This window comes from Vulpes lagopus, chromosome 2, assembly GCF_018345385.1.
Source record: "Vulpes lagopus strain Blue_001 chromosome 2, ASM1834538v1, whole genome shotgun sequence".
Taxonomy (NCBI): domain Eukaryota; kingdom Metazoa; phylum Chordata; class Mammalia; order Carnivora; family Canidae; genus Vulpes; species Vulpes lagopus.
This window is the reverse complement of record NC_054825.1, coordinates 170,145,095-170,271,682: the sequence shown is the minus strand read 5'-3', so window position 1 is coordinate 170,271,682 and position 126,588 is coordinate 170,145,095. Positions and strand designations below refer to the sequence as shown.

The 126,588-nt window shown below is 49.3% G+C and overlaps 4 protein-coding genes across 8 annotated transcripts; 1 reads left to right on the top strand and 3 right to left on the bottom strand.

Annotated features, from left to right (window-relative positions):
* Positions 1–7,794: 7,794 nt before the first annotated feature.
* On the top strand, positions 7,795–11,790 carry LEUTX (leucine twenty homeobox). Its single transcript, XM_041734597.1, has 4 exons — positions 7,795–7,801; positions 10,212–10,309; positions 10,876–10,916; positions 11,610–11,790. The coding sequence occupies exons 1-4, from the start codon at positions 7,795–7,797 to the stop codon at positions 11,788–11,790; spliced, it is 327 nt and encodes a 108-aa protein (XP_041590531.1).
* A 34,067-nt stretch (positions 11,791–45,857) lies between these two features.
* DYRK1B (dual specificity tyrosine phosphorylation regulated kinase 1B) lies at positions 45,858–55,775 on the bottom strand. Of its 4 annotated transcripts, XM_041744927.1 has the most exons (12): positions 54,845–55,612; positions 53,424–53,587; positions 52,257–52,376; positions 51,980–52,168; positions 51,688–51,835; positions 50,533–50,819; positions 49,655–49,801; positions 49,433–49,573; positions 49,105–49,140; positions 48,825–49,020; positions 48,325–48,431; positions 45,858–48,230 (listed from the first exon to the last, which is right to left on the bottom strand). In XM_041744927.1, the coding sequence occupies exons 1-12, from the start codon at positions 54,921–54,923 to the stop codon at positions 47,859–47,861; spliced, it is 1,986 nt and encodes a 661-aa protein (XP_041600861.1). In that variant the 5' UTR covers positions 54,924–55,612; the 3' UTR covers positions 45,858–47,858. The 4 variants fall into 4 exon arrangements, with proteins under 4 accessions (XP_041600861.1, XP_041600863.1, XP_041600862.1 ...); XM_041744929.1 differs by lacking the exon at positions 54,845–55,612 and adding an exon at positions 55,620–55,775 and having other exon boundaries at positions 48,825–49,140; XM_041744928.1 differs by lacking the exon at positions 49,105–49,140 and having other exon boundaries at positions 54,845–55,611.
* A 388-nt stretch (positions 55,776–56,163) lies between these two features.
* Positions 56,164–67,087, bottom strand: FBL (fibrillarin). The gene is made up of 9 exons (XM_041734772.1): positions 66,944–67,087; positions 61,752–61,898; positions 61,536–61,637; positions 61,351–61,445; positions 59,930–60,100; positions 58,901–59,033; positions 57,730–57,842; positions 56,400–56,545; positions 56,164–56,290 (listed from the first exon to the last, which is right to left on the bottom strand). The coding sequence occupies exons 1-9, from the start codon at positions 66,951–66,953 to the stop codon at positions 56,266–56,268; spliced, it is 942 nt and encodes a 313-aa protein (XP_041590706.1). The 5' UTR covers positions 66,954–67,087; the 3' UTR covers positions 56,164–56,265.
* A 6,997-nt stretch (positions 67,088–74,084) lies between these two features.
* Positions 74,085–117,004, bottom strand: LOC121484786 (Fc fragment of IgG binding protein). 2 transcript variants are annotated; one of them, XM_041744477.1, is made up of 20 exons: positions 116,880–117,004; positions 114,171–115,394; positions 112,053–112,402; positions 107,991–108,561; positions 101,634–102,238; positions 99,448–100,015; positions 96,078–96,670; positions 93,030–93,621; positions 92,710–92,909; positions 90,748–90,889; positions 88,947–89,284; positions 87,414–87,987; positions 86,445–87,061; positions 85,443–85,986; positions 83,569–84,140; positions 82,797–83,370; positions 81,576–81,775; positions 78,087–78,473; positions 74,383–74,651; positions 74,085–74,258 (listed from the first exon to the last, which is right to left on the bottom strand). In XM_041744477.1, exons 1-19 carry the CDS (start codon positions 116,932–116,934, stop codon positions 74,421–74,423), a joined length of 8,937 nt encoding a protein of 2,978 aa, XP_041600411.1. In that variant the 5' UTR covers positions 116,935–117,004; the 3' UTR covers positions 74,085–74,258; positions 74,383–74,420. The 2 variants fall into 2 exon arrangements, with proteins under 2 accessions (XP_041600411.1, XP_041600412.1); XM_041744478.1 differs by lacking the exon at positions 114,171–115,394 and having other exon boundaries at positions 116,880–116,958.
* Positions 117,005–126,588: the final 9,584 nt, after the last annotated feature.

The following is a 126,588-nucleotide window of genomic DNA, read 5'->3' as shown; positions in this document are numbered from 1 at the left end:
CCTGTGTCTCTGCCCCCCTCTCTCTCTGTGTCTCTCATGAGTAAATAAAATCTTAAAAAATACTTAAAAAAAGTGGATTGATGATGTTGAAACCCGCCTTGTTCAAGGGTCCGCTGTAATAAAAAGTTCTATTTTCAAAATCCTGCAGTAGCAAGGTCAATTATAGCCGCCCTTTCCTCCAGGAGTTCAATATTTTTTCATGCCCCTTAAACTCTTGTTATGAGCAACTACCAGGGACTGGGTCCTCTGTAGGTTTTGAGGATCACCGGGGAGAGAAGGAGCACCCCCCCACCATGGAGAGAAGCATTATCAGAACCCATACAAATAAACCCAGAAAGTTAAAATGAGGTACGGGAATGCTGGCACATAAAACAGAGATCCTGACCTGGTTCAGAAGATCAGAGAAGAGTTTTTTAAAAAATTATTTATTTATTTATTTATTCACAAGAGACACACACACACACACACAGAGAGAGGCAGAGACACAGGCAGAGGGAGAAGCAGGCTCCATGCAGGGACCCTGACATGGGACTTGATCCCAGGACCCCAGGAACAGGCCCTGGGCCCAAGGCAGGCGCCAAACCGCTGAGCCACCAAGGGATTCCCCTCCTCCAATGTTTTCATTGGGTTCTTTGGCTCTTTCAAGACCTCTCCAAGCCAGGCTAATGAGTGTGTGGGGATGAAGGATGAGGGTGGAGTGGGGGGGCAGGTGAGATGGGCCAAGGCCAGAGTCCCAGCTCCACTTCTGAGAAGTTGGGTCCACATTGGGTGTGGGGCATCCAGGGAGGATGACCAAGCACTAGAGCCAACTCGTCCATCCAGTTAGACCCTTCTTATGAATAAAACCTGTCTTGGAGAAGAACACCATGGGAAGGAATAAAGAAGAGAGCAAACATGTCTTCCAGAGATGGAGAAAATACAGAACAGAGGCACAGGGAATGGGAAGCTCAGAGGCAAGAGGGAGGTATGATTGAAAAAAAAAAGGCAATTTGTATGTTGAGTTCCGTTACTCAGAACTCTCCTTGGGTTTTCAACTGTCCCAAACCCAAACTCCTTAACAGAATTTACGAAGATGTCTATGATTTAGGCTCTGCCAAGACCTTCACCCTTGCCTGCTCTTGCCTCATTTGGGAACGGCCAGGTAGCGGGGTGGTAGGGGCTCTCCCGTGCTCCCCATCCTCTCTCCCCTCTGGTACCTTATCCCTGGGCCCTGCTCAGCACTGGGCACAGAGGTTCTCTATGAGCGCATATTAATTGGATTTTTGGAGGGTGTGGCGTTAGGGAGGGGCAGAGCAGGGACCTGATTGCATCAAAACTGGTCTTAAATGAGAGGTCCCTAACCCAGCAGATACATAGATGAGTTCAGGAGCTTGGAGAACACACAGCTGAAGTCATTGCACTTCAAGAGGACAGTATGGCAGGTAAGCTGGGGCAAAGGTATGCTGCAGTCCTAGGGGTTGAGCGGTTGGGTTGCGGACAGGCCGAGGTAAGTGGGTGGGATTTCGGTAGCCTCTTGCCAACATCAAGTGGTAGGTTTGGGAAACCACTGGGTTGTGCCAACAGCAAGCACTGGAAAACTATTTGTAACTGGATTCCACCATTACCTTGATTTTGTTTTTCCAAGTCTTTTTTTTTTTTTTTGAAGATTTTATTTATTTATTCTTGAAAGACAGACAGAGAGAGAGAGAGAGAGAGAGAGAGGCAGAGACACAGGCAGAGGGAGAAGCAGGCTCCATGCAGGGATCCCGGCATGGGACTCGATCCCAGGACCCCAGAATCAGGACCTGAGCCCAAGGTGGATGCTCAATCGCTGAGCCACCCCCGTGTCCCTTTCCAAGTCCTTTTTAACACCTGGTACCGCCAGATGTTCAAGTGTCAACCATTTGGGGGTGTTAAATAGTGAAATTCAACTGGGTAAATTGTTAAGATCTTACTGGCAATATCTGATGTTTCATGAATCAGGCAGCATCCAATCTAGCAGATAGAAAGGGCCTCTGGGGAGCTGTAGTAAGAGAAAGACTTTTCTGGGCAAACAAGTGGATTGGTTATTGCAGGGTTGCGTTCCCCTGCGGGATGGCAGAGGTCTACCAGGTGGTTCCCTAACTAGTGGTGATCAAGCAATTCCTGATTGGTTTAAGGTTTCATTCTTGGGAGAGCAGAAACTCAAGTCTCAGTATGGTGATGTGGGGACAGCAGGAGCCACTCCTTTTTGAGCTCATTGTCTTTTTTGTTTGTTTTTAAAGATTTTATTTATTTATTTATTTATTTATTTATTTATTTATTTATGAGAGAGAGAGAGAGAGAGAGCAGAGAGAGAGAGAGGCAGAGACACAGGCAGAGGGAGAAGCAGGCTCCATGCAAGGAGCCCAACGGGGACTCAATCCAGGTCTCCAGGATCGCGCCCCCCGCCAAAGGCAGGCGCCAAACCGCTGAGCCACCCAGGGATCCCCCTTTTTAAAAAATATTTTATTTATTTATTCATGAGAGACAGAGAGATACAGAGAGAGAGGGGCCGAGAAATAGGCAGACAGAGAAGCAGGCTCCCCACGAGGAGCCCGATATGGAACTTGATCCCAGGACCCCGGGATCACATCCTGAGCCAAAGGCAGATGCTCAACCGCTTAGCCACCCAGGCGTCCCAAGTGTGTGACTCTTGATTTCAGGGTTGTGGGTTTGAGCCCTGCGTTAGGTGTAGAGATTACTTAAGAATAAAATCTTAAAAAAAATAAAATAAAAAAGGTAAGCTGGAGAAAACAAAACGTGGTTAAGAAAATCATAAAGATGGGGATCCCAGGGTGGCTCAGCGGTTTAGCGCTTGCCTTTGGCCCAGGGCGCCATCCTGGAGTCTCGGGATCGAGTCCCGGGTCGGGCTCCCTGCACTGCTTCTCCCTCTGCCTGTGTCTCTGCCCCCCTCTCTCTCTGTGTCTCTCATGAGTAAATAAAATCTTAAAAAATACTTAAAAAAAGTGGATTGATGATGTTGAAACCCGCCTTGTTCAAGGGTCCGCTGTAATAAAAAGTTCTATTTTCAAAATCCTGCAGTAGCAAGGTCAATTATAGCCGCCCTTTCCTCCAGGAGTTCAATATTTTTTCATGCCCCTTAAACTCTTGTTATGAGCAACTACCAGGGACTGGGTCCTCTGTAGGTTTTGAGGATCACCGGGGAGAGAAGGAGCACCCCCCACCGTGGAGAGAAGCATTATCAGAACCCATACAAATAAACCCAGAAAGTTAAAATGAGGTACGGGAATGCTGGCACATAAAACAGAGATCCTGACCTGGTTCAGAAGATCAGAGAAGAGTTTTTTAAAAAATTATTTATTTATTTATTTATTCACAAGAGACACACACACACACACAGAGAGAGGCAGAGACACAGGCAGAGGGAGAAGCAGGCTCCATGCAGGGACCCTGACATGGGACTTGATCCCAGGACCCCAGGAACAGGCCCTGGGCCCAAGGCAGGCGCCAAACCGCTGAGCCACCAAGGGATTCCCCTCCTCCAATGTTTTCATTGGGTTCTTTGGCTCTTTCAAGACCTCTCCAAGCCAGGCTAATGAGTGTGTGGGGATGAAGGATGAGGGTGGAGTGGGGGGGCAGGTGAGATGGGCCAAGGCCAGAGTCCCAGCTCCACTTCTGAGAAGTTGGGTCCACATTGGGTGTGGGGCATCCAGGGAGGATGACCAAGCACTAGAGCCAACTCGTCCATCCAGTTAGACCCTTCTTATGAATAAAACCTGTCTTGGAGAAGAACACCATGGGAAGGAATAAAGAAGAGAGCAAACATGTCTTCCAGAGATGGAGAAAATACAGAACAGAGGCACAGGGAATGGGAAGCTCAGAGGCAAGAGGGAGGTATGATTGAAAAAAAAAAGGCAATTTGTATGTTGAGTTCCGTTACTCAGAACTCTCCTTGGGTTTTCAACTGTCCCAAACCCAAACTCCTTAACAGAATTTACGAAGATGTCTATGATTTAGGCTCTGCCAAGACCTTCACCCTTGCCTGCTCTTGCCTCATTTGGGAACGGCCAGGTAGCGGGGTGGTAGGGGCTCTCCCGTGCTCCCCATCCTCTCTCCCCTCTGGTACCTTATCCCTGGGCCCTGCTCAGCACTGGGCACAGAGGTTCTCTATGAGCGCATATTAATTGGATTTTTGGAGGGTGTGGCGTTAGGGAGGGGCAGAGCAGGGACCTGATTGCATCAAAACTGGTCTTAAATGAGAGGTCCCTAACCCAGCAGATACATAGATGAGTTCAGGAGCTTGGAGAACACACAGCTGAAGTCATTGCACTTCAAGAGGACAGTATGGCAGGTAAGCTGGGGCAAAGGTATGCTGCAGTCCTAGGGGTTGAGCGGTTGGGTTGCGGACAGGCCGAGGTAAGTGGGTGGGATTTCGGTAGCCTCTTGCCAACATCAAGTGGTAGGTTTGGGAAACCACTGGGTTGTGCCAACAGCAAGCACTGGAAAACTATTTGTAACTGGATTCCACCATTACCTTGATTTTGTTTTTCCAAGTCTTTTTTTTTTTTTTTAAAGATTTTTTTTATTTATTCTTGAAAGACAGACAGAGAGAGAGAGAGAGAGAGAGAGGCAGAGACACAGGCAGAGGGAGAAGCAGGCTCCATGCAGGGAGCCCGGCATGGGACTCGATCCCAGGACCCCAGAATCAGGACCTGAGCCCAAGGTGGATGCTCAATCGCTGAGCCACCCCCGTGTCCCTTTCCAAGTCCTTTTTAACACCTGGTACCGCCAGATGTTCAAGTGTCAACCATTTGGGGGTGTTAAATAGTGAAATTCAACTGGGTAAATTGTTCAGATCTTACTGGCAATATCTGATGTTTCATGAATCAGGCAGCATCCAATCTAGCAGATAGAAAGGGCCTCTGGGGAGCTGTAGTAAGAGAAAGACTTTTCTGGGCAAACAAGTGGATTGGTTATTGCAGGGTTGCGTTCCCCTGCGGGATGGCAGAGGTCTACCAGGTGGTTCCCTAACTAGTGGTGATCAAGCAATTCCTGATTGGTTTAAGGTTTCATTCTTGGGAGAGCAGAAACTCAAGTCTCAGTATGGTGATGTGGGGACAGCAGGAGCCACTCCTTTTTGAGCTCATTGTCCTTTTTGTTTCTTTTTTAAAGATGTTATTTATTTATGAGAGAGAGAGAGAGAGAGGCAGAGACACAGGCAGAGGGAGAAGCAGGCTCCATGCAGGGAACCCAATGCGGGACTCAATCCAGGTCTCCAGGACCACGCCCTGGGCTGAGGGGGGCACTAAACTGCTGAGCCACCTGGGCTGCCCTGTTTTTTTTTTTTTTTTTTCTTCAAGATTTTTAACTTATTTATTGGAGAGAGACTTTAAGCAAGGGAGAAGCAGTCTCCCCGCTGAATAGGGAGCCTGATGCGGGGCTTGATCCCAGGACTCTGAGATCATAACCTGAGCCGAAAGCAGCCTTTTCACTGAATGAGCCACACAGGCACTACTCTTTTTTTTTTTTTTTTTTTTTTAGAGATTTTATTTATTGAGAGAGGGCCCACACAAGTGGGGAGGGGAAGGGGAGAGGGAGAAAAAATCTGAGGTAGACTCCAAATGGAGCACAGAGCCTGACCTGGGGCTCGGTCTGAATTTCTTTTTCTTTTTCTTTTTTTTAAGATTTATTTTTATTTTTTATTTTTAAAAAATATTTACTTAGGGACACCTGGGTGACTCAGCGGTTGGGCGTCTGCCTTCGACTCAGGGCATGATCCTGGGGTCCTGGGATCCGGTCCCACATTGGGCTCCCTGCATAGAGCCTGCTTCTCCCTCTGCCTGTGTCTCTGCCTCTCTCTCCCTATGTCTCATGAATAAATTAATAAAATCCTTTAAAAAATATTTACTTATTCGAGAGAGAGAGTGTGCAAGAGCAAGCACGAATGTGAGCAGGCAAGCAAAGGGTGGGGGGGGGGGGTGGAATGAAAGGGAGATTCTTCAGCAGACTCCTGGCTGAGCATGGAGCTGACACAGGATTTGATCTCATGACCCTGAGATCATGACCTGAGCCAAAACCAAGAGTTGGGTGCTCAACTGACTGGGCCACCCAGGCACCCCTTTAAGACTTTATTTTTTAAGCAATCTCTACACCCATGTGGAACTTGAACTCATGACTCCTGAGATCAAGAGTCACATGCTCTGACAGTCAGGCACTCGGAGAAGTGCTATTTCTTGTCTAAGGACATGAATATAATTTTATTCATATTTTCCTTAAATATTAAAAAAAATTCATTTTAAGAATAGAAAGGGCTGTATTGTGTCTCAACACACGCACTTATTGGAACTTGTAACTGGCTCTTCTGATAGATGTTCCATGTTGCTTAATACTGAACTAATGAAAATATTAATTCACCTTCTTTATATACTGATCTCTCAGATTGGTAGATTATTTCAGAATCACATCTGCATCCTTCCTCAATTTCATTCTCTATAATTTATAAATACAGGTATAATAATAATTTGATTAAGTCAATATCAATTCATTTTATTCAGACTTTGTAAATATAATTACTGCAGATTTAGTTCACATCTGAATGATTCATTTAATATAAACTTCATAATTTGAAGTGTTAATAATTTCGTTTTTTTCTCATATGCTTAAGATGCAGCTTTCTTAATTTTCAACCTTACAGTTTATCAATTTGTTTTCTGATATATTCAATCTTTTCCCCCAAATATCCAAACCCATTAATCGAGTAGTCAATTGAGTTCATTTTCTTGATTGTCTACTATACAGGAGTCTTGCTCTTATCCATGGGGGGATTACGATCCAAGACCTCCATTGGATGCCTGAAACTGCGGATAGCACCGAATCCTCTATGTATTTTTTCTTAAACATACATTCTTCTGATAAAGTTTATAAATTGGGCACAGTAAGGGATTAATAACAATAACTAGTAATAAAATAGAACAACACTGGGGTGCCTGGGTAGTTCAGTTGGTTAAGTGTCTGCCTTTGGCTCAGGTCATGATCCCAAGGTCCTGGGATCAATCCCCAAGTCGGGCTCCCTGCTCAATGGGAAATCTGCTTCTCCCTCTCGACTAGTTGTGCTCTCTCATGCTCTTTCTCTCTCTCTCTCAAAAAAAAAAATCTTAAAGAAAAAATAGAACAACTTTAACCATAAGTTGTTATAAAAGTTATGTTAATTTAAAAAAAGTTTTTTTTTTTTTTACCAAAAGTTTCATTTATTTATTCATGAGGCACAGAGAGTGAGAGAGAGAGAGAGAGACATAGGCAGTGGAAGAAGCAGGCTCCATGCAGAGAGTCCAATATAGGCCTTGATCCCGGGACTCCAGGATCATACCCTGGGCCAAAGGCAGGTGCTAAACCGCTGAGCCACCCAGGCATCCCTGAATGTAGTCTTAGTTTCTCAAAGTATTGCACTGTCCTCATCCTTTTTGTGATGATATGACATGATAAAATGCTTATGTGGTGAAGCGAGGTGAGGCAAATGATGTATGGATTGTGATGTCTATGTTAGGCTATTATAGAACTTCTGACAATAGGTCAGAAAGAGGATCACCTGCTTCAGGACCACGAGTGACCAGGAGTCACTGAAACCAGAGAAAATGAAATCGAGGATAAAGGGAAGCTTCTGCATAGAGCTTGTGTCATCCTCCTGAAATTGGCCACCTTGTTTTCTAGGCCTGGTGTATGAGCATCCATCTGGGACTTCTCTTTACACTCTCTTTTCTGCCATACACATTTCCCCCTTTCTTTTATTTTGTTTGTTGGAACTACATCCTCACATGGTTCCTTAAGAAAGGGTACATGGCAGGTAAGTTGGCTGCAACTGCCTTTATTCTTTTCTCACATGAAAGGATAAATTTGCATGGAGAATTCTACATTAAAAATAGGTTTCTTGGGCAACCCGAGTGGCCCAGTGGTTGAGCGTCCGCCTTCGGCCCAGGGTGTGATCCTGGAGATCTGGGATCGAGTCCCATGTTGGGCTCCCTGCATGGAGCCTGCTTCTCCCTCTGCCTGTGTCTCTGCCTCTCTCTCCTCTCTGTGTATTCTCATGAATGAATAAATAAAATCTTTAAAAAAAAGAAAATAAAATAGGTTTCTTAAGAATGTTACAGTCTTTGGGGCACCTGGCCGACTTACTTAGTAGGGCACGGGACTCTTGGTCTCGGGGCTGTAAGTTAGAGACTCACATTGGGTATGCATATTACTTAAAAACAGAGTCTTAGGGTACGTAGGTGGCGCAGTCAGTTAGGTGTTGGACTTCTGATTTTGACTCAGATTATGACCTCAGAGTTGTGAGATGGAGCCCTGGGTCAGGCTCCACACTGAGCGTGGAGTCTGCTTGAGATTCTCTCCCTCTCCCTCTTCTTTCCACTTCACTTGAGCACTCTCTCTCTCTTAAAAAATATATGTATATAATAAAAATAAATCTTAAAGAAAGTGAAAGTCCTGATTCACTGTCTTCTGATACACAGTGTCACTTTTCTGAAGACCAATGGAATTTTGATTATCATTTCTTTGTATGGAACTTTTATTTTCATTTAGAAACTTTTATATGCTTGGAATGTTTGGGTGGCTCAGCGGTTGAGCATCTGTCTGTCTTTAGCCCAGAGAGTGATCTTAGAGACCCGGGATCAAGTCCCACATCGGGCTTCCTGCGTGAAGCCTGCCTCTCCCTCTGCCTGTGTCTCTGTCTGTCTCTCTCTCTCTGTGTCTCTCATTAATAAGTAAATAAAAATTTAAAAAGAAGCTTTTAGGCTTTTCTATATTTCTTTTATTCTGATATTTTGCAACAATGGGTCCTTTTTATCATTTATTGTGCTCATCCTTGAGTAGCCTCAACCTGGAGACTCTTACACTTTATTCTCAAATCGTAAATTATTTATTTTATAATACTTTCAAGATATTCTCTGGAAAAAAATTTTAAGTTAAAGAGGTACTCTGTAGTCCAATATTGCTGATATTAGACATCCTTGATTAAATTTTTAACTTTCCATTCTTTTTGTCCATGCTTTCTCAAATTTTATTCTTTTTTAAAACTTTTTATTTATTGTTTTTTAAAGATTTTTATTTATTTATTTGACAGAGAGGGAGAGCAAAAGCGGGAGGAGCAGCAGGGAGAGGGAGAGGGAGAAGCAGGCTCCCCACTGAGCAAGGAGCCTGATGCAGACCTTGATCCCAGGACTCTGGGGTCATGACCTGAGCCAAAGGCAGATGCTTAACTGACTGAGCCACCCAGGCACTCCTCTCTATTTTATTCTAGTTTTTGGAATATTTCTTTGACTTTCTCTTCCAATTCTTCTATTGTTTAAGGGCTTATTTTAATTTTATTTTTAAAAGATCTTATTAATATATTTGAGAGAGAGAACACAAGCAGGGAGAAGGGGGAAGGGGAGAAGCAGACACCCCATTGAGCAGAGAGCCCAACACAGGGCTTGATCCCAGGATCCCAGAATCATGACCTGAGCAGAAGGCAGATGCTTAACCAACTGAGCCACCCAAGCCCCCCTATATTTTAAACAATAGTAAAAACTCCCACTCTGTACCTATTATGCACCAAGTCTGGAATTAATAGACTTGCTTTCTAGATACTCATATCTTCCCCAAAGTAAGCAAATTATATGGGACCATTTTCCTGGTAGATAAAAGAGGCAAAGAATATAAATGTAATGATATTCCCAGAGTGACAAAGCTAATAAATGAGATAATCAACATTCATTCTCAGGTCACTAAGCTTCATACCTGCTCCCCTAACTGGCCTCATTAATAAATGTTCAAATCAGTAGCTTCAGGTCATTGGTCACATGCTGACCAATGCAGATAGCGGTGCCCCTTAGCCTATGGCTGATTAGGGCAACAGGGTCTCAAATACTCTGTGAATCATATGAACTTAAATGAATCCAATGTTGGTATCACATCGCTATTTTATCCCAATGAGAACAGATATCTTTTCTCCCACTGGTTCATTTTTCTAGGCTATGAGTTTCCAGTATATTCCTCTAGAACAAGTGGTCAGTTACTTGCCCTTAAACCAGGCTTGAATCATTTACTAGTAGAAGAAACTGAATTTCAGGGGTGCAGAGCAACCCCAGCAAGATGAAGAGTAGGTTCCATGAGTCAACTTTTTGGATCAAGTTCCTAACTCCCAGGTCAGGCTCAGGTAAGAAATATACCTTTGAGTTGTATTATCTACAAAAGCTTTTTGTCCATTCCTTTTGCAGAAAATCAAAGGTGTGCTCGCCGGGGCCGTACCCATTTCAAAAAAGAACAAGTTCAGGCACTGAAACGTGTGTTTGAAGAGACCATGTACCCAGATTGGGTTACCATGGAGGAGCTTATTTCAATTACTCATCTTGATGAATCAGTAATAAAGGTATGTCCCTGATTCTCTAGAGAGCCCACCTAATCCAGAGCTTCACATACACTTTAATCATCACATAATTCATATATATATATATATATATATATATATATATATATATATATATATATATTTAGATTTTTTTATTCATGGGACACACACACACACACACAGAGGGAGAGAGAGAGAGGGGCAGAGACATAAGCAGAGGGAGAAACAGGCTCCATGCAGGGAGCCCGATGTGGGACTCGATCCCGGGACTCTGGGATCACACCCTGAGCCAAAGGCAGACGCTCAACCGCTGAGCCACCCAGGTGTCCCAGTGTTCTATATTTTTATTCTTTTTTTTTTCAAAGATTTTATTTATTCATGAGAGACATACACACAGAGGCAGAGACATAGGCAGAGGGAGAAGCAGGCTCCCTGCAGGGAGCCTGAGGCAGGAATAGATCCTAGAACCCCAGAATCACGACCTGAGCCAGATGTTCAGTCATCCAAGTGGAACCAGACCTTTTTAACCCCAGAATCACAATGCTACATGGGACCTTTTCGGGACGGAGCTCAGGTAATCCCCTTGGGGTCTGTTCCTGTTTATTTCTAAGTTCTCCTTAATTAGGACATTCACAGTCATTTAGATGCCTTGCTACTAAGTTCCCACAGAGCATTTGGGGTATGAGAACCCCTGGATAAATCTTGAAGGCCCCCCAAGCTAGACTCCTACTCCATATTCCCAGTGTTCAGAATTCTCTCTGAAAATGCTAAGCATCCACCAAGACAGAAGCACCTTGCCTGATCCCCTCCTGATCCGGTGTTTGAGTGCTCTGTCCTATTCCACCTATTGCAAGCATCATCTTATGCTCCCTTTGCCCCCTGGAACTCAGGACAGCAGAGGATAGAAGGAACTTCCCTTGTTCAGATAACCGAAGAGATGCGAGACTAGCCTTCTCATGCCAAAGGAACCTAATTCCCCTTTAGGAACATGAGGATTCCCCTTTGGACCCACCCTCCTTTATTAACTTTTTTCACCTCCTCTCTAGACTTGGTTCAAGAATCAACGTGTCAAAAGGAAGAAAGAGCAGCAAAAAACTGGATCAAATTCATCACTAGAATCATCAAATCCGACCATTTCAGGCAAGGAGGAGGAGCCCTCCTTAACTGTAACTTCAACAAACACTCATCCCAGGAGTTCCAACTTTTTGGATGCCTGTGACCATGAAATGCCTCAGTCTTCTGACAACGGCCAGCCTGGTCCCTCCAGATGGGGTTCATCTTGGTATTCTCTGCCTCCTGACCTCCAGCAGATATGTCTGGGGGACTCTGATCCTCCTTGGGCCTCCAGTCCCTATGACATAGATCAATTCATGGAACTATATGCCTTACCTGGGGATGATGACCCCCGCAGCCTAGATCAATACCTCTCCCCCACGTGCTTCGGTTGAAGTATACAGCTGACACATCCATTTATTTATTGAACAACTGGTATGTTCCAGGATAGGGTTCTATGATCCAATTTTTCATCAACTGAGAGACATTTCCAAATGCATTTAATAGCTAGCTCTGTGAAAGCACCCCAACTAAGTCAATACCATATAGATACAGCTCCGCTGCACTTGTACCCTATGGACCATTTTATCTCTATTTTTTCATTTTATCTCTTAAAAAAAAAAAAACCTAGAGTGACATTAGCAAGAGGGAAGACTAGGAGGTCCCAACTCTTGCATCTCCACAAACAATGATTTAACAACTACTTCCTGGTGAAAATAGCTCAGAGAGAGCTCTGGAGTACAAGAAGCTGCAGCAACCCAGGGGAGCACAGAACCCAAGGCCTTATAGAAAAGCACAGGAGGCATTTTCCTTGTGTCACCTCATCCTCCAGTTCTACAGAGTTTGCTGCCAAGAGGGATCCTCTTGGTTGTGATGCACTTCCGCCACCCCACCAGCACTTCAGGACAAAAAGAGAGTGGGAAGAAGACTCCAGAAGCTTTCACCATGAGGACCCAAGTGGCCCTTGTGGCTGTCAGGGACACCTACAATTTTTGCCACTGAAGACTCACCCAGTGTTTGCCCAGAATCCACGCTGCTGAGTTCCTGTTGGAGGAAGTTATAGAAAGGATGTGACTGCTGGTCAACCCCTGAACTGGATACCAGCAATCAGAGGCTCCTTAGGCCCTCTCTGCCCCTGGAAAGTGCATTGCCCTTCCCCATTTCTAATGTAAATTCTCTCATTTATTAAAACTTCCACTTACCAATCTGTAGTAGCCTGACTTTCTTTTGTCTCTCCTTGCCCTTTGTACAGTGGCCAGTTTCAAATTATACCTGGCAAGCTCCCAAGGAGCTTGTAAACCAACAGCCCCTGGAACAGGAGCTGAGACTTCCACCCTGTTCACACCGGCCCTGGTCCACCACATGAACACCCGCACCCTTGCTGGCTAGGTGATTAGGAAATGGGATGAATAAAAGGAACATTGATGGGGCTAAAAGAAAGTTTTTTTTTTTAATTAAGATTTTTTTATTTATTCATGAGAGACACAGAGAGAGAGGCAGAGGCACAGGCAGAGGGAGAAGCAGGCTCCCTACAAGGAGCCCAATGAGAGACCCAATCCTGGGCCCAGAATCATGCCCTGGGCCAAAGGTAGACACTCAACTACTGAGCCACCCAGGCATCCCAAAGGTTTTTAATATAGTACTACCAAAAGTACCCTCTATTGGCCTCTTGACATTAAAAAACTTAAACAAGTCTGTTCTATTTACCTTAGTTTGGAGAAATTTTAACAGGCAAGAGTCAGACCATCATGAGAAACCTGCCCTGCAACTGCCTCAGACAATGATTAGGCGGATTAATCAAGATGAAGATTGAGGGGCACCTGGGTGGTTCAGTGGCTGAGCATCTCTGTGTCTCTCATGAATAAATAAAATCTTAAAAAAAAAAGATGAAGATTGAGAAAAGGTCTCTTGGCACAACCCTCCCTGGAAACCCAAAGTCTTGTGCAAGAACAGGTAAAATGGTTAGAGAGTGGAGGAGTTTCCAGGACTCCTTGATATGGGTATCAAAATACACCTGATATGTGGCTGAGAGAACATGAAAATGCACGGGTTGGTGGGTTTACAGAAGGTGAATTTTTAAAAAGGATTTTGTTTATTCATGAGAGACACAGATAGAGAGGCAGAGACATAGGCAGAGGGAGAAGCAGGCTCCATGCAGGGAGCCCGATGGGACTCGATCCCAGAACTCTGGGATCACGACCTGAGCCAGAGGCAGACACTCAACCACTGAGCCACACAGGCGTCCCAGAAGTTGAAATGTTTCACCAGGTTTTTCTGTGAAGTGGTGGCATCTCACCTGATTGTGTCATGGGGTGGACATTGTGTTCCAGGGGGAATGTTTCTCCTACCTAGTATTGTAAAATAGAAAGCATGTGAATCTGCCCTTCAACAATATTAACTGGACATGCTAAATCCAGAACTAGTAAGATTGCCTGAGCCCATGTAGCACAGAATGGAAGCCGGCAGTGTTAATTCCTTGTGCAATTGCCCTGTGGGGAGTGTCGACTGGGGCTCCTGGCAAAAGCCTGTGAGGATCTCCCAGCAATGACTATTAGGGCTCTGGATTAAAGGATTTCCATTGGAAAAGGAAATTTGCTATCACTGAGCTTGCTATGGATGCAGTGGAAACTGTCCTGACTAAAGGACATGAAATAATCTTGAAACCAGAAATACCCATAATGTCTTGGGTGATGTTGGCGAAATGCTTTACTGAGGATAGCAGTGCCCAGAAGAGTTCCATAATACAATGGAAATCGTTTATACAGGATCTTGCTGCCTGGGGAATACAAGGAGACATGAGCAGAGAGCCTCTTTTCCTCCATGAGAGGAGCCCCTGGATTCTAGTGTCACTTGGACACTTAGAAACAGCTCTCAACTGGCTGATCAAGTGCTGTTAGGTCTGTAGGTGAAGTTCCAAGGTGAATGGCGAGCATCCTGTTTGGAAGACCACTGCTTTTTTTTTTTTAAATAAAGATTTTATTTATTTATTCGTGAGAAACACAGAGAGGAGAGAGAGACAGGCAGAGGGAGAAGCAGGCTCCATGCAGGGAGCCCGACATGGGACTCGATCCCAGGTCTCCAGGATCACACCCTGGGCTGAAGGTGGCACTAAACCACTGAGCCACCTAGGCTGCCCAAGACCACTGCTTTGATTGAAGAAAGTTTAAAAAAAAAATCAGCTCAGTGGACTGAATTGCATGCTGTTTTCCTAGTAGGAAAGAGGATTTGAACAGTAGAATGGGCTCCTACGTTTGGGTTGTTACTGACTCTTTGGGTCATTGGCCAATGACTTGGCCATATGGCCAGCAGAAGGGCAATGGAAACTCTCCCTATCAAGGTATTCCCATTTGGGGCATGGCCCTAGAGAAATCCTTAAGGGAATTTGTGGGGTGCATTAAAGTAGGACATGTCAATGCCTATCAGGAGAATCTCCTTCCAGATTTGGAAGGTGATTGGATTCAATAAGTGGGTATTTCTGTGTGCTTGCTTCTAGTGACCATGAAATGAGTGGATATTTCTGCAACAAGGCAGATGTGGGTTGGATCTAGACCCATTTCTCTTAGACCTCTTCTGGACATAAAATGTCGATTAGAGCTGTCCTGTCTGCCAAAATAGAGACAGAGTCTGCAGATGGTTACGTGGCAGATGCCCCGATCACATGCAGACTCAGTGATGTCAGCTACGGTGTTATCTCAGTGCTCGGAGGTTGTGCAAGAAGTTCTAGTTCCTTCGTACTTAGGGGTTGTGCAAGAGCACTCTGTTCTTTCTGCAAAGGAGGCCAAGGTCTACAGATGCACAAAGGGAGGTCAGTAAAATCACTTGTGTGACCTTGAAAAAAGGAAAACATTTTGCTAAAGGATGGCTGGGCTAATCAGAAAGCCAAGGGGGCTTCAAACAGACTTGCTGGCCTCTGGCCTGGGAAAGTTCTGCTCCTTTATTCCCCAAGGACAGTGGTCTGCAAATCTCAAAGAAAGCAAATTAGTTCTGTTACAAATTAAGGGCCTTAAGTCAGCAAGCAAGGAGTGTGTACCTTGAAGCAAGTTAACCCTTTTTTAAAAAAAGATTTTATTTATTTATTCATCTGATATATATATGTATATATATATATATATATATATATATATATATATATATATATAGAGAGAGAGAGAGAGAGAGGGAGATAGGCAGAGGGAGAAGCACACTCCCTCAGGGAGCCTGATGTGGGACTCGATCCCAGGACCCTGGGACCATGGCCTGAGCGGAAGGCAGATGCTCAACCGCTGAGCCATCCAGGTGTCGCCTGCAAGTTAACCCTTAAGACGGGCTGGAGTGCTGTTACACCATAAAGCACTAGAAGACCGCATCAGTTTGGACAGCTGATTCTCATCTCTTCAGACAAGGAACAATTCTATAGCCCACAGTGTCTGACAAAGGACAGAGAGAGCTCCTCCCCCGAGTACCAGCGTGACAGAGAAGTGAAATGGGCAGTTAAAACACTGATTGTCTAAAACGGGGAGGTGCAGGGGCACCTGGGTGGCTCAGTCAGTTAAGCATCTGACTTTCCACTCAGGTCATGATCTCAGGGTCTTGAAATGGAGCCCTGCGTTGGGCTCCGCACTGAGCATAGAGGCTGCCTGGGATTCTAGTAATCTCCTAGTATCCTTTGATTTTTTTAAAATAGTCATTTTGTTTTCAGGGATCTGTGTTTGAAGATCAGGGGGTGGACTGTGAGAGTGATATAATGACAGAAATACAGTTGACCCTTGGACAACCGTGCTGACCCCCCATGTAGTTGAAAGTCCGTGTATAACTTTTGACTCCCTAAATGATACCTTTTTAAAAAAGATTATTTCCTTATTTATCAGAGAGAGAAAGAGTGAGAGAGAGAGAGAGAGCACGAGCAGGGAAGAGGGGCAGAGACAAGCAGACTCTGCACTGAGCACGGAGCCCTACGTGGGGCTCAACCCCCCTGAGCTAAAGGGAGATGCTTAACTGACTGAGCCACCCAGGCGCCCCTTGACTCTCCTAAAGATGTAACTACTATTAGCCTCCTGCTGACAGGAAGCCTTACCAATAACATAAACAGTTGGTTAACATGTATTCTGTATATGTGGCATATACTGTATTCTTACAAAAAAGTAAGCTGGAAAAGAAAATGTTATTAAGAAAATTGAAGAGAAATCACATTGACAGTGCTGGACATGTATTTAATGAAAACAATCAGTTCAAACCCATGGTTTTTTTTTTTTTTAAAGATTTTATTTATTTATTAATGAGAGACACACAGAGAGAGGCAGAGACACAGGCAGAGGGAGAAGCAGGCCCCATGCAGGGAGCCTGATGTGAGACTCAATCCCAGGACCCCAGGATCATGCCCTGAGCCGAAGGCAGATGCCGCCCAGGCATCTAAACCCATGTTGTTTAAGGGTCAACTGTATATTTTAGTCTTCCTCCTTGGTTCCTGGCTCACAGCACTCAAAGTCCTGAAATTTCGTAAGTGACTAGAGCCATAGGGCTATCTTTTGTTCTAATATTTGGGTTTTGTGCTCAATTCCTGAACACAGCCCCAGGTCACTGAAAGAGAAAGGAGTATCTTGTTCCTATCAAGTGTCTTGTTCCTATCTTTTTCTTTTCAGCCAGTCCGGAGTTTATGTTAACTTGGTGACTCTTGGGGAGCTCCTACATAACTGCAGGACAGGGGTGGGGGAGGTGGGGGATGCTGGTTGCCAGGGAACTGACCATGGGATCAGAGGGTTGGAGCTCCCAGCCCCACAGCCTGACCCCTGGGGAACAGAGAGGAGCTGGACGTTGAGTTGATCACTAATGGTCAGGGAGTTCATCAATTACACCTACGTAATGAAGCCTCTATAAAAATCCTAAATGAAAAGAGTTCGGAGAGCTTCTGGGTTGGTGAACAAGAACAAGTCGCATGCTGGAAGGGTGAGCATCCCAAACTCCACAGGGGCAGCAGCTCCTGTGTCAGGACCCTTCTGGACTGGCCCTGTCTGCCTCTTCATCTGCTGTTCATTCATATCCTTCAATAGCCTTTTAATTCTTTTTTCCTTTTTTCCTTTTTTTAAATTTAATTTTATTTTTTTAAATTTTTATTTATTTATTATAGTCACAGAGAGAGAGAGAGGCAGAGACATAGGCAGAGGGAGAGAAGCAGGCTCCATGCACCGGGAGCCCGACGTGGGACTCGATCCCGGGTCTCCAGGATCCTGCCCTAGGCCAAAGGCAGGCGCCAAACCGCTGCGCCACCCAGAGATCCCCCCCCCCCTTTTTTAAAGTAAATTCTATGCACAACATGAGGCTGGAACTCACAATCCTGAGATCAAGAGTCACATGACCTACTCTCTCTCTCTCTCTCTCAAAAAAAAAAAAAAAAAAAAAAAGACCCATGCAAGCAAAGTCAAGTGATCTATGACAAAAAACCAGACAATTCAATAGAGAAAAGATAGTGGTCTTTTCCACAAATTGCTAGAACAACTGGACATCCGCTTGCAAAATTATATGTTGAGGGGATCCCTGGGTGGCTCAGCAGTTTAGCGCCTGCCTTCGGCCCAGGGCGTGATCCTGGAGTCCTGGTATGGAGCCCCACATTGGGTTCCCTGCTTGGAGCCTGCTCTCCCTCTGCCTGTGTCTCTGCCTCTTTCTCTCTCTCTCTGTGTCTCTCATGAATAAATAAAATCTTTTAAAAAATTATATGTTGAGACACTTATGCACATTTCACAAACTTAACACAGAATAGACCATAGACCTAAATTATTAAACAATAAAATGTCTAAAAGATAACACAGAATAAAATCTAGGTGCTTAGATTTGGTGAGAAGCTCTTAGCTATAATACCAGAAGCATGATCCATTAAGAAAAATGGGTATGTTGGACTTCGTTTTTTCTAAAGCTTTATTTATTTATGTAATCTCTGTATCCCATGTGGGACTCAAACTCACAATCTGGAGATCAAGAATTACGTGCTCGCCGACTGAGCCAGGCAGGTGATGGCTGGACTTCATTAACATTAAAGATTTTTGCTCTGCAAAAGACACTTTTTTTTTTTTAAAGATTTTATTTATTTATCCATGAGAGAGACACACACACATGCAAAAAACACTGTTAAGAGAACGAAGAGACAAGCACGGATTGGGAGAAAATATTTGGAAATCATCTGACAAAAACTTGCATCTAAAATATACCAAGAATTTGAAAAATATATATATATACCAAGAATTCGTAAAACTCAATAGTAAGAAAACAACCCAATTAAAAAATGACCAAAGGGGAGCCTGAGTGGCTCAGTTGGTTAAGCATCTGAATCTTGATTTTGGCTCAGGTTATGATCTCAGGGTCGTGAGATCAAGTCCCACATCGAGTTCCGTGCTGGGCATGGAACGTGCTTAAGATTCTCTCTCTCCCTCTCCCTCTACACCCCACCTCGTTCACACACGTGTGCTCTCCCTTTCTCTCTCTTTCTCAAAAAGAAAAAGGCCAAAATATCTGAACAGACGCCTCACCAAAGAAGATATACAGAAGGCAAATAAGCAAGCGAAAATGCTCGACACCATCTATCATCAGAGAATTGCAAATTAAAACACCAGTGAGATACCACTACAGGTCTGTGAGAGCAACTGAAACCCAAAGTGCTGATGGTGCCAAATGATTTCGAGGATGTGGAGCTCTCATTTGTTGCTGGTGGGGATGCAGGGTGGTACAGCCACTTTGGACGGCCGTTTGGCATTTTCTTACAAAGCTGAACGAGCCTTACCATATGATCCAGCAACGGAACTTCCAGTATTTATCCCAATGACTTGAGCATTTACACCCATACCAAGAAAAAAAAAAGCTGCACATGAATGTTTAGAGCAGCTTTCTTCATAACTGCCAAAAACTGAAAGCAACCAAGATGCACTTCAGTAGACAAACGGATAAACTGTACATCTATACAATGGAATATAATTCAACATAAAAAAAAAAAGAGCTATTGGAGTGCCCGGGTGGCTCAGTCGGTTAAGCGTCTGCCTTTGGCTCAGGTCATGATGATCCCAGGGTCCTGGGATGGAGCCCGGAGTCCCTCTGCCCCACCCACCCCCCCGCTTGTGCTCTATCAAATAAATAAATAAAATATAAACAAAAACCAAAAACCAAATGTTTTTCTAGAGAACAGATTGGTGGTGGCTGGAGGTGAGGGTGTGAGCAAAATGGGTCAAAAGGTACAAACGTGCAGTTAAAACAACAAGCCCTGGGGATGTAATGTCGAGCACGAGAGTCGAGTTAACAATACCATGGTGTATATTTGAAGGTTGCTAAGAGATTAGATCTTAACAGTTCTCATCACAAGGAAAAAAATTCTATTTGTGGGGATGGTAACTAGTTACTGTCACGATCATTGGGCAATATATGCAAATATCGAATCATTATGTTGTACACGGAAGCCTATAGTATAGTTACATGTCAATTATATCTGCACAATTTTAAAAAATTTTAAGTAAACAGTTGAAAGTATTTCTTAAACTGGGCGGTGGATACACGCCTGTCCACCTTATTATTCTGCTATATGAACAGTGCAGAAAAGTAAACCTTCCGAAGTGGGGGCAGGGGGCGGGGCGGGGAGAGACCTTGAGCCAGTTCCCTGCGTGTGGCAGAGGTGCCTGTCCTTGGACGAATTGGAAGCTGCGCCTTACACCGCGGCCAAGCAGGGGCTCTGATGGTGGGACCCGGACTGAGTTAGTGTGACCCTGGAGGGCGCCAAGACACGTCCTGAGAGTTTGGGACAATTGGTGTGACCAAGGCCTGGGCGCCGCCGGGGCGGTCACCACCCACATTTGGGCTCCAGGGGGCGCTACTCGTACACACGGTGCAGGGACGGTCCTCGATTCCCTCCCCGGCGGGTGGGCAGCCCTGGGCTCCCGGTGCGAGCGACCGCCGCTTCCCAGGCCCACGACCTGGCCGGTGGATGAACACGAGTGGACGTGAGTGTAGCCACGCCACCTGCCGTGCCCGGGGACGTTCTATCCAAATTTCTTTCTTCCTTTTTTTTTTCTTTCTTCTTTCTTTCTTTCTTTCTTTCTTTCTTTCTTTCTTTCTTTCTTTCTTTCTTTCTTTCTTTTTCTTTCTTTCTTTTTTCTTCTTTCTTTCTTTCTTTCTTTCTTTCTCTTTCTTTCTTTTTTTCTTTCTTCCTTCCTTCGTTTCTTTTTTCTTTCTCTCTCTTTCTCTTCTCTTTCTTTCTTTCTTTCTTTCTTTCTTTCTTTTTCTTCCTTCCTTCCTTCGTTTCTTTTTTCTTTCTCTCTCTCTCTCTCTTTTCTTTCTTTCTTTCTTTCTTTCTTTCTTTCTTTCTTTCTTTCTTTCTTTCTTTCTTTCTTTCTTTCTTTCTTTCGGAGTTCGATTTGCCAACATATAGCATAACACCCAGTGCTCATCCTGCCAAGTGCCCCCCACTCAGTGCCCATCACCCAGTCACTCCATCCCCTCCCCTCCCCTTCCACCACCCCTTGTTCGTTTCCCAGAGTTAGGAGTCTCTCATGCTCTGTCACCCTCTCTGATATTTCCCACTCATTTTCTCTCCTTTCCCCTTTAATCCCTTTCACTATTTTTTATATTCCCCGAATGAATGAGACCATATAATGTTTGTCCTTCTCCGACTGAGTTACTTCACTCAGCATAATACCCTCCAGTTCCATCCACATTGAAGCAAATGGTGGGTATCTGACGTTCTATCCAAGTTTCCTGTGGTGTTTCCAGCAGTGTCACCCACCCCCCTTACCCTTGATGTCCAATCAGGATCGAAGGCTGGATCCTTGTACCAACCCAGCAGAGGATATCTTACACCAAAAAAAAAAAAAAAAAAAAAAAGTAAGTTTAGTAAGTAAATAAATAAATGAAAATGGGGTTTCTCCATGAAAGTATTAATGGCAATAATTGGCATATGAAAAAGTAGATCTGATTACATCAATAACCAAAGAAGTAACAAAGGAAGTAAAAGATCTACACTCTAAGAATGGCATTAGGTAATTTATAGCCAACTCTGCCATATAGTCAAAGAATCCCTAGGTTGTGGAAAGCAGTCCAGAAAGTAGAAAAAGAAAGGACACTCCCAAAATCTTTTGATTTTTTTTATTTTAAAGATTTTATTTATTTATTCATGAGAGAAGAGAGAGAGAGAGAGAGAGAGAGAGAGAGACAGGCAAAGGGAGAAGCAGGCTCCAGGCAGGGAGCCCGATGTGGGACTCCAGGATCATGCCCCGGGCCAAAGGCAGCACTAAACCACTGAGCCCCCCAGGCTGCCCCCAAAATCTTTTGAATGTTTGGCACCATTCCCGTAGCAAACTTAGAAAAATAGGATTAAAAAAGCTAGGGAAATGGCACTCATAAAACAAATAAATTTTCCAAATACAATATTAACCAGTCGAGCTCAGTAATGTTTTAAGACCATGATTCACAAGAAATGATTGGGATGCTTTCAGGAATACAGAAATATCTCAACATTACAAGATCGCCAGCGCATCCCAGCTCACTCACAGGTTAAAGATGAAATAATATGTGATCGTCTGAGAAGGCAGAGAAATGTTGCAAATTAAGGGGAGAGGCCCACCGTTCAAGCACCTCCTCCCTCTGCCTTTCCTCCAGCTTCTTCCAGCTGCTGGGGTAGGAGCACAAATTGGCCATTCCTTACAGCTTGGAGGAGAAAGAGCGAGAACAGGAGGGGAGTCAGAACTCTGAACTACCTTGACGGCAGCCAGCAAAGCAGGGAAAGCTGCACAGGTGGGAGACGAGGGAGAGAGAGAAAAGAGTGAGCACTGAGTGTTATACTATATGTTGGCAAATTGAACTTTTTCAATTAAAAAAATATATATATATTAGGGAGGTGGAGAGAAGCGGGGGGTGGGGACCCTAGGAAGGTGACTGAGGCTCAGAGGGAAACATAGAGACAGAGGGGGAGACCGAGGAGCAGAGGTCTTGAGAGATGGTTCCTCATCTGAAAACCATCAGAGTGATGTTCACCAGCTACATGGTAAGGGCTCAATCAATGGTGTCCACATGATTTTTTAAAGTTTTTTTTTAAAAAATTATTTATTTATTCATGAGAGACACACAGAGAGGCAGAGACACAGGCAGAGGGAGAAGCAGGCTCCCTGCACGGAGCCTGATGTGGGACTTAATCCCAAGACCCCGGAATCACGACCTGAGCCAAAGGCAGATGCTCAACCACTTTGCCACCCAGGTGTCCTGGCGTCTACATGTTTTTATGAATTCTGAGCTACTCTGATTTTTCACCTTTCAAGATCTCTAGAAATCTGATTTAATGCTGTCACTGAGGGCATCTTACAGTTAGTTGCTCTCCGCTGGACAGCAGTCCTGATGCAGTCATCCTTGCTTGGTTAGTGTTCCTGGGGATGTGCAATCCTCTAATGTTTCAGCACAAATCACTTAAAAACCATTTGGAGAAAGGAATATAAATTCTGGTTGTTGTCCTGAAATCTTGGCATTGACACACAGTGAAGGGAAGGAAGCGGAGCTGGGAAGCAAATCCAGAGACAATATTTGAGCACTTTCCTAAGAAGTGCTCCACACTCCACGGACAAGGCTCTTGATAGCACAAGGACAATGGTTTTTTTTTTTTTAATTTTTATTTATTTATGATAGTCACACACACAGAGAGAGAGAGAGAGAGAGAGAGAGAGAGAGAGAGAGAGGCAGAGACATAGACGGAGGGAGGAGCAGGCTCCATGCACCGGGAGCCCGACGTGGGATTCGATCCCGGGTCTCCAGGATCGCGCCCTGGGCCAAAGGCAGGCGCCAAACCGCTGCGCCACCCAGGGATCCCAAGGACAATGTTTTTGAGACCAAATATCAAGGACTCTAAGTCAGAAGATGAGAAAATGAGTCAAAATGTCTGCATTGATGAATGGATAGATGGATGTGTATAAAGCAGGTGTAAAAAAAATATATGTAGATTAGTGGTAAATCTAGGTTGAATAGATTTATGTTCCCTCCAAAAATCTTTCAAATTCACTGCATGTTCAATAATTTTCACAATCAAATTGTGGGGAGAAATGATGCAGAAATCAGATTCTGAGTATGAGGAGGTCATAGAAATACCTTAATTAGTTAATCATGATTGTATTTTCCGTTGTAGATATCAAAGAGTGATCTGTTAAAAAAAAATCTTGTTCCCAGGGTGCCTGTCTGGCTCAGTTGGTGGAGCATGGGGCTCTTGATTTTTGGGTTGTGAGTTTGAGCCCCATGTTGGGTGTAGAGAGTACTTAAAAAATAAAAAAAAAATCTTTTTCTAAATAAATCTAAATGTGCTCTTTTAGTAAACATATGCCATATATATATTTAAAGATTTTATTTATTATTTATTTGACACAGAGAGAGCACAAGCAGGGGGAGTGGCAAGTAGAGGGAGAGGGAGAAGCAAGCTCCTCGCTGAGTAAGGAACCCGATTAGGGGCTCCATCTCAGGACCCCAGGATCATGACCTGGGCAGAAGGCAGCTGCTTAACCGACTGAGCCACCCAGGCGCCTCTATCTAAATATTCTAAGTTATAACAAAGCATCGTGTCAGTATAACTGGGAGCAGTTTTTCTTTTCTAGCGGTAGAGCCATGCTGTGTTTTATATAATACAAGGCTTCTTAAGTTTGATCAAATATAGCACATTATTTTATAATCAAAACAAACGTCAAACTCAGCAACAAGCACACCTAGTGCTCAGATCTTGAGATGAAGTTGAAAATCTTTGGTTTTGTTTTTCAGTTTCTAGTTTTCAAGATCTTAACATTTTTGTCATTTTTATGTTTTGCTTTACTGAAAAAGAATTGAAATCCTGCCTATTTCTGTTTCTGGACAGTGGAAATATTTTGCTGTCTTGGAACAGAACTTCTGTCTTCTGGAAAAGTCACTGGAATGACACTTCAGTGACAAATGTAAAGTCCCTAATTGGTGATTTTCATTTTGTACTTTCTATGTGTCCCGTGCTTTCTTCCTCCTCTAGTCTTCCTCAACTGCTCCCTTTTATGTTATGTGAATATTTTCTAATGGAGCATTTAAATTTTTTTACTGATTGTTTTCATTAATTTTCTGAGTTATTTCCTGAGTGGTTGTTTAGGGCTTACCCTATACATCTTAACTAATCAGAATGAGCCTCAGATTCATACGAACATTATTCCAGATACATAAGACCGTTCCTATATAGCTCTAGTACCTTCCCCCGTCTGTGTTGTATTATTGTTATACATATCACAACCATCGATGTTACCCAGAGTGCACTGTTATAATTATTACTTTGTATGATGTTACATCTTTTAAAGAGGCTGAGAGGAGAGCAAGTATATATTTGTATCTTTTGTTATGTATATTCTTCTTTTTAAGATTTTTATTTATTCATGAGAGACAGAGAGGCAGAGACACAGGCGGAGGGAGAAGCAGGCTTCCCGTGCGGAGCCTGATGCAGGACTTGATCCTAAGACCTTGACTGTGACCTGAGCCGAAGGCAGATGCTCAACCACTGAGCCACCAGGTTGTTGTCGTCGTTGTCTTCTTCTTCCTCTTCTCCTTCTTCTTCTCCTCCTCCTTCTTCTTAAGGTTTTATTTATTTATTCATGAGAGACACGGAGAGAGAGAGACAGAGAGACAGAGAGACAGAGACACAGGCAGAGGAAGAAGCAGGCTCCATGCAGGGAGCCTGATTTGAGACTCCAAACCGCTGAGCTACCCAGGGATCTCCTTCTTTTATTTTTTTTTAGCTTTTGTTATATTAATATTTTTATTTGCCATTTCTGGTTCTCTTCATTGGCTCTTGTTCTTTTCAAGTTACTAATTGGAGTCATCTCTATGGCCGAGTTTGACTTTGCTCCAACATACTTCCTTTGTTGGTGTTATTGGCAATTATTATTACTGTATATATATTTGAGGGGTTGTGGGGAGAGGCAGAAGGGGGAAAGGAAGAATCTGAAGCAGACTCTGTGCTGATCTTGGAGCCCATTGTGGCTGATCTCACGACCCTGAGATCATGACCTGAGCCAAAATCAAGAGTCAGACACATGACTGAGCCACCCAGGTGCCCCTGTTATTGGCAATTATATCACGATTCTGTATGCTATAGGTTCAATAATACTATATTTATGTGTACGTGTGTGTGTTACTAGAATATATTTCTTAGAATAATTCTTAGATTATTTTTTTCTGCCCCTTACTCACCTCTCTTCTTGGCACTCCCATTATGTGTATATTTTTAGGCTTAATGGTGTCCTGCATTTTTCTGGGGTTCTGTTCATTTTTTTCTTCATTCTTTTTCTTTCTGTTCTTTGGATTTGTGATATCTATCTTCAATTTGCTAATTCTTTTCTTCTGTCAGTTCAGAGCTACTGATAAGCCCTGTAGCAAGTTTTTCATTTCAGGTACTGTACCTTCCAGTTCCAGATTTCCATTTGGTTCTAATGTCCAACTCTTTTTTTAAAAAAATATTTTATTTATTTATTCATGAGAAACACAAAAAGAGAGACAGAGATACAGGCGGAGGGAGAAGCAGGCTCCCTTCAGGGAGCCCGATGTGGGACTCAATTCCAGGATCCCGGGATCATGACCTGGGCCAAAGGCAGATGCTCAACTGCTGAGCCACCCAGGTGTCCCTATAACATCCAATTCCTAATTGACTTTTTCAATTTGGTGAGTCATTGTTTTCATACCTTCCTTTTACTTTTAAATATTTTACTTACTTATTTTGAGAGAGAGCATGAGCGAGAGATCAGGGGAAATGGCAAAGGGAGAGAGAGAATCTCAAGCAGACTCCATGCTGAGTGTGGAGTCTAATGTGGACTCGATCTCACAACTTTGAGATTATAACCTGAGCTGAAATCAAGAGTCTGTCACTTAACCAACTGAGCCACCCAGGTGCCCTCTTCCTTTTGCTTTTAAAATCATGATTTATCTTGGTTATTTGAACATACTTATAATGACTACTTTGAAGGCTTTGTCTGTTAAATCCAACATCTGATCATTCTCACAAGCAGTTTTTTTTTTTAAGATTTTACTTATTTATTCATGAGAGACACACAGAGAAAGAGAGGCAGAGACACAGGCAGAGGGAGAAGCAGGCTCCCTGCAGGGAGACCAATGTGGGACTCGATCCTGGACACTGGGATCATGACCTGAGCAGAAGGCAGACATTCAACCACTGATCCACTTAGGTGTCCCGGTTGCTTGCTTTTTAGGGGTCATACTTCCCTGTCTTACAGAACCCTTATCATGCCTCCCTCCTAACCAGCACTGTCCCATAGAACATTCTGCAATAATAGACATGTTCTCTATCTACACTGTCCACTATAACAATATGATAGACACTCACATCATGTGGCCACTGAACACTTAAAATGTGACTAGTATTTTTAAAAAAGATTTTATTTATTTATTCATTAGAAACACACACACACAGAGGCAGAGACGTAGGCAGAGGGAGAAGCAGGCTCCATGTAGGGAGCCCAATGCGGAACCTGATCCCTGGACTCCAGGATCACGGATCATGCCCTGGGCTGAAGGTAGGCACTAAACCACTGAGCCACGCAGGGATCCCCAAAACGTCGCTAGTATTATCAAGGAACTGAATTTTAAGTTTTATTTCATTTTAAAATTTAACTTTAAACAGCCATGTGTGACTAGTGGCTAACTTCCTGGACAATGTAACTCTAGATCATGCTCAGAGTATGCAATTCTCTAGAATACCCTACCCAAGTGTTCCTCAACTTGCTTCCAGCACCTGTGTGTGCTTCTTCCTGGCCCACCTCACACCCTACCCCCAGGCCAGGTCATGCTGGTGTGCACCCCTTTATATCCAAGTGGTGGGCAAGAGGTGATTTGGCAGGTGGACCAAGCTCTCACATGGAGATGAGGGTCTCCACATAAATGCATGGATGACCCCTCAAAGGTTCAGGATGTAGATAGAAATGGGAAGAGTGTGAACAACAGGTAGGGAGCCTCCATTTGTATTTTTGGTCCAGGATCCACAGATGTTAGGGATCATTTTGACTGGCAATGTCCCATTTCTTACCTGCGTAGTGGCTACGTGTGTGCTCACTGTATAATTTTTAAGTATGTATAAATGTGCAAAGGTTGTGTGTGTACACATAAAGATATATCATAATTTTAAAAATGATTTAAAATTTTTACTTTTTTCAAGTCCAAGCTCTTCTCGTGACACAAAACTTCATACAATCTGTCTTCTGTCTCTCTCTCTGATCTAATCTCTTGCCATCCTCCTCTTCCCTCTCTGCTCCAACCACACTGACCTTCTTACTGCAGTTAGCAGACCATGTTATAGGAGAGTTTGTTAGAGGGGGCTTAACTGGCCCTGTCTTTATTTTTTAAGATTTGAGTCTGACACACAACGTTACCTTAGTTTCAGGTATCTGGCCCTATCTTTAAAGCCCTTTGTGTTGGCAAAGCAAAGACATACCTGTGATGGGGGTCGGATGAGTGAAAGTACTGGGGGTTGGAGTGGACAGCTAGTGTCAGGAGTGATGTGGCACCCTTCCCGGGGTTAGGAGGAAAGGTGTCTTCTTATATAAGAAAGCTGGAGACAGTTCTGAAGGCTGCCCAAAAAGGAACAGTTGTGGTGGAAGGAACCATCAATCAGGTGCCCTGAACAGGTGGAGGCTGGGGCTACTCTCAGCGGAAAGCTGGGCTCAGAGCTCCGATTACCAGCACAGAGAATCCAACTATCAAAACTGATGCCAGAGGGGAGGGAGAGGAGGAGACAGAGGCCTGAGTCAGCGGAAAGAGCGATTCCAGAGCACCTGAGGTGACTGCAGAACCACCAGAATGGGAGCTAGAGACCAGGAATAGTGACATCTAACTCAGTGGTTCTCAAGCTGGGATCCCCTGGATCACCAGCATCACCTTGACCTGAAAACTTGTTCAAAATGCAAATCCCAGGCTCCTCTTAGTGAGAATCAGAAACTCTGAGGGGAGGGGAAGGCCCAGCAATCAATGTTTCAAGAAGCCCTCCAAGGTGATTCTAACATGCAACCAAGTCTGAGAACCACTGATCTCACTTTAACGAGCATGGACTGGGTGCCAGGCACTCTTCTGAGCGATTCACCTCTAGTAACTCACTGGGAGTTACTAGTGAGTTCACCTAGTAACTCACAGCGTTACAGAAGAGGAGGTGCACCATTTTACAGGTGGGAAATGTGAGGCAGGATGATTTCCATAACTCATCTAAACTCAGAGCCAGAGGTAGAGATGCAGCTGGAACCTCAAGCTGTGCCCTGTCTGCACCACCACGCTCCACAGCAGTGCTGCTCCTGCTTCTGCACACAGCCCCTGGAGGGCTTCCTAAAACACGTGCTGGAGCCCATTCCAGAATCTGTGATTCACTAAAGGCGAGTCCAAGAATCTGCATTTCTCACGAGGCCCTGGGCGATGCTGATTCTCCTGGACCAGATTCCACACTAGGAGAAGCACGGTGCTGTTATACTGCCTTTCTCATGTGAGGATGGAGTCCAGTAAATGGAAATGTTGACCAGGGCTTTGTGAGAAAATCCATGTGCACAGCCACCTGCTGGGACTCGTGGCAACAAATGACAGAAAACCCAAATTCAAACTGGCTTAAGTAAAAAAGACACTTCTAGGCTCACGTAACTGAAACAGGTAAAGTTTGCCTTTAGGCACAGGTGGATCCAGGGCTGACGTTCTGATTCTCTCTTTCTCCATCTCTCGCTCTGCCTTTTTTCTGTGTTGTCTTCATTTCTAGGCAACCTTGCTTCTCATAGTGGCCCCAGGAGCTTAGATTCTCAAGCTAGGAACCACATCGGAAAAAGAGCTCCCCCTTTTTCCTATCTCAGTCCACTCTGGCTCACTGGCCAGGCTAGGGTCACAGGTCCATTTCTGAACAATTAACTGTGGGCAGGGAGATGGGAGATTCTCATTAGCCAGGCCTGGGTTATGGGCTCCCCCTCTAGAGAGCCAGCATGGGGACTCAACTACATCCAAAACATAGACCCAGTGTGTGTGTGTGTGTGTGTGTGTGTGTGTGTGTGTGTGTGTTGGGGGTGGTGGTATTTGGGGTAACCAGAAAAGGGAATGAATGTTGGACAGGCCAATATAACCAGTGTCTATTACACCACCATTTGGCAATGGGAAGGCAAATGTGTACCTACTCCTTAAAACTCTCTTAAGATGGGTCCAAGCACAAGACCATGGTAAAAGAGAAAACCCAGAAGCTGATATATTATTTCATTTTTTTAAAGAATCAGGCAAAAATAACCTATGGTGTTAGAAATCAGTAGGGTGACGGGGATCCCTGGGTGGCTCAGTGGTTTAGCACCTGCCTTTGGCCCAGAGCTGATCCTGGAGACCCGGGATTGAGTTCCACATCAAGCTCCCTGCATGGAGCCTGCTTCTCTCTCTGCCTGTGTCTCTGCCTCTCTCTGTGTCTGTCTCTCATGATAAATAAAATCTTAAAAAAAAAAAAGAAAGAAATCAGTAGGGTGGTTACCCATGGGGAGAGGGGGGTATATCAGTTACTTATTGCTGCATAACAAACCTCCCTACACTTTGTGACAGAAAACAGTGATAACTGATTACTATTATTACTTTTGTTGTTGGAAATTGGCTGAGCTCAGCCAGGTGGTTTTCGCTTGGGATCTCTCATGTGGTTATAGTCGTCTGATGGTGGTTGAATCTGGGGTCATCTTGAAGGCTCCCTTGTTCATAGGTTTGGCGTTGATGCTGGCTATTGGCCAGGGTGCTCTCACAGGAACTTTTCAGGTGGCCTGGGCTTCCTCACATGCCAGCTGGATTCCAAAGGTAAGCATTCCCAGAGAGAACCAAGGAGAAACTGTATTTTTTAAAAAGATTTATTTATTTATTAGACACAGAGAGAGACAGGCAGAGACAGAGGCAGAGGGAGAAGCAGGCTCCATGCAGGGAGCCCGATGTGGGTGTGGGATGTGATCCCAAGACTCTAGGATCATGCCCTGAGCTGAAGGCAGATGCTCAACCACTGAGCCAACCAAGTGTCCCGAAACTGTATTGTTTTCTTATGTTCTGGCCTCAGATGTCACATAGTGTAATTTCTGCCACACTCCCTTGGTCATCTTGGTCATAAATGTCTGCTCAGGATCAAGAGGAGCAGTCACAGACTCCATCTCTTGATGTGGAAATGGCACATTGTAAGAGGAGCACTTGGAACTGGAGATATGGTTATAAATATTTTTAGAAACTATAATGTACCACAGGGAGGTAAGGCTGGGAGGGGGCATGATGGGGGTTTCTGGGGGCCTAGTCATGGGGGGCCTTCTTAATCTAGATGTTATTTAAAACCAGTTGTGTATTTTTTTTAACTGCACCACCATGTCATTTCTGAAATCTCTGTACATACAGTTCCAGACTTTTCTCTTCCTTCCTATCTCAGCTTTACTGTCCTCTCCTCCAGAAAACGACCAGTGATATCCCACACCCCCTCCCGTCCTTAGTCCTCTCAATGCCACCAGGCCTAGTGATGCCTTGATTATAGTACACACCTTACCTTTGGCTGTCCTATTTGCATCTTTCCCCCAACTCTAGACCAGAAGTCTTCTAACCTTTTGACCACACACCCCACAAAGGTCTCCCATAAGCATCCCCACTATATGTGTGTAACTGACAGGTTGCACTGTACTAACATGTGCAATATAAAACATGATCTCAGATAGAAATGTTTAAAAGGATGAGATAAAAGTGGTTCTGAATTAGACTATGTTTTCCAACACCTAGAAGGTTTGTCTTGAAAACCCCTAGAGAACCAGAACTCTCTTCAAAGACCCATAACTGACCATGAGTTTCACAAGGGCAGGTGATGTTTGTCTCACTCACCTCAGTACCCCCAGCCACGGAGCTGGATATGGAAACTTATTCACCTACCTACACTAAACTTAAGATCTGTGTGCTTTCCGGTATATATTAGTGTACTCTAGTGAAAATAAATGTTCTTAACACAGAAAGGTAGAATTTTCTCTGAAAATTCTGTACATACAGAGCTGAAGGACATCAGAGAAAAGTCAGATAGAGTGAAACCTTGAGCCACCTCTGGCCCTCCCAACAGAAGGCTGGATGCCAGGAGAAACTTCTGGCAGGGAGCCCTGGATAGTGGCACCACGGAGAGGGGTAAGCAAGAAAAGGTGGGGCTTGATGCTAGGCCATTCTTGGTGATGAGTCATAATTGACTGTAAAATGTCAATGTAAGCAGACACCTGGAGTGGCACACATACTGCTTCTCCCATCAAGAGATGATTGAGTGCCCTCTCCTTGAATCCAGGCTGTCCTTCCTGATTTAACCACAGAATACAGAGGAAATGGCCTTCTGGCCTTCTGAGGCTAGACTGTTAAGAAGTCTTCCAGTTTCTGATGGGGTCTTTTGGAAAGCACACTCTTGGAGTGCTGCCTCTTGGAACCCAGCCACCATTTTGAGGAGCCCAAGACACACGGAGAACCACATATGGGTACTCTAGCCATAGCCTGTGGCCATAGTCGGTGTCAACGGCCAGCCATGTGAGTGAGCCATCTTGACATCCAGCCAGTCGGGCCTCCAGGTGACTGCAGACCCAGCTGATATCTGACTGCAATGGTATGAGTGTCCTTTAGCAGGAAGTGCCCAGCTAGCCTAGTCAACCCATAGAAATGGTTCTATGACATAATAATAATAATATTGATATAATAATAACTTGACATAATAACTTGTTTTAAGCCACTAAGATTTGGGTGGTTTGCTTGCTGCAGATGACTGGAGCCATTGGGATGCCTCCAGTGGCTCATGTGAGGTGAATACAGAAACCTTTCCCCTAATCTTAAATATGTGACTGCAATGTTGGAATTCCTTGAAGGTGACGGGTGGACACAGCAGTGTATCTACAGCCAGGAGGCATTCAGTGGATGGCAAGACCAAGCACGATAATCTGCAGTCTTTTTTTAGGGCTCACTCAGTTAAATGGAGGACCTGAAACCAACTTCACAGGGGTGTTGTGAAGATTCAAAGAAATCATGTAGGTAAAGCCCTCAACACAGGGTGTAACACATAGCACGGGCCCCCTAGAAGGTTAATGGTAACTCATTCACCATGCAGGTCGCCTGTTACGATGCATCTGACTACAGATAAGAGGACCCACAAATCAAAAGGGCTTGAGTCAGAAGGAAACATGTTATTTCACAGAGGAAGAAATCCGGGGATGCCTGGGTGGCTCAGCAGTATAGCACCTGCCTTCGGCCCAGGGCGTGATCCTGGGGTCCTGGGATCGAATTCCACATTGGGCTCTCTGCATGGAGCCTGCTTCCCCTCTGCCTGTGTCTCTGCCTCTCTCATGAATAAATAAAATCTTAAAAAAAAAAAAAAAGGAGAAAGAAAGAAGTCCAGAGGTAGGCTGTCCCAGGTTTGTTAAATTCAAACATTTAAGAGAAATTGAATGAAAGTATACTTCAATCAAAATTTTACTTAAAGGGACGCCTGGGTGGCTCAGCGGTTGAGCATCTGCCTTTGGTGCAGGACGTGATCCTGGAGTTCCGAGATCAAATCCTGCATCGGGCTTCCTGCATGGAACCTGCTACTGCCTCTGTCTCTCTCTGTGTGTCTCTCATGAATAAATAACATCTTAATTTTTTTTAACTTATAAATACAAATTTATTGAATGCCAACTAATTGCTAGGCACAGCTCTAGTAGCTGGAGATACTAGACACAAAGTCCCTTGGTGGGGTGTGGGGTGGGTAGTGCTCAGTGACATTATCAACAACTTAGGTCCTTTTTCTTTTCTGCCCTATCAGCCTGACAGTGGAGACATCAGACAGTGGCACCTGCCCCTGGTATCATCTAACGCAGCAAATCCAGGGGAAGAACAAGGAGTTTGTTCAGGATCTTTTCTTCTTCTTAAGATTTATTTATTAATTTGAAAGAAAAAGAGAGAGCGGATAAGCAAGAGGGGGAGAGGGAGAGAGAGAATCTCAACCAGACTTCATGCTGAGTGTGGAGCCCAACACGGGGCTCAATCCCAGGACCCCAAGATCATGACCTGAGCTGAAACCAAGAGTCAGATGCTTAACTGACTATGCCACCTGGACGCCCCTGGGCCTATCTCTTCTTCTTCTTCTTCTTCTTTTTTTTAAAATTAATTTATTTATTCATGAGAAACAGAGAGAGAGAGGCAGAGACAACAGGCAGAGAGGGAGAAGCAGGCTCTAGGCAGGAAGCCAGACGTGGGACTCGATCCTGGGTCTCCAGGATCACGCTCCGGGCTGAAGGCGGTGCTAAACCGTTGAGCCATCCAGGCTGCCTGGGCCCATCTCTCTCTCTCTCTCTCTCTCTCTTTTTTTTTTTTTTTTTTTAAGATTTTTATTCATTCATGGGATCCCTGGCCCATCTCTTCTTAATTCAGCCTTATTGAGGCATAATTTAATGCCTCAATAAAATATACCCATTTTATGTGTATAATTCAATGAGTCCCAAAAGGTTCTCTCTTGCCCTTTGCTGTTCTAAGATATAGTTTGTCTCTTATTTTTGTATGCCTAAACACTGTCTCCTTGTGCCTGGTTTTGAGATATATATAAATATGTCATTTTAAAAACTGATTCTATTTATTTATTCATGAGAGACACACAGAGAGAGGCAGAGACGTAGGCAGAGGGAGAAGCAGGCTCCCTGCAAGGTGCCTGATGTGGGACTAGATCCTGGATCCCGGGATCACACCCTGAGCCAGAGGTAGATACTCAACCGTTGAGCCACTCAGGCGTCCCTAAAAATGTCATCTTAAATGGAATCTTCTGAGATTTGTTCTGTTCACTCCACATTATTTTTCTTTTTGTGCATCTGCAGGTCTTTCCTTTCCACTGGTGTAAAATACTCTTCTGTGTGGCTATACCACAGATTACTCCTTCTCTCAATGGACATCAGATTTGTTTCCAATTTTCTGCTGTTGAACAGCATTACTACAAGTGTTGTGGACACCTCACCTAGAGTGCATGCCCATGTTTCTTCTGGGGAAGTGCCTAGGGGATGGAAATGCGGAGTAGAAGGGACTCAAATCTTCAACCTGGCTGAACTTTCAAAGTAATACCAAACCAGTAATACCAAACCAGTAATACCATTACTTTCAAAGTAATACCAATACCAAACCAAAGTAATACCAAACCCTCTCCAGAGGGTTGTAGTGACTTGCTCTCCCACTTGAAGCATGTGAGATGCCGTGGTAATCCCTGTCCTCACCTGCGGTCATCCTAAATTTTGCCAATTTGAAGACATAATATAGAACCTCAGTGTGGCCCTTTCTTTTCTCCTCTAGGTGTTTATATAGTTACGGGCTGGCTTTGGTCAGATGGGTGGGATAAAGATAGAGGAGGAGGGGAACGTAGTGATTGTAATTTTGAGTCTATGATGGGTGGGGACACGGGCAGGGTGGGGATCAAACAGAAGGGATGTGATGGATGGCGGGGGGATGGGGCAAGCAGGCTGGGATAAGATGAAGATGACCTCAGTGTGGTCTTCACTGGTCTTCCCTTGATTATAAAACTATTGAAGCAACAGAAGAATCTCAAAGAAGACCAACAAACTATTTCTTAATGACATTTTTTAAAAGCATTGTTTCTAAGCAATTAAAAGAAATCTCAGACCGTGGAAAATCTTTACCAAAATCTGTGTCGTACCAATAACAGCTGGTATGTATTAATAAAGATAAGTCCCCATTCAGGACTGTGCCATCAGCAGGGGTGCCTAGGTGGCTCGGTCGGTTAAGCATCTGCCTTCTGCTCAGGTTGTGATATCAGGGTCTTGGGATCAAGCCCTGCATCAGGCTCCCTGCAGAGCCTGCTTCTTCCTCTCCCTCTGCCTGCCACTGCCCCTGCTTGTGCTCTGTCAAATAAATAAAATCTTAAAAAAAAAAACAAAACAAACAAACAAAAAAACCTTCAGAACTGTGCCATCAAAAGAGGACACATGCTAAGAGAGAAGCCCTGGGTAACTCAGGGGCAGAGGCAGAACAATTCTACGAAGAGAGCAATGAGACCCACAGCATGGTTACTGCCCGTCCAGTGAAACGGGAAGAGCAGTGACAATGCTGTGCTGGCGTCAGGGCCCATCGAAACAAGACCTCTAAAGCTACCTTCTCAGTGCAGTTCCAGACTTGGAAGATGTGCACAGCCTACATCTTACTTGCCATTTCTTCATTCAGTTAACAAATATTTAGTAATCCTGTGCCAGGTTCTGGAGATGTAGTGGTGACCAGGACAGACTTTGTCCCTATCCTCATGGATTTATCTGTCTAAAGAAGGAGACAGACAGGAGATGCTGACATCACAGATGGTCAAGGCTGACATGGAGGAAATCCAGACTTGTAGAAGCACAGAAGGGGCACCTGGCCCCCTTACCCCCTGGCCCTGCTCCTAGGGTGGGGAGGGTCAAGGAAAACTTCCTGGAGGTGAAGACATCTCAATTGAGACCTGAAAGATGTACAGAGTTAGTTGTGAGGAGGGGGCTGGGAGAAAGAGGGGTGCTCCAGAAAAAGGAAAAAGTATGTAGGATATTTAGAGGTGACAGGGAGTCTGGAATGTTCCAGATCAGCACCATCCAACAGAAACAAGAACCCCAAATGTGAATCACAACGTCATTAAAAAATTTTTTTGTAGTCATGTTAAATAAAAACCCAGCTGAAATTAATTTTAATAATATATTTTATTTAACCTGATATATCCAAAATATTACCATATTAACATGTGGTCAATATAAAAATTATTAATGAGATATTTTACATTCTTTTTTTTGTACTAAGTCTTTGAAATCTGGTGGGTATCTTACACTTCAGGTGTATCTCAATTCACACAAGCCACATTTCAGGTACCTGATAGCCACATGTGCCTGGTATCAAGTGCACTGAACTGCGCAAGACCCTTGCTACTCAAAGCGCTGGCATCACTTGGGAGCTTGCTAGAAATGCAGAATTTCAGGTCCTTCTCTAGCTCCACTAAGTCAGAGTCTGCATTTTTACAAGATCCCAGGGGATTTATATATGCATTAGTCTGAGAAAATGGGTCCAGTTCCGCCCAGAACACTTCTGTGGCTTTCTATTGCCCTCGTGATAAATGCCCAGCTCCTGACCTTGGCAATCACTCACTCATTCATGCGTTCATCACCACCACTGAGCACCTACTGAGTCCCAGGCCCTGTACTGGGTGACGCCGGGGGCACAGCAGGGATAAAGACGGACTTGATTCCTGTTCTCATGGAGCCCCCAGGCCATGAATTGAGAAGTACCCAAGTCCCTGTTTCATTTTGACTACGGTAAGGATAGTGTGCTTGAACTGAAGTTACAGAGTGCAAGTTCAGGAGGCCTGACCTGGTTTGAGTGGAGGGGGCATCCAGAAAATAATCCAAATAAGGGAAGAGGCCACTATCATGGCAAAATGCCACAAGCAGATTAAATGTCTCATTGCAGAGGGCGGGCCAGCCAAGCTTGTCCACGCTCACTAAGAGGGATCATTTTCAGGTTTTGGAGAAACCAGGAGAAAGGCCTGGGGGATAGGGTTACAGGAGTCGAGCCAGGGACAGAGACGGGCAGCACACAGATCCATCTGCATTTGGAAAATGAGAGGAAAGGGAAGAGAGAACCAGGAAGATGGTCATTTGCCAGCAGGGGTAGGACTTAGGGACAGAAACTGCAGGCGATCTTTTCCTTTAAAAAAAAAAAAAAGCAGGGGGTTCTTCTAATAAAACATATCTGGGTTTGCTTTAAAGTAACTGAGCAAGGGAGCAAATGTGCAGCCAGAGTGGCCACAATGGATGAAGCCGGGAGATAGGGACATGGGCATCCATTAGATTTTTCTCTCTGCTTTTGTGTTTGTTTGAAATTTTCCCTAAAAGCAAAACAAGTTAAGTGTTGTTCTTTACAAATGATTGGGGCTGTTGAAAATGATTTTAGTGGATGGAGGAGAAAGTAATTTAAGCCCTTCCTTGGAAAAGAAGGAAGTGCATTATCAGAAGTGTTGGGCGCCTCCGTTAAGAATGGGGCCTGGGAGGAAGGTGGTGGAAGGCAGACAATGCAAGCAACCAGACTCTTGGGTTCAAACCCTGGAGCCAGGGAACCCGAAGCAACTGATGTCAACTCCAAATGCCTCACTGAAACCCGGGGCTGATGACAGTAGCTGCCTGAGGGCTGTGTGGGTTACTGAGTGCACGTATGCCAAGGGCCGAGGATGGTGCCTGTGCGAAGAAGGTGCCGTGTAAACGTGGGCAGTTGTTATAGCGAGGAGTGTCAGCCAGATTCAGAACCACAGGATGTCTCCAAGCGGATGCATTCCTGGTTCCTTTATACGGGGTTCACTGTCCCAATAGTCACTGGTATCAAGTGCCATTAAAGAGAAGTCTCCTCCCTGCGCTGATATAGTTCATTAGCTTTTCTTCCCTCGTATGAAACCCTGTCACACATGCCGGTGGTTCAGATGCGTGTGACACACTATTTAAATAAATTACCTAAATTGTGTTTACAGACACTGTGAAAACCAATAGAAAATCCCTTCAGTTGATGTGATTCAAAAGAAAGCTTACAGTACTCCTTACACGTTCATTCTGGCCCGAGGACTGCTGACAGCGCGCAGAGAAACAGACCCCTTCTTTTCCTGCTGCTGCAGATGTTCAAAGGAATAAAATGACTCCTGGAAGTTTTCTCCTCTTAAAAATCGAACACAAGGGGATTTTCTCCCCCTTGTTAGTCCCACAAGAACTACTGGTGTGACATGAGTGAGTGATAAAAACAGTCACTGCAAAAATTTCTTTAAAGGCCCCCGCCCCCTTCTAACATTTAGAAATAACCACTGGTTACATTTTACTCATCTTCCTCACAGGTGATGGTGTCTGGAATCCTTTCAAAAGAATCTGAGTGGGAAAAAGTGGGTCGGGTGGGATTGGCTGGACTGGAGGTCACTGGGGCTGTAGAAAGATCCACGCAGAGGACCAGGTGACAGTGCTGGTCACATTCAAGGAAACAGAAGTTGAGTGTGTCTGGAGCTTAGGCAGTGCGGGAGAGAGGCTGAGGTGATGGTCAGGGGCCAGATGACACTAGGCCCTCGGGATCAGTTGGAACCTTGTCCTCAGGACACAGAGGAACATGGAAGGGCTTCAAGCAGGAAGACACGATCAGATTTGTGTTTCACAAAACTCCCTCTAACAGCCAAGTGGAGGCAGGTTATTGTGAGAGACAAGAGGCCAGGAAGGCCAGGCAAAAATGGGGTTGGACCAAGGCAGGGCCACGAAAGGGAAGAGGGCAGGTAGGAGAGACATCCAAGGCCTAGTGCATAAGCCATGGAGGTTGATGGGTTGGGCTGGGGGAAGGGGGCACTAGGGCGGGGAGCATCAAGGATGAGGTCTAGGGTTCTTTCTGGAAACTTGGGGTATGGAAGGGCCATCCCTGGAGGAGAAGTAGGTGAGACATGGTGAGTCCAGGGGCCCACGGATGACTCAGGGCTAAGGGCGGGGCTTCATGAACATCCAGGATGCCCAGATGTGGAGCTTGTGGCAGAGAGTGGGCATCACCAGTACAGATACAGGAAAGAGACCATAAAAGCGGGTAAGGTGGCCTGGGGGTGGGGTGGGGGGTGGGAGGAGAGAAGAGCCCCAAACACGTAAGGGACTGGTGAAGTCAGGAACTTCTTACAAAGGAACAAGACAGAGGAGAAAAATCAAGGGACAGTGGCATCACAGAAACCCAGTGTCCTTAGAGAAGGCAGGAACGGCCAACGCTGCCAATTTTTGACAAGATGGCCAATATGATGAGCGCTAAAAGGTGCCCAATGAGCCAGGTTCTCATTGTCAGAGAAAGAGTTATAAAGAAAGCAAGGGAGGGGGATGCAGGAGCCAACCCTCCGGGGCTAGATTACAGTCAGAGCTGGCAGTGTGGCCTCAGCACGGACACTGACATCTATCTACATACACGCTCAGAAAAGCAGATGTGTGTGTACACGCTGTATACAGACATGTATGTGTGTATACAGACATGTATTTCCTTGCTCTGTCCGCTGAGAGGGACTAGAAGCAGTGAAACCCTGGCGATGAGCACACCCGGTGGGCAGATCGTGGTTTCTACTACTACCCTCCAATAGAATGAACCAGGTCTCTCTGGGAAATAGGGGACTCTCGGGTTATACAGAAAGCGTACAATACATATCCACGAGTCCATACCGATATAAATTACTGACCGTACAAATAAAATAAATGCGGTAGGAAGAACAGATCTTCATACAGAATTCCAAATAAAAAAACATGGAAGGACTGAGGGAAATAGAAAAGCATCATTAGAACAGCACAGTCAGGGCGCCTGCCTGGCTCAGTCTGTAAACACGCGACATTTGATCTCAGAGTCGGGAGTTCAAGCCCTGTGTTAGGCCTGGAGCCAACTTAAAACAAACACTACAGTAATAACCATCCCAGGCACGATCCACTGATGGATGCTAAAATCAGGGGGAGGAACTCTGAGAGACAGGTCATTTGCACAGCCTCAAAGTATCTTCCCATGTTCATTAGTTTTTGTGATGGTTTTTCATATAGGAAAGTCTTTGACATTTTCCCTCCAGAAACCGAAATTTAATTCTCCTCCCTCTGAGTGTGGGCTGATCCTGTGACTTGCTCCTAACACACGCAGTGAGGAGAGGCAGACTGTAACACTGCGGGTGAGAGACCTGGTGGGTGCCGCCCTCATGAAATGAGCTCACCCGAATCTGAGTGGGATTTTTTCCCCGAGCCTAGAACCCCAGTCCAACTGGGAGAACAATGGTAGACAAACCCAGGCTGAAGGACGTGCTACAAAATACCTGACCAGTACTCCTCAAAACTGTCAAGGTCATGAAAGACAAGGAAAGACTGAGAAACTGTCAAAGATTGGAGGAGACCAAGGAGACATGATGAATAAATGCAATGGGGTATCCTGGATTGGATCCTGGAACAGAAAAAGAACATTAGTGGGAAAATGGCTGGAATATGAATAAAAGTCCAGACTTCTGTTACTACAACACTAACCAACATTAACTTCTTAGTTTTGACAAATGTACGATTGTTGTTATGTCAGATGTTAGCCTGAGGCGCAGCTGAGTGCAGGGTATATGGGGAAGTCTCTGTACTATCTTTGTAATTTCCCTGTAGATCCAAAATTATTAAGTAAAAAAAAAATGAGTTATCTGCTCTGCTGACTTGGCTCTAAGTTGTCACAGCGGAGTCCCTTGCTCCCTTCCTCTGGCTCGTCACATCTCACCTCATGTGTTCTCTACTCCTGGAAGTCCTTCCTGAGAGCGACAGCGAGGTCACGAGCTTCCTCTGGGCTCCCACAGCCCCGTGTCCCCCACCGGCCGTGTGCTCTGTGAGGGCGGCGTGGACGTTGCCATGGCCGTGTCTGTCTCCCTGACTTCTCCAGGAACGCTGACGGTGGCAGAAGCTGCACTGGATCCCCATCGCTTCTCCCAACCTCACCCTGTCCCTTCTGAGCCCAGAGCCCACCAGATCCCACCTTCCTGGTCGCCTCCACCCCATTCACCCAATGCAGGGCGAGCTACACAGATGCTCTAGCCCACCCACCTACCAAACGGGGCCAAGCCACCCCCTCTACCCACACGCCTGCCCTCCACACGTCGCCTGTCAGAAACACTTTGTAACCGTGAACACTGCGGGTGACTGCCCAGTCCATGGCCCTGGCCAGCAGACAGACATCACTGTAGGAATCCTCCAGCTACAGCAGGTCAAGCAGGGTTGGATGCTGGACCCCAATTCAATTCTCAGTCTGGGGAATTTGGAATGGGGACAGAGGGGCTGCAGGGCACTGCACCCGAAGGTCGCATAGAGTCAGGGTGAGTCTCCTCTGGGCCAGCCCAGCTGCCTGCAAAACGCAAAGGCAGGCAGAGTCCACAGGTGGGGACTCCCCCACAGAGGAAGGAGGAAAGCAGAGTCCCTCCCTGCTGCTCTCACACGGTCCCAGTCCATTTCTTTCCATCATCACCCATGACCAATCACCTGTGGGCTCTTGTCTTCAAAGTGTATCCTGAGCACTGCTCACTCCTGCCCCTGCCCTGGTGCGGGCCACCGTGGTGGCTCACCGAGATTACTGCAGCAACTCCCCCATGGACCCCGTGCTCTGGCTCCCAGACCTCATCTCCACCTCCACTCTCCCTTAGTGACCTCATTCTGGGTCTTAATGCCACAAAGATGCCAGTGACTCCCCCACATTTGTATCTCTAGCCCAGATCTGGCCCCTGAATGCTAGACTCATATCCCACGTGCTCAGAGAGTCCACAGGGACACTTAACAACCCCCAGTCTCTCTGGGTCTTCCACACACAGTTCCTGGCACTCCCTCCTCCCTTTGCACAGGTTAAAAACCTTAGAATTGTTGACTCCTCTTTCTCACCCCACACCTGTACCCCACATCCTGCCTACTCTTCCTCGAAATTATATCCTAAATTTGACCCCACCTCTGGCCAAGCCAGCACCATCTCTTGGCTGGACTAGTGCAGTAGCCTCCACACCGGAGTCCTGCTTCCATCCTGGTACCACATTGCAGCCAGAGGAATCCTATGAAGATGTTAGATCACATTGCTCTTGAGCCCAAAATGCTCGGATTGCCTGCCCCTCACCCTGTGAATCAAATTCAAGTCTACCCATCATGCCTGCAAGTCCTGGGCCCTCGTCCCCTTCCTGCCCACTGGTTCACTCTGGTCCAGTTCATCCCTTCCTGCTCCTCCAACACACCCTGCATACCTCCAAGTCTCTGAACTTGCTCTTTTGTTTTACTTGGAATGTCCTTCTTACCAAAACATATGCATAGCTGGCTTCTTCCCTTTTGGCCAGGTCTCTCCTCCATTAAAATTTTGCCAGAGAGGGGATTTCCCTGGGTGGCTCAGCGGTTTGGCGCCTGCCTTTGGCCCAGGGCGCAATCCTGGAGTCCTGGGATCGAGTCCTGGGATCGAGTCCCGCGTCAGGCTCCCTGCATGGAGCCTGCTTCTCCCTTTGCCTGTGTCTCTGCCCACCTCTCTCTCTCTCTCTCTATCATGAATAAATAAATAAAATCTTAAAAAATAAAAGAAACAAGCTACACAATTATTAAAAAAAAAAAAATTTCGCCAGAGAGCTCGTCACTTTCTACCCCTCCCCTCCTCAACACCTCCTGCCACCACTCTCCCTAGCTCTTATCATCAATGCCAACCTCCTTACCACGCACCTTCCCCAGGAGAATGGAAGTTCCAACAAGGACAGGGCTTTCGAGGACCGCGTTTGCCATTATAATAATGGAACCCGAAACAGTGCTGGGAATGCAATAAGTGTTCAATATCTGATGAATCAACAAATAAAGGAATCAAACCTTAGAAATCAGTTAGGATATTGGTTCCAAGCAACAGAGAGCCCAACTCAATTTGGCGTAAATGATAGATATACCGGCTCCCGAATGAGAAAGTCCAGAAGTAACTCACTTTGGGGGAAACCTGACCCAGCACCTCAACTGTATCACCAAGGACCCATCTGTCTTTCCACTACAACTTCCAAGAAATCAGCTTCCCCCTTGTGGTCCCAAGGTCGCTTGCTGTCTACGATAATCCTGGCTGCATGCTTCAGTAATTTTCATCCCTACGTGTATTAGGCACCCACTCTGGCAGACCCTGAGATGAATATTAGAACCTCCGTGCTACAATGACGACATGGAGCCTTGGAGAGGTGAAGTCACGTGTGTCAAATCACAGCACTAATAAGTGGGTTGATCATGATCATATTTATCTTACTGCCCCCTTTTTAACGATTATGGAATAAGATCTGTCACACACTCGGCACTTACTCCATGCCAGGTATCTTGCTGGTGCTCTGTTAACTTGTCTGTGTTCTCGTTTCCTCCTGTGTGTGACAGGAAGAACCATATCCTCACACAGGGTGACTGTGGGGCTTAAATCAACTAATATGTGAAATGGTTAGGATCTCAGAAGGCTTGTTTCAGGGAGCTGCTGCTGAGTAACAAATCATCTCCAATCACAGCGGCTTAAAATAACAACTACGGTGTATTTGCTCATGATTCTGTGCTTTGAGCAAAGTGGAGAGGGCAAAGTGAGTCTCTAGTCTATACGGTGGGAGCTGGGCTAGAACATCAAGATGGCATCGCTCATGTGTGGCCCATCAGCTAACACAATGGAACCCCTGGGGGGTGGCTGGGCCTCTTTCTGTCACCTCTGTCTCCACATCTCTCTGGAGCGGAGTACCTGAGCTTCTTTGTACAGCAGCCCAAGGTCCCAAGAGAGTGAAAGCAGAAACTGCTGGCCTCTTAAGGCCCCAGCCAGCACAGCATCATTCTACGGGACTCTGCTGGTCAAAACAAATCACAGGCCAGTCTAGATTCAAGATGAGGAAGAGACTCCACTCCTGCTGGGAGAAGCCGCAAAGAATGTGCAGCCTTCTGTAGTGCAGCTTTTTTAACTCAGGAGAGCGGCCCTGTCATTGGTCTCGCTACTTCAATCCTTAACCACCTATTGTCAGTTCGCCCATATGACAGCCAGAGGGATCTTCTGACAGACAAAACTGACTGCACCTCCTCTCACTGCTTAAAGTTCTTCTTGACTTTCTACTACACATGGGGCAAGGGCCCAAACTCCTTACAGGGGCTACATGACCTGGCCTCTTGCCTCCCCTCGGCCTCTAGGTTCCAATCCACCACCACCACCACCACCACACACACACACACACACACACACGCACACACACAGACTCTTACCTTTTTATTTTAAAAAAGATTTTATTTATTCACTCAAGAGAGAGATAAAGAGAGAGAGAAAGTGGGGAGAGGAGTAGAGGGACAGGGATAAGCACTCTGGTGAGGACAAAGCCCGACTCAGGGCTCAATCTCGTGACCTGAGCGGAAACCAAGAGTCGATCACTTAACTGACTCAGCCACCCAAGCGCTCCCACACTCTTACCTCTTAATGGAGTGCCTTAATGTCTACACCTGCATCACTTCAACCCTACTTCCTGGAGTCCAAATGAGATTTCCAATCTAATAAGTGCTCTTATGGCATTTGCTATCTTTCTCTGTAATTGACATCTGTGTGATTAGCTGAAGATTTGCACTCCCATCCCTGAGACTATGAACTCCCTGGGGACGGGGAAACTGTTTTGTTCTCTGCTGTGTTCTTGATGCTGAGCTTGGTCGGAGCAGAGGCAAGATGAAATACTTGTTGAATGTCTGATACCTCAGAAAACTTAAAAGGCAGTCTTCCAAAGTTCTTTGGAAAAGGGATTGGAGAGTCCCTAGGATGTCGGGATCAGGATCTGTCTCTTGAAACCATCCGCTGACCTGTCCATTCAGTAAACAGTTATTGAGCTCTTGCTATGTGCCAGGAGTGCTTCTAGATGCTAAAGATAAAGCAGGATGTAGACAAAAGCCTCTGTCTCATGAAGCTTATGGTATGCTGTGGGTGACAATAAACATGATAAATAACATATACAGGGAGTTAAATAGTGATGTAATCAATACTAAGGAATAGTTAAAGAGAAGTTAATATACAAATGTTAGCCGTATAATTTTAGAAGGATGGTCAGGAAAGTTCTCAAGAAGATGATATCTGAGTAAAGACCTAAAGGAAATGAAGGTGAGCCTTGACTATTTGGAGAAGGGTGTTCCAGGTAAAGAGAGTAAGCACAAAGGCCCTGGGGCAAGTGTGGTTGGAGCAGAGTGAGCAAGGTGAAAGGAGCAGGCAGAGAGGCAGCAGGGACAGATCATGCAGGGCCTTGCAAAGGCCACGGAAAGAACACTGGAAAATACTGTGTGAGACAGAGCCACAGGAGGGTACTGAGCAGGAGAGAAATGTGACCTGATACAGGTATTCAATGCCCCACTGGCTCCACATGAGAAACAGACTGTGGGGAGCACAGAGACCATTGAGCAGGCTGCCGTGATGTCTAGGCAGGACATTAAGAGTGGACGGGACCAGGGTGACAGGAGTCGAGGTGGGAAGAAATGGTGGTTCTGAATATACTTTGTTGATGGATCAGACCTAAGTATAAGACAACGAAGGAGGCAGCATTCACTGACAACGTGGGAAGAACAGGTTTTGGAGAAAAGACTGGAGTTCAGTTTGGTCAAGATAGAGGGTCTCAGCATGATTATAAATATCTTGAGAGAAAAGATATCACGTGGGCAGTCAGCAAGTCAGGGAGAGGTTCTGTACTGGAAACAGAAATGTGGACATACATTTCCGTGCTTATCCCAAATTCGTTAAGGGACCTACATGGTTTGGACCCCGCTGATGCCTCGAAGCTCACCTTGCACCTTGCTAAGTCAATGGTTCTCTCTCTCTCTCTCTCTTTCTCACACACATACACGCGCACACGTGCGCACACACCATCCTGGGCCTTCCACTTGCTAACTATGTGATTTTGGGTGAGTTATTTATCTTTCTCTGCCCTCAGTGTCCTCATTTGCAAAACGGAGATCATAATAGTATCTGCCTCCCAGGACTCTTCATTCAAAAATTTTCCTTTATTAAGCATCTCCCATATGCCAGGCGCTGTTCCACCTGATGAAGATGCCCTTTTCCAGCCCGTCTCCGCCTCCCCTCCCACACAGCCTGGAAGCCATACCTCAGGTCAACTCAGCCTTCCGGACATCTCTCCTACCCATTCCTTTTCTTTTGTCCCAACCAAGACTCCTGCCCTGGTTCATTCCCAAAATCTCTTGCCCAGGATCGTGCCACAGCCCCCACCCTGGGTTCCCGGACCCTAGTCTCTTCCCCATCAAGCTATTCCTCGATGGCAGCAGATTAGGCCATGCCCCTTCCCTTCTAAAAATCCTCTCGTGGCTCAATGCCCTAGGACAGCGTCCAGGCTCCCTAAACGGCCAACAAAGTCCTCCACGATCGAAGTCATACAGAACTTTCAGTTAGATCTCCAACACCACACCTCCCGCAGTTCGCATTCACAGTTACTCATCGCTGCCTGTGCGCAAACCGCCGCACCACGGCCGCCGCAAACATCCTGCCTCCAGGCTTCAGCTCTGACAGCTGCTCCTCCTCCAGGAAGGTCTCCCTACCCGTGCCTCGTCTTGTTTCCCTCCGCCTCCCTTCCCGAACATCTGCAGGTAAAACGGCGTCCTCGCCTGGCTCTCCTACCGACCGGGGCTCCCCGCGAGCTGGCCCCGACACCGCGACTAGTGATGCTCCGCGCAACGGGGCCGCTTCGGGCCTCAGCACCTACCTCTTGCTCCGGGACCGCAGGCGCTGAACCTGCAAGGTCTCGGGGAGCAGCACCGCGGCCCACCTTCCGCACGCCCGAGAACTCGACACCGCGCAAACCCTTGCCAACGCCGCCCAATCACCGCCTTCTCCTCCTCCACAGCCCGCCTCAAGCATCTCCCCGCCCCCGGTCCACCCCTGGCTGTCTATTGGCTGCCCGGCAGCCCGTCCCTAACTCGCGAGCGAAGAGAATTCTGGTCTTTGTAGTCCCCTGACGAAAAGACAGAAAAAAGGACTGCTACGCAGAACTCCATTTCCCAGGAAGCGCCGCGCCCCAGTGCAGGGAGACGGCGGACACTTTTGAATCAGTAGGCTCTTGATTGGCCGGCTGGGAGACAAAAGTTTCCAAATTGCCATGGAAACACACCCACTTACCTGGAACCCCAGGAAATCTTTCTGCCCGAGAATCTCAAAATGCTTTGCTCCGTCATGGTTCCACAGGGTGAGACCAGACGTGGGGGGTAAAATCTGTACCCACTGCCTGCCTGCCATTTTCCCCACATGGCACCACTAAGGCCTGCTGCGTGCGTTCAGCACCCACTGGATGCCTGCTTGGCATAAAGAGCCACTCCTGTGGAGACTTTTCCAGAGACAGGCCAGAGCTGAGCCTTTACTCTTTCAGGGTCTCTGTCTACCATGGAAAAGACAAACGTGGGCTAGGACCCTATCCAGGATTTCTGTCTAGGATTCCGTAGCCCCAGAGGTCCTGCAGCCCCATGTCTCCACCAATAGCCATAACTTCCCCAGGGACGCATCCCACGTGACAAAGCTCTTCTGATTCCCCCTCCCCAAATACTGTTCCCCACCACGTCTCTGAGGGCCATGTGAGGGGAACCGAGGCCCTGCAAACGCTCAGGCAGGCATGTGAGAAAGCTCTTTACTGGGGGGTACAGCAAGGAGGAGCAAGGCCATCTCCCCCTACCTGCCCCCACCCCCTCCTAGGGCCCTAGGGTGAAGGGGGTCTCCCCCCAACACCGGACCACCACTGTCTTTGGTACAATAAATAGAAAACAAGGGGGGGGGGAGAGGGGGCCAAGGGTCCAGTCCTTAATGGGGAGGGTGCGCCTAGACCCCTCTCCTTGACCCCCTGCCCCAGGCCCCAATCAGTGCAGGCCTCACCCACCCCAGCTGGGTAGCAGCAATTCCAGTCAAGGGGACAGATGAGGATGGGAGCCCAGGGCCCCCAGATGGGGGGTATGGCTTCAGGAGGGGCCCCAGGGAGGGGGCTGGGTCATGAGCTGGCTGCCGTGCTCTGGGGTACACCACGGAGGCCCAAGCGAGGCCCCAGAGTGGCAGGGTTATCAGGGGGTGGGAGGGGTGGACGACCTCCTGTCATCCGAGTCCGGAGGGCTGAGGCAGCCGGGTGCTGGGGGGCAGGCGCTGGGTGAGGTGGGGAGCAGTCTGGAGGGCCGCCCACCAGGCTCACATCCATCAGCTCCGGGGGTGGTGGTGAGGTTGGTGATGGGGGACGACCAAGGCATCGGGGTTGGGGGGGTAACTGGGCCCCGGCCCCTGGCAGTGACGAGGCGGAAGCAGGGGCCTGATGTGTCTTGTGGGGCACATCACCCCCTGCCCAGGGGCGCAGCGGCTGGGAGGGTGGGACCTAAAGGAGCAAAGGAACAGTGGGTGATGGAGACCCAGGTCCTAAAGCCCCAGATACCTACTACCCACCTCCCAAGTCCCCCAGGCCCCAGTACCTGGGGGCTGTTCATCTCACAGTCAGTGATGGGGGGCCCAGGGCCCCCACAATATCGGTTGCTGTATCGGTAGGTCCGGTTGTCACTGGAGGAGCCACTGGAACCTCCTGGAAGTGCCAGGGGAGGAAATGAGGAGACGCCTTAGGTGAGGAGAGGTGGTGGTTGGATTTTTCAGTGTCTGAGTTTGGTTTGTGACCCAGGCCCAGGCCTGGGCTTTGGACAAGAGTCTATTTAGAGGATAGGGCCCAATAATGAAAGTATGGGTCAGAGCTCAGTTTTGGATATCAGAGTGAAAAGCAGTTTGAGACATGAGCCCAAGCTCAATCTCAGAGATCAGGTCAGGACCAGTCAGAACTCTGTTTGCCCCACTTGTTCTGGAGTTCAGGATCATGCAGTTTCAAAGCTCTAGATGAAGGCCCAATGTGGCCAGGTCCCCCAGGCCAGGCCAAACAAGAGCTGCCCACCCTCCTGTTCTACCCCACCTGGCACTGGGCACCCACCAGAGCTGGAGATGGAGCTGGCGGTGCTGGAGGAGGGACAGGTGTCAAGGGGTGCGGGCGAGGTGGAGGCACTGCTGCCTGCCGGGCCCGTGTTGGTGGCCTCATCAGCCGTGCGGCGGAAGAAGCCGTGCTGCAGAGCCCCCAGTGGGCTGATGCGGGCGGCGGGCTCATACTCCAGCATGCGCAGCACCAGGTCCTGGAAGCGGAGGTAGTCGGCGGGGCTGTGGCCCGGCTCCCCCGCCCGCCGGCCCCCGGGCCCGCCCGTCTGCACGCCCAGCACCTCCTGCAGCCGCCGTGTCCCGGGGCCCTGGTAATCCTGGCAGGGAGGGGGTGGGAGGGGGGGCAAGAGAGTGGCCGTCAGTGGGCAGGAGGGGCAGGGAGACACACACGGGGAAACAGAGGCACAAGAGAGAAAGTGGAAGGAGAGAAGCTAAGAAGAGTTGTGGGGTGGGTAGGAGAGATGGGGTGGGGCAGGACGAAGGACAGACAAGGGGAGAGGAAGGAAGGGAAAGACACAAGGGAGAGGAAGCAGGGAGAAAGGAAGCCCCAAGTGTGAGAGAGTGAGGGGCCACCAGGGTGGGAGGAGCGGCATGGGGCAGGGGCCGCACCTTCCTGAGTTCCTTTGTCCTTCGTAGGGTCCAGCCACCCCCAGGCAGCCGTTCAAAGTACTTGCGAGCCTTGGGTGCCTGGTCCAGCATGGGGGCTGGTGGGATGCCCAGCACCTCCACAATCCGGTTCATCTGGTCCACCTGTGAGCAGGTGGGCAGTCAGGGTCATCAGGCCAGCCAGGCCTCCGCCCCCTCCAGCACACCCCTTCCTCAGGAGCACACCTCATTAGAACCACTGAAGAGGGGCTCTCCGGTGTGCATCTCCACCAGGATGCAGCCCAAGGACCACATGTCAATGGCCAGGTCGTAGGGTGTGCCCAGAAGCACCTCAGGCGACCGGTAGAAGCGGCTCTGGATGTACTGGTAGATCTGGGGAAAAAGCAGGGAACAGGGCAACAGTCAAGAGAGGTCCCAGCCTCCCCTAGTAGTGCCAATGACATACTCAAAGCTAAGACAAGCTTCCTTCCATGCAACTGGAGCATTAGGGTTACAAATCTTGAGGACATCACCCACTTTCCAGGAGCCACTACCATCACTTATTTTATTCATCAGCCTCAGAAGTCTCTGCTAGCCTAGTCTGACCCTGATCTTCATCCAAAGGCTGACTTGACCCTTCTTGGTCATCAGAGGTTGGCAGTCTGCAAGACCAGGCCTTTCCCACCCCCCCCCATTCAGACCCTTTCCAAGCCATCTCAAATGCCTGCTGACTCAAAGCTGCAAACTAAAGCACCCGTCCCCCAACCTCCTCCCCAGCTTTCAGAGCACCGGGTAAACAAAACCTAGCCAAACGCCACTCCAGGCTCAAAGCCAACCCCACTTCACCCTGCCCACTTTGAACGCCTCATAGCTGGCCTTGCCTCCTCAGGCTTCTCTTCCTTTCCTACTGGGTACTATACCCTGTGGCCCTCTCCTTTTAACCTCCACACCAGCTGGCCTTGCAACGCTAGGTCGCCAACACCCCATTCCAATACCACCCCCTAGGCCACTTCGGGCCGCGCCCCCGCCCCGCCCCGCCCCGCCCCGCCCGCCACTAGTTGGCCCCGCCCTCGGGCCACACCCACGCCGCGAGCCCCGCCCCCGCCCCCAGGGCCGCGCCGCACCCGCTGGCCAAGCTGGCAGGAGCTGCCAAAATCCACGATCTTGATGGCGCTGCGCTTGGGGTTGCAGAGCAGGATGTTCTCGGGCTTGAGGTCGCAGTGAATGATGCTGAGCTCGGGCGTGGCCAGGAAGAGCAGCGCCGTGCAGAGCTGCTGCGCCAGCTTCCGCGTCAGGTTCAGGGAGACGCCGCGGAAGTGTGTGTTGCGCAGGAGGTCGTACAGGTTGTAGGAAAGCAGCTCGAACACCAGGCACAGGTGGTTCCGGAACATGAAGTGCCGCTTCAGGTGCACTGCGGGGAAGGGGATGGAAATGGGCCTGACGGGGAAGCTGAGGCTCAGAGAGGCCTGGTGGCGGCCGGGGATGCACAATAGTAGGCAGAGGGGCCGGAAGCCGATCCGGGGCTCTGCCTCTTGAGCGCTGGCCAAATTGTGGTGTGCCCACGGGAAGCAGCTGCTCGTCAGGGTGTTTTTATATGATCTGGAACTCGATTCACATCAAGAGAAAGAGTTCCTTGATTAAGAGAAGCTCATTCTTTCCAAGTCTCTGTCAAACTTTCTGATAAACCAGAGAACGTTTCCTTGTGGTGCTGATGGGTCTTCTTTACTGCCCTTCTACATTTTCTCACTTAATTTTGTAACATTGTTTTAGTCTCAGTTCTATTTATTTTTGTGGCAGGGGACACTCGTTTTCCATTTAGGGTAAGGATGTGTATTTAAAAAAACACACTTTTTCAATCCACTTGCCTTTTCTAAGAATCAGTATGGGAAAGAGGAAAAGACTGATGCAGATGTTATGACTATAGGCCTGGGAGCCCACTGCCTGGTGAAATTATAGCCCCTCTGAGTACAAATGCTCTGGCTTTATGCAAGTGATAGCACGTGAATGCCTCTGTCGTCGTCTCCAAGCTGTGGGCCAAGGTGCCCCTTCCCCCCAGAGCTGTGGTCAGACTGGAGCCAGTTAAATCAGGGAAAGTGCTTGCAACAGGGCCTGACCCTTAGCGAGCACCCAATACACTGTGACCAAAGCCATCATGGGAATAGGGAAACAATCACTAAGGCGGCAGGAGAATCGCTGATGTCAGGGGATTCCAGACCAGCCCCTGCCCTGAAGACACTGACCCAGTACTGTACTGGGTGTACTGCTGCCCCAGGCCTCACCTATATAGTACTTCATCTCTGTGTCATGCTGGTTCATCAGCTCCAGCAGCCGCAGCTCAATCTGGGCCTGGTTTAGGAAGGCCTTTTTGTTCTTGATGATCTTGATGGCCACCAGCTCCTGGGTCTGATGATCATAGGCTTTCACCACCTGCCGGGGCAGGGCATGTTACAAAGTGAGGAAATGCGGGGTAAGGGGATGGGACACAGAACAGGGCACTATTCCTTTGTGGGTATCAGTGGATGCCCATGCCTCTCTATCCCTGGGTCAGGGTGGAAGGGGGGCATCTCGCACCTGGCCAAAGGAGCCTTTGCCGATGAGTGAGTCAATCTCATAGCGCTCCAGCCAGCGCTCGCCACTGCGCACAATGTAGTCATGGTTGTCATCGTCGTAACCATGGTTCAGGACCTTCTTCTCCTTCTTGGTGCTCGAGTCCTGAGGTGGCGCCTGCTGGGCCCGCCGCTTCTTCTTCGCATAGTATACCTGCCCAGCCAGCCAGAAGATAAGGATTGCTGAGTGCCCTGTGCCAGCTGCCAGGACCCCTCAGCACCTGTTTGGGTCCCCCGCCCACCTCATTGATGTGCTTGTAGGTCTTGATGAGGTCCACGGAGAGCTTGCGCAGCGGAGCTGAGGTCGCGTCCCGGAAGGCCAGGGGCAGCCTCCGTGGCAACAGCCGCACATCAGGCAATACCTGCAGGGTGAGGCAGGGCGGGGGGGGGGGGGGGGGGGGGGGGAGGGGTGCGGCATGGGCACTGAGAATAGGCCTTTACCTCTAACAGACAACCTTAGGGAGAACTCTCTGGGTGGCCGGGTCATTGTTACCATACACACATTTTACTTGATCACTGTGTGACAACCCAACCAGGATAGAAATTCCCCAAAGGCAGAGACTGTCTTGTTCTTGCTGTATCTGCAGTGCCAAGTAGCGTTTGGCACATAGTGGGTGGTCATCAGAGATTTGCCAAGTGAATGAATGGTGAACTATTTTCTCCTGACCTTTCATCCTACACCTTTACTCCTTTCTGAACTTCCGTGGGAGAGATCAGATAGAAAACATAGGCTCTGCCCTTCCCAGTCCTTTGCCTGAAACCATCATTCTGGGTGTCCCATCTTGAAGGCTGCCTTACCCTTTTCCTGTGGTATCTTCCTATCCTTCACCCCCAACTCTGCACATTTTGCTCCAGTCTTTTGGGAGCCAGCACCCTGGACCTCCTACCATCCTGCTTCAAGCTCTACATTTCAGAGCCTTGACAGTCTCCACCTCTGAATATCTTTACTCTGTAGTGTAAGATGCTGCTGGCTCCAGGATCCTTTGGACTCAGACTTCTCTCCCTGGCACCCCAACTGCCCATCTTTCACTCTGGACCTTTTTTCCTTAGTGAACATTTACTGGGTGTTTCCTAGGTGCCAGGCACTATTCTCAGCATTTTACATGCATTTCATTAATTTGCTTAACCTCACAACAATCCTTCGAGGTAGTTATCATTTTTGGCTTCATTTTAAGAGAAAGAAAACTGAAGCAGGTAGAACCTAAGTAATTTAACCCCGTGTCAGGATTTGAACCCAGGCTATCCAAACAGTCTCTGCCACCAACTTCTCTATTATCTTCCACTCCAGATAGGCTTTTCATGGCCCCAGGAGACTGCTCTGGGCAACCAAATGATCTTTTGGCTCCAAGACCCTTCTATCCCCAGCCTCCCCCTACCCCAGGCATGTGAGGAGCCAGCTGAACGCATACCTGCGTGTGCTCCTGGGGCCCCGGGAAGCCAGAGAAGGGACCATGGCCCGGTGGGACGGCCATGGTGGGCTCAGAGGGCCGCAGGGGAGCGAGGCCTGGAGCGGGAGCCCGGCCGGGGGGCGCCTTCTCGCATCCTGCACCTCGGCTGCCACCGCCGCTGAGACCTGAGAGCAGGCGGGAGGCAGGGGAACAACATGGAACAAGAAGATGTGTGGGACAGGGACAGGTGGGGAAGAGGTGGACACCAGAGAGAAGGTAGGGCATAGGGAGAGGAGAAAAAAGGACAACAGGTGGCAATGAAGAAAGGGGACAGTGAAAAATGGTGGGGTGGGGGTGGGGGCACAGCAGAGTCCCTCAACAAATGATTACCAAATAAATGAAGTAGGTGGCACAAAGAGGGGAACATGTGAAAGGGAATGATTGGAAGCCAGGCAGGGATAAAGGCCATGACAAGAAAGGACAAAAAGACACCAATAATTGGGGTGAGAAAGAGAAGAAAAAGATAGAAACCACAGACAGTATAGGTTTGCTTCCCATTTCTATTTATGGACCTCCCCAGGGCCCCCTCACTCCAGATCCTGCCCTCCTGCAGTCTTCCCTGATTGTCAGGATCACCTCTCTTATCACAGCAAGGTCCTTTCACTTCAAGATCTACCCTTCCCAGTAGATCCTAGAGAAGTCTAGGATTCCCCTCCCCCCAAACCACAAGAGAACTCTGGGCCCCCTCCACACCCATAGCAGAGTCCTCTGCAGGCCCCTAAAACCACATCAGGGTCCTGGAGAGCATACCAAGGTTATCCTGTTATACAGAGTTGTCCCTATATAAAAAATTCCTACCCCTATGGCATTCTCATCCATCAGGGCACCCCCTTCCCAGGGGACCCTCCCCATATCATGCCAAGACCTTATCCTTAGACCATTTCCTCTCACATCAGGGACCCTCCCCACCAGATAGTTTCTCTGTGCCACAAAAGGGCTCTTCCCCATATTAGTCCGTGGTCCCCCTCCCAATCAAGGCTCACTTTTTCTGATGGGAGCAAGGAGGAGCCGTCTCTTCCCTCGCCCTTCTCTCCCCTACACGGTACCTTTCCCTCCTCCCCCATCCAATATTCCTACCAGGGCTCTTTCTCCAGTTACTCCTCTCTACACCAGGGTCAATCCACACCTGTGCCATTCCTAGAAGGCCCCCAGAAACCAAAATCCCCGAATATCACATAGAGTTCTCCCCTCCCAGAGTACCTGCCACACCAAAATCCTCTCCCCACAAGCCTTCTCCCATGTCAATCCCTTTCTCCTATGCCAAGCCTTGCCACTCCACGATCCCTCCTCTCTCTTGGAGCTCCCCCGCCCCTCACCCGAAACAACCTCTTCCCTGGGGCCCTCCCACAGCAGGACCGTCTCTCCCAGCACCCACCCCCTACCCGGGTCAGGGCTGGCGCGGGGCCCACGGGGGGCTGGGGCGCGGTGGGGCCCCCAGTGGGGTGGGCGAGCGGCCAGCATGGCGGCGGTGGCGGCAGAGAGGAGACGGCCGCCTGTCCCGGCCCGGCCGGCCCGGCAAGCCCCGCGGCGGGGAGGGCAAGCGGGACAGGCGGCCCGGTGGGTGACAACAGCAGCCGCCGCCGCCGGGGGCGGGGAGAGGAGGGAACGAGGGTCAGCCCGGGGCACGCGGGGGAAGGGGAAAGCAGGTGGACGGGGGAGGGGCGGGTTAACCCTCGCCCCGCCGGCCCCGCCCCGCGCAGCCACCCGCCCCTGGGGACCCAGGCGTCCCGCCCCCCACCCTGGAGGCCCGCCCCGGTCGGCGGAGCCCGGCGGGCGGGGCCGGCCTGAGCTTGGCAGTCCGCACCTGCCATGGCAACAACCGTGCCATTGGTCGGGGCTGCCAAGAGCTCAGCCAATCGCAGCTCAGAACAGCTGTTGCTAGGCGACGACGATGCAGCCGGAGGAGCCGAGCCCAAACAAAGGGCGGGAGCGGGGCCCCGCTACCCCCTCCCAGCCACCCTCCCAAGGCTGCTCCCTCGGGCTCGGCCACTTCCTAGAATCCGACTATGAATAGCCAGGCACGGCCTGCACCTGCCCGCCGACCCCTGCTCTGCTCCCTCGGCCTCGTGCTAAGTCTCGCGGCGACGCGGGCAGGGCGGGCCCGTACTGCCCCCTCCCCGCGAGCTCGTGCCGCCCCACCTGTAGCCGCGTTGTTACCTGAGGGCGCGGGCAAGGGGACTCAAGCTGCTCGGGAAGCCCGAGCTCAGACCTGCCCACTGGCTGAAGGTATCCGACGGACGCGGCGAGCCAGGGCCCGATTACCCAGTAATGCAACCAGCAAAATGGCGACCACAACAAACCGGCCCCCCCGCCCCGGGCTCCGCCCCCAACCCCCCCCATTCGCTTCCCCCACGTGACCCAGGGTAATATTCTGCGCCTGCGCGCAGAGGGTCTACCGGCAGACGCGCACCGTAGGCTATCAGCCCCGCCCAGGCGCCGGAAGCCGGTTTACGGCTGCGCAAAAAGCAGCCCAGGGAGGAGCATGCGCACGAGGGACCGGAGGAGCTTGTCCACCCCCACCACCGCGCCAGTTGAAAAATGGCGCATGCGCACCGTTGAACGGAGGTCTCTGATCAGCATACAGGAGCGATGATGAATTTTTTTTTTTTTCCTAAATAGGTTTCACGCCCAAGGAGCCCAAGGCCGGGTTGAATTCACGATCCTAAGATCAAAACCTAAGCTGAGATCAAGAGGCCCAGGCTTAAGTGACGGAGCCACCCAGGTGCCCCTGGATGAGTCTTTTAATAGAAAAACACGTGTAACAGTAGCAACACAAATCTCTGGTAATCCAGATGGCGCCGGGTCAATTCTTCACCTTGGGAGGTGGCCTGTGAGAGGAAGGAGATAGAAGATTCAGAGCTTGTCACCATTTGGAGCACTCCTTCCAAGTGCTGACTGGCAGGGCTCTGTCCCGGTGGGCTGCCGACCCCTGCTCACCTGTACACACCCACCACTACAGCGTGGTCTCTTTCGTAGGGCTCTAAGGTCAACTGCTCTTGGGGCTTCATGTTCTCCTGCTGCATCTTCTTCACCTCAGAGGCAAACACAGCCTCAGCAGAGGCTGTGGAGTCAATGCAGTTGGCCTGCAGAAGAATTTGAATTTTACAAGCAAAGCACTGGACTGTTTTCCTTTTTGTTGCTCTTTAAAAAAAAAAAAAAAACAGATTTTTTTTTTATTATTATTGGAAACTCAGTGAAACTCAGGTTTTGGAAATGTAGGGAAAGACTTCATTAGAGAAGTTTTCAATTTGGTTTGGATTTGGAACAGGAAGGCTTCAACAGAGACTGTTTTTTGTTTTTTTTTTTTAATTTATGATAGTCATACAGAGAGAGAGAGAGAGAGGCAGAGACACAGGCAGAGGGAGAACCAGGCTCCATGCACCGGGAGCCCGACGTGGGATTCGATCCCGGGTCTCCAGGATCGCGCCCTGGGCCAAAGGCAGGCGCCAAACCGCTGCGCCACCCAGGGATCCCCTTCAGAGACTGTCTTAAAGCTGGTGTTTAAATTTTACACCCAGGTTTTTGTGTTTGTTTTTTCTACTTCCTCTTCTTTAACAATAGTAACAATGCTGAGAATACTGAAACAAATGTAGCAAAAGGCTAGCAAATGGTGAATCTGGCTGAAGATTTTTAAATATAACGTTTTTGAAAATGCATCTAGTATTCATCTAAAATTTTATACAAGGCTCTAGTCTAACACTTTATATTGATAAATTTAATCATTGCATCAACACTAAAAGAGATACGACTAATATTCCTACTTGACAAGTAAAGAAAACAAACACAGGTTGGGTAACTTGCTCAGAGTCAGAGAGCAAGCTGGAATTCAAACTTAAATGGTCAAGGGCAGCCAGGGTGGCTCAGAGGTTTAGTGCTGCCTTCAGCCCGCAGTGTGATCCTGGAGACCTGGGATCGAGTCCCACGTCAGGCTCCCAGCATGGAGCCTGCTTCTCCCTCTGCCTGTGTCTCTGCCTCTCTCTGTCTCTCTCTGTGTGTCTCGTGATAAATAAAATCTTTAAAAACAAAAAACCTTAAATGGTCAGACTCGGCCATCATGGACTTGACCACTACATTCTATTGCCTATTTAAACTCAAAGCCTTTTAGTTTTGTAGACCTTTTTCACCAAGGGCAGGGAAATGCAGGGTAGAGCCTGGAAATAGACTAGACTAGGAGAATGGAGGCCCTGGCCCCCTTGTTTTGACTAGCTGCTTGGCAGTTACAGAGAAAATACTACCACCCCATCTTAGACTCCTCCAAGCCCCGCACCTTAATGGAAATCACAAAGTGTCCTCCGTTACGAAGGAAGGTGTGGGCATTCAGGGCTACAATCCGGGTCTGGTCTGGCTGGGCAACGTCGGCAAAGATCACGTCCACCATTGCTAGGGAGAAATAAGTGGCACTTACAAGCTGGATCCACCAGATATTCCCAGCTCCTCCCGTGAGGCCTGTGCCCCATTACCAGAAGGTTTCTGGCATAGTCTTCCCTGCTTCCAGTCTCACTTCCCCCCGTTGATTCCCCCTTTCCCTCCACTGGACCCCCAGGATGGGTCCAAAACCCAGTCACACCATTCATTCATTCCTCTTGTAAACCATGATTGCCACCTACTCTGTGGCCAGCCCTGGGCCCGGTGTGGGGGACACAGAGACGAGTCAGACCTGGACCCTGCCCTCGAGATGCTCCCAGGTCTGGGGGGGAGACAGACACGTCATAAAAAGGCATGTAAAGGTGAGCACTTACAGGCAAGAGCGTCTGCAGGATTGTCAAAGGAAACTAAAGGGTATGGTATGAATGCATGGGGAAAAAAAACTACTCAAAACCAGCATAATGCAAAGTATTTTTAAGCCACTGTGATTAAATAAAACAACAACAAAAAATGGTATAATGAAAACTGAAAAAAAAAAAAAAAAAGAAAAAGAAAACTGACTTTCTTAAATTGGGAAAAGGCGGCATTAAATTGTTCGTATTGGTTACCTCTGAGAGTGGTTTATAAGGAGTGTAACAGTAGCAACACGTTTTATATTGTACTTCCATTTTTTTTTAATTTTTAAAAACCAAAGTAATATTCACAATGGGCCCCTCCGGGCCAGGCCACACTCAGTTTTTTATGATCAATCACCCCAGATGATGATACGGAGCTCTAAAGGGGGGCAGCATAAAAAATACCATGTTTCAGAAGTAGGCAGAAGTATGGGGGTGCCTAGGGGGTGCCTAGGGAGAGGGGCAGGAGATCGAAGGAAAAAAGGTTAGCCTTCCAGGGGTGCCAGACACCCAAGCTCCACAACCTCACCTGGCTCCCCTCACCCTCTTCATTCCTGCACACTCAGGAGGCCTGCTCATCCATCCTGATTACATTTGAATCAGGGCTCTGGCCACCTCTTCCAAGAAACCTGGAGTGCCCTGGCCTACACAGTCTGAGCCAATCCCTAGACCCCTCACCTATGAGCATGCGGTATTTGTGTGGGTGCCGAGCATCTTCAATAACAGGAATAATGTTGGTCCTCTTCTTGGCCAAGTTAATGAGGTCACGGCCAGAGCGGTGGGAGAACTCAACTGCATAGACTAGACCATCCTAAAACAATTAATAAAAACACTGATACTACTTTTAAGATGGAATACCTACTTTAAGCTCAAACACTGCATGTAGCATCTCTTCAAATCCACACAGAATCAAAACCCTACCATTTGACAACTTATTGTTGCCAAGGGTTATTCAATCCCACTTTGCTTGATCTGAGAGTCCAGTCTCCTCAGTACAGGCTTCAAACGAGGAAGCCAGGCACAGAGATGAAGTTCTAACAGCTAAGAATACTTACAATGGACTAGGCATTGCTCTAAGTACTTTACAGGAATTACCAATATCTTCACAGCAACCTTATTTTCCAGAGGCATAAACCGAGGCTCAGAGAGTTTAAGAAATGTGCCGAAAACCACCTCACTGTTAAATGCCCACACCAGAGCCTGGGGTTTTAAACCACTACATTACACAGCCTACAAAGTCATGCAGATGGGCTAGGGGTCCTGAAGTGAGATGCACGGGTGACCTCTAACCAAGGAGCCTGCACAGTGACACAGAAATGTAGGCCCAGAAACTAATACCTGTTCTTTTAAGAGAAACCACAAGACCAGATTTGGGGGCATACATTTTTAAAGAGTACAACTAAATCCAACACTCTGGTATCTGTACCTTCAACCCCGGGGCCCCTCTAACTGCACTTACCCCAATACCCACGTCCCTTCCCTCCAGACCAGGAACTCAGGAATGGGACTAAATGAGCCTTTGGAGACTGGATGCTGCAAGCTGCTCCTTCTACTACAGGCACTCTGAAGGAAGGGCCTAGCCCCAAGCCACATGGTACAGGGAAGCAGCCAGGCCCACTGACTCCAGGCTGGCAGAGGCAGTCTCTGCCTCCTTTTCACCTCACCACCTGCCCTTACTCACCCCTCCTTAACCCTCTATCCACTCACCGGGCCTACGATGTCAGAGACGTGGGAGACAGTGGTGCCTGAGGCAGCGCCGAGGTAGAGCACCTTGGCCCCTGGCTTGATATGGATCTGGTCCACACCACCCAGGATTGCTGCCGCCAGCTTGGAGCGGAAGGGGTTCCAGGCACGGTACTCGATTTTGTCATCTCCTTCCTGGGCCGGGAGAGATGGGGATGGAAGTTAGTGCCAGGTTTTTTTTGCTAGACCCCACTGCCCTTAGCCCTAGGGCCCAGGGCGCTCATTCATTGTTCAAGAAATGAACACAGGCACACATCAGTGACCATGATGGATGCAGTACCTGCCCTCTCATGGAGGTTAATGACTCAGGTAGAAGGGGCAGGGACAGACAATAAACACAGAGATAAAAGATCGTATCAGTTAACAGCAAGACCTGTGTGTTCATTCAACAAACATTTGCTGTGCCAACACGTTCTGTGCCAGACCCTATGCCAGGCTACATAGTGAATGAGACAGACCCCTGCCCTCAAGGAGCAAGTCTACACCAAACTAACACGTACGGTACAGAAGCCAGTGACAGTTGCTAAGGAGAAAAGATCAAGCCAGGAAAGGACATACAGTAGGGGGAGGGGGCTGAGGAATAGGTGAAAATGAGGCAGGGTGGCCAGGGAAGTGCCTGGGAGACATATGCAGACCCGAAGGAGGTGGGGGCCATGCAAGTCACCTGGGGAAGCACATTCTAGGCAGCAGGAAAGGCAGCAAAAAGCCCTGAGCAGGAGTGTGCCTCATCATAAAGGTGACGTGGGATAATAGAGCAGAGGGTAGGCTGCTTTTCATGGACTGGGTGGCACAGGTGGCCTTATAAGAGACACAAAGTGATGTTGACCAGAGATGCTGGTGATGAAAGGAACCAGACATACACACAGCTGGAGAGGAGTACTCAAGACAGAGGGAAGAGCAAGGAGACCTGTATGGCTAGAAGACTCTAGGTCTGGGGCAGGGGTGGGGGCACGGGCGGGGAGGGGGAGCTGGAATGTGCAGGGTCTTCTGGGCCACACTGAGGACCTGGGACTTGAACCTGAAGGCAGTGGGGATCTGACTTATGTATTAAGATGACTCCCGGGCAGCCCAGGTGGCTTAGCGGTTTAGCACTGCCTTCAGCCCAGGGCGTGATCCTGGAGACCCAGGATTGAGTCCCTTGTCAGGCTCCCTGCATGGAGCCTGCTTCTCCCTCTGCCTGTGTCTCTGCCTTTCCACTCCCCCCTCTCTCTACCTTTCTCTCTGTGTCTCTCATGAATGAATAAACAAAATCTTAAAAAAAGAAAAAAAAAAAAAAAAAAGAAAGAAAGAAATAGGTGACTCCCTAGCTGGCATGTGTAGGATGCATGGTGGGGGTAGGGAGACCAGACTGCTGGCTACCCTGTCAGTTGGGGCCCTGGTCTCACCGAAATCGATACTCTCTTCTCTCCGTAAACTGATTCCCCAGGGACCAGATTCTTGGTGACAAGCGCATCTTCCTTTCCTCGACAAATGAAGACACCTAAGTGAGGAGACCAGCGCAGGGTGAAGACTCTGGGCTGCACCCCACAACCCACCCCACCCTCAGCAGCTCTGCACCCTCCCTACTCACCCTCATGCCGATGAGGTTCCACCATCACATTTTTCCCTGACTGGTTTCCTCTCTTCCCTCCGCGACCACGACCCCGGTTGCCGCCAGACTGGAAACCTCCACCTACAAGGCAGAGATGAAGTGAGAGACGGAGATCCCATGATCTCTTCCCTCCCCAAGCCCAGGGAAAGCCTCCTAATCATATCCCACCTTCCACCCCAACACAATGTCACTCACCACCTCGTCCTCCTCCTCCTCGGCCACGGCCCCTAAAGCCTCCACCACGACCTCTGCCGCCACCAAAGCCTCCTCGGCCTCCACCACGACCACCGCGGTCACCGAAGCCCCCTCGGCCACCGAAGCCGCCCCCGCGGGGGCTGAAACCTGTAGTGGCAACAGAAAGAGGAATTGGGGCAATTAAGTTTGAGAAGTTATGTCTCATAATTCCACGCAGAAAAATCAGGACCAATGCAGATGTCCACTGGCAGAATGGGCAAATAAAATGGGGAGTATTCATAAGCACCAGTGACGAGGATCTATATAATTACAACAGGTAGATAAATCTTATTAGAGTCATGGGGCGCCTGGGTGGCTCAGGTTGTGACCCCAAGGTCCTGGGATCAGGTTCCGCTTCGGGCTCCTCGCAGGGAGCCTGCTTCTCCCTCTGCCCGTGTCTTTGCCTCTCTCTCTCTCTGTGTCTTTCATGAATAAATAAATAAAATCTTAAAAAAACCCAAAAAACCAACAAACTTAAGAGTCATGTTAAGTGAAAAAGCAACTCGAAGACCATGTCCAATACAGTATTGGTCATAAGGCTCAGCAACAGCTAAAATTAAACAACGTTGTGCTATGTTGATATACATGGTAACCCTGCCCCATGCCACCCCCCAAAAGAGGAAAGGGGACGATAAATGCAAAGCTGAAAATACTGGGGATTGAGAGGGAAATATGAACAAGATTCAGGTAGGGGAGGGATACCCAGGTAGATGTAGGTTACTGTCAATATGCTGCTTTTGTTGGTCAAATAGAAGGTTTGAAGAATCCACTCTATTTTCAGTGTTAGTCTGAAGCCTGTGCACGCATCGTGGCAGGAAGGGCCCCCAGACCCTGAAACCATGTCCGTGGCCTCCCACTCCTGAACTTCAGTATGAAGGAAAAAGGCCAACCCCTAAACAGAGGGGAGTTGGCCATGATGTCTTTCTTGCTACCTCACTGACCTTCCTGCAAACTTGCAGAGGTCTCTCTCAGCTCAGAGGGAGAAAAAAAAACAAGAAAAAAGTCGAGTTGTCCTTTATGGATGGGCAACAGCACATAAGCAATTTAGGGCTTGTTAATTCGCCTGAAACCTGAAGGGGGGCAAAAAAAAAGATTCAGGGAGACTTGATTTTCATCACCTCGGGTCAGAGCAAACATGCACTGCACTGAGCAGGTAATGACGGCAGAAGCAGATGGCATTCCCCTGGTGCTAACAGATTCACTATCTGACTTTCTGCGCCAGTGTCCTAAGCTCTGCACTACTTTGGGCAAAGCACAAGTTACAAAACAATAGTGTGACAATTAGGGATGCTCTAAAATGACCTCACCTGATGTCAACTACTCAACAGTAAACTTGCTAGAGTTTTTTGTAAAGGTGCGTTATATCTGCGCGCTATGAAATCTTCACACACTGTAAAGGCGTTAAAGATGAAAATACGCAGGCGCCTGGCCTGGGGGGCTCAGTCGGTTAAGCAGCTATCTTCAGCTCAGGTCATGATCTCGAGGTCCTGGGATGGGTCCCCGCATCGGGCTCCCTGCTCCCCTGCTCAGAGGGGAGGAGAGTCTGCTTCTCCCTCTGCCTCTGCCCACCTCCTTCCTGTGCACTTGCTCTCTCTCAAATAAAAATTTTTTTCTTTTTTTAAAGATTTTACTTATTTACTCATGACAGACAGAGAGAGAGAGGCAGAGGGAGAGAAGCAGGCTCCATGCAGGGAGCCCGATGCGGAACTCGATCCCAGGGCTCCAGGATCACATCCTGGGCCGAAGGCGGCACCAAACCGCTGGGCCACCAGGGCTGCCCAATAAATAAAATCTTTAAGAAAAAATTTTTTTTAAAAAGATGAAAATGTAGAGCTTTTAAACATTCCTAATTTAAGTACTAAAAATTAAGTTTCAGAATTCCTGAAGAGTTGCCTTTACTCCCTCTATAGGCTCCTGCCCACAGGGCAGCTACAGATGGACCTTCTCCAAACCACAAAATTGGATCTCTTGATCCCCTTGCCTAAATCCCTTCCAATGGCTTTCCATCATGTTGAAAATGCAACTGAAATTCCTGTCTCTGGCTTCCAAAGCCTGAAATCAGTGGCTCTCACCTTTGGCTAATCCCTGGAACTTAGAGATCCCGATTTAGGTGTAGGGGCCTGAGCATTGGGCTTTTTAAGGTTCCCCAGGCAATCTGAAATGTGCAGCCTGAACTAAGAACCACCATACAATGTCGCTGACTTTTGTGCCCTCACGCTTTCTGTCCTGGGCCTTGCACCCTTCCTCCTCAACTCACTCTCCAGCTTCTAAGCCCTTCATACCTGCTGTCCTTCCTGCACACATTAGCTGGGCTCACCCACTTCTTCGTTGCACTCAGCTCTCTGATGAAACATTCTTTCCTGAGAAGGGCCTTCGGGCTCCCTACCTTTAGCTTCTTCCTATCAAGCAAGCATCACACATGGCACTTTCCCTGGGTTCTGCCCCGGGCAGGGGAAGCACCTTCTCTGTTCATTCAGGGAGCCCCAGTCCCCGCCCCTCAATCAGTTCATGTGTCCCGTACAGGGCGATGGAGATGCCACTCACAGCCCTAGAGAGTAGGGAAGGTTCATGGGAATCCTGAAAACTTTATCTGTAAGACAGAGATACGGTGATAACAACCACACAGAGTAGGAAAAAAATGTCTTAATACACACAAAGCACTTCCCTCAACACACTGCCTGGCACACAGTTTGAATAGGAGTATTTTTTTAAACACTTTTTAAAAAATTTTTATTTATTTATTTATGATAGTCACACACACAGAGAGAGAGAGGCAGAGAAAGAGGGAGAAGCAGGCTCCATGCAGGGAGCCTGACGTGGGATTCGATCCCGGGTCTCTAGGATCGCGCCCTGGGCCAAAGGCAGGGCCCTGGGCCAAAGGCAGGCGTTAAACCCCCGCACCACCCAGGGATCCCTGAATAGGAGTATTTTAATGAGGGGAGGAGGAGTCCCCCTGCCCTTCCACTTAGGGGAGAAACCACTAGGCTGAAAAGACTCTCATTCCAGGCCTGATGGAACAGAGACCTGAGAAGTGCGGGCATAGCTAGGGGACCTGGGGGCATGAGTGTCAACTTGCAGTTCTAGGTACTCAAAACATATCTATTCATTTCAGGTCCAGGGGAGCTTACAAAAATATACCAGAAGTACCGACTCCTCCAGAAAACACAAACACACGTTTGCATACACATTTCCAGAAGTTTTGGGAGGAAGTTCCACGGACCCCCAGGTTTAGACCCTGCTCTCCTCCTAGAACCTTCCCATCTCAAAAACGGACACTCCATCCTTCCAGGTACATGTGTCCACACCCTGAGGTATCCTTGATCTCTCTTATACCCACATACAAGCTGTCGGCTTTATGTGCAAAATGTATTTCCAAAGTGTGACAATTTGTCAGGCAGGCCCACTAATACCACCCTGGCCCAAGCCACATCATCTCCTACTAAATCACCACAAGTTTCCTGCTAATGCACCTGCTTCCACTTGTGCTCCCCTGATGCCCTTTACATAAAAAACCAAGAAGGATCCTTTTAAATGTGTCAATCAGAGAGCATCCTGTCCCTGTTCAAAATCTCCCCAGGGCTTCTTCTCTGTCACACTCAAACTGTTAGTGAAGAGCTGACTCTTAACTTCTGCAACTTCATATCCTAACACAATGAGGGAATGGTTGGGTGGAAGGTATATCCTCCATTCCTGGGGGAATCAGATTGTAGGGTGCCTGCAGGCATGCCAGGGTATGATGGAGAGACACAGTGCAGCATTGCCTCCCCGCCCATCATTTCATCAGATCATCAGGTCTCCAAATCCTGAAGAAACCCACCCCCCCCCTCCACCAGATGACCCCATCTCTCCACACATGCAGGGAGGGTGGGAGAAAAAGGAAGGAAAACGAAGACCTATACTGGGAAACAGACCTTCTGGGTCACAGTGGAAGATTTCCCCAAACTCTAGCGAAGCAAGTTGTGGGGAGGGGCATTGCCTGATTTAGGAAGCCCCAAGTCACCAGGAAGAAAGACCCTAATTTTGTGCCTCTTGAGAAGAATGATAAAGATAACAGGTGGAGACAAATACTATTATGTCAAGTCCTGTGCTTTTCCCCCTCGGCCTTATTGAACTATAACTGACATGTATATATAACATCACATATGCCAACCTGTTGATTTATTTGTACACTTAATCTATTGCAAAGAGATTACCACAATATGCTACTTTTTCTTAACGTGATCTTGCTAAATTATAACTGGGCGCCATTTTACAAACGAGAAAACAGAGAAGTAAAGCCACTTGCCCAAGGTCACGCTGTAACTTAAGAACCAAAGCTAGTGCTGAAGTTTTGAACTGAGATCTTTCTTCCGTCAAAGCCAGCCCTCTCATCGATCTACCAACGGGGGAGGCGGGGTGGGTTCACCAGGATCCCGGGGAAAATCAAATGAATAAAATCACTCACGCGTCCTGTGACTATCTCCCTCCCCCACCCCACGCTAAGCCCGTCTTGGGCTCGTGACGGTTCATCTCACCGCGAGTTGAGCATCACGATCACTCACACCTCAGAGACCCGCCCCTCGGGAGAGTAGAGAGCGGGAAAGTGGGGCAGAAAGGGCCACACACTCCCAAGCCGGGAGTCCTCATTCACTACGGCCCTCCCTGAGAAGCTGGTCTGGGAGCTAAGGGGGCTCTGGTTGCGGCGACACGGGAAGCAAACGGGGCTTCTCCCCGACCCCAAATCGGGACTCACCTCCGAGCCAACACATAATCCCCAAATCCCGCAGCCAGAGATCCAAGACCCCAGACGCCTGGATCCAGACTCTGGGTCGGTTGTCCCGACTGCCAGCCCCAGCCCAATAACCAGGACCCCTAATGACGGCCTCAGGGAGTCGAATCCTGGCTCCGGAACCCCCCTTCCAAACCCAGGACCCTCGACTCACGACCGTGACCTCCGAAGCCAGTCACACACCCCCAGACCAGGAACCCGCACCCCGGGCTCAGCGTCGCTTCACGGGGAGGAGCCAAGACCCCCTCGCCACCGCCACGGGCGACCGGAACCAGGACCCCCTCCCCACTAGCGACCGGATCCCCTGCCCCTAGGCCGGGGCCCCGCCCCTCGGGCTCCCGCCGGCCCCCAGTCCCCGACCCCGGCCCTCAACCCCGGCCTGCACCTGGCTTCATGGCGAGAGCTCAGCCCCGCGGCTCAGGACTCCTCGGCGGCCGGGACTACACGAGTCCGGTGCTTTCGCACGTGGAAAGGAGCGCACGCGCGGCGACGCACGGCGGGTGACGCAACCTCGCAGCCCCGCCCCTCGGAGCTCCTTCCGCGTCCGGAGCCCCGCGCGCGCTGTGGGCGGGGCTTCGCAAGCCTCTCAGGGCGCCGCCCCCGTGGGCGGCCTTAGGCGCGTCCATCGCGACGCTGAGCGCGCTTCCCGCCTTCTCTTGGGCGTGCGAGCCTCCCCGGAGCCGGGGCTCGTCGCCTGCGCTCTCTGCTGCCCCTCTGCTCTGTGAATAACTTCCTAAGGTCTAGGCCCGAAAGCTTTCCCTGACCCATTTCCACCCGACGAACACGGACGATTCTGGGCTCACACATATGCAGTCGATTAAGTATTTATTTATTTATTAAGATTTATTTATTTATTCATGATAGACACGGGGAGAGAGAGAGGCAGAGGCACAGGCAGGGGGAGAAGCAGGCTCCATGCAGGGAGCCCGACGCGGGACTCGATCCCGCGACCCCAGGATCACGCCCTGGGCCGAAGGCGGACGCTCAACCGCTGGGCCACCCAGGGATCCCCGGGGTTCATCTTCTAGTGGGAGGAACAGACACCAACTAAGTTATTAGAAGGCAATGAAAGTGCTTTTGATGGAGGAGCAGAGGACTAGCTGAGGACAAAGCACCGGCCCAGGGCAGCACATCGACAAGTTCTTGAGACAGGCAGAGGGACAGTCCTCTATGGACTCAACTGCCTCGATGTTAATACTTTGTTAAGGGCAAAAGGCAATCTTAGCCTGACCCCCAGGATCCTGTGAGTTTACTTTAACATAAAAAAATTCCTTTAGAAATTTCCTTTATCTCTGGGATCCCTGGGTGGCTCAGAGGTTTAGCGCCTGCCTTGGCCCAGGGCGTGATCCTGGAGACGGGAGATCGAGTCCCACATCGGGTTCCTTGCATGGAGCCTGCTTCTCCCTCTGCCTCTCTCTCTCTCTGTGTGTGTCTCATGAATAAATAAATAAAATTTAAAAAAGAAAAAAGAAATTTCCTTTATTTCTAAGTCTCCAAGACACATGTTGGCAATCATCCCCCAAGCACGTGGCCCACCGACATACATCTGAAGGGCCTCATGACTCAGGTTTTATTAGACGGTAATAAGTGCCCTTTTCCCAACAATAGCTACCCCCTCAAGGTGCTGGAAACCTTGCTTCCGAAATTCCTGAGAGAGTGTGCTATCCTCAAACCCCTCCCGGCTCCCAGGTATATAATCAGCCACCACCTCCCAGGCCCAAGGCAGCAGCCCTGGGTCCTGCCCCCATACTTTAATAAAACCATCATTTTGCACCAAAGATGTCTCAAGAATTCTTTCTTGGTGGTCGGCTCCAGACTTCACCCCACCAAACTTCACCTATAATTCCAAAACTTCATCACTTTGGAGAAAATAATAGGATGAAAGGAATATAGGACAGTTGGAGGAGGGGTGACATTTCTTAATCAGGCATCAAGGAATGCATCCAGTGACTTGAGCAAAGAGTTAAAAGGGATGAGGAGTGAGGCATGCACCTATCTGGGGGAAGAGAGGTCTAGGTATGGAGGATTGTAGGTGCAAAGTCCTGGGGCGGGGATGGTATGGAGGGTTGGAGAAGCAGTGAGGGGTGTGGTTGGGGCAGAGTTTGCAAGCAGAGCAGAAAGAGATGAGAGCCCGGAGGTAACAAGGGAAATTGTGTGAGGATCTTGGGTGCCAGTGAAAGGACTTTGGCTTTTACTCCAAGTGAGATGGAGCTATGGGAGATTCTTGAACAAAGAAGGGATGTGATCTAACATGGAATCACCTTGTCTGCACATGGGAAACAGAGTGTGGGAACAGCCCTGAGAGGAGGGAGACCAAGGAGGAGGCTGCTGCAGTGGATCAGCTAGCAGACAAGGATGGACAAGATCACGGTATAGGCAGAGGAAGGAGGGACGAGTGAGCAGACTCTGCGGAAGTATTGGGAATTTGGTGCTTTGTAATTTTATAATATTAATATTCATCCTTACATTCATTGCACAAAGCAAAACAAGTGCTACTATGAGATACAACTAAAAACCTCCAGGGGAAGGCACTGGCCTGTCCCATTCGTGGCTGTATCACTCAGTACCTAGAACAAGGCCTGGCCCAAAGTGGGTGCTCAGTCACTGTTTGTTGAATGAATGACTGAACCAATGCTTTTGAGTTCTTTGTGCGGGGTGTTCCAGCCACGCGGATGCATTTCTGAAAATCTGTTTAAATGTTAAGATGGAAAACCTGCTGAGTTTATTCTGGATTTCTGGGAGCTGTGTAATAATCAAATGGCTTAGGGCACCTGGGGGGCTCAGTGATTGAGCATCTGCCTTTGGCTCAGGTCATGATATCGGTGTCCTGGGATCGAGTCCAGCATCAGATTCCCCTCAGGGAGCCTGCTTCTCCCTCTGCCTATGTCTCTGCCTCTGTGTGTCTCTCATAAATAAATAAATAAAATCTTTAAAAAAAATTGCTGCTTGCTTAAATCTGGGTCCAAACAAGTTCCCTTCATTTGGTTGTTCTCTCATTCTCTCTCTTTCTCTTTCTCTCACACGCACACACACGTACACACACACACACACACACACACTGGCCAAGAATTTTCAGAGATGACAATTTTTTCATTTTAAAACTGTTTTTTTGGGGAAGTATGACATGCTTACAGAAAAGTGCATGTAACTGCCCAGCTTTATGAGTTATCACAAAGGGAAGAACCCATACCACCACCATTCAAGTCAACAAATAGAACATTACCAGTACTCTAAAAGCCCCTTGTGCTCCTTCTCTTAGGTCTCTTTCATTATGGACACTGTTCCCACCTTGCTTTTCTCACTTCATAACATAACCAGGAGATCACTCCAGTAACAGTGTTTCCAAATGTGCCTTATTTTACCTTCATCTGCAGAGTAGTTCATATGTAGATCAACCAGGCTGCTGATAGATATCTGAATTGTTTCTCTTTATTTAAAAGGTTTTATTTGGGACCCCTCGGTGGCTCAGTAGTTGAGTATCTGCCCTCAGCTCAGGGCCTGATCCTGGAGCCCCAGGATGGAGTCCCATGGGCTCCCTGCTGGAGCCTGCTTCTCCCTCTGCCTGTGTCTCTGCCTTCTCTCTCTCTGCCTCTCATGAATAAATAAATAAAATCTTTTTTAAAAAAATCTTTAAAAAAGATTTTATTTATTTAAGAGAGAGAGAGAGAGAGCATGAATGGAGGTGGGGGCAGAGGGAGAGAGAGAAACAGACTCCTCACTGATCAGGGAGACTGATGCAAGACTTGATCCCAGGACCCTGGGATCATTATCTGAGCCAAAGGCAGACACTTAAATGAGTGAGCCCCCTAGGCACCCCTCCCCTCCTTTTTAAACCATAAAGAGCACTGTGATGAACAGCCTTGGCTTATATCCTTTTACTGCCATTGTAGCTTTGGGTTGTATTCCTAGTAGTGAGTTCACTGGGTCGAGAGAAAAAAGCATCTATAATTTTGAAAGATACTGCTGAGTTTCCCTGCATCAGACTTATGTTTGCATTCCCAGTGATAGGATATGAGAATTTTTTTTTCCTGATAGCCTTGTCAGTAAATTCTGTTGTTGAGGTCTATCTGGTTGGTGAGAAGTGGTGTCTTGGGTGATTTAATTTCCCTTTTTCTTAATATGGGAAGAATTGAGCATTTCTTATTTTTTAAAAAAAGATTTTATTTATTTATGAGAGAAACAGAGAGAGAGAGAGAGAGAGAGAGAGAGAGAGAGGCAGGCTCCATGCAGGGAGCCCGACGTGGGACTCAATCCCAGGTCTCCAGAATTACACCCTGGGCCAAAGGCAGGCACCAAACTGCTGAGCCACCCAGGGATCCTGAGCATTTCTTATTTTTAAGGGCCATTTGTATCTATCTATTAGCTATCTAAAATTTTTGCCTCTTTTTTTTTTTAAAAAAGATTTTATTTATTCATGAGAGAGACACACACACAGAGAGAGAGAGAGAGAGAGAGAGAGGCACAGACACAGGCAGAGGGGGAAGCAGGCTCCAGCAGGGAGCCCGATGTGGGACTCGATCCCAGGTCCCCAGGATCACACCCTGGGCTGAAGGCAGCCCCGAGCCACCGGGGCTGCCCTTTTGCCTCTTTTTTTAATTGGATTATTTCTTTTGCATCTTAATTTTTAGGGCATCTCAATTCCTTTTCTTGAAAGGGAGTTGAGCCTATGTGAGACTCACCAAGATTCGGTGGAAAGGACTGTGTTTGGTGGCATACTTGAATTCAAATCTAGGCTCCATTGTTACAACCTGCTTTTGGGCAACTTAACTTCACTAAGTCTATTTCTTTATATCTATCCTTGTTTTGCAGAGTTGCTGGGAAGCTCAGAAATACTATATATGGATAACCTGACCTATTGAATCATTCAACATATGTAGATTTCTTTCTCTGTCAATTGCATATGTATATTCTCCACTCATTTTTTTTCTAATTGGGCTGCTATCTTGTTTTATTGATTTGAAGGAGTTCTTTATATATTGTGGATATAATCCTTTACTAGGTATGTTGCAAATCTTTACTCCAGGTTAATCATTGGCCATTTATTCATTCAATAAGTATGTCCTGAGTATCTACTGTGTGCTAGGTGCTGGGAATAAAGTGGTGAATGAGGCAGATATAGTCTCTGCTTTTGAGTTACTTCTAAATGGGCAGAAAGTCAAATAAAAGTAATTTTAAAGTGTAATAAATGCTAGGAAGGAAAGAAGCAAGCAGGCAAGCATCTGGCACAGAGGGTAACAGGGAATCCACTTTAAATGAGGTGGCTGTGAAAGGCCTCTCTAAGGCCTTAAGCTAACATGTAAGCTGACATTTGAAGGATGAGAAGCAGTTAGTCATGTGGTAAGTGCAAAGAACAGCATATTGCAAAGAAGTAAAGTGGGAAAAATCTGGCATGTTCAGTACATTGAAAGATCAAGTTCCCAAATCATAATTGGCAAGGACAGTGATTGGAGATGAGTCAGAAGAGGTGGGCAGGGGCCTTATAGGACAAGATGGCGAATTTGATTTTATTATGAGAAGTTTCTAGCCAATAGTCCCCCTTATATGTTAGGAAGAGTCATCAAAAAAGCAGTGAGGGTGGATTACAAAAGGGGAAGAGCAGGTAGGAGGCTGTTGGCATCTTCAGCATGAAGGGGTGATGGCTGTATCAAGTAGGCATAAGAAAGGCAGATTTCAGGTACATTTTGATACAACCCAACAGGATTTGTGGATGAACTGAGTGGAGGGCAAAAGGGAGGGAAGAATCAAGAACGATCCCTATTTCCTATTACAGTGAGTATTGGCAGTGCTAGTCACTGGGTGGGTAAGGCCATCATGGGAAAGGTGGGGGAAGGGTTTGGAAAGGAAGAGAGATTTCAAATTTTGACTTGTGGATTGAATGGACACTTTGAATCCTCACTCCAACTCTATGAGGTAGGTACTATCATGAACTCTGCTTTAAATATGATGCTGTTGGGGCATCTGAGTGGCTCAGTCAAGCATCTGACTCTTGGTTTCAGCTCAGATCATGATCCCAGGGTCTTGAGATGAGCTCTACATCATGCTCCGTGCTCAACAGGGAGTCTGCTTGAGATTCTCTCCCTCTCCCTCTCCCCCTTCCCATGCTCACACAGTGCTGTCTCTCTCTGAAACAAACAAACAAACAAACAAACAAGCAAATAAGATGCTGTTGAGTGAATGTTTGAACCCTTGAGTCCCTTCAAAATGCTTATGTTGGGGCAGCCAGGGTAGCTCAGCGGTTTAGCGCCGCCTTCAGCCCAGGGCCTGATCCTGGAGCCCAGGATTGAGTCCCACGTCAGGCTCCCTACATGAAGCCTGCTTCTCCCTCTGCCTGTGTCTCTGCCTCTCTCTCTCTCTGTCTCTCATTAATAAATAAATAAAATCTTTTTTAAAAATGCTTATGTTGGAGGGGCACTTGAGTGGCTCAGTCAGTTAAGCATCTGCCTTCAGCTTAGGTTATGATCACAGGGTCCTGGGATTGAGTCCTGCAAGGGGGTAGATGAGGTCCCTGAGATCCCTGCTCAGTGGGGAGTCTGCTTCTTTCTCTGCCTCTTTCCCTGGATTGTGCTCTCTCTCAAATAAATAAATAAATAAAATCTTTAGAAAAAAATTCTTATGTTGGATCTTAATTCCCAATGTGATGGTATTTGGAGGTGGGGCCTTTGAGAGGTGATTAGATTGTGAGGGTGGAGCCCTCATGAAGGAGGTTAGTGACTTTATTTTTATTTTTTAAATATTTTATTTATTTATTTGAGAGAGAGAGCATGAGTACAAGCAGGGGTAGAGGCAGAGGGAGAGAGGAAGGGAGAAGCAGACTCTGCTCTGAGCAGAAAGCCTGATGCTGGGCTTGATCCCAGGACCCTGAGATCATGACCTGAGCTGAAGGCAGATGCCCAACTGACTGAGACACCCAGGCGCCCCAGATTAGTGCCTTTATAAACTAGTCCCCAGAGGGCTCCCTTGGCCCTTTGCCATATGATGACACATATGAGAAGATAGCCAATCATCAACCAGGGAGAGGGCTCTCACCAGGCACCAGATCTGCTGGTGCCTTGATCTTGAACTTCCCAGCTTCCAGAACCATGAGAAGAAATAAATTTCTGCTGTTTCTAAGCCATCCATTCTACGGTATTTTCTTATAGTAGTTGCATAGACTAAGACATATATGGAAACCAAGTGGCAGAGAAGTTGTTGGATTATAAATTATAAAGCCAGAATATATTCACCCTCTTTCCATTTTTGACTCCTTCCCTCCATTCAATTGTTCATCTTCCCCTCATCTACTTTTAATTATCCATGTCCCTATCTTTCCATTTTGCCACCCCATTCACCCATCCAGGTCCCCTTCCTCCTTCTCTCCCTTTCCCCTCCTTTCCACCCACCCATAATCCGTCCACCCACCCACCCATACCTCCAATCATCCTTTCACCCTTTGATAAATATTCATCATGTGCCAGATGCCCCAGGCATATGACAGCTGCTGTGCAAGAAGGAAAGTCAGAGCGGAGAAGGCATAAGACACATTGGCATGCAGCTTAGCCTGAGATATTTATTCAATGCTCTAGCAATTGGCCTCAGTGGCTCATCAAAGGGGTAGAACAGTGTAGGGGCACACAGGGACACTGTGCACCCTCCAATTATTGGAATCTCCAGGATTCAGGTCCCGAAGTCCTCATTCCCAGGAGATGATTGATCAGCTGTGACTGTAAGAGACAGACTCTTAGCAATTCTCTTGCAGATTGAGCACTTACCCCGATTGCCCCCTTCCCATGAGGACCCAGGTGCCCCTACCCCCAAGTAGCCTGGCTTCCATGCTACATCTCTCACCATGGGGAGAAGTCCTGCACTCTTCAGCTCTCCTGTTGTCATCTTCTGGAGTCATGCCCATCATTGGTCTTGGCCTTGTCAAAGTTTCCGCAGACCCCGCACAGCTTTCCAGCATGGTCATCATTGACCATCACAGCCAGCTGCCCGTTGGTGCCAAGCCACACCTGGACCCCTGCCTTCTGAATAACACTCACGGAGCCATCGGGATTCTTATGTATGGACACAGATGCCGATAACTCAGCTGGGAGAGTCACAGGGAGACCATTCACCTGGTGATGGTAAGGGAAAAAAGAGGTGAGGCTAGAGTCACAAAAGAGTTGGAGGGTTACCAAGATGGAGACTCCAAGCAAGATAACAAGTTCAAGGAGCAAAAGCAAGAGAGACACAAGTGCCAAAAGAGATAAAGACATGGATTGACGCACCGTATAAAGAGATGCATACATAAGCTAGCTGGAGATTTGGAGAGATGGTTAAAAGGATAGAGAGATGGGTTGATGGATAAGTAAGAATCACAAAACATTCCAGGGCCAGCCAGGTTGGCGAGGAGCACTTTGTACCAGATGGATAAACACACGATCCAACCCCAGCATCATCCTGTATGGTTCTCCTTTTCAAAATAAAAGAACACTTGTGTGTGTCCTGTTAAGTTACTGGTTCCCAACAAGAGCAACTTCATGTCTTATTTTTTCAATGCTGGTATCTACAGACAAGTAACGAGCTAGAAAGTATCTCAATTATGTGAGAAAATTACTGTTTCTCTGTCATAAGCTGTGTACACAGTAACCTTGAGAACCTCATGAGTTTTTCCCTTTAAATAATTGTTGTTTGTTTTCTTTTTTAAAAAAATATTTTTATTTATTTATTCATGAGAGACACAGAGAGAGAGAGGCAGAGACACAGGCAGAGGGAGAAGCAGGCTCCATGCAGGGAGCCTGACGTAGGACTCGATCCCAGGTCTCCAGGATCAGGCCCTGGACTGAAGGCAGTGCTAAACTGCTGAGCCACCCAGACTGCCCCTGTTGTTTGTTTTCATTGATGAGTTAATTATTCTAGAGTTAGACTCCCTAGAGAACCTTCTTTGAAAGAAAAGTTCTTTTTTTCTAAATGCTTTGTGTCTGAGTCTTCCTCTGCCAGTTGATTGGAAAGATAGGTAGATATACCTGGATGGATGGATGGATGGATGGATGGATGGATGGATGGATGGACTGATGGATTGGTGGGTGGATGTGTGGATGCATGGATGGATGGATGGACTGGGGGGGTGAATGGATGGGTGGGTGGATGGATGGACTGATGTGTAGATGGATGAGTGGTGGATGGATGGGTGGATGAATAGACAAAAGAAAGGAAAGAAGGAACAGAGGGAGGGAAAAGGGATGCAAAGAGAGAGAGGAGAAAAGGGAAACAGAGGTAGAAGAATAGATGGCTGGAAGGAAGGAAAAAGAGATGGATAGAGTGAAGAATAGTTGGAGGAGTGGATGCAAAGTTTCATCAGACTTTAATCTATGGAGGTATAATAACTCGGTCTGAATCATCTGTGTCTCTCAGCATATGGCCTGTCAGAGAGGGAACGGGCTGAATATATTCACAAAAACCACCTTTTCCTGGGAATCCTCTTTGGGTGGCCAGGCCCCATTCTGGGTACTGGGGGCAAAGTGATGACCAAGAGGGACAGGACCACTGTCCACCTGCAGATTACATGCTAGTGATGGAGAAAGGCAACAAACACAAGCAAATAATGGATGACTTCAGATAGCGATAAGTGTTTTGAAGGAAATCAAAGAGAACAATAGCATGGAGACTGGGATGGAGAGGAGGAGCTTCTGTAGGTAGTCAGGAAAGGCCTTTCTGTAGAAGCAACGCTGGAACAGAGGCCTAGAGGACAAGAAGGTGTCAACTCAGATTGCCTGGGAGAAGAGCCCCACAGCAGTGGGCATAGCACATGCAAAGGCCCAAGGTGCACATGCAAAGGAACAAGCTTGGTTTGCTGAAAGGTCAGCCTGGCCTTTCATAAACATAGCTAACAAGGGAAGGAGTTACAGGAAACGAGGTTGGAGGCCAGCAGGAGTCAGATCACACAGCCTCGTAGGCCAAGGGAAGGAGGTGGCTTGAGTTTGGAATGTTGTTCTGGGAAGCCACTTGTAGAGTTTTACACCTGATCTGATTCACATTTCTAGAGCATCTGTCTGCTATACAGAGAACTGTTTCTCAATAGAGGGGCAAGGAGAGGTCAAGAGTAGGTGTCTGTGAATCTGAATTATGGGTCAGGGAGATGGCTTGAGAAAAGGAATGATTGGTCCAGATTACCCTAAAGAGAGAAGGCAAGCCTCCCTGCTCCAGCAAGAGCTGAACCTTGGCCTGTCTCCATGCGTTGGAGGGGGGATGCAGATCATCCACTGAGGGAGGTGTGTGGGGCATTGGCTGTATCTCCACTGAACCCAGAAGACCCCGGTGGATATCTCTGCAATCAATAAACAGGTCACAGAAATAAGGACATGCTCATCTAAGAGCTTAGGGTAGCCTGGCATCTGTGTTTGAGTCTGGGACTCTTCCACATGGGCCATGAATGATTGGATCATAAGCCGGCATCAGCTTGGCCAAACAGAGTCTCTATCAGAGATCTGGAATTGGGGTGGTGAGAACCAGGGGGTTTGGCAAATGCAAATGTACATGAGAGGAAGTCAAGGGGCAGAACGAGGGGCACCAGTGCTGGAACAGACTCCTGGAGGCAAACAACAGCAGGCATGAGGGAGTCCCGAAGAGCAAGCTGAAGGACAAGTGAGGGAAGGATCAGTGGCCTGTAATCATCAGAGTCCGGGGGAAGTTCCCACTGAACGCTGCACTTGGACACAATCAGGTCCCTTGTATCTACAGCACCTTGTTCCTACCAAAGTGGTTCGGAACTGAGTCTGGTGCTGGTGGGTTCAAAGCCTGGATCTCCTAGGCACTGTCTGAATGACTTGAATGCATGACTTCAGCTTCTTGGGCCCTAGTTTATCATCTGTGCAAAATGAGGATAAGAAAATGAGGATTAAAAAAAAAAAAAGAAAATAAGGATAAGAAGAGCCCCCATCTTGTCCCATCCTGTGGGTATGTGTTGGGAAACCAAAAGGAATGAAACTGAGTAGGTGAATAGCAAGTCCAAAAGACAGAGGTACAAATCCAGATAATACTGCCAGGGCACCTGGATCCAGCCACTCCTGAGGCTCTATCCTTGGATTTTCTAGTTCTGTGGGACAATAAATTCCTTTTTGCTCAAGGCAATCTGAATTCAGGTTTCTGTTGCTTATAGCCAATAGAGTTTTGATTAACACTATTATCAGAACGACTAATTTACTTCAGCATGAAAAGTGAGCACTCCTCAAGAACTCAGCCAGGGATGTGTGGGTGACTCAGTCAGTTAAGCATCTGCCTTCAGCTCAAGTCATGATCCCAGGATCCTGACTCTGTTCAGCAGGGGGTCTGCTTCTCCCTCCCTCCTTTTCACCTCAAATAAATAAAATCTTAAACAAACAAAAACAAAAACCAAACAACTCAGAATAGAGAGACCAAGTCTGAAATACTGAGACAAATACAAATGCAGGGACTAAACTATAGAGATCTGGATAAAGGAAACGCAAGACAGATGGGCAGCCAGGATTGCAGGGACACCACAGCAGGAGGGACAAAAGCACAGGGGAGACACTCCCCCATGCCAGGCTTACCCATACGCCCTTCTCTAGGCTCAGAGTCACCAGCCCATCCTTGAAGAAGATGTGAACCTCGTCCACAGGTTCAACTTTGTCTTTGCAGGCATGGAGGACTGCAACCACTCGGTACCAGGGGATGGTGGTGTCTGGTAGTCCCGGGCAGAGGGAAGACAGCTCATAGATGCCCTGGGAGTGGAAAGCTCTGCGGGACCCATTGAAGATGATGAGGTTGGCATCTACAGAGAGGGAACAGAGACCCTGGGGGGTCCAGCAGTTCCGGGCCCCGGCCTGGACCTCACATATGCTGTTTGGCCCGCAGCTGGCTGCCTGGCACGTCAGGCCAGTGTTTGAGGAACAGGAACAGCGCTGGCGGCAGTCTGAGCTCAGCAGTGAGGAGTTCACCTGTGCACAGAGAAAGGGGCTGGGTGACCTCAGTGCGGTGGATCACACCCATGGCTGCAATCTCCCAAAGCTCTGCATGCACGCAGAGTGACTTTGCAGCAACTTCCATCGAGAGACGTGGAGGTTATTTCCCCTTCATCCCAGGAATCTGGGTTCACCTCAACACTCTGCTTTGGTTATTGTAAGACAGCAGAAGCAGTGTCACACCCAGTTCAGGGTTGGACCTCATGAGACCTTAGAGCTGTCTCGCTCGCTCTCTCTCTCTCCCTCCATCTGTCCCTCCTTCTCTCTCTCCTTCTTGGAATCCTGCCCACAAGAACAAGTGTGGACTAGTCTGCTGGAGGATGAGATCCCCAAGGAAGAGAGACGATGATCCCAGCTGCCACCACAGAGCTCCAGCCAGCTCTCAGCTGACCCACCGCAGGGCTACAGATGTATGAGCAAGCCCTGGAACAGCAGAAGGACCACCAGCGGAGTCCAGCCCACACAGCAGAGCCTCAGCCTTATGAACTAAACAAATGGTTGTCTTAAGCCCCTAGGGTTTGAGGTGATTTGTAACCCGGTAAAAGCAAACTGATACCAGATGGGAGTGAGCACTGCAGAGATCCCAGGGTCCTGGCACTCACAACCCCAGAACTCAAGGCCCCCTGGGAACCCAACTCCAGGAAATAACTTTTTTTCTCCCACCTGACTGGCTGCTCTCTCTTCACTGCATTTTCAAGTTCATCCTCATCTCCCAAGTCCTTAACTGCTACTTTGCTCAGGGCTCAGTCCTTAGACTTTTCCCTTCTCTATGTCCAATACCTGGTGATCTCATCAAATCTCATAAAAACTAAAAGCAGTGTCTGATCCTCATTTCGACTCTGGCCCAGGGGGACAGGTGATTGTCAAAGAGGACATTACTGGGACCACCAATAAAATTCAAATAGAATCTTTATAGTATTGAATCAGAGTTCATTTCCTGATTTTGTTGTTTTATTTTTAGATTAGCATTTCCTGATTTTGAAGTGAATCACATAATAATCATGTAAATGAGTTTCCTTATTCTTAGGAAATCCCTGCTAAAGTACTAAGGGATGAAGGGGGACTGTGTCAGGATCATACTCTCAAATAGTTCAGAAAAAATGTATATATATACTTATATAGAGAGGATGTCAAAGCAAATGTGTCAAAAGGTCAATAAGAACCTAAAGGAAGAGTATGCAGGAGTTCTTTGTATGATTCTTGCAAGTTTTCTTAAGTTTGAATTCTTTAAAAATAAAAGTCTAGGGACGCCTGGGTGGTTCAGTGTTTGAGCGTCTGCCTTTGGTTCAGGTCATGATCCTGGGGTCCTGGGATCAAGTCCCACATTGGGCTCCCCGCAGGGAGCCTGCTTCTCTCTCTGCTTGTGTCTCTGCCTTTCTCTCTGTGTCTCTCATGAATAAATAAGTCAAAACCTTAAAAAAAATTATAAAAGTCTGAAAACATTAAAAGAAATGAATGAATGTAACAAAAGAGATAAATACTATCGCTCTATGATGTCTTGCTCATCTGTATCTCCAGCCCAGACTTCCCTGGAGAATGCCACACTGACAAATCCAAGAAACCTTCTAGCACAGGTAGAGTGGCGAGGACTGGGATGGGGGAAGTACTGGGGTAATACCTAACCCAGCCTAGGGGATGATCAGGGAGGGTTTCCTGTAGGCGGTGACACCTGGAGGAAGGAGTTTGGCATTTCTTTCCCCAAAAGTCTTCCACTTCTAGGACTTCTGGCCTATCTTTCTGCCATTCATAAAATGATGGAGATGAATGAGGATGGAATGTGGTCATTCATCTTTCCTTTACTTGATATATATATACTTCTGAGGAGGTGGGATGCCTAGTAGTTCAGAGGGTAGGTCCAGGCTGCTGGGATGTGAATCCCAGCATTACCACTTGCTAAGGGACCATCAGGGCTCACTTCTCTTTGTGGCAGTGGTGCCCATCTCACAGGATTGTTATGATCACTAAATAAATGAACACCTGCCACAAACGTGGGGCATAGCAAGAGTGCAGAAAACATCAAGTGCAAAAATAAATCAGATTCACTTTCAACTTCCATCAGCAGAGGATGGCTAACTTCATCAGCTACTGTGCTGTTGAAAATTGTTGGGGTTTTTAAATGTGTGATGAAGGCAGAGGGTGAGGCCCGGTTCCCAGCGGGCGCCCTTCAGGCACCACAGCACCGATCCTCAGACACCTATGGTGCAAGGATGATGATTAACCCCATGAAGAAAATGAGGCTCAGATAAGGGGCCGTATTTTGGGGGGCTGAATGGCCCCCCAAAATATCAGGTCCCAATGCCTGGAACCAGTCAATATTATCTTATATGGAAAAAGAGTGTTTGCTGATGTGATAAATTAAGGATCTCAACTGTCCTGACTGTCCTGGATTATCTGAGTGGGACTTAAATGCAGTTGCGTGTATCCTTAGCAGAGGGAGGCCCAGAGACGTTTTGTGACACATACACAGGAGGTGGGGAAATGTGACATGGAAGCAGAATTTGGAGGTGGCCAGGAAAACTGGGGTGCAGCCACCAAAAACTGGGGTGAGGGACGCCTGGGTGGCTCAGTGGTTGAGTGTCTGCCTTTGGCTCAGGGCGTGATCCCAGGGTCCTGGGATTGAATTCTGCTTTGGGGTCTCCGCAGGGAGCCTGCTTCTCCCTCTGCCTATGTCTCTGCCTCTCTCTCTGCATCTCTGATGAATGAATGAATAAAATCTTAAAAACAAAAACAAAAACAAATCTGGGGGGAAGGAGAGAGGAGGGGCAAGGAATGGCTTCTCCCCTGGAGTCTCTGGAGGGAGGGCTGTCCTGCCCACACCTCGATTTTGCCCCAGTGCCTCTGGTTCCTGACGCTGGCCTTCCAAACTCTGGGAGAATAGATGGCTCTGGTTTGAAGCCACCCAGTTTGAGGTCGTCTGTCTCAGTAGACTCAGGGAACTAATACTTCCCTGGCATGGAGCCATGGAGCTGGGAAATGTCCCCATCCTTGAGGTGTGGGCACAAGAACTCCACATGTTTCCCTGGAGCTCCTCCTCCCTCCCTGCCTGTCATCCATCATTGATGCCAACCCTAGGCTCACCGGCAGGTAGTGGCCCTCATGGGTGCAGCCACAGTCTTGCACGGGGATGCAGGTGCCCTGCGAGAGCAGGAAGCGGTCATCACACTCACAGCCCTCAAAGCAGCGGTTGGTGCAGCCGGTGAGGCCGGAGAGAGCTGCGCAGGAGCCCTGGCAGGAGCGCATGCAGGTGGAGTAGTGGCTGTGGGCCGGGCACTGGAGTGCTGCAGAGGGAGGAGGTAGGGCAGGTCAGGGTCCTCTCCCGCACCCTTACCCCTACCCCCTAGGCCTCCCCGCACACCAGGGTCTGGGGGCAGTGCTGGGGACACCAGCAAGAAAGCAGCCTCGGGCCCTGCTCGATGAGCTCATCTCAGGGGGACAGACAGTGACAGCCCAGCATGATCAGGGCTGCTGGGGGAAGCACAGGCAGGGGGTCAGGCCAGGATGGGACAAGAAGAGGGAGTTGCAAGGACCCAGGGGAAGTGTTCCGGGTGAGGCCCTGGGCTCTGGCGAGCAATTGGCAGAGCATGTGGCTGCCCCCGAGATGAGGACTCGGTCGGGGAATGGGAGGATCAGGTGTGGGGTAAAATGCTAATGCCATATGAGAACACAGCAGGTCTGAGGGACCCTATGGACATCTGGGGGAAAGTGTCCAGGAAGCCACTGCCCCCCCAAGACTGGCAGTCAGGAGAGAGGTCAGGGCTGAAGACAAAGTGTCCGCTGTCAGCACTGAGGACAAATCTAGAGCCATAGGGGTGGATCATGGCTCTGGACAGAGGTGCTGTCCTGAGAAGAATGAACAGGACACAGCCCTACCCTGGGAGTTAGAAGGAAGCATACCCCTAACTGGGGGTATCTAAGAGGTACAGTCTGGGCCGGAAGTCTGAGGGCTATAGCCACATCCAGGGGGACATGGGGGCCACGTGAGCCACAGACTCACGCTTTATTATGTGAGCTGCCAACCTGCCTGACCAGCCCTCCCGGGTCACCACAGAGAAGGTTCAGGACAAGCCCTGAGGATGAAGCACGTCTGTGGTTTCAGGAGAGTGGGCCCCTGAAGGGAGACTGAGAAGGGCCAGTGGGAGCTCTGTGGGGTGTGGTGCGGGAGAAGCTAGGAGAGCCTTCAAGAGGGAGGGCCTGCTGGTGAGATGCAGACAGGATGGGAGCAGGTGCGGGGCGGTGGAGGGGGGCGGGACGTCCCTGAGCGTGGTCTGGAGTCTCTCGAGGGCCCCCCTGGACACTCACGGCAGAAGCTCTCCGTCCTCCAAGGCTTCACGGTGCCACTGACTGCCTGGCAGGCTGCCGTGTAGGCCGCTAGGCTCTGGCACAGGAAGGCGGTGCTGCCTTTGTGGTGGCACAGGTCGTACACGCACTGGCGGAAGTACTCGGAGGGGTTCAGCACGGCGTGGCAGCCTGCAAAAGGGCCGTTGGGGTCCCGGATCTGCCCGCAGGCCTGGTTGCTCTCATAGGGCGCCGTCTCCTGGGCGGAGCACACGGGGCAGCCACTGGCCCCACAGCCCTCAGTGCAGCCCTGGGAGGAGCTGGGCGCCCGCCACGCGGCTCCGAAGGCATCCACGCTGGAGGCCTCGGCGCCATTGGGCAGCACAAAGTCGTCGCTCCAGTTGCCGTTGAAGTTCCCACAGAGGCCACAGAGCCGGCCACGGAAGGGGCTGGGGATGGAGATGAAGATGTGGGCATTGCCATCAAAGAGAAGCCGCAGTGCTTTGGTGGTCTGGAGAATCACGTTCCGGCCCTCGGCAGTCACCCGCACGTGACCCACGGCCACAGGCAGGGCCACAGCCTCGCCATCCACAGTGACCTGGATGGAAAGGTCAAGCAGGTGGTCAGGGACTCACAGAATCATGGGTGAGGCGGTCCCCTCAGACTCCTGGGGTGGGACTGTGTTCTTCACCAGCCCTTTGGGGTCAGACCATGTTCTTCGGATTACCTGAGGGTCCCCCTCACTCACCTTGGGGTAGAGCCTATCCTGCTCAGACCCCCGGGAGAAGCCACTTACCTTTGGCCCCTGAGCCAATGTCACAACCTGGCCAGCCACAGTAACCACCAGCTGTTGGAGATCTCCAGCTGCATCCTTCTCAAGCACAATGGCAAAGTCCTCGTCCTTGGGGTCAGGGTGGCAGACTCGGGCTAAGACGTAGGAGCAGGAGCCATGCAGGTCATAGACACGCCCATCCAGGGTAATGTAGTGGATGCCACCATTGATCACACAGCGGCCACAGCCTGTAGGGTGGCAGGCCTGGACACCGTCCTCTACTCGGCACTCCTCGTAGGGCCTGCAGGCCGAGCCCTCCTGGCAAGTGACTTGGCCGCCCTGCCCACACTTGCAGCGCCGCTCGCACTCAGGGCCCGGGTAGAAGGACTCGCCCAGTGGGTAGTAGTGGCCCTCGTGGAGGCATCCACACTGGCCCACAGGCACACAGGTGTCGCCGCTGAGCACGAAGCCGGCGTCACAGACGCAGCCCTCCCGGCAGGTCTGCACGCAGCCCTCAGGCGCAGAGAGGCTGGGGCAGCTTATAGGGCAGGAGTCACCGCAGAGCTTGTAGTGGCTGTTGGCAGGGCACTGGACGGCTGTGAGGACAAAGAGGGAATGAACCAGGTGGGTGCATGGGAGAGGCACAGAGAAGGTGCAGAGTGGGAGAAACTGCTCAGAATCTGCATGTTCTGTCTGAGAATATTTCATGACTGACTCCATCCAAGGATCTGGGCAAAATGTCTGATCCAGGATATCTTACTGGGGGATCCAGGGTGGGGATGTGGAGACCAAGTCTCTCTGACCATGCTATGTGTCAATCTGATCAAGTATTTTTTTTTAAGATTTTATTTATTCATGAGAGACACAGAGAGAGGCAGAGACATAGGCAGAAGGAGAAGCAGGCTCCCTCTGGGGAGCCTGATGTGGGTGGGACTCGATCCCAGGGCCCTGGGATCACGACCTGAGCCAAAGGCAGACGCTCAACCACTGACCCACTCAGGTGCCCCCTGATGAAGTATTTCTAAAGATGAAGTGAATCTTATGGGGTGAATCTGACCACCTACATCTGACCAAGATATGCAGGATTAGAACCCACTGTGGGTGTCTCAGGGGGTGAATCTGACCAGGGCGTGGAGCCAAATGTATCCTGTATCTCTGGTATGAATCCACCTGAGTATACCTGGCTGGGGATGTCTGACCCGAAGCCTCTGATGGAGTCTCTCTGACAAGGTCGGTGTCGGCGTGAGTCCGACCATGTCTATCTGATTGGGTGAAGCTGACTGGATAAATTTCACCAAGGCCATGTGTCTGAGGGTAATGGCCCTGGACTCTCTGACCATGAACCTGTATATATCTACCTGGGGCTGTGTCAGGGTCATGATCTTACCTGGGAGTGTCTGCCCAAGTGCTTCTAATCAGAAGAGTCTCTGCCTGAGGTTATCAGACCAAGGTTCTATCTGACCTTGTGTATTTCAGTGTTTGGAACAGTGTAGGTGCATCGGACCAGGTGTAACTCTCTAGGTCTCTCTCACCAGGGGTACCTGAGAGAATCTACCTTGACCAGGTGTATCTCGCTGTGTAGCTTTCACCGGCTCCACCACCGCGGTCTATCTGACTAAGATATCAGCACGTGGATCCCTGAGAGGATCCTGGACCCGGGGTTTCTGACCAGGTGTATCTGAGTGTCTCCCATGGCAGTCTGCGTCCTGGTGCATTGGTGTGTGAAGGCTATTGTGGTTCTTTGGACAGGAGCTACCTGGCTCAGGGGAGGCAAGGTGCTGCCTAACCCTGTGGGGGAGGAGAACTCTTGTCTTAGAGCTGTGTGAAGGGGAAGGCGGGAAGACACCCCCTGCCCAGCCCCACCCCATTATGTGGACCGGGCGTGGATCAGTACTCACGACAGAAGTCTGGCCGCCTCCACTCTCCGAGCTGGGCCCCCGCGGCCTGGCAGACTGCCACGTAGGTCTCCACGGCAGGGCAGAGGCCTCCCGGATGGCCCTGGGCCTGGCAGGCGTCCAGCAGGCAGGCCTGGAAGTACTGCTGGGGCGGCACCAGGGCGTGGCAGGGCGCCAGCGGGCCGTCGGGCGCGGAGATGATGCCGCAGGCGTCGCGGCCGCCGAAGGGCTCCTGCTGCTCGGGCGTGCACTGCGGCGGGCACGGCCCGGGCACGCACTCCCCGCAGCCCGCCTCGCCGCCCACCTGCCAGCCGGCCGGGTTCCCGCCCACCGCCTGGAGGTCGTCGGCGGGGTCCTGGTTGTAGTTCCCGCACAGGCCACAGAGGGCGCCCGCGTACGCCGCCGGCACGTGCAGGCGCACGAAGCTGTCCCCGTCGAAAGCCAGAGACAGTCCGGCGGCGGTGGTCACCACCACGTCGGCGCCGCTCAGGTAGGCGCGCAGGCGTGAGTCCAGCTGGTAGGGCAGCGCCACGAGCTTGCCGTCCACCTGCGGGCACGCGGTAGGGATGGGGGATGACCACGCGGGTCAAGGTTCAAATTTTGACTACACCACCAAAGGGGGAGGGGGTGGGGTAGGGTAGGGTGGAACACTGAGGCTGGGATCTACCTTTGGTAATAATAAATAAATAATAATAATAATAATAATAATAATGACAGCAGCAGTAGTAGTAATAATGGGCATCTAGAGCTACTATGCCACTGCTTCCTCACACGACCCTCTGAAGCAGGTACTCTTCTTAGACCCATTTTATAGTGGAATAAACTAAGGCTAAACTAAAGGAATTATCTAAGGAATGGGAAAGCCACTGCTCCAAGGCATACTCTGAACCCCTGCATCATGGCCCCGCTAACCTATGAAAGGGAATCAGGGGAATGACAAACTCCTGATTGTCCCAGACAACCCCAGGGCTGGCATGGGCTCCCGTCTGGCTCCAGGCCCCTCACCTGCAGCTGTCGCGGCCACTGGGCACTGAGGGTCAGGCTGTGACTGTAGATGTGTAGGGTGACGCTGCGAGTGTAGCTGACTGCCTGGCTGCCCCGGTGCTCATTGACTACAGTGACGGTGAAGTTCTCAGCCCCCATGGGTAGTGCATTGCAGGGCATGCTCAGCAGGTACTCGCAGTTGCCTTGGAAGTCGAATCGGTGCCCGTCCAGGGTGATGTAATGGGGGTCACCCCAGGCCTGACACTCAGCTGTGCTGACAGGCTGGCAGCCGAGCTGGCCCGAGGGCAACAGGGCACATTGCTCACCTAGCCCGCACTTGGCAGGCTTGCAGATCGGCGAGCTGCCCCCAGGCCCGCAGTGGCACCTCTGGGAGCAGGTGGCATCAGCCCAGAACTCACTGCCAGCTTCGTGGTAGGTGCCGTTGACCCAGCAGCCACAGCCACCATCCAGGGGCACACAGCGGTCGGCACTCCACACAAAGCCTGAATCACACTGGCAGCCCTCGGCACAGGGGCTGTCACATGGCTTTGGGGTCGTGGGAGGTGTAGGGGCTGGGCAGCTGGCTGGGCAGGCTGGGCCACAGAGCTCGTAGTGGCTGTTCTCCGGGCAGGAGATCTCTGTGGGTGGACCCAGGAGTGGGAGGGAGAGAAAGAGAGGGAATGGTGTCAGGGGTGGGGTCAGAAGATTGGGAGGAGATAGATGGAGAGAGACAAGGAGGGACAGACAGGGAGGGATTGAAGGGAACAGCAAGACACCAATAGAAGGACACAGAGGAAGACCCAAACAGATATGGGGAGAGAGAATGAGAAATGGAGAGGCAGAGACAAGCACCAAGAGACAAGAGGCAAAGAGAGAGAGAGAGAGAGAGAAACAAATGGCCCAGAAATACTGGAGTGAGACCCATCTAATGTGGGAGAGACAGGATCCCCTCCTTCACCCCCAGCTCCTGCTCTGCTCCCCGACACTCACCACAGCCAGCCTCCTCCCTCCAGTTCTTAATGGCAATCCCGGCGGCCTGGCAGGCAGCGGCATAGGCGGCCAGAGCCTGGCAAAGGATGTCGTGGGCCCCGCCGCCTAGGCAGACATCCAGAACGCAGCCCTTGAAAAAGCTGTCGGGGGCCACATGGGCATGGCAGGCAGCGAAGGGGCCTCCCGAGTCAGGGGCCAGGGGCCCACAGAAGCCCGGGCCCTTGTACTCCTCCAGGCGGTCCTCAGGGCATGTTGGACAGTTGCCCTGGCATTCGTCCCAGCACAGCGGGTCCCAGCCTGGAACTCGCCAGCTGCCGCCCCAGCTGGGTATGGAGGGAGCCAGTGTGCCATTGGGGAAGACTCGGTCGTTGCTGATGTTCCGGTCCATGTTCCCGCAGAGCCCAGACACCTGGCCATGATAGCTACTAGGCAGTGTCACCTCTACTCGCCAGTCCCAGTCGTAGGTGACCCGAAGCCCGAAGTCAGCCACCAGCAGCGCTTTTGATGGGCCGTGGGTCACCGAAAGCCGCCCCCCGGCCACAGAGACGGGCAGCACTGTCAGCACACCGTTCACCTGGGGGTGGAGGGGAGGGGAAGGAGGCAAACAGGGCTCACTCGAGGTGCAGAGGCTTCAGCTCTGGCCCCTTGCCTGCCTCCCTCCCTCCCTCATCTGCCATGGCTGGCAGCTGCCAAGGCCTTCCTCAGGACTGACAGTTATATGTCGGTTATTAAACATCAAGGATATTGCTTGAGTCCAGGCCCTGGAGAATGAAACCTTATTCTGCTGCTTTTTCTGGGTCTCTCTCTCTCTCCTTTCTCTCTCTCTCATTCTCTCTCTCTCCATCTCCCTCCCTTCTTCTTCTTCTCTCTCTCTCTGTTGTCTTTCCCCCTCTCTACATCTAGATCTAGTTCTCTTTCAGCATCTCTCTCTCTCTGGGTCTTTCTGTGTCTCTTTCTCAGTGACCCCCCCTCATCTCCTGTACACCCCTGTGTATCTGGACATCTCTTGAAGTCACTCAACATTCATTATTGAGTGCTGACCCTGTTCTGTACCTCTCTCTCCCTTTGTGCACTACCATTCATTAATCTGTAATCCTGTCACCATGGGCAGGAAAGGCAGCCCGCCTCCCCGTGGCCTTCACCCCTCTCCCCATCTCCCTGAATTTCCCTCCTTGTTGCAGGCTCTGGGCCTCTCATTTATTCCCTCACCAACATTCACAGGCTCTCAGCCGGATCCCCATTTCACAGACAAGGAAATGAAGGCCCATCAAGAAAAGTCACACCCAACATCACACAGTTCACAAGGAGAGTCTGGATTCAAACCCAGGTTGCTAAAAAAGGCAAATGCTGAAGTCTTACATCAGAGCCTTTAGCAAAGGGCTGGGCTCATTTAATTCCCAACAAAGAGGGGGCGTTTGCTGTAATTGTTGCTTTCACTGTCATTTTGTTTTGGGTCTAGGCCAAGAGTGAGCTTTCAGCTCCTAACTGTGGCTGGCAGGATGGCTTGCCCCCACCAGGGCATGTTGGACTTACCCGGACTTTGCCAACCTCCCCTTTGTGGATGGAGATGTTGAAGCCGAGGGCAGACACAGTGACGAGCCTCACATAGGATACAGCAGGGTTGCCCCGGTTCTCATTTTTGGTGGTAACGGTGAAGGGGGTCAGGCTTTGGGTTCTGCCCCCCTGGTAGCCGGCTGCTGACAGCACGTAGTCGCACGTGCCCTGGAAGTCGAATTCCCAGCCATCGAAGGAGTGGTAGTGTGGGTCACCCCACAGCCAGCATGTGGCCTCATAGTTGGGCACGCACACAGCCTGGCCATCCTTCTCCTGGCATGTCTCCTGTGGCCGACACGTCACACCGTGGCATGGGTCTGGAGATGGGGAGAGGGGACCTTGTGGGGCTGCCCAGCCTAAGGTCGGCTGCTCCCTGGCATCTGCCCCAGTCTATGCTGGCACTACTGTACTGGTGCTGAGGGCTACTGCAGGTGAGAACAGATACCCGAGGCCTCACATCTGAGACCCATGCCTGTTGGTTTGCTGTTGGAGACCTAGACCCCAAGGACCTTGCAGCAAAGACACAGACTGTAGGGCCTTACACTGGAACCCAGCCGCAGGGGTCCCAGTATCTGCAATGCCAGCCCCGAAGGCATCCATGAGAAGGCATCCACCGCACCAGGGTTTTCTGTGTTCAAGACCTGGGTCCCGTATTCGCCATGCCTGAGCTCCCAGCCTTTTGGGGGCCACCAGGCTGCACAACCTCTAAGCCAGCAGATTATATAGCTGCACCTTCCAGTGACCTCTGCCTCTCCACCTTCCTCCCTTCCCTGGGTAGGAGTTGGGAGCTGCTCCCTCCATCTGCTCATTCAAGTTCTCTTATCCCTCTGGGATCTGTTGCAAATAAATACTGTAGATTAAACTCCTCATGGAAGCTACTGTGTGGTTTCTGTCTCCTGATCCCACTCTGACTGAAATAGCCCCACCCCTGGGAGTCCCTGTGATCCTGCCCAGCAGCACTGAGGGTCTCAGTTCTGGAGGTCCCATGCCCTTATCTTTGGGAATAAGGAATTATTCTCTGCCCTTCAACCTGAGAAACCAGTCCTGGGTGGGGGGAGTTCTGTGACTCAGATTTATTGGTGGGGGGAGGGGGGTGTCCCATGTCTGAGACTATTTCCCTGTAAGTCCTGATCCTCCTTTGAGGAGGGCCCTGTATTCTAAGATCCCAGTCTGGTGGGGTCTCTGCTTGAGACCTCAAGCCCATGCTTTCTATCTCTGTCCCTGTGCGTCCCAGTCTTCCCTGCCTTGAAGGGGAGATGATGTTAGATGCCTTGAGCCTAATCTTGTGTACCAGCGGTCAGTGAACTTTGGCACAGCCAGCTGTCTGTTTTTATAAATATCAGAGTTTCACTGGAGCCTCATCCCCTTGCTTACATAGTCTATGGCTGATTTCATGCCACGATGGCAGAGTTGAGTTATGACTGCGCCTACAAGGCCTGCAAGTTTGAATGTTTGCCATCTGGCCCTTTAGGGAAAAAGCTTTCCTGTCCTTGCCTTGTATCCAGGGTCTGTGACATTGCCCCCAGAAAACCTAGCCCTGAGGCTCCCCACAGCCTGGATTCTACCATAAAAGTCCCTGTCTCAAAAAAAAAAAAAAAAAAAAAAAAAGTCCCTGTCTCCTGGCCTGGAGGCTCTCTGCACCCCCGCCCTGGGAATCCCAGCCTCAGAGGGCCCCAGGTTGAGACCTCAATCTTTACTCCTCCGTACCTCTCCCTGTGAAAATCAGGATTTGCATCACCCTGTGCTCCCAGCCCCCCTGAGGCCGGTCCCAGCCCAGCACCTTTGGTGACGCAGCTCAGGATGCCTCCCGAAGGCTCGCACACCTGTCCTGGCTTGCAGCTGTGGGCCTGGCACACCACACCTTGTCCGGCATGGCACACGCACTGCTGCTGGCAGTTGTCAGTGAGTATCATCTGGTTCGGCTGTGGGGACAGAGGGCAACGGCCATGAGGGTGGGAGCTGACACTGGCATCTCCGGTGTTCCGGGGACAGAAGGTCCAGAGAACACGAAAGGGACATCTTTCAGCAGGGTGGCCCCTTGTCTGTGGACCTAAAGCACCGTATGGTCCTGAGGTCAAATTCATTCATTCACTCATTCACTTTTCCAAAACCCCCACTAAATGTCTGCTGTCTATGAGAAGCGGTGTGACATACCAATTAAGAGCAAAAGCTCTGGAGCAAACTGCCTGGGTCTGAAGCCTGTTTCTGCTATTTCCAAACTGTATCACTCTGTGTAAATTAACCTCTGGATAACTCTGTTTCCTCATCTGTAAGCTGCTGATAATATAGCAGCTACCTAGAAGAGTATAACTTAGTTAATAATACAGGAGAAATGAAAAGGGAGGGGTTTTTTTTCTTTTCTTTCTTTCTTTCTTTTTTATTTTATTTTATTATTATTTTTTTATTTAATTATGATAGTCACAGAGAGAGAGAGAGAGGCAAAGACATAGGCAGAGGGAGAAGCAGGCTCCATGCACCGGGAGCCTGATGTGGGATTCGATCCTGGGTCTCCAGGATCGCGCCCTGGGCCAAAGGCAGGCGCCAAACCGCTGCGCCACCCAGGGATCCCTTCTTTCTTTCTTTTTTAATAACTCGGTTGGAGTTGAAACAAGGTGGGGAAAATGTGGTTATCACTAAAGCTGTGTAATAAGTTCATGGGGATTTATTACACTGTTCTCTTGACAGAAGTCAAACATGGTGGGAGCATGTTTGAAAATTTTCTTAATAGGTCAGCCCCAGTGGCTCCGCGGTTTAGCGCCGCCTACAGCCCAGGGCGTGATCCTGGAGACCCGGGATCAAGTCCCGCGTCAGGCTCCCTGCATGGAGCCTGCTTCTCCCTCTGCCTGTGTCTCTGACTCTCTCTCTCTGTCTCGCTGTCTCCTCTCTGTGTATTTTCATGAATAAATAAATAAAATCTTAAAAAAAGAAAATTTTCGTAATTAAAATTTCATACATACAAAAAAGTTCATACCAAAATTTCATAATAAAAAGTTCACACATACATATATATTTCGGAATAAAAAGTTCATCACAGGGCACCTAGATGGCTTGGTGGTTGAGTGTCTGCCTTTTGGTCAGGTCGTGATCCTGGGATCCTGGGATCTAATCCCGCATTGGGCTCCCTCCAGGGATCCTGCTTCTCCCTCTGCCTGTGTCTCTGCCTCTCTCTCTGTGTCTCTCATGAATAAATAAAATCTTTAAAAAAAAAGATTCATCACACATATCCTGTGCACATAGCACTGAAAGCCATAACTGGCACATAATGAGCACTGTCTACCTATTCACTCTTATTACTGCTTTCATTTGTATGAGGCGACAGCAGAGAGGGCCCCCCCGCACAGAGCTTGTGGTCCTTTGAGGGAGACTGACTTTAGACACACAGTCAAATCAAAGAAAAAGGAGTAAGTGCATGAAGGTGGGAGAAGGAAGCAGATGGAGTCACCTGCTGTGTCACACAGATGGTCTAGACCTGCGGAATCAGGGAAGGGTTTGAAGTTGCAGGGCCCATGGCCATATTGAGAAGAGTCTTCCCACTGCCGTGAGGAAGGTGCCCCAAGGGAGAAAAGTGAGGGTGTGGAGGCAGCAGGAGATGGCAAATGGGACAGCAGTGGGGCCACGAAGAGGGGAAGGGATGGGTGGGAGAGACATTCAGGAGGCGAAGTGGGGGGCTGTGGGGTGAGGGGCAGTGGAATGGGTTCTGGTGCAAGGCCCTGGGCTCTGCCCGCAATGACAGGGTTCCTACCTCATAGTAGATACCGTTGTGGTAGCAGCCACATTGCTGGATGGGCACGCAGGCCAGGCCGTCATTGAGGAAGCCGGGGTCACACTGGCAGCCCTCAGCACAGCTCTCTGGGCACTGCGGGGGTGCGCTGAGTGCGGAGCAGCCCAGGGAGCAGGTGTCTGCACAGACCTCATAGTGGCTGTTGGGGGGGCACTCCATCGCTGCAAAGAGGGAGTTCTGGTCAGTGGCCCCTCCCAGGGGCTCTGTGGGAGGGGCTGCAGGGCCCCATGTCTGGCCCTTCTATGCCTCAGTCACCCCCCATTCCTCTGCCCCCTACTCACGACAGAATGATTCGGTCCTCCAGGGTTCAATATCGCCTCCAGCCGCCTGGCAAGCACTCACGTAGGCATGGATGTTGCTGCAGAGAATGCTCTCATTCCCACCACCCAGGCAAAGATCAAAGACACAATCTTTTAAGGGACCTTGGGGATCAACCAGCTTGTGGCAGGCGGCCAGAGGCCCATTGGGGCTGGTGAGGAGCCCACAGAACTTCTCCTGCTTGTACTTCTCCTGCAGCTCAGGTGGACACTCAGGGCTCGAGTTGCAATCTTCGCCGGGCTTGCAGGTGGGTGGCGGCAGGCAGGGAGAGCCTGGCACTGCCTCCTCCCAGGAGTTGCCGAAGTCAGTAGAGCTGCCTGCCTGTGAGCCGTCTGGCTTCTGGAAGTCATCCTTGGAGTCACCATTGTAGTTCCCACACAGGCCATGCAGCTGCTGGTAGTAGTTCCCTGGGACTGTGACCCGCACATTATACACAAGGTCATAGGCCACACGTAGGCCAAAGTCAGTGTTGATCACGACGTCCGAGCCATGCTGGGAGGCGCGGACCTGGCCCTGGGCCAGTACCACAGGAAGCCTCATGTCCACACCGTTCACCTGGGAGGCAAGAGATTACACACGTCAGAGGGTGCACTTTGGGAGGGCAGACGCTAGTTCAAGCCCCTGCCTGACACTGGGGATCCACGTGACCTCACCTCTCTGGGCCTTAGTTTTCAAATTTGTAAAATGGGCAAGTCTTGTAGCAGGCTGAATGGTGGTCCCCAAAGGATATGTCCACCCAGAACCTGAATATAATCTTATATGGAATTAGAGTCTTTGCAAATATACTTAGGGTCATCATCCCAAGATCACCCTGGATTCAGGTGGGCCCTATGCCCAAGGACGAGTTTCTTTATATAATGATGAGAGCCAGAAAAGGGGACAGACAGAAGAAAAAAGGCCATGTGAAGACAAAGACGGGGCGCCTGGGTGGCGCAGTTGGTTGAGTGATCGGCTCTTTGTTTCAGCTCAGGTCTTGATCTTGGGGTCTTGGGATCGAGCTCTGCATTGGGCTCTGTGCTCAGCATGTAATCTGCTTGAGATCCTGTCTACCTCTCCCTCTGCCCTGTGTGCTCCCTCTCTCTCAAATAAATAAATAAAATATTAAAAAAAAAAAAAAAAGGAAAAAGGAAAAAAAAAGACCAAGACCAGGATGGGAGTGTCCTGGCCATGAGCCAAGGAACACCTGGAACCACCAGAAGCTGAAAGAGGTGAGGAAGGAGCCACCCTCATGGAGTCTTCAGAGGGAGGGGAGCTCTCGCCAACCCCTTGAATTTGGACTTCTGGTCTCCATGACAGTGAGAAAACAAATTTCTGTTGTTTTATGCTGCCACGCTTGTGGTAACTTATTTCAGAGCCATAGGAAGCTGATGCAAGTCTCGATGGAGTAACAAGCTTACCAGCTACCTTTCGTTCACCACTTGCTGATCAATAATGCAGTGATGGATTCCAGAGCCACCTGCCTGGCTTCCAACACAGCTCTGTCCCTTCCTCTTCCTGTGACTCTGTGCAGGTGAGAGACACCTCTCTGTATTTGTTTCTTCATCTACTGAATGGGAGGCAGGGTGGACTGGCAGGATTATTCAAGCGGACATTTGGAAAGTGCTGAGAAATGTGTCTGGCACAGGTATTCTGGGAGCATTTGCTAGTATTGTGAGCTGTTTGGAAGTTTTTATTTTGACAAGTAAGTGAGTGCTAAGGCTTTAAGCATTAGTGAGTGGAGCATTAGGCTAATGCGAAATGAACTTCAAACCCCTGAGCCGAGAACCAGTGGTTTCAAGTTGAAGACTGATGGTCACCAACAAAGCCTTGATGGTCACCTAGAAATCCACCTCTGAATAACACGCTTGCTCATCCTTCCTGAATGTAGACACAGTGAGCATCAGATTCTTTCGGAAGTGTAAGGAATCAGAGGAGAAGGCAGGAGGAAGACACTCTCCTGGCCGAAGCTCCTTAAAACACAGTCACCTGCCATACTTCCCAAGCAGGGACTGGGAATGGTTAGGAACCAGTGACATATCTCTGTGTCTCAGTTTCCTCATCTGTAAAGTGGGGGCTATGATAGTTTCCACTTCATGGAGAAGCTGGGGGATTCAGTGAGATGCAAACGACAAGAACACCAACCACCCCTGTATTCAGAGCCAACTCTATGTCAGGCATTCTCCTAGGAACGTGGGCAGCCTCAGGGAGTGTATGCAAGCATCTAACCCATGGCCAGTGCACAGGGGGCAGCTGAAAAAGTCAGCTCTTTGTCAGCATCCTCATCGTCAATACTTTGTGAATACAATGGTCATGAGCCCCCATTTTAGTGGGATCCCTGGGGAGATCTCTCCACTTTCCATATGAGACCAAATCCTTCTCAGAAAAGCACCATGGTGTGCACCATTGGCACTGTCCCCTGGCATGTTGTCCTGGGTTCAAGTCATGCCTTTGCTGAGGCACTTTGGGCCAGTGATGGGACCTTCCCCTCTAAAGAATAAAGCAAATCATGGTACGCCCAGTTGCAAGGATGAAATGACGCTATGGATGTGAAGTGTTTAGTGGCCAACAAGATCTAGGGTAAAAGCCATAGCTGCTGTTACTATTGTTGTTTTGGTTGCTGAGGGGTGATGGGGTCACCCCCAGATCGTCCTCTGTCCTTGAACCTTTCTCATCCCTGAACTTGTCCAGCCTCTGATTGCATTGTGTTGCTGGGCAGTAGACCAGGGAGGCAGCTGGAGCAGGGACCAGGTGCAGGGAAAAGGAGAAGGAGGTTGGGAGAGGTGTTCAGAGGAAATAGGCAAGGGCAGGAGAGGAGAGACTGAGGAGCACATGGAGGGGGAAACTGAGCCACATGGGAACAGGTCCCAGGTCCCCAAGGCCTCCTGGCTCCTCGGCTCCCCACTTGGGGCACCCACTCTCCTCAGGGATCCCATGCCTCCCACATCCACTGCAAGCTCTGAGCCCCATGTCCCACCCACACAGCATGCTCTATCCCAGGCCCCCTCCCCTTCGTGTTCCGCTACTGCTCTCACCGTGACCTTCCAGTGATTTTGCTTCAGCACCAGGGTGAAGTTAGCCACCTGCACGGTGATCACCCTAGTCACACTGACTCTCCCATTGCCCCAGGCTGCATTCTCCTGCAGGACGGCAAATTGCTGAAGCCCGGGTCGGGTCACGTTGGTCCGAGACAGCACGTACACACAGGTGCCCATGAAGTCGTAGCGACGGCCGTCGAAGGTGGTGTAATGGGGGTCTCCCGATGCTTGGCAGGTGGCCGAGCCCACAACCACGCAGTCCAGGATGCCACCAGATGGCTGGCAGGCCTCGTGCGGGCCACAGGAGGAGGGGTTACAGGACACCAGGCCGCCCTCCTGACATTGGCAGAGGGAATCGCACCCAGGTCCAGGGCGGAAGGTCTGACCTGGCGGGTAGTAGACGCCCTGGTAGGTGCAGCCGCAAGAGGGCAGGGGCACACAGGACTCACCACTGAGTGCAAAGCCCTCGTTGCACACACAGGCTTCGTGGCAGTCAGAACCACAGCCCCCGGGCACTGGGAGGTCTCCACAGGACAGCGGGCAGCCACGGGAACATGCCTCATAGTGGCTGTTGGGAGGGCAGCTCAGAGCTGCAGGGAGAGCAATGATGAGCATTAAGAATTTCTGCTCCTGGGTAACACATGTACAGGCACACACTCGTGCACACACTCACATGTAAGCCGTCTAGCTTCAAGGAGCCCCTCTGTTCAGTGGGGCCTGGGGGATAGATTATTTCATAATTAATCCAAGTTGACTGTAATTTGTGGTTATCTGTAATGTCTTTTTTTTTTTTTAAAGATTTTATTTATTTATTCATGAGAGAGACAGAGAGACAGAGACACAGGCAGAGGGAGAAGCAGGCTCCATGCAGGGAGCCCGACATGGGACTCTATTCCTGGGTCTCCAGGATCACGCCCTGGGCTGAAGGTGGCGCTAAACCACTGAGCCACCCAGGCTGCCCTGTAATGTCTTTAAGAACATATTTTAAACATGTAAATGCATATACAGTGTGTGTATGTGATTGATGCAATGTGTTTGTGAACATAGTGGTTTTAGCTTCTTCATTCTATCATGATATAGTAGTAGTAGTAATTATGTAGTAAATTGAAATATTGGGCCCATTTTGTAAGGAGGAAAAAAATAATTCCCGTTCCTCTCTCCAAACTCCAGCCATTCCAGAATATAAGGTGATTTCCTTGAAATAAAACAAAAAAGCCAAGACTAAGCCCGGTAAAGCCTCTATCTGTGCTGATATGATACCCACGAGTGGCCATTTAAATCTAAGTTAATTAAAGTTAAATAAAATAGAAGATTTAGTTCCTTGGTCACACCAGCCTCATTTCAAGTGCTCAATATGTAATTGGTGTGACCCTCAGGATAGCTCAGGGACAGAATATTTCCATCATCACCAAAGTTCTTTTAGACATGCTCTTCTAGATCTTATAGCCAGCTTACAAGAGAATGTGGGAACAGAGGGACAAGTTAAATAAAACAATGAAGAAGCAACCAGCCAAACCCAGAAAGGAGGAAATTCTGCAGGACAAATGACTTGATTTTTTCCAATAAATTAATGGCCCAAACAAAATGGATAGAGGGGCACACATGTGATAAAGCAAATATAGTAAAATGTAGACTAGAATGTAGTTGGCAAATGTATGGGTATTCATGGTAAAATTATTGCAATTTTTATATACATTTGAAAAATTTTATAATAATATGTAGGAGAGAAAAGGAAAATAGCTGTTACAGGACGAAAGTGATTTAAGTGGAGATGTTTATTGAAATATTTATGGGAAATTCATGCTCGAATTTGCTTTACAACATGTCAGCAAGGGCACCTGGGTGGCTCAGTGGTTGAGCATCTGCCTTCACCTCAGGGTGTGATTCCAGGGTTCTGGGATCGAATTCCATATCAGGCTCCCCGTGGAGACCCTGCTTCTCCCTCTGCCTATGTCTCTACCTCTCTCTGTCTCTCAAAAATACATAAATGAAATCTTTAAAAAAAATAAAATGTGTCAGGAATATAAAAAAACAAAAACAAAAACAAAAACAAAGGGGTGGTAGAGGAACTGAGAATGGCATGATACCCACAGTCATCAAAGCTGGTGCTGGGTAAGTCAGGCCCCACCCTAAGCCCCCCTCTGCCTGATGTCTGCATCCTCATGACCCAGTCTTCTACAACTGCCAAGGGGTACAAGGGCAGGAGTAGTTTTAAGGAAATAGGAGATTCTCAGTCTCCACAAAGGCAACAGAATAAAGCGATTAACAGTACAAGTTCAGGAGCCAGCCTGCCTGGATGCAAGTCATGCTGCCCTGCTGTGCGACCTCAGGGAGATCACTTAATATCTCTGTAGTTCCAACTGCTCACTTTGTAAAATAGGAATAGGAGTGATCCCACCTCACAGGGTGGTGGTGAGAAGGAAATGAGAAAAATCCTTAGAAACTCTTAGAAGGGGAGCTGCATAGTAGGGAGTGTGCCACACGAAAGCCACCCATAGCAATAGGGGTACTCTTCCTACGATGCAAAGTCAGGCCATTGTAGACCATCCAGCCCCCATAGAACTGCCAGCAGGACTGCAAAGATAAACCATGCGGCCCAGACCAGGAGAACAGCCCAGCAGCCCACAGAATCATGAGAAACAATAACTGCTTTTTGTTTTAATCCACTTTTAGCCTTGGGGATGTTGGTTACACATCAAAAACTAACTGGTGTGGTGATCAAAAAAGAGACTTTCATGTATGTAAGTATATTACGTTAGGTTAAATTCTGCTGAAACTAAAAATCATTGGAAGGTCAGTTCAGGAGAGTGAGATTTTTTTCCTGTTTTCTCCCCCATTATGTCTTCAGTGCATGGAACATAGTAGGTGTTCAACAAATATTTGTTGAATGAATGAATGACTATAAGTTAAGTTGAAGGAGAAAAAGAAACAATGTGACGTGACATGCATGTATTTATCATGTGTATTTCAGTGGACAGCATGTGTACCATCCAGTAAGATGTAAAGGAGTGAAGTGGGCCAGATGGTGACCAAAAACACTGGAGAGGGACCAGGCTTCTTCTAAGGGCAGCATTGCTACTCATCTCTGAATGACAGCGGCCACATAGGAATTAGACCCAGGGCCACCAGATATTCTGGGTCGTCTTACAAATATTTACTGCATCTGTGACTTCCTACCTGTCATGATCCCCAGGTGTTTAACTGAATCTTCCTAAGCTTCTGCTTTCTCATCTGTTAAATGGGTATAACCACAGTCCCTACCTCAGAATATCTTTATAAGAATCACGTAGATTAATATTAATAGGTTAATGAATATTCATAAGGCTTAGCCCCCCCCCACCCCCCCGCTGTCCCTCCCGGTACTCACGGCAAAGATTCTCACTCCTCCAGGGGTGCACAGTGGCCCCAGCGGCCTGGCATGCAGCAGCATAGGCGGCCAGTGCCTCACACAATGGCGCAGACTGGCCTGGCAGCAGACAGCGGTCATAGACACAGTCGCGCAGAGCGCCCTGTGGATCTATCTTGCTGTGGCACTCCCGGAAGGGCCCCGTGGTGTCGGCAAGGATGCCACACTCCTTCTTGCTCTGCTGCTGCTGGGCCACCAGGGAATCCAGGTTGGGACAGTCGCCTGGCTCAGTTGCTCCACAGCCTGGCCTCGTCTCCTCCTGCCAGCTATTGCCAAAGGCCAGTGCATTGGGAGCTTGACCTCCACCCCGCAGAGCCAGGTCGTCATTGGGGTTCCCATTGAAGTTCCCACAGAGCCCACACAGGGCCCCAGCATAGCTGCTGGGCACCTTGGCAATCACACGGTCATTCCAGTTGTAGGTGACAGTGAGGCCAAAGTCTGTGCGCACAACGGCATCTTGGCCCTGGCGGAACACCTGCACCTGCCCGTTGGCTGCCTGGAGGGGCAGGTGATGAAGGATGCCATCCACCTGGGCAGAGATGAAGGAGATCCAAGGGGTCAGGGTATTCATGGCTTTGTGTCCCACCCTTCACACACTTGGTTCCAAATATTCTGAACTCCTTGCTATTCTCTTGAGCACATTATTCTTGGTTCCACTTCAGGACCTTTGCACTTGCTATCCCCTCTATGTGGCACACCATCTACCTCTCTTCAGCCTTCAACTATCAGCTTAAATCCAAATCTCTAACTCATGGACTTCAGAGCCTATGGGACCTGTCTCCCCATAACCTCCTCAACCTTACCATCTCCCACTCCACCCCCGCCTCACTCATTCTACTACAGCCATACCGGCTTTCTTGTTATTCCTCTCGATTTAGTCCAACCTTAGGGCCTTTTCACTTTGCCAAGAACATCACCCAACACTTTTCTCCTGGCTGCTTCCCCTTCAGCCTTTGGGACTTGGTACAAAGCCAGAGCCACTTTGGCTCTGTCCACCTCTATGTCTGCATCACCTGCCACAGTGCTCACCCAGCCTCCTTGGTGTCACCCTGAACACCACCTCATGGCCTTTGCACTTGCTGTCCCCTCCCCCTAGGATACCACACAGCACTTTTTAGTTGGCCAATGCTACTTCAGCTGTGGGTGTTAGCTTTGATACAAACCCCTTACGATGGCCTAAGAGGCTCTAGGTGATCTGAGCCTCACTACTCTCCAATTTTGTTCTCTGGTACCATCTGTCCACACCCCTGCAACTCCAGCCAGGCATTCTCACTTTCTCCTGGACTCAGTGAGCTCAGCTCAGCTTCAGGGCCTTCCCTGTGCCTTCTGCTTGTGACATTCCTATCCCCTTCCACGTCCCTATTCTTTGTCTGGTGGCCTCCCCATGATCCTTTACGCCTCAGCTTAAAATAGAACGCCTCTGCCCACCAGGCCCTGCTTGTCTCCACTTTTCTCACCTAGTCTCCTATCAACCTCTCTATTCCACACCTCCAGCCTCACTCTCAGGTCCAGCTGCACCGGCTCTGTGCTGTTCTCCTGTCTCTTCTTTTTTTTTTTTTTTTTTTCATTTTTATTTATTTATGATAGGGACACAGTGAGAGAGAGAGAGAGGCAGAGACACAGGCAGAGGGAGAAGCAGGCTCCATGCACCGGGAGCCCGACGTGGGACTCGATCCCGGGTCTCCAGGATCGTGCCCTGGGCCAAAGGCAGGCGCCAAACCGCTGCGCCACCCAGGGATCCCTCTCCTGTCTCTTCAAGCTCAGTTCAGCCCAGCCTTTGCACCTGCTGCTTCCTGTGCCTAGGAACCACCACTCTTGGCCTGGTGGTCTCTTCCTTGTCCTTTGGTTTTGGTTTAAATCAAAATCTCCATTGTAGGCATTCCCTTCATCATCATCCCCTCCCTCCATTCCATTCCCATGGGCCTCCTGGCTCTTCCTCTGCCCCTCTGGTTTGTTCTTGCCTCGGGGTCTTTGCACTCGCTCCTTCTGCCTGTAATACTCTCCCATCCACTTCTGTCCCTGCCTGTCCCATCTGTCTCCTCAGGAGTGGCAATAGGATGTAGTGGTTAAGAGAGTATGAACTTCACTCCTTAAGGGGGATTTCCTGCCCCCACCCTACTGGCCCCCCAGGGTCCTGGGTCACTCACCAGCACTTGCCCAGGGTACTCCCGGCGCACGATCACATTCACGCCATGGGCCTCCACGCGTACGGCACGCGTGTAGCTCACAGTCTGGCTGCCCCGGTGCTCGTTTTCCACCAGCACCCGAAAGGTGGGCAGCGCTGCAGCCTGGCCACACGATCCCACCAGCAGATACGTGCAGGTGCCCATGAAGTCGAAGCGCCGGCCATCAAAGCTCACATAGTGCGGGTCTCCGGATGCCTGGCAGCTCCCAAAGCGGTCGGGGTAGCAACCCAGGAGGCCGTTCTGGACGCGGCAGCGCTCGCCAGCTGGGCAGCCCTGTGTGTCCTTGCAGCTCACCTGCCCGGTGGCGCCGTTGCAGGTGCAGAGCCGCCTGCACTGCTCGTCCTCCCACATCTGCTGGTCTGGAGCAAGCGGGCGGCCTTGGAAGGTACAGCCACAGGATGAGGCCTTCACGCAGGAGCCACCGCTGGACACAAAGCCTGGGAGGCACACGCAGCCCTCCACGCACGGGAGCCCGGAGCAGTTGGCAGGCGCTGCCTGGGAGTTGCAGGTGGCGGGGCAGGCGGGGCCGCAGTGCTCATAACGGCTGTTGGCTGGGCAAGACAGGGCTGCGGAGGGGGGAGACAGAGACAGGGAGGGGGCTCAGGCCAGCACAAGAGGCCGGGTGGGGTGCTCTGTTGGGAAGGACTCAACGGGACTTCCCTCCCTACACCCTCCTCCCCCAGAGCTCCCCAGGGCATTTCCATCCCTCCAGGTGTGGGGTCCCAAACCTCAGAGACATAGTTAACTCCTTTCCTCCTTTGTTCACGGACAACCAATCTGTCAGTAAATCCTGGGAGCTCCATTGTCAAAATCTATCCAGAATCCGTCCCCTTCTATTGCCATCATCCCCATCCTGGCCTGGTCCCCCCACAAGCAGCTTTCTGCCCGGTGTCCCCCAACAACCCCGTTCTGCTCTCGCAGGCCAGAGAGACCCTGCGAACACCAGTGGCATCCTTCTGCTCAGAGCCCTCTTGTGGTGCTATCTTAGGGGAAAAGCTCAAGTCTTCCTGGTAGCCCACGAAGCTCTCCATCATCTGCACCCATCATCTCTCTCCTCAACTCCTCTCACTCTCCCTTTGGTTCACTCTGTCCCAGACACAAGGGCTGCCTCATGGCTCCTTATACTCCCACCTCAGGGCCTTTGCATTGACTATTTCCAGTATCTGGATCGGCCACTCCTCAGAAAGCAATGAAGCATGTAAGAAAGCTACTGGAGGGGATCCCTGGGTGGCGCAGCGGTTTGGCGCCTGCCTTTGGCCCGGGGCGCGATCCTGGAGACCCGGGATCGAATCCCACATCGGGCTCCCGGTGCATGGAGCCTGCTTCTCCCTCTGCCTGTGTCTCTGCTTCTCTCTCTCTCACTGTGTGCCTATCATAAATAAATAAAATTAAAAAAAAAAAAAAATTTAAAAAAAAAAAAAAAAAAAAAAAAAAAAAAGAAAGCTACTGGAGGCCAGTTAGCCTGGGTTCAAATCCTGGTCTCCCCTGCTTAGCTGTGTGATTGTGAGCAAATGATTCCAATTGCCCTGTGCCTCTGTTTCCCCATCAGTAAAACGAGATAGTAACAGTTCTGATCTCACAGGGCTCTGAGAAGTAAATGAGTTCATCTATGCAGAGACAGCCCATAGCATCATTACTACTTAGCTGACTCCACTGTCTTATCCTGCTCTCGGCTCCCAATGTCACCTCCACAGAAAGGGGAGCACCCTCTTTGTGAGCCTCCCATTTGCTCTTATTACATGAACTTCATTTCTGTTGCTCTTTGAAGATATTCCATGGTTTACTACTTACTGTATGTCTCCCCTGCTAGGATATGAGTTCTGTGAGAGTGGGGATCTGGTCGGCCTCAGTCCCCCTCTCCCTCCCGACCCCGATTCGACAGCAACAAGGACAGAGTCTGGCCCACAGGAGGCACTGGATAACTCTGGCTGGTGTCTACCCAGCAGTGAGGTGAGGACGGAGTACTGACCAAGACAAACCCCATGCGGCCTCAGTGTCTCCCCAGACTTCCTCCTCCAGAGTCCCCGTCTCAAGCCCCACACCCGGGCCTGGACACCTCCTTTTCCCTGTGCATAGATGTCATGTATCCTGAAAATTTCTTGGGGAGTTTCACAAGGGCAGGGACAGGTGTGTGCCGGTCCTCACTGTGCCCATCATCAGCAGAGGGGTGGGGCGAGATAGGGGCTCAGGGAATGTTTTGGGATGAATGAATGAATGAATGAATGAGTGAATGAATGATTAAGTGGATGGCCGCCTGACTAAGGAGCCTGGACTTTATCCAGAGGGCATCAGGGAGTCACAGAAGGGCTTTGAATGAAGGGATGTTCACATTTCTGCTTTGGAACTCTGGGGACTACCTCTCACGCCAGCTTTTGCACATGCTCCTCTCTCAGCCTGGAACCCATGTCCTGCTGCCCCTTTATTCTGCCCAGTTTCAGTTCCTCCTATCGGTTTCAGATTGGGCATCCCTTTCTCTAGGAAATCCTCCTTGACCCCCTACCCCCAGGCTGAGTCAAGAAGTTTTCCTGATTGCCCATGGCCCTCTGGACTTCCTCCATTCTGGCCCTGACCACTCTGCCCCAGCCTTGCCGAGCTCAGCAGGGAACACTCTAGTGGTCAGTGTCTAGTAGTGACTGTCTGCCCCAACCTTAGGCTCACTATGGGCACAGTCTGGACATCTTGGCCATCCTCCCAGTGTCCCTGACATGGTCCAGCTTCAGGCTGAAGTGCTCAGATATTGAGTCCTCTGCCTCCCACCACGGGCTCCCAGCCCACACCAAGGGCATCACTCACGACAGTTGGCTAGTGGCCTCCAGTTCCCGACAGAGATGCCAAGCCCCAGACAGGCCTGGGCGTAGGCGCTGAGGCTCCGGCACAAGCTGGCCCGGTCCCCATTGAACACACACAGGTCGTACACACACTCCTCCAGGAAAGGCCTCGGGGGCAGGGCGCTGTGGCAGGCAGCAAAGGGGCCATCGGGCTGGGTCAGCATGCCACAGAGACGGTTGCCTTCGTAATGCTGGGCCTGGCCTGGGGTGCAGGAGGGACAGTTGTTCTGGCAGCCATCGTCACACAGGTCATCCCCATCATCCAGCTTCCAGCTATTGGCAAACTCCACGGGGTTGGGTGCCAGCTCCAAGTCAGGGGTGAGGAAGTCATCGGCGGAGTCATTGTTATAGTTGCCGCACAGTCCGCACACCTGGTCTTGGAAGCGCACTGGCAGGCTCACGGCCAGCTGGCAGTCCCAGTCGTAGGTGACCACCAACCCAAAGTCCAGCTCCACCACGCCCCGTGTCCCACTCTGGTACACCCGCAGGCGACCCTCAGCCAGGGAGGCGGGCAGGCGCGAGCGCTGGTTGTCAATCTGCAAAGATGGGGGGGTTGAGGGGAGTCGGTGGTAAGATCCTGTGCAGTCTGGCCTTCACCCCTCAAACCTTCCCACTTGCTTCCCCTGTTCCGGTTGCCCTGGGATACCTTCTTCCTGTTGCTGCCACCCACCAAGGCTCTGGATCTTTGCCTTTGCATCCCTGTGGCCTAAAATGTTCTTCCCCTAGATGCACACAAGGCTCACTCCCTGATCTCTTACAAAAGCTTTGCTCACATGTCACCATGGCCGTGAGACCATTCCTGACCACTCTATTTTATATGGCAACCTCTCTCTACTCCCTACATCCCTTCCTTGCTCTATTTTTTTCCCCTATAGCTTCTAAGTTTCTAACATATAATTTACAAATTTCTCATGTTTATCATTTGCCTAACGCCATAGACTGTCAGCTCCATGAAGACAGGGATTTTTGTCTGCTTTCCTCACTGCTTCATCTCCAGCGTCTAGAACAGTACCTAGTAGAATCGCAAGTGCTCAATAAGTGAGTGAAGGCACTGCTGGGTTAAGTAAACATTCACCAGGCACTCCCTCTGTGCCTGGCCCTGGCTGGGAGATCCTGGGAGTGATGACCAAGATAACCCAGACCCTGCTCTTATGGGGCTCTCAGTCCAATGAGGGAGATAGATCTGTCACTATTAGATCAAAGTGACAGATCAGAGTGATCAGGACAGTGGGAGTACAGGAGGTGGTGGGAGTATAGGAGGCTCTGGGAGTCTAGAAGAAGAGCCAGACTCAATCTAGCAGGTTGGGAGAGGCTTCCTGGGGCAAGAACAGCTGAGTTAAACTGAGCTATAAAGGATCAGTGTGGAGAGCCACGAAAACAAGGGGAAGGGTATTCTTTCGCAAATGTCCTGAGCGAGGAGAAGGCCTAACCGGAGGATGAGGAGGGCGTTTTCTCTCTTTTCCCTTGGGCCCCGTTTCCTCTTTCTGGCTTTTTTTCTTAATTCTCTTTCCCCAAAATGTTGTCTTTGCCAAGAGGGATGAGAAAAGGAAAAAAACAGGCAGAGGGGGCTGCAAGAACAAGGTCCAAAGGTAAGTTTGGGTTTATTTGGTGGTGAGTCAAGGGAAAAGCCCCGGTTTTTGGGCCAGGGCCCCCCAATGGGGGAAATGCTGTGGGTACGCCCCGTCACCAGACACTCAAGGCCCCTCGCCCAAGGGAGGCAAGCACTCCATTTTTAAATGGCACAAGTAATTTTTTTCACTACAGGAAAACTTATTTAAAATTTTCATGGGGGAAAAATTGGGAAAAAAAAGAAATCACCCCTTTTTGCTGTGGACACACACACACACACACACAAACACCACAAAGAGGTACATTTTTAAAAAACCCGTCAGGGCTTTTTTAAAACCCTTTTTTTGATCCCTGGGTGGCGCAGCGGTTTGGGCCTGCCTTTGGCCCGGGGCGCGATCCTGGAGACCCGGGATCGAATCCCACATCGGGCTCCCGGTGCATGGAGCCTGCTTCTCCCTCTGCCTGTGTCTCTGCTTCTCTCTCTCTCACTGTGTGCCTATCATAAATAAATAAAATTAAAAAAAAAAAAAAATTTAAAAAAAAAAAAAAAAAAAAAAAAAAAGAAAGCTACTGGAGGCCAGTTAGCCTGGGTTCAAATCCTGGTCTCCCCTGCTTAGCTGTGTGATTGTGAGCAAATGATTCCAATTGCCCTGTGCCTCTGTTTCCCCATCAGTAAAACGAGATAGTAACAGTTCTGATCTCACAGGGCTCTGAGAAGTAAATGAGTTCATCTATGCAGAGACAGCCCATAGCATCATTACTACTTAGCTGACTCCACTGTCTTATCCTGCTCTCGGCTCCCAATGTCACCTCCACAGAAAGGGGAGCACCCTCTTTGTGAGCCTCCCATTTGCTCTTATTACATGAACTTCATTTCTGTTGCTCTTTGAAGATATTCCATGGTTTACTACTTACTGTATGTCTCCCCTGCTAGGATATGAGTTCTGTGAGAGTGGGGATCTGGTCGGCCTCAGTCCCCCTCTCCCTCCCGACCCCGATTCGACAGCAACAAGGACAGAGTCTGGCCCACAGGAGGCACTGGATAACTCTGGCTGGTGTCTACCCAGCAGTGAGGTGAGGACGGAGTACTGACCAAGACAAACCCCATGCGGCCTCAGTGTCTCCCCAGACTTCCTCCTCCAGAGTCCCCGTCTCAAGCCCCACACCCGGGCCTGGACACCTCCTTTTCCCTGTGCATAGATGTCATGTATCCTGAAAATTTCTTGGGGAGTTTCACAAGGGCAGGGACAGGTGTGTGCCGGTCCTCACTGTGCCCATCATCAGCAGAGGGGTGGGGCGAGATAGGGGCTCAGGGAATGTTTTGGGATGAATGAATGAATGAATGAATGAATGAGTGAATGAATGATTAAGTGGATGGCCGCCTGACTAAGGAGCCTGGACTTTATCCAGAGGGCATCAGGGAGTCACAGAAGGGCTTTGAATGAAGGGATGTTCACATTTCTGCTTTGGAACTCTGGGGACTACCTCTCACGCCAGCTTTTGCACATGCTCCTCTCTCAGCCTGGAACCCATGTCCTGCTGCCCCTTTATTCTGCCCAGTTTCAGTTCCTCCTATCGGTTTCAGATTGGGCATCCCTTTCTCTAGGAAATCCTCCTTGACCCCCTACCCCCAGGCTGAGTCAAGAAGTTTTCCTGATTGCCCATGGCCCTCTGGACTTCCTCCATTCTGGCCCTGACCACTCTGCCCCAGCCTTGCCGAGCTCAGCAGGGAACACTCTAGTGGTCAGTGTCTAGTAGTGACTGTCTGCCCCAACCTTAGGCTCACTATGGGCACAGTCTGGACATCTTGGCCATCCTCCCGGTGTCCCTGACATGGTCCAGCTTCAGGCTGAAGTGCTCAGATATTGAGTCCTCTGCCTCCCACCACGGGCTCCCAGCCCACACCAAGGGCATCACTCACGACAGTTGGCTAGTGGCCTCCAGTTCCCGACAGAGATGCCAAGCCCCAGACAGGCCTGGGCGTAGGCGCTGAGGCTCCGGCACAAGCTGGCCCGGTCCCCATTGAACACACACAGGTCGTACACACACTCCTCCAGGAAAGGCCTTGGGGGCAGGGCGCTGTGGCAGGCAGCAAAGGGGCCATCGGGCTGGGTCAGCATGCCACAGAGACGGTTGCCTTCGTAATGCTGGGCCTGGCCTGGGGTGCAGGAGGGACAGTTGTTCTGGCAGCCATCGTCACACAGGTCATCCCCATCATCCAGCTTCCAGCTATTGGCAAACTCCACGGGGTTGGGTGCCAGCTCCAAGTCAGGGGTGAGGAAGTCATCGGCGGAGTCATTGTTATAGTTGCCGCACAGTCCGCACACCTGGTCTTGGAAGCGCACTGGCAGGCTCACGGCCAGCTGGCAGTCCCAGTCGTAGGTGACCACCAACCCAAAGTCCAGCTCCACCACGCCCCGTGTCCCACTCTGGTACACCCGCAGGCGACCCTCAGCCAGGGAGGCGGGCAGGCGCGAGCGCTGGTTGTCAATCTGCAAAGATGGGGGGGTTGAGGGGAGTCGGTGGTAAGATCCTGTGCAGTCTGGCCTTCACCCCTCAAACCTTCCCACTTGCTTCCCCTGTTCCGGTTGCCCTGGGATACCTTCTTCCTGTTGCTGCCACCCACCAAGGCTCTGGATCTTTGCCTTTGCATCCCTGTGGCCTAAAATGTTCTTCCCCTAGATGCACACAAGGCTCACTCCCTGATCTCTTACAAAAGCTTTGCTCACATGTCACCATGGCCGTGAGACCATTCCTGACCACTCTATTTTATATGGCAACCTCTCTCTACTCCCTACATCCCTTCCTTGCTCTATTTTTTTCCCCTATAGCTTCTAAGTTTCTAACATATAATTTACAAATTTCTCATGTTTATCATTTGCCTAACGCCATAGACTGTCAGCTCCATGAAGACAGGGATTTTTGTCTGCTTTCCTCACTGCTTCATCTCCAGCGTCTAGAACAGTACCTAGTAGAATCGCAAGTGCTCAATAAGTGAGTGAAGGCACTGCTGGGTTAAGTAAACATTCACCAGGCACTCCCTCTGTGCCTGGCCCTGGCTGGGAGATCCTGGGAGTGATGACCAAGATAACCCAGACCCTGCTCTTATGGGGCTCTCAGTCCAATGAGGGAGATAGATCTGTCACTATTAGATCAAAGTGACAGATCAGAGTGATCAGGACAGTGGGAGTACAGGAGGTGGTGGGAGTATAGGAGGCTCTGGGAGTCTAGAAGAAGAGCCAGACTCAATCTAGCAGGTTGGGAGAGGCTTCCTGGGGCAAGAACAGCTGAGTTAAACTGAGCTATAAAGGATCAGTGTGGAGAGCCACGAAAACAAGGGGAAGGGTATTCTTTCGCAAATGTCCTGAGCGAGGAGAAGGCCTAACCGGAGGATGAGGAGCGTGTCTCTCTGTCCCTTGGGCCCAGTTTCCTCTTTCTGAGCATTTCTTCTTAATTCTCTCTTCACACATGCTTGTCTTAGCCAAGAGGTATGAGAAAAGGAATAACAGGCAGAGGGGACTGCAAGAACAAGGTCCAAAGGTAAGATAGATCTTCATTTGGTAGGTGAGTCAGGAATGCCCCTGTGTGTCCAGGTCCACACTGGGCAGTGCTGTGGGTACAGCAGTCACCAGACACTCACAGGCTCTCAGCCCAGGGAGGCAAGTCATCTCCATTTTTAAATGACACAAGTAATATTTGTTCACTACAGGAAACTTATAAAATGTTCATGGGAAAAAATGAAAAAAGAGAAATCACCCATATTGCTGTGGACACACACACACACACACACACACACACACAAAGAGGTACATTTATAAATCCAGTCAGGGCTTTTTCTACCTTTTAATTTGTATATTTTTTTCTTTTTAAATGATGGGACCATGCTGAAGTCCCCATTTCATGAACCTCTCTTTTCTCCTAGGAATCAATGTCTTGGGGACATCCCATCACAAGGATCTCTAAGCCTTTGTCCAGTCACTGACCCCTCTGTAAGAATCTGACAAAAATAATAGGCCCTCTTTCCAAAAACTTCACAGCATGTGCAAAATTCTACACATAATATCAAAGATTTGAAGTCTCTCTGAGTTTGTGGTCAATCCCTCTGGATCTCGAGAACACCTACATTAATCCGCTTTAATCCGTTTGTTAATCTCACACTTTTACACTTGTAAAACAAGAGAGCTATAAGGATACTCAGTGCTTTGCTGTTTACCATCGTGAACAAAGCATCCATGCGGGGTGGGGATTGAGTTTACTGAATGAAGAGGCATCCATCCCATGCATACCCGTGCAGATGTAAAGAAAACAAAAAAAGGCAGAGTCTCCCTTTATGTTGATATGGAAACAGCTCCAGAAGCTACCATACAGTGCAAAAAACAAAACGCAGAACAGAGCAGACAGTACAGAACTCTTCGCTAAGAAAGAGGAGATGTAAGAATGTAGGTTTATATTGCTTCTATTGGTATCAAGAAACCCTAGGTAAAACGTCAAGAAATCAGTAAAACTGGGGAATGGGGAATTTTGGCGGAGGGCAAGATAGCAGATGAAGACAGGAGTGACAGATCCCTGGGTGGCGCAGCGGTTTGGCGCCTGCCTTTGGCCCAGGGCCCGATCCTGGAGACCCGGGATCGAATCCCACGTCGGGCTCCCGGTGCATGGAGCCTGCTTCTCCCTCTGCCTGTGTCTCTGCCTCTCTCTCTCTCTCTCTCTCTCTCTCTCTGTGTGACTATCATAAATAAATAAAAATTAAAAAAAAAAAATAAAGCCATTTAGGATACTGAGTTTTGGGATCCCTGGGTGGCACAGCGGTTTGGCGCCTGCCTTTGGCCCAGGGCGCGATCCTGGAGACCCGGGATTGAATCCCACATCAGGCTCCTGGTGCATGGAGCCTGCTTCTCCCTCCGCCTGTGTCTCTGCCTCTCTCTCTCTCTCTCTCTCTCTGTGACTATCATAAATAAAAAATAATAAAAAAAAAATTTAAAAAAAAGAAGACAGGAGTGACAGCCAGACCTTTCACAACGTGCCCTGTTTGTTTTGAGCTATGCCAACGCTTTACCTCTTTAAAAAAAATCCATCACAGCAACATGGAAGAAACTCACATGTACTCTGCTGAGCAAAAGAATCTTCCCGCAAATGACTGCTTATAGTGTGTGGTTCTGTGAATGTGAAGTTCTTGAACGGGCAAAACTAACTATGGTGGAAAAACATCAAAACTATGGTTGCCTCTAAGAGTGGGTTGGGATTGTCTGGGAAGGGGCATGAAAGAATGTTCTGGAATGAGGAAAACATTCTCTGTCTTAATGGAGGTTTGGCTGCACATTTGTCAAAACTCCACGAACTTCAGATGTATGGGTTTTATTATGTGTACATTTGATATCAAAAGTAAACAAAACAATGTAAAACTATTGTATGAGGCAGAATGGCAAAGAAGTTAAGAATAGTGACTGTGGAGCCAGCCTGCCCGTGTTCCGAGCTCCATCTCTCACTGGCTCTGAGCCCTTGGGAAGTCACCCATGGCTCTGGACCTCAGTCTCTTCATCTAAAAGTGTTAATAATAATAATAATAATGCCTCCCCTCTGGGTCGCTGTGAGCATTCCATGCATTAATACCTAGAGAGCAGTAAGAAACAAATCCAGCACATAACAAATGCGAACTGATTAGCATTTGGTCACTTAAGATATTCCCCTTCGTTGGGCATTTTGTTTCCTCTTCTTTTTTTCTTTTGCTATTACAAACTACATTGGCATAAAGTCTTTCCCCCTTAACCACATCTCTGAATATCCTTAACATTTCTAGAAGTGGAATTGCTGGACCACAGGGATTCAAATCCTCCCTCCCCAGCCCCCACTTCTGTGACCCCCGTTCTCTGTACCCTCCACCCCACAGCAGAGGGCCTGGATTTGGGGCCCTCCACCCAAGCTTTGCCTCCTCCTTCTGACGGGAAGCTCATAGGTATTAAATCTGAAGCTTCTGGATACTTACCCGAGCTAAGCCAACTTCCCCACGGACCAGAGATATCACATGGCTATAGGCCCTCACGTTGACCAAGCCCACATAGGAGACCCGGCGACTGCCCCGGTGCTCATTCTTGGCTTCCACGCTGAAAGCAGGCAGGGTCTCGTCCTCGCCGCACAGCTCCACCATTGTATACAAGCACGTGCCCATCATGTCATAGCGACGGCCGTCAAAGGTGGTGTAGTGGGGGTCACCTTGGGCGCGGCAGGTGGCCACAGGCATCTCCACACACTTGGCCTGCTCATCCACCACCTGGCATTGCTGCTGGAAAGTACACTGCAGGTCTTGGCAGGTGGGCTTCTCCTGGGATGGCACGGCTGGGGAGAGGAGGCAAGGTGGCAATAGGGAAAGTGTCAGGAGTATTCTGGAGCTCTCCTGGAGGGACTCTTGGAGCTCTCCTGCTGTGGAGAGTTTGGGCAGTTGCCTCACAACTACCCACTTGAGAAGTGGGGACACCGAGTTCTGAAATCCCAAGGGGAGATGGCTGCCCAGATGTGACCCAAGCCCAGGTATTCTATTTCCCTAGTTTGACATGGCTCAGCCCAGAAGAACTGGAAGGTAGTGAAGAAGGATGGGCAGGGATCATCGTGGAAATGTTCATTTTGGGGTTTTCTCTCCCTGTGACCCCTCCCCGTGCATTCTCACTCAGGTCAGAAGGCTAAGGAATCTTTTTAAAGGACAGAAAATGGAAGACAGAGACTGTTCATCAGAACAGAAATGACCGGTGGCTCAGGCTGCCTAGGTTAGAGTCCCGGCTCTGCCGGTCAGCTGTGCGGCCTTGCACAAGTAATTTTAAACTCTCTGTTTGTAACAAGGGGCTGATAATGTTACATTCTTCACAGGGATATTTGGGGAGGAGGGTGTTGCCAGGCTTAAATAAGCTAAAATATAAGTAGGGTTTGGCCGAGGCGTTGAGTGTTACCTGTTACCGTGAATCACCTACCCCTTCTCGCGTTCTACTGTTTAAGCACAAAGTGGCTCTTTGAAGTTGGGTACCTTGCATGCCCGCGGTTGGAGGGGGCATTTTTGCCAGTGCCAGGAACTCTAATGTCTAGGGTCCTAGCTTGAGGCAGGGAGTCCACATAGGAAGAAATAGCTCTTCCTCCCCTGCCTTCCAGGGTACAAAAGCTCTTGCTTTCTGTCTGCTCATAATAACTTGCCAGATAACCCCTAAGAGCTTTATAAATGTCAACTCCCCCGCTGCAATCCTGTGAAGGGGTATAGTTATTATCCCTGTATAGACGGGAAAACTGAGGCCCATAGAGGAGAGGTCACATGCCCAAGGGCACACAGTAGAGGTGGGATTGGAAGTCTGGCTTCAGTGTCCTCAAACACCACATTGCCTGGGGGCGGCCCCTCAACCCTCAATGCACAGAGCCTAACGTTAGGTGTAGGGCCAGGTCCTAGAGATTGACTCTATTAACACACACAAGACATCTAGAATGGTCTCTGGTATATTGAGAGAGAACTCCCCCCAACATGGTAGCCATTGTTATTGTCATACTCTTAAGACCTCTTGAGTTGGGGCATGAACACTCCTATATGAGGTGTGGGAGTGGGAGTTAGCAGCTGGTATAGTTGCTAAAATATCAAAGTATTTCTAAGCTGGTGAGAAGCTGCCAGCCTGATCCCACTCCTCCCTGCAAAGATCCTTTCCTCTAGGCACCTTGGTTTTTTCCTAGGACTGTATCCCTAACTCCCCCCCCGCTCTCACACACACACACACACACACACACACAAAAAGCAGTAGACAAAGGGCTAATGTCAGACACCTGCCAGCCACTGTGGGGGCTTGTAGGACCCTGCTACAGTGAGTGCTCTGGCTGGCATCTCTTCTTATTGGTCAGGACCCTGGATCACGCTTATTGCTAAATATGTAGGGGGTCCTGGAGGGGGTTGGGTAGGGAGGAGCTGGGAAGCCTTTGGGAAGGGGAGGATGGCAGAGAGGATGGAGGTGGGGTGGGGACAGCCCAGCTGAGCATGAAAGCCACAGGGGAGCAGGCGGGTGGAAAAAAGAAAAAGGCAAGCGAGCCAGCAAAGGGGTCACCAGGTGGACAGGGCCAGGGGTCACTTCCCATCACTTACTTCGGCCACAGGCACCTGCTGTCCCATAGCTTACGGCCTGGAGCAGCCCGAAGGTGAGCAGCCCGAAGTTGGTAGTGGCCTCAAGCATGTGGATTTTGTCAGTAGGGCCAAGGTCCACTTCGGCATATGAGAACTCACTGCCGGGCACAGCTGTCCAGGAGACATCGGCCCCCATCCCGTGCCCATCCATGGTCAGCTCGTTAACCGCCTTTGTCTGTGCCATCACCAGAGCCAAACCCTTCGTGTCTGGCACAGTCTTCACCACATAGGCCGGGCAGTAGGCTGCCACATCTGGCACCAAGGCCAGGTGGGGGTCATAGGTTATTTCATCCCTGGTGGCGCCTGTGCCAAACTGCAGGACCTGGATGCCCACATTCGCTGACAGGTAGAGGGGCAGGTTTGGCCGGGTCTCAAACTCGGCCACGTCGCCCGCCTGGAGCCCACGGGAGCCCGTGGTGCCCCCCTGATTGTAGGTCAGCTTCGTGGTCTGGCTGGCCACAACATAGACCAGATCGTAGCGGGACTGGGAGGACAGAGAGGGCACCACGTAGCGGGTGCCCCAGGCGGACGTGGGCAGCAGCTGCTCCACCACATGGTTGCAGTTAGTGTGTTTCTGGGCACAGCTGTGGCCTGAGAACACAGCCACGGGGCTGCTGGCTGTGATCTTTGACCCCGAGAGTTCCGCTGTGCTCTGTACCTGGACCACCTCGTAGGGCTTCAGGGTCAAGCTTAGGACACTGCCCGCTGGGTAGAACTTGCCCTGGAATGTCGCCGATCCCTTCAGCTGAATAGTGACCGAAGCCCCCGCCGCCCCAACCACCACGGCAAACTCCTTGAAGTTCTTGGACGAGATGCTGGAAGGTGTGAGCACAAAATACTCAGTGCCCAGAGCATGGACAGGCCACAGCAGCGTCAGCTCTGCTGTATTGGGCTTTGTGTTTACAGCCTGCACAGAGATGTTGTGGTCAGAGGAGATCATCACCGAGTTTTGGAAGACCTTACTGCCGACCATCTCGGCCTTGGAACTGATGTTGACCGTGACTGACTGCCCAGGGTTCACTATGACATTCTGCACGGTGCCATCTGCGTGGCAGTGAATGGAGACTGAGGTGGGGCGGTCTGATAGACTGGAGAGGAGGAGCTGGAGAGAGGCCCGGTGGTACCCGGGCAGGTAGTTCTGCAGGAAGGCTGCAAAGAAGTCCACTGAGGTCCCCTGGGTCAACCCTGGGGGCAGAGAACACAGTTGTGGGGCTGCTCACCCAGTCCTCTCCCACAGAGAAGGAAGCCCTTGCATTGCGCCTAGAGACCATCCTATTGCTTCCCCTCACCCCCACCCTCCTTTCTTTCCTTTCTCCTTATTCACTGACCAGCTTTTCTGGCTTTTGTTTTCTAGAAGCCTGTACACTTCCGGGTGGGGATCTCAAACAAATGCTGATGTGGCCAGGCAAGTGATGTAAACGTGGGAAACCATCTGGGTGCAAACCGGAGCATTCATACACCAAGGAAAGCGGGGTGTTGCTGCTAGCTTTAGCCTGTTATTATGATGGTTTATGGGCTCTTTTTCTTCTCTCTCTCTCTCTTTTTTTTTTTTTAATGCCAGCTCTTAGCATTTTACCCGAGAAACTGGCTATTTGAATTTCCACATGAAATCTCCAACCCAAAATTGTTTTAAGTACTATGGAGCCCAAACTGGCTGGATTCAGGTGCCAGTTTAGACTTCTGTCTTAATAAAACGTAGGGGGTGGCATCTGTGTGGCTCAGTGGTTGAGCATCTATCTGCCTTTGGCTCAGGGCGTGATCCTGGGGTCCTATGATGGAGTCTGGCATCAGGCTCCCTGCAGGGCTTCCCCCTCTGCCTGTGTCTTTGCCTCTCTCTCTCTGTGTTTCTTATGAATAAATAAATAAAGTCTTTAAAAATAAATAAATAAATAAATAAATAAATAAATAAATAAATAAATAAATATTAGGGGGTGGGATGTAAAGGGGGTTAAGGGAAGAAGGAGATTATAGGAGTGTTGACAACATGTCTCCTGGAAAGAGAGAGGAGTGGGTGCTTCTCAACACCCCAACTAGGAAGAGATTCTCCAGGGCTGGGAAGAGAGAGAGAAAAGGAGGGGAAGGATGAAGAGGACAGGGAAGGAGATCTACAGGGTCCTGGAGAGAGTATGGGGTTATAGAAGGATTGTCTGCTGACTAAGGGGGGGCTGGAAGGACGTCCCCATGTCCCACAGGGTCAGGAGAAGACTTCCGAAGTGACCGAAGTGGACGCCGACTGATGACTAGAAGGCTCTGAGGCCCCATCCTTCCACAGGTACTCTGGCTTCCCCGAGGCTCCTGGCCTGGGCATAAACCTCGGGAATTGGGCACCAAGCCCTTCCAGAATGACTTCAGTGAAATTTTCTACCACCTCAGCAGAAGGAGGCTCAGAGTCAGAACTTGAGTTGAGTTATAGAAAATTGGGAAAACGGTAGTCTCAAGGGCTTAAATCTGGGGACCGCGGATTTCATTTGCTTTCTTCTAGGACAGGGAGAAAATGGGAGAATTCCACATTTCTCTGTAGAACCTAGGGGACCTCTCTCCCATCTCAGCTAGCCTGGGGTGGCATTGGAGATGGGGCTGGGGAGGGCGTACAGATGGAACGTGCTGACCCCGGCAGGCAGAGTCCCCCAGACTTAGTGCAAGGACACGGATGGGATCTATGTGACTTACCGCACAGGAGGGTTGCTCCAGTCCAGAGGGCCCACCAGCTCCACAGGGAACCCATGTCTGCAGCAGGGAAAGAGAGAGGGTCATAGAAGGCCGGTCTGCCCTTCTGGCTGGGTGCTGTCCCAAAGAGGACAGAAGGGCCCAGGTTCAGGACCAGGGCCACCTGGGTACCAGGAAGGCTGAGGTGGGCTGGATCGAAAGGCCAGTGTGTGTGTATAGGGGAGTTAGGTATCCAGTGGGTCTGGTGGTGGGGATGGAGGAGTTGCCATGGAGGGCAGGACAGGACAAGGATGGGAGTTAGGTGCCTAATGGGTTTGGTGGGGTTGGAGTGGGGAAGCCTGGAGCCAGGGGTTAGAGTAGGGGACCCAATGTTCCACTTCTAAAGGGGACCCCAGCCTCTCTCATCTCACCTGCAGGTCCCTGGAGCTGCAGGGCTAGCCCCTGGGCTGGGCTATATAGTGGAGTTTCTTGGCTCCTCCGCCACACCCTGGGCCACCTGCCAGGAAGATGGTGCCAACTTCCTGGAGGAGGCTGGTGATCCCAGGGCCAGGTGGAATGGGGACCCTGAAAGCCTGGGAAGGGCAGGGCTGGACACCTGAGTCCTTAGAGGGGTGTGAGAACAGCTGGTGGCTGTGGCCTACAAGCCTGCTGGGAGCTTCAGACTTGGAAGGGTGGTGTCCCTGAAGGAAACAGGTGGGGAACAGGGTGCTGGGAGCCTGGATCCCTGGTGGGTGGGGGAGTAGGGGCGGAACGTGGTATTCAGTCTTGTTTGCTGGTTCGATGGTTGGATCTCTTCCTTTGCCTCCTGCCAGGAACAATAGCAAAGGACCAATATCCGGGTTCTGGCTTTTCTCTAGTCCCTGCAAGCTGATTCCTCTGGGTCTCCAGCCATCCACGTCCTGTGTCCAGGCACCACTGTCGGGGGGCAGGGGCAGGTGTCTGGGGCGGGCAGGAATCTGAGCACCTGAGCTACGTCAGTGGGGCACAAACCCCCCACTCCTAATTCAGTAGGACCTCTGGGTATCTTGTCTGCAAAATATGAACATCAAAATTAACCTCACTGGGGACCGTAGGTGGGAGGTGGCTCTTCTGGTGGGGTCCCCCATGGAGAGCAGAGTGGGAACTGGAGACTGGATCTGTGTGTAAAGAAGGATGGAGGCCTCTGTTTCCTGGTTCCACGCAGACACTGGGTTCTACTTCCTGGAGAATTATTTGTTTTCTGGGAGGTCTTTTTGCCCCAGGAAGGGACTGGCTGGGGGTGCCTATGTGGCTGTCGGTCAAGTGTCTGCCTTTGGCTCAGATCATGATCTCGGGGTCCTGGGGCTGCACCCCACATTGGGCTTCCTAGTCAGTGGGGAGTCTGCTTCTCCCTCTCCTCTGCCCCTCCCCTACTCATGTGCTCATGTGAGTGTGTGTGCATGTGCACAGGCTCTCTCTTCTTTCAAATAAATACATACAAATCTAAAAAGAGAAGGAAAGAGAAGGGGAAAGGAGAGAAGGGAAGGGAAGGGAAGGGGAGGGTAGGGGAGGGGAGGAGAGGAGAGGAGAGGAGAGGAGAGGAGAGGAGAGGAGAGCAGAGGAGAGGAGAGCAGAGGAGAGGAGAGGCTGCATGAACAGGCTTTGGGGAACTCTATGCCTGCCATCACCCCAGAATCTACGTGGGACAGGAGCTTAGGTGGTACACAGAGAGCAGAGAAGAGAATGCCAAGAGATGGGGTGGGCTTTCTGAGATGGGATCTGTTCCTGCAGTGGAGCTGGCCTGACCCATGCCCTGTTCTTATCCCAGTGCTAGGACTCATTGTTTGCTGGGGAGTTTCCCTAGCAGCTGCAAAGCCTAGGCGTCCTCTTGGACAACACTGCAGCAGCTGCTGCCCCCAGGACTCCTTCTCTTATCACCACGGTCCCGGGCCTCTGGGTGGCCTGGGTGGGTGGGGGCTCTGGCATCCCCGACTCCGGGCAGGTTCCCAGAGGGAGAGATAAAGGTTCAGAGTTGAATGGGACCCAAAGTCAACCAGGAAAATGAAACGAGCAAACAAGAGACTGGATGAAAGCCAGGGATGTCCAGAAACAGGCAGGGGGTAGGAGGGGAGGCTCATGGGAGTGGGAGTTTCAGGAGGAGCAGGGCCTGCATCCCTGAGGTAAATGAAGGACGGGGAGGAAGGGCTGCTGGGATTCCTGAGAAGAAAGCAGCTATTGCAAACCAATGTGCAAATCTTCTAAGCCAGGTGTCCTGTTGTGATCTGAGACACTCAGAGAAATGAGGGGCTGGGGGCAGAGAACTAGGCTGAGCCTCAGGGGTGATCGTGCCCCTCCAATTACCTCTAAGCCTTAAGGTCTCCCCTTGATTGACGCCAGAGAGGAGCCTTTGCCTCTTCAAAATCCACTGCTGTCCTTTGCAGCCAGAGTCCCTAGAAGTGGGGTGGTAGTGGGGAAATCTCACCATTGAATATTTTGGATTTGACATCCCTTGGGACCGTCTTCTCACTCTTTTCAGGGCCCAATGGGGTGTATGTGTGTGTGTACGAGTGTACGTGTGTGTTGACACATCCTGTGGCCTATTCTATCACAGCTATTCCATATCTAGGGTTCTCAGTGGGGAAATCCCACACTTCCTTATGGTCAGAGAAACACATCCATCCCACCCCCTCGAATCCTCACTCTGAGCCCAAACAGGGGTGTTCGTGAACCTGAGCTTCCTGGCCTCTCCCTGTGGCAGGATCTGGGGGGGGGGGGGCAGATCTGCACTAGTCATACCACTTGAGACTTCTGGGACCCTCAGGCTTGTCTGGGCTGTGCAAACCTTGGGCACAGCTGGAGAAAATGTACTCTCTGCAGCTAAATGCAGATTTGCTGGCAATTTTAAAAATTATTTATTTATTTATTCATGAGAGATATAGGTAGAAAGGCAGAGACATAGGCAGAGGGATAAGCAGGTTCCCTGTGGGGAGCCTGATGCAGGACTGGATCCCAAGACCCCAGGATCACAACCTGAGCCAAAGGCAGATGCTCAACCACTGAGCCACCCAGGTGTCCCTGCTGGCACGTTTTTTACTGCATTCCTTCATGATCTGGGTCCTACAAGGATTCCCTCCCCCACCTTGGGGAATCCCTCCATCTTGCACAAGCTGCCACTAACCTCCCTTGATCTTGGCACTCCCCCGCCCAATACCCTTCCATGCTTCCCTGTCCTTGCGAACCCAAGTCCACACTGTTGGCAGGATTATCTCCATTTGCTCCTACCTTCTCCCTGGCCATTGTGTGCGTCATTCCTCCTACTTGGAGCGTCCTTCTTGCTATTCTACTTGCAATCTCTGCATCTGGAATCCAGACCTCACTTTTTGCGTGGCTTATTTCCCAAGAACCCAAGCTAAGGCTAATCTGTTTTATTCCTCTACATGGCACTGACTACTTGCTCCCTTGCTTGACGGAGATCCCCCCTCCTTTTTTCCCCACACTTGAGATTGAGAGTCCTACTGCATCTATAGTCCCACTAATCTCTCCTCCATTTGCCACAATCTGGCCTCCATCCTCACCAAAACTTTTTGCTGAGCCTTCTTATTGGCCACTTGGTTCCAGCTTCTTCAGTTACGTTTGACACAAACACTTTTTCTTTGAGAATGTCTAATGTCCAGGGCGCCTGACTGACTCAGTTGATGGAGAATGGGACTCTTCATCTCAGGCTTGTGGGTTTGAGTCCCACATTAGGTGTAAAGATTACTTACAAATAAAATCTTTTTTAAAAAGGGCGCCTGGGTAGCTCAGTAGTTGAGCATCTGCCTTTGGCTCAGGTCATGACCCTGGGGTTCTGGGATTGAGTCCCACATGGGGATCCCTGCAGGGAGCCTGCTTCTCCCTCTGCCTATGTCTCTGCTTCTCTCTGTGTGTCTCGCATGAATGGATAAATAACATTTTCAAAACAATCCATTCATCTCAATCTTAGTCCTGACAATACATAGAATTCCTTTCCAAAGATTTCCCTTCACAAACCTATAACTTTCCTTTGCATTCAGATTTTGTCCCAAACCATTTCTCTCAAACAACCAGTCTTATCCAGGGCAAAATTACCTTATTTTATCTTCAACAAAAATGCAATCCCATTCCTTATACCTTTTTTAAAAAACGTATCTCCTACTTTTCTATATACAGAGTTGCTTCCCTTATTCCCATCAGTCTTAAAGTCTATACTTTCTTGTTTAGTTTTGGGTAAAATCTCTTTTGAAACTGCCACAGGCTGTTGGCAATGCATTCAGAATCCACCTTTTAAAACTTGATTTAATGCAATATCTTGCATTTGTAACATCTCACAAGGAGTTCTTTTCTCAGAGTCCTCTCTGAGTCCTTCTTACTCCGGCCTGGCGATCCCCCTGCTGCTCCAGCCTGTGCTATCTGACAGGCCAAGCCTGAACTGGGTGACCTGGCTTCTCATCATCGCTCCTCCATTCAGTACCCACCTCATCATCATCCCACATGTCGCTATTTCAGGTGTCAGGGTCCCACTCAGGCCCAGCAGAAGCCATACCCTAAGTGCATTTTCCTAGCCTTTACCTTCCCTCTCTTCTTCTTATACTTGGCCACCCGAATGGCATCCTTTTCTGCCACATGCTGGCAGGTGTGGACTTGGTCAGAAAGAACAGAAGTCTGACATTGAAGCATAGCCATTCTAGATTGCCAATCGGCCACCTCCTTTTCCAAATTTTGGTTTTTCCTCCTGGTACTCATCACGATGTTTTGCTATCATTCACCTATATGCCATTAACAAACACTATTCCTGGCTAGCTAGGAACAACACATCATCTTTCCCAGTCACAGTCCACAAAGTGTCCATGAGCTGCAGCTCAGCTGACTTCAATTTACCTTCCCATCGTTCACACAGATCCACCCGCTTAGGCCATCCTTTTGCCAGTAAGCAAAACTGTGGGTCCTCCCACCCGGGAATATCACCTTTAGTGTGGGGGCTTCCTTGTCGAGAAACAGTAAAGGTATGTGGTGAATCCTGCCGACTACACCAATTATGTCCTAAATAAAAGATTCACGGCGGCTGTACCCTCAAGCTTCGAAGGGGAAAAACACTTGATTAATATAAAAATTTAATAGAGGGACACCTGAGTGGCTCAGTGGTTGAGTGTCTGCCTTTGGCTCAGGGCATGATCCCGGGGTCCTGGGAGCAAGTCCCACATCAGGCTCCCTGTGGGGAGCCTGATTCTCCCTCTGCCTGTGTCTCTGCCTCTCTCTGTGTGTCTCTCATGAATAAATGAATAAAACCTTAAAAAAAAAGTTTAACAGAAACAGAAAGAAGGTAAATCTGGACATAGACAAGGGTAATTAGTAAGCAATTAAAGACACTAAAACAGAGTTACATCAAATTGGGTACTTAGAACATCTGACTTCTCTAGATGGGGAAGCCCCCTGGAGACAGCCAGGCTGGAGTTGTGGCTGAGAGGGCTGGACACTGGACCAAGCATCCTCCCCCTCAGGTGTGACTTCCAACTGACCATCCCCATAAGGCCAGATTTATACGGCAAATCATGGGGTCTGAAATTAAACATTTGTTCATGGTATGCCTGGGTGACTCAGTGGTTAGCCATCTGCCTTCAGCTCAGGGTCTGATCCCAGGATCAGGGATCAAGTCCCGTATGGGGCTCCCTGTGAGGAGTCTGCTTCTCCCTCTGCCTGTGTGTCTGCCTCTCTGTATGTGTGTCTCTTATGAATAAATAAATAAATCTTAAAGAAAAAAATTTGTTCACCTATGCACAGGTTGGAGTGAGGTACATTTCTATGCTATCACGTCTTTACATATTCAAGGGCCCTGAGCTAGGTGTGCTTGCCTCCCTTCCCAGATTCCATCCTGGGGGGCCAGCTCCACCTGGAGCCAGAGGGGATGCAAGGCAACATTTATAGCTCCAGGTGTCCAGACCAGAAGAGCCAGTTCTGACCTGGAGGCCAGCTATGGTCAACTAACCAGGCTCCCAAGGTCACTCATGCAGCATGAGCCTGTTTGTGCAGGTTGGGGTGGTCAGTTATGCAGGACACGTCACAGAAACCTCCAGCCACACAATACAGTGCACAAGTCATAAATGATACAGCTCATTGAGTTATCTCAAAGTGAATACACCCTCATAACCTTCACTCAGCTCAAGAAAGAGAATATTTCCAGCATCCCAGAGATCCTCTTCATGCTTTTTCCTAATTGCTATCCACTCCCTCTTCCCATAGGGAGCCACTATTTTGGCTTCTAATACCACAGATTGTTATTTAGCTTGTTTAAAATTTTTGCCTAAAGGGAATCATACATCTGTGTTGTTTTGTGACTGGCTGCTTGTACTGGGTGCTATCCTGGTGCACATAACCATAGTTCATTTTCATTGCCATATGGAACCCACTTGTATAAAAATCACCACATAGGTCTCTGCCTCTCTCTCTCTCTCATGAATAAATAAATAAAATCTTTAAAAATTAAAAAATAAAAATCACCACATACTTGTCCATTCTACTGTTGATGGGCATTTGGATTGTTTCCAGTTTGGGCTAATAGATACTATCTTTTGGTGCATAAGTGCACCGTTTCCATTAGGATGTGCTGTGGAGTGTCTAAGGGTTAGAATCACTAAATCATTGGGCTCAGCTTTAGTAGACGCTATCAAATGCACTGCAATTTCAACTCCAATGGTCAGTGTGTGACCATTCTGGTTGCTCCACAGCAATACTCGACTCAGTCTTGTTAGATTTTATAACAAAGTCATGTTAGCAATTCTTGAAGTGTAGTGGTATTGAGTTGTGGTTTTATTCTGCATTTCCTGGATTATCAGGGACGTTTAGTGCTTTTTGGTAGATTTCTTGGCCACTTGGATCTCCTGTTTTTTTTTTTTTTTTAAGATTTTATTTATTTATGAGAGAGAGAGAGAGAGAGAGAGAGAGAGAGAGAAAGGCAGACACAGGCAGAGGGAGAAGCAGGCTCCATGCAGGGAGCCCGATGTGGGACTCGATCCTAGTCTCCAGGATCAGGCCCTGGGCTGAAGGCGGCGCTAAACCTCTGAGCCACCCGGGCTGCCCTGGATCTCCTGTTTTGATTTGTGATTTCAGCAATGTGCTTTTTCAAGTCTCTTACCAGTTTTTGTTTTGGGTTGCCTATCCACATCTTGATCTGTAGGAGTTCTTTGTATATTCTGGATACAAATAATTTATTGGTTACCTGTTTTGCAAATACTTTTGTGGGTCTGAGGAATTGATCCATTTCATGTTAACTGTGAAATTTGTGAGTATAAAATTGTTTGTAGTACCCTCCTAACGTTTTAATGGATGTAGGTCTGTGTTGATATACCATCTTTCATTCTTGATATTAGTAATTTGTGGCTTCTCTTTTATGTTTGTCAAGCTGGCTAGATGTTTATTAATTTTATTGATCTTTTCAAATAACCAGCTTTTTGTTTCATTGATTTTCTCTTGTTATGATCCTCTTCTCAATTTTATTAATTTGTGCTCTTCATTGTTTCTTTCCTTCTGATTGATTTATTTTGGTGTTTGGTTTTTTGGGTAGGAGCTTAGATTTTTGGTTTGAGACTTTCCTATTTTTCTAATGTAAGCATTCAGTGCTTACAAATATGCTCTCCAGCACTGCTTTAGTTGCATCTCATGAATTTTGATATGTTGTATTTTCATTTGCATTTAATTCTACGTATTTAAAAAAAAATTTCTTGAGACTTCCTCCTTGACCCATGGGTTATTTATTTATTTATTTTTGTGTGAGAGAGAATGCTAAGCAAGGGAGTCTGATGCGGAACTTGATCCCAGGGCCGTGGGATCATGACCTGAGCTGAAGGCAGACACTTAACCAACTGGTCCACCCAGGCATTCAACCCACAGCTGTTTTAGAAGTTAGTTAACACCCATGTAACTGGAGATTTTTGTCTTTCTGTTATTGATTTCTAGCTGATTCCATTATGGTCAGAGAACATACTCCATATAATTTCCATTTTTTTCATTTTGTTATGGTTTGTGTTATTACCCAATGTATGTTTTCTTTTGGTAAATGTTCCATGTATTCTTGGAAAGAATGTGCATACTGCCTTGTTGGGGGGGGTGTTCTATAATTGTCAATTAGATCCTGTTGATTGGTGGTGGTGTTATTCAGTTCTTCTGTATTTTTGCTTATTTTCTCTCTAGTAGCTCTATGAATTGACAAGAATAAGTTTTGAGTTTCCTAACTATAATTGCAGATTTGTCTATTTCGCCTTTTAGTTCTCTTTATAAGATTTTATGTATGGATGGATTGATTGATTGATTGATTGATTGAGAGAGAGTGTACAAAGGAGAATTTCAGGCAGACTCCAAGCTGAGCATGGAGCCCCACACGGGGCTCAATTTCACAACCCTGAGATCACGACCTGAGTGGAAATTAACAGTTGGATGCTTAATGACCAAGCCACTTCCCTTACCTTTACTTCCCCCAACCCCAAAGTATATAATCAGTTGTCCCTCAAAATCCTGGGGCAGTAGGCAGAAACAGTCAGCAGCTCTTGCTCCCCACACGTCCTGTCCTCATGCTTTAATAAAACCACCATTTTGTACCAAATATGTCTCAAGAATTCTTTCACAGCTATCAGCTCCAGCCCTCACCAACATTCTAAAACTGCAACAACAGGGGCCCATGAGGAATGTCCTTCAAATTTTATGGCCATGGAAGTACTTGATGATCCAGTAGGGGCCAATCCATTTTAGAGTTAAATCCCCTGCTGTGTTAGACTTCCAATCCTTTATATGGGGTGGGTTGCCAGTGACTGTCTGGTTAGGTTTAGGGAGGATAATGATGTGGAAATGTTGGGGTTCAGAGCCAATGGCCAAGAAAGAATTCTTGAGATGTCTTTGGTGCAAAAAGGTAGTTTTATTATAGCAAGGGGACAGGACCCATGGGCAGAAAGTGCTGCACTGGGGTTATGAGGAGTGGCCAATTATATACTTTGGAGTTAGGGGAGGTAAAGATATAGGGACACTAAAGAAGACTCATAAGGTCCTGGAGCCCTAGCTATTGTCAAGCTAAGGTTTTTTTCCCTCTAGCAAAGCATTAACATTAAGATAGTTGGGAGCTTCCTGTAGGAACATGATACTTTGCTTGCCTCAAGTATTTGTCAATGGGCTGCAGGTTATAAGGAAATTTAATTTTATCTACATTTCCTTCTTGCCTTTGTTGTCCATATCAATATGGTCTGCATATTTGCTTAGAGATTTATTAATTAACCCAGCCTCAAGTGAATAATTTAACAGAGTATTATAGTCTCCATCTATTGATAGGTCTACAGTGAGAAAATACTTTCCATATAGTAACTCAGTGGGGCTTAATCCTATTGGTTTCAGGGCAATTCTCATTTTGAGAAGCCTTACTAGTAAGAGAGACCAGTTTTCTTGAGTCTCATAACTTAAAATCTAAAATCCACAAACGTGTGTTATTAAAAGATATTTTCTCCATAATCACTCTCATTTTATCAAAGGTAGCCAATCAAGACTAATTTATTTGAAAAACAAGTCCAATTTTAACAAAGCTGGCCTAATTATTTATGTAAGCTCAGCAAGAATAGTAATTGATCATATAGGTCTTTTAAAATCTGCTTTGCTGATGGGGTGCCCGGGTGGCTCAGTCTGTTAAGCATCTACCTTCGGCTCCAGTCATGATCCTAGGGTCCATGGGAATGAGCCCCATGTCAGCTCCTTGGTCAGCAGG

Excerpts from the sequence above, each read along its gene's own strand:
- DYRK1B (XM_041744926.1), bottom strand. The coding sequence starts at position 54,923 with ATGCTGGCCGCTCGCCCACCCCACTGGGGGCCCCACCGCGCCCCAGCC. Across the intron at positions 53,588-54,844 it reads CCGCGCCAGCCCTGACCCGG|GTCTCAGCGGCGGTGGCAGC; the intron begins GTAGGGGGTGGG and ends GCCTGCTCTCAG. Across the intron at positions 50,820-51,687 it reads AGAGATGAAGTACTATATAG|TGCACCTGAAGCGGCACTTC; the intron begins GTGAGGCCTGGG and ends CCTTCCCCGCAG.
- LOC121484786 (XM_041744477.1), bottom strand. The coding sequence starts at position 116,934 with ATGGGTTCCCTGTGGAGCTGGTGGGCCCTCTGGACTGGAGCAACCCTC. Across the intron at positions 100,016-101,633 it reads AGTACCCTGGGCAAGTGCTG|GTGGATGGCATCCTTCATCA; the intron begins GTGAGTGACCCA and ends ATCTCTGCCCAG. Across the intron at positions 83,371-83,568 it reads CATTGGCTCAGGGGCCAAAG|GTCACTGTGGATGGCGAGGC; the intron begins GTAAGTGGCTTC and ends CTTTCCATCCAG.
- FBL (XM_041734772.1), bottom strand. Across the intron at positions 61,446-61,535 it reads GGAACCTCATCGGCATGAGG|GTGTCTTCATTTGTCGAGGA; the intron begins GTGAGTAGGGAG and ends CTCCTCACTTAG. Across the intron at positions 56,291-56,399 it reads GTAGTGGTGGGTGTGTACAG|GCCACCTCCCAAGGTGAAGA; the intron begins GTGAGCAGGGGT and ends TTCCTCTCACAG.
- LEUTX (XM_041734597.1), top strand. Across the intron at positions 10,310-10,875 it reads AGACCATGTACCCAGATTGG|AATCACAATGCTACATGGGA; the intron begins GTTACCATGGAG and ends TTTTAACCCCAG. Across the intron at positions 10,917-11,609 it reads CTTTTCGGGACGGAGCTCAG|ATGGGGTTCATCTTGGTATT; the intron begins GTAATCCCCTTG and ends TGGTCCCTCCAG.